The 142,722-nt window shown below is 44.2% G+C and overlaps 5 protein-coding genes and 1 long non-coding RNA gene across 11 annotated transcripts in view; 4 read left to right on the forward strand and 2 right to left on the reverse strand.

Moving 5' to 3' along the window:
• The first annotated feature begins 4,557 nt into the window (after positions 1–4,557).
• Positions 4,558–26,608, forward strand: NPFFR1 (neuropeptide FF receptor 1). The gene is made up of 3 exons (XM_034777767.1): positions 4,558–4,864; positions 19,181–19,280; positions 23,322–26,608. Exons 1-3 carry the CDS (start codon positions 4,675–4,677, stop codon positions 24,211–24,213), a joined length of 1,182 nt encoding a protein of 393 aa, XP_034633658.1. The 5' UTR covers positions 4,558–4,674; the 3' UTR covers positions 24,214–26,608.
• LOC117881013 lies at positions 19,013–23,709 on the reverse strand. Its single transcript, XR_004646663.1, has 3 exons — positions 23,589–23,709; positions 19,575–22,336; positions 19,013–19,484 (listed from the first exon to the last, which is right to left on the reverse strand). It is a non-coding gene; the product is annotated as an uncharacterized LOC117881013 (long non-coding RNA).
• A 1,658-nt stretch (positions 26,609–28,266) lies between the features above and the next one.
• On the forward strand, positions 28,267–50,484 carry PPA1 (inorganic pyrophosphatase 1). The gene is made up of 11 exons (XM_034775044.1): positions 28,267–28,433; positions 31,910–31,974; positions 36,797–36,850; positions 37,984–38,103; positions 39,517–39,603; positions 39,980–40,106; positions 41,157–41,284; positions 42,915–43,000; positions 45,137–45,206; positions 46,520–46,559; positions 49,648–50,484. Exons 1-11 carry the CDS (start codon positions 28,370–28,372, stop codon positions 49,677–49,679), a joined length of 873 nt encoding a protein of 290 aa, XP_034630935.1. The 5' UTR covers positions 28,267–28,369; the 3' UTR covers positions 49,680–50,484.
• A 4,278-nt stretch (positions 50,485–54,762) lies between these two features.
• On the forward strand, positions 54,763–66,865 carry SAR1A (secretion associated Ras related GTPase 1A). 3 transcript variants are annotated; one of them, XM_034775045.1, is made up of 7 exons: positions 54,763–54,894; positions 56,926–57,000; positions 60,972–61,091; positions 62,459–62,524; positions 63,940–64,043; positions 64,673–64,804; positions 65,670–66,865. In XM_034775045.1, the coding sequence occupies exons 2-7, from the start codon at positions 56,943–56,945 to the stop codon at positions 65,784–65,786; spliced, it is 597 nt and encodes a 198-aa protein (XP_034630936.1). In that variant the 5' UTR covers positions 54,763–54,894; positions 56,926–56,942; the 3' UTR covers positions 65,787–66,865. The 3 variants fall into 3 exon arrangements, with proteins under 3 accessions (XP_034630936.1, XP_034630938.1, XP_034630937.1); XM_034775047.1 differs by having other exon boundaries at positions 54,880–54,898; XM_034775046.1 differs by having other exon boundaries at positions 54,885–54,986.
• A 6,174-nt stretch (positions 66,866–73,039) lies between these two features.
• On the forward strand, positions 73,040–106,464 carry TYSND1 (trypsin domain containing 1). Of its 4 annotated transcripts, none has more exons than XM_034777218.1 (5): positions 73,040–74,665; positions 77,553–77,683; positions 78,890–79,075; positions 80,848–81,087; positions 106,103–106,464. In XM_034777218.1, exons 1-4 carry the CDS (start codon positions 73,500–73,502, stop codon positions 81,063–81,065), a joined length of 1,701 nt encoding a protein of 566 aa, XP_034633109.1. In that variant the 5' UTR covers positions 73,040–73,499; the 3' UTR covers positions 81,066–81,087; positions 106,103–106,464. The 4 variants fall into 4 exon arrangements, with proteins under 4 accessions (XP_034633109.1, XP_034633110.1, XP_034633112.1 ...); XM_034777219.1 differs by lacking the exon at positions 106,103–106,464 and adding an exon at positions 101,215–102,140; XM_034777221.1 differs by lacking the exon at positions 106,103–106,464 and adding an exon at positions 95,818–97,245.
• A 152-nt stretch (positions 106,465–106,616) lies between these two features.
• Positions 106,617–142,722, reverse strand: part of SPOCK2 (SPARC (osteonectin), cwcv and kazal like domains proteoglycan 2) — a 49,391-nt gene continuing 13,285 nt past the window's right edge. The window contains exons 2-11 of the mRNA XM_034777222.1: positions 130,841–130,849; positions 127,182–127,227; positions 122,482–122,596; positions 118,183–118,297; positions 116,957–117,071; positions 115,901–116,020; positions 111,054–111,272; positions 109,364–109,426; positions 108,648–108,785; positions 106,617–107,887 (exon numbers count right to left, since the gene is read on the reverse strand). Of these exons, the coding sequence (XP_034633113.1) occupies positions 107,751–107,887; positions 108,648–108,785; positions 109,364–109,426; positions 111,054–111,272; positions 115,901–116,020; positions 116,957–117,071; positions 118,183–118,297; positions 122,482–122,596; positions 127,182–127,227; positions 130,841–130,849 (1,077 nt within the window). The 3' untranslated portion in view covers positions 106,617–107,750. The remainder of the gene's footprint in view (positions 107,888–108,647; positions 108,786–109,363; positions 109,427–111,053; positions 111,273–115,900; positions 116,021–116,956; positions 117,072–118,182; positions 118,298–122,481; positions 122,597–127,181; positions 127,228–130,840; positions 130,850–142,722) is intronic.

Raw genomic sequence — 142,722 nt, forward strand, 5'->3', positions numbered from 1 at the left:
TTGGGATGCTGAAAGACACTTCCTTGACATCAAGGTGACTCCCCTGCCACATTTCAAGTCCCTGTTGCAAAGCATAGATTGGCTAGAGCTTCTCAACAAAATGTTTTATAGCAATTATTTTTAACAGGGGCAGAATAATATATTTTTACCATAATCTTGTTCTCCAAAATGGCTCCATCATTTTAGCTGAAATTTTCCAAAAAACATCTGCCTTAGGCAGACCACTGGCATGGGGAATTTTACTCAAACAGTTAAAGTTTGGCCAAGGTCTAGCAACTGAGCACTGTGTCTTGCAATGGAAAGTTTCAGGCAATGTTAACTACATCGCGACGACTGCCCTGCGCACCGTTGTGGAGAAACGAATCGGCAGACCTCCCTCTGACCGAGACGTGGCCACCTTCCTGAGCGGCTCCTTGGATGGCGAGTTTGCCCGCGACGGAGGCGATATCGCCTCGCTGTGGTCCCGCGCCCGCAATGCCACACGCCGACTGGGTAAATGCCTGGGCTGTCGCTGGGTGTGGAATGAGGAACGACGGGAACTGGGAATATTGATACCGCGGATCGAGTCAGAGGACAACACCGTCATCACCCCCGGAGCCAGAGGCATGCTCGAGAGATCCCTGAAGGCCGCCGTCCACGCGCTCTACATAGACACCCTGAAGAAAAAAACAGACCAGGGTAAGGCCTTCGAGGTGACCAGCAAGTGGGACTCTAGCAACCACTTCCTCCCCATGGGCAGCTTCACCCGGTTCGCCGACTGGCGATTCATACACCGAGCCCGGCTGAACTGCGTCCCCCTCAACGGAGCCGTCCGCCACGGGAACCGGGACAAGCGCTGCAGAAAGTGCGGGTACGTCGCCGAAACCCTACCCCACGTCCTATGCAGCTGCAAGCCCCGTGCCAGAGCCTGGCAGCTGCGACACAACGCCGTCCAGGATCGCCTGGTGAAGGCCATCGACCCACGCCTGCGGGAAGTCGCCGTTAATCGCACCGTCCCTGGTACCGACAGCCTGCTGCGCCCAGACATCGTCATCACGGACGAGGTCAACTATAGACATTACCTATTCTGATTAATGGAAGCTGCCTAAGCAAAGAGAGCTCAGACACAAACCAGTACCTTATTCTGATTGGACATGTAGTCTTTAAGCCAAGTTACACTCCACTGTTCACACAGGAACACCAGAACAGCATCCTGTATTGCTGCATCCTGCTGATACCAAAAGCACATCCTCAGCATGCACAAACACGACAAGCAAATGTGCTGTAGCTACTACAGCTCCTGAAAGTGCTGCTTGACTATGAAAAGAGACTATGTAGAAATGGTGCTTTCTTACTCAACCAGTCTCTTCTTTGTGTGTGAATTCTGAATTGGGGGGTGTATACTCTGCTGATGAATCTCAATGTGGGCCTCTATCAGCCCTGCAGAGCCAAAGGCTGAGTGGTACAATGTCAGCATAGTGTAGCTGTGACTAGGACCTGGCCTGGGACTCAAGAAAACTGGGTTCTATTCTGAGCTCTGTCACTGACTTGCTGTACAATCTTGGGCAAGTCCCTTCATCTCCCTGTGCCTCTGTTTTTCCGCTCGCACTTTGTCTGCCTTGTCTACTTAGATTGTAAACTCCGAGACCAGACTATGTCTTACTATTTGTTTGTACAGTGCCTAACTCTATGGGGTTGGGGGTCTCAGCTGGGGTCTTTAGGTGCTGCTATAATACAAACAGTGAGTTTATTCTGGTTTGAACATCTTCAACAGAATTAACAACTAGATTCTGATCAGAATTGTAATCTTTAAAGTTAGTGATACATGAGCCAGAAAGAGAATAGCTGAACTTTAAGATTGCAGGTTGAGTTTGAGGAGCAGCATTTTTGGTGGGGGATGGGGATGGGCTTAATACTTGTGAATTAAGCAGCTTTGATGTGGAAATGATTGAACAACAATAAACATGGTACCCTATAGTGCCGTTCTTACACTTTCCAGAGCAGAACTGAACTGGAAGCTTTTTGTTTGAGATCTAGACCTTCTCTTCAAGTGCAACTGCACCTTTGCTTCTATATTCACTTAAAACAAGTCGCATCAAAAGAAATCAAATGCTTTAACACACCAAGTACACCCCGATATAACACTGTCCTCGGGAGCCAAAACATCTTACCGTGTTATAGGTGAAACCGTGTTATATCGAACTTGCTTTGATCCGCCGGAGTGCGCAGCCCCGCCCCCGGGAGCACTGCTTTACCGCGTTATATCCGAATTCGTGTTATATCGGGTCACATTATATTGGGGTAGAGGTGTACCATATGTACTTATTTACTATTAATCATAATGGAGGAATGCAAAGGTGACATGTTCCCTGTGGGAAGTTTATAGTGCACATGCCACTTCACATATCTGGTTTATATTTTCCTTATCACATTTCAGCTATAGACCAGATAACATCTCTCTCTCATCACTGGTGATTAAGTTACATTTTCAAACAAACAAAACAAAGTCCTGGATCTTGAATTGCGTCTGCATGAGTGCAGGGCTCTGTCTTTATGGATGCAGGAGCAGACCAAGAAACTGAGTTTGCAAAGGCATCTTCAGTATGACCATGTGGCGTTCACCTTTTTGCCCTAGTGTCATTAGCTGTAACTCGGACATCATTCGTTATCATTGAGGAGATCTCAGGAGAAATAGTGTTGTATAGGAGAGGAAGACAAGCAAAGGGTAGAAGAGAGCAATGGAAGAGAAAGTGTTTGGAATAACAATAAAAGAAACACTAATAAGGACAAGTCCCATTCAGAAAAGCTATAAAGAAGCCCATTAATAGTCATTTGGAGGCTCAGAGGACACCAGCAACAGGAGAGGAATAAAATCACAATTAGAATAACCGAGTAGTTAAGAACTATAGCGGCTCAAGCAGGAAAACTCCAGGACTGGATTTGAACCAAAAATATCTCCAAAGTTCAGGCCATTTGGATCTGGGGCTTGTGTTGGCCCCATCCTAAAATTAATAATAATAAAATACAAAAGGTTTGCAGCCTCTATGAGCCTTCCTCTTTCCCCTAAATGACCCAAGAGACACAGGACCCATCAGGTCATGACTGCAAAGGGTGTATTAAAGTTAATCAAGGCCTATAGCCATCAAAGTTTTGGAGCCTTCTGCACAGCTTCTCCTCCTGCCTCCCCAAACAAGCTCTTTTTCCTCAACCCTCCTCTACAGACGACTCCTCCCCTTAGCCTGTAGGATCTGAATTTGTCTTTCTCCCAGTCTTAAATGGAGATGAGTTAAAATCCAAATATACATTTGAAACCCCTAAGTTGGGGTTTTTGTGAAATTGAACTTGGTTCCAATCCACCCCTTATTTTGGGTTTACAAAACAAAACCACTGCCAATGAGGTTTACCAGCTCCCACTGCTTTTGCTAGTCAGTCTTTGATCATCCTCCCAAGAATGAGGCAGCCCAGACAATCCAAGTCCACTGCATCAGGAAGTCAGTCTACAGCACTCAGCTGTGTGCTGTACCACTCCCTGCTGCTATTCTGCTTCTGATTAACTGCTGAGTCCAGGGCCTCTGCAAACTGCGGGTCCTGATCCCCAGTATCTTGCTCAAATCTGCACTTTACAGCTACTTCATCTTTGATTCTCTCAGTGAGAGGCAGAAATCTAGGTAGTAACTTAAGAAGCCTTTTTTTGTAAGAACCCGCAGGGCTAGAACCTGGGTGAATTTGCAAAGTGCAAAGAATGTAACTGTCTGGCCTCACATTTTTTTACATTTTCCACTAGGCTGAAAGTCAGTTGGGGGCGGGGGGTGTAGTAGCGGGATCTTGCTTCTATTTCTCAGCATAACCAAGACTGGTGGTGTTAGTCAAAACAGGTGAGAGAAAAATGGAAGTAAGGTGCCACTCATTTGTAGCTATTTGTAGTTGGTAATAGCAGCACTTTACAAGTGTTAATTAATTCATTGTGACATCTCTAGTAATGAGTGTGAATTTTGCAGGGGTAATATCAGTTATGAATGATTTCTTACCTAACTCTGTGAATCATTCATGACATCTCTGACAAATGTGTGTGTGGGCAGCAAATAATGAGCCAAGTGAAAATTGGTCGGTGATAGGGCAAGGGCACTGCAGTGCCTGGCCCTGATGGTCAAGAGAGTAACTCCTGCTGAGCTTCCCGCTCCCCTCACACAGATCCTTAGGTGGAAGAGCTATAATAGTGACTACGTGGGGAGAAAGTCTTTGGGAAGGATGGGCTCTACATCCGGGACCACAGGACTGATTCTGACCCAAGCTTTCTATTAACTTTCAATTTCTTATTCAATATTGATCCTTGAAGGAAAGACCTGCTAGCTGCTTATTTTTTCTGCTGAGTCATTTGACCAGTTTATGCTGCTATTCTGTCCAGCTTTGCCTAGTCATAAATCATGCACCATTATTTATTTCTTATGTATAACATGAAAATGTAAATAAAAATAAACCACAAAATGCCTTGGAAAAGGTTTGATGTGAATCAAATAATCCCTTTATCAGATGGGGCCTTCATGAGTTTATTTTTCTACCTTGTTTTCTGTAGGTGACACTTTTCTCCCCTCCAACAGCAGCTCACCATACTCCAAGAATGACAGCAGAAATCGTGTCTTCAGGGAGAAGTATACTTTTTCGTCTTACTATCAGCATTCCTCCCCCATAGCTGCCATGTTCATCCTGGCCTACATCTTCATCTTCCTGATGTGCATGATTGGCAATATGCTGGTAGGCGTCATCGTGCTGAAGAATCGGCAGATGCGGACCGTCACCAACATGTTCATTCTCAACCTGGCCATCAGTGATCTGCTAGTGGGCATCTTCTGTATGCCAACCACCCTAGTGGACAACCTGATCACAGGTGAGCAAGGGAATGAACAGTGACCCAGATCACAAAAGAAAAGTCTGAAGGAGCAGAAGGAAAAAAGTGGCTTAGGAACTGAGTCCCAAGGGTTGGGGGAACTGGAGGAGGAATCTGTTTGAGACTGTTGGACTTTCTTAGTCTGGTGCTTAAGTGAGGAGTCCCAGTGGGAAGGGAAATAATATAGAACATTGGTACAACTACTTCCTAGATCATAAGTCTCAGGTCTTCAGGCAAATTTTTCAACATCCCGCCCTTCCAGCAGAATTTGTTGATCTTTGACCTGGATGTCCCTTTTCTAGGAACTGGGAGAAAGGCAGGGCCTCTGTGAATAGTACTGCATGAGATCTGGTGGAAATATTGTAAACAAAGTTGAACTTCAATGCAGGCAGAGAGGAACATCTCTGATTATAATTTCCACATTGAATATCGTGATTTTGTTTCTGAGGGTTAATGGACCAGCAACTCTGTAAACTGATGTTCTCCCTTTAGTCCCATTTCACAGACTGTATGAACAGCAGCAGAGTAAGAATCCCCAAGCTCTTCCTGCTCATTCCTTGCCAAGTCTACATCATTCTAATGAAGACATACAGGCCCCAACATTTGTGCACTGTAGCAGATACATTCATAACTCCAGGCCATTGAAAGGTGGCATGTCAAAAACAGCCTGAAGATCTTTTTTTCACAGAGCTGGCTCACAATATCTGCCTGTGCAACCATTTCCCCTGCTCCAGCTCACCTACGTCTCTTCTCTTCCCCCACCAAACATCCAGCACACTGTTCCTCTACTGTGCCTGGCCTCTCGGTTTTGTTCACTATATGATAGCTGCTTCTTTCCTGTAATCTAAAGATTTAAATGGAAAGGTAGGATACCAAATTCAGTACCGCCAACCCCAAGCATTCAAAAGTAATAAGACAGGCCCCGAAAAAATCACAAAATGGGCTTAAAAATCATGAGATTTTTTTTTAAATGGGGGTTCTTTTTATTTGCATTTTGGCTTTTGAGCCTTTGGGTTACACTGTAGTCATGTGTTCAAGCTCTTCTCTGTAACCATGAGGACTAGACACTTGTTTTAAAAAAACCCTGAGATGCTCACATATTATATAACTCTAGAAGCTGGGGCTTTAATGAAAGCATCAAGTAGCACAAGACTTGGCAACATTGATTTACCTATATCTCTTCTGAGCAATTTGAAGTCAGAAATCCCTTCCCACTTTCTACAGTTTGTGACATTACAGGGAATCAAGCCAGTAATGTAGAAACTCTGCACAAATATCTATTTCCTACACAAGAAGGCTGAGTTATACCAACTCTTAAAGAGACAAAACAGCAGGACCTTCTAGGGCAGATGTCAGTGGCAAATGTGGGCCTTCTCTCCCACATATTTGGGGGGTGGGGGAGAGAAGGGGAACGTATCTGTATTTTCGCTTCTTTATCTTTTATTTTGTAGCTGACCATTTCTGGATGAATTATATATTGCTAACTTTCAGGAGATCATGGATACAAACAAATTATAACCCAGTGGGCAACTCTGATGCCGTAAAGGTTTGCTGAACCCAGAATATCATTGGCAAAAGGCAGAAGCAGCAGGATGCAGTGGAATTTTAAATGCTGTGAAGATCCAATGAGAGATCCAGTTTTTCTCTTTTGGATTTCCCCTTCTTCCCATCCTTACTCCAACACCTGTCAGCCACATCAAGAACATACCAGTTTATTTCCTAATTCCAGTATCATTTGCAGATCACCTAACATAAGCTGCCTCAGAAACAATACCAGGAGCATGATGGTGGAGAGAACTTCCTCTCCCCCCTCTCCCATGGGGGCCAGTAAAACACCACGGTGGATTTCCTGAAATTGGGGCTTAAGATATTAGTAATTCAGATCCACTGCATGGCAGTCTCCCTGCCTTTGGCAGTATCTTCTTTCTCATCCCTCAAAGATTGGAAAGATTTCCTTGGCAATGTAAATGTGTGAAACTATATCAGAACTAGAGTACTTGTGGCACTTTAGAGACTAACAAATTTATTAGAGCATAAGCTTTCGTGGACTACAGCCCACTTCTTCGGGTGCATATATATCAGAACTGAAATATATCAGAACTGAAAGAGTACAGCAGAGCAGGTCCAGAAGTTGATGGTTTCCGTCCAGTTTGTGTGAGCAAGTAGCCAAATGATAAAACAATAGCCATACTTGGCACCCATTGGCACTCTTGTGGTAATCTCAACAGAGAGACCAAAGACTGATTAGGCTTGAAGAATAAATTCCCTTCTTTCCTAAAGAAAGTTCCTCAAGATCAGAGAAGAGGCACATGGAGGGAAGCTAGTTGTCACTGTCACTCGACCTGTTCCGTGAGTAAATAGCAGACTGCAATCTCCACCTTTCACAGCTACTAAATTCACAAAAACCAAAGGGGGGAAAATAACTGCATTTATTCAACAGGGAAGCCATCTTCCAGTGAATGGCATGGGATGGCACACTGTAATCATGAGCACTGAGTGCCGTTAACATACAAATACCAGACAGCCTGATTGACAGAAAACATTTATTAGCACAGCAATTCAATTAATTCCTAAACGCTGATTTGCCTCCCTCTCCCTTTGATACTTTTTTCTTTTGTGGGCTGTAGTCTTGAGTGTAGATTTGGCTGGCTGTGTTTCTCTGCAGCAAGTAGCTTTCAGAAGACAGAAGAAAGCATCAATTTGCTTTTCTTTTCTTCCCCATCATCACAAACATTTCTGAAGGGCAAAATATATGATAGGATGTCTGAAATAAGCATGACAGGAAGCTGTGGTGCTCTTAATCTCTCTTGTTACAACAACCCTCTTCCACTGGAGCTCTTGTCATGTACCATGGTGACTTGAAAAAAAGCTCGTGAATTAATTAGAAGAATTTGTCAGTGTTGTTGTTTTTTACTTTTATGTGTTTCAAACTCAGTGCAACCAGCTGTTTTTTCCTCCATCTACTTAAATGTCTTATATGATCCATGAAACTTTCATCTAGAGTCACTGATTACAGCAAAAATAAAACCAGCCTCATGTAATTGCAGTCTTCTAACCAGACATTCGGTAGCAAGAAGATCTGATCAAACTCACAAGTTAAATGCACTGGATTTATTAGAGATGATTTCGTACAGGCTTAGGACACTCAACTGTAGGAGTGCAACATTGTTAGGGAAAGATAAATCAAACCAGGCTTGTTTGCCCTGGGATCCCAATTAGAAGAGATGTTGGGAACCCAGCACATAGCAGCAATTTAAATGAATAAGGAAGCTGACCAAGCATGGGATTAGACCATTATCTTGGACGCAAGAAAGAGACAAAATAACATTAATATTCTCTACTTCCCCCATTCCTCTTGCTGTTGCTTTTTGACCCACTTACAGCTTCTTTGACTTTATATGCAAACTTTCCTAGTGTTTCCCCTACTTCTCTGACACATCTTTAGGTCACCCTGTTACTGAGGATCTCCCAGCTTTTGGAGGGCCCCTCTCCCCAACCCTCCTAGCAGCTCTCTGAATCCTCTGTGGAACTTATGACTGCTTCCTTACTCCTTTCTTCTTCATGTCGTACCCTTTTGATACTCTTGTTCTATTTGCTGGTCCCCAGTACAAAAGGAAACTAGCATTACAGTGGTGTTTAAAATAGGAATGGAGAGGGTATAAACTAACTAACTTTATTTTAAAGGGCCAGTTTGGTTAGGAAAATGACTAGCATATGTAAAAACATCACTTTTTTTTACTCCATCTGTTCTCTGTGAGTTTTCCAAGCACACAATATATTCTCACTTATTGTCAAGCAACATCTTTTACTCCTGTTAGCACGGCAGAACCAATTCAGCTGCAGTATATTCTGCTTCATGTTTAGTATCATCAACACAATACTCAACTCAGCTTTCATTACAGAGGGTTAAAATGTGCCAGTGGGGTGATCAGGGCCGGCTCCAGGCACCAGCCTAGCAAGCAGGTGCCTGGGGCGGCCAATGAAGAGGGGGGCGGCACATCCGGCCCTTTCGGCGGCAATTCAGCGGCGGGGCCTTTTCAGAGTATACCTGTACCTAAATATTCCAATATTTGTGTCTGGGGAAAGGTATCAAATAGTTTTTTCCTCATGTCCTGTACACTATATAATTTCCTCTATATCATATGGTATATTGTGTTTCTCAGCTTGTTCTACCATCTTCTCCACTGACTGACTGGCTGAATGTTAATAGGACAGAAAACTTGCAGTGAAATAGTTTAACTACCAGGTATGCTAGACACTACAATTTAATAATTAACATAAGCACATTTAATACCCTGCTGCAATTCCAGTTTGAAACCACAGTAAAATAAAAAGTTCAATAGAAAATCTAATACTAAATATAAACACCTATCTCCCTTGTGGTTTAGTAATTAGTTCTGTGAACTGTCAGGTGGGAAACGTGGGCCCAATTCCCAGTTTCTAGCCCTATAAGCAAATAGAGACTCTCAGTCTTTAAAGTCATGGCTAGTGTATACATGTACCACTGCTCCCTCTTGTACGGAATGCCAAACTTTGTCAAATGTGTTAGATAACATCACCCTCTAATGGGTACATACTATAAAGATATAAACCCTGTAATACTTATATAGTGGTTATTCATTTACTGAAGAGGTAGTTTGCACTATATAACAGACAACACCGTAGTGCAGTAAGCCATAGTGGATAGTTTATGGAAAGGAAGGAAGCTACAGAATTGCTCAACAGCCTCTGATCCTTCTGACCAGACTCCGAAGAGAACGCTGTCTAGTTTTAGGAGGTCAGACACAAAGATGTTGGCTGCAGTTCAGTGCGTGAGAGCCGGATTTAAAACAGAGAAAAAGCTGATGCACTCATCTGAGCTTTTTAATAATGCTGGGCAGCTCTCTTGGTGGGGAAAGGACATTAAAATTTCCTCTATCTCTTCTGGGTCACACTGTACTGGATATTGAGTTTTTTTCTTTATTCTTTATATTACCATAATACCTAGAAGCCCCAGTCATGGACCCCCATTGCGCTACGCACTCTACAAACATCGAAAAAATACAGTTCCTGCCCCAAAGAGCTTACAATCTAAATGTAAGACAAGAGAGAACAGATGGACAAGGGAGTATAAGGAAACCATGAGACAGTATTGGTCAGCATAATAGGGAATGGTATCTGTGGTCTACATCTGTCAAGTTTTTTGTAGGCAGCACACCAAAGGAGATTTAAGGAGAGATAATGACGTAGCTTTGTGGATGTTTAAGTGGAGCTCCTCTCAAGCGTGAAGTGCAGCATGAGGGAAAGCACAAAGTGCTTGTTTGAAAATGTAACTAGTGGGCAATGAAGGCTGGCATCGTTGGCCAGTCAGAGGCAGGAGTTTACCTCTCAAAAGCGTTCTGCTAATACACCCAGAAAATGTGAGTGCCATACAAGGCTCAAACCACCTTATTTATACAGATAAAAGGGCGCGAAATTAAGAAGATTACAAAGGGAGCAGAACTGATAAGTTTACCTGGGGCTAGACACATATCTCAAGTCCTTATTAACTCTCACCAATCTCCTGTTAATGTCCCACCATCAGCTTAAGTGGACCCATTGTTCAATACCTTAATGTTCCTCTTCCTGACAACTTTATCTCAACATTCCTCATTCCTGCTAAAAGGAACATACAGCATTTCTTTAATTCATTCTACTTCTTCTACAATATAATTCATTCTACTTTCACAATACTAAAGAAACTGGTTATAAGTGGTAATTTCTCACCCTAAATCTTGTTCTAGGCAGATTTCAGAGGTTCTTGAAGGCAAGCTGCTCTTGCTTGCAGCGGAGTGGATTTGATTTAGATCAAAATCCACATAAATCAAATTGATTTAAATCACTAGTCAGGAAGACTTGATTTAATCATAGATTTCTAAATAAAAGTGTATTCTTGTTGGTTGCTATAACCTTAATACATATTCTTCACAACTCAGAGATCAATGTAGGTTTCATTGTACACACTATACATTTTTTAAGTGATTTATTTTGAAAACTTTTCAGATTAGTTTTACAGCTATATCAGAAAATGAATGATTGTTTGGTTATTTCATTTACCAAAGGTAATTGAAGCAGATATTTATGAAGTCATTGGGAGGTGAACTATCTCCAATTCAATAGGTTAATCATTAATATTTGGAGGATTTTCTTGCCATGCTGTATTAGGAGGAGAACATCACCAGACAGACATTTAAATTGTTTTATTTAACTAAAACAACAACGTTATGTATTCTGGATTTTTTTTCTTCAACAGCAAACATACAATATTTTAACAAAACAAGCATATGAATTTTTGAATTTTGTTACACATTCAATTTTTTAAAATCAAGTTTGTTTTTGTTAAAATTGTTTTTAACTAAAATAGATAATTGAAATATTTTTACAAAAAAATTTAATGGATTATGTTTGCCAGGTCAACATGAGAAACTTAAAATATTGGCTTCTGCAGCTAACTCAGTCGTCTTCACCTTCATTTTCCTGTTTGTTCATAGTCTGAAAAAGAAAAACAAGATTTCCTGCTTTTTCAGGTCCCAAATGATTTCTCAATTTGGAATGAATTAGTCCAAAGGAAGAAAATATTCTTTCTACACCAGCAGAAGAAGCTACTGCTGTTAAAAGTGAGATTATCACTTCAATAGTCTCTGAATCCAAGTGCTTAAGTGACTTCCACCAGTTCACTGGTGTAACTTTCTTTAAAACATCAGCAGCAAACATATATTTCTTGAATGGTTCTTATTCCCAAACTGGGTCTCTTTTATGGCCTGCTGCCATTATAGGTTTTCCCTTCTAGTGAGAGAATGGCATGGTAGATCTCAAATCAATGAAGGCTACACTCAGAAAGACCTCAAGACTTCTGGAATAAGCAGCTCAAACAGTTCCACTTTTGTTTCTACTGCCTGTCCCCGCCTTCTCACATTTATTTCCAGACGTCGTCTTCTTGTCCAGATCTATTCCTCCCCCAACAATCTTCTATTCATTGAACTTTTTGAAACTTTGCACTTTTAGAGAGAGGTAAGGGATTGACTCTGTATACACAAATTTGCAGAGAGACAACAGGGTTGAGGTCTGTTATTTCTCACCTCTATATATTATTTATTTATTTAAAAACATTTTTGCTATTAACAAGCATGTTACCTCTGGAGACACAAATCCACAGTTTGAGAACTGCAAAAATAAGCATCTCTGATGGTATCTTCTAGACTGGGCACTGAATCCCATTGGGTAGATAAAAAGATTAACCTAAATAGTCTATACAGAAGCCCCTGGAACCCCATAAGATTGGGTCCCTACTCTATGGACTATTGGAACTCATTTACAAAACTTTTCTTAAACATTACATGAATATATTGTCTCATACTATAGAATTAGAATTTATAATCCCTATTCCATGATGAGATATCTTTGAGCTATAATGTATCTTAATTAAAACTATCTTTAAATAGGTTTTTTCCTCAAAAAGCATTTTATCAAAAAAATCCGATTTAAATTAAAAATAAATTAAATTTTTTTTAAGCCATTGATTTTTTTCCCACCCTGGCTTGCAGCCTAAAACTCCAGGTAGTTCTTTCACAGGCCAGACTCCTTCCCAGCCTGGGCTCAATCCTTCTCCCCAACTTTGTCTTTGTTTCTTAGGCTTTGTCTACACTACACAGCTTTTAGCGACATGGCCGTGTCGCTAAAAGTTGGACAGTGTAAACGCTGTTTGTTGGCACTTTTGCCAACAAAATTCTTCCACCCCCTACGAGCGGAGCGGGGTTCACGTTGTCAACAGGAGAGCACTCCTGCTGACAACGAGCCGTTTACTCTGCCACTTGCCACGGCAAAACTTTTGTCTTTTGGGGGAGGAAGGGGCTTTCTTAAACATCTGTGAATGACAAAAGTTTTGTCGTTCAATTGGCAGTGTAGACAAGCCCTTAGATGTTCACAGCAGTCATCCTGGGTGGGGATTCAGTGAAGAGCAAACCCTGATTAACTCACTCCCCTGCTGTATATAGGATTTACATATGGAGGGAATCCTTTGCCTTTCAGTGTGATTCCCTCCCATCCCTCAGTGGAAAAATACTGGTGGTCTATCATGGAGTCCAGTACCAGGTGACTTGAACACATGACCCTGCAGTGTCAAAGCAGCCATGAATCAGAGGCGGTTTATAGCATCCCAGGAAAGCTTCTCAGGAAGGTGGGAGATTTAGCATCTTCAAAAACCGATTGTTCTCCCTCATGGTCCATTGACTTGTCCCCAGCTAGCCAGCCATACTGATTGCATTCTGTCTGGTGGCCATTCCCCAAGTGCAAACACTTTTATAGTACAGATGTATTCAATATTCCTAACTTTAGATCCAAAAATGATACTTCCATACAAATAGAATAATCATATTCAGTAAATCATAACTTTCCAATGATACCTCATATGACTTATCTGGCATCAAATACATTATGACTATGACACAATCATATCATAATAGTACTATGAAAAATATGGGAAGCAGTGTCACACAGGGTGACTCAACAAAGAATGAGATTTTTTTAAAGATCGGGACATTTTTTCTTGTTTTCTTATAAATTGTGGACTATAAAGAGCATGGCCCAATTTCATCCCTGGTGTAACTTCACTGAATTTGGTCTCGTGTCTACATAAACCTCCTTTTTTCACTGTATTGTAGAAATATTATCTTTGTATGGCTTCATTTGCAGTGTGTGACATTTTAGATAAATAATAGACTAAAACTTCTCTCCCCTCTCTCAGCCTAAATTATCACAGGGGTTGGCTTATTTTTCACAGTGTGAATGGAACAGAGCAATCACATTATTCATGGTAATTAGTAGGATTTGTTATAGCCTACACATGGTGCAACACACATAAATGGAGTACAATATAACAGGTTATTGTTTCTTGTTGCTTCTCTGCATCCCACATCTCACCGCACATAGTTCAATAATAATGCTCCTCTATTTCCAAATACACTGCAGAAGGGTCACTACCCCCTATGAAATTAAAATAGATTATAGCTGCTTAACAAGTAATTTGTTTGGTTCCATCTAACCCAAAAATTAAGAGGATATGTGCTATAGAAAAGCTAGAATGTACAGTCTACCTATGACAGACTGCTGACTGTAAATGGAAATGCACTAAATGTTTTTCCACAAATGTCAGGTGAATTAATCAATATAACTCCCAGCAGAGCATATAATTATGGCAACAAGTTGTTTAGTAGCATGTCAGAAATGCTTAGGTAAGCAATGACCTCACATAGGACCATTGGGATAGGTTTGCATTGTAATACAGAATAGCTTCCTGGTCCTGAAATGCAGCAAACAGTGAAACAAGACTGTAAAATTTATGCTAAGGCAATCTTGTTCCTCCTCAACTCTTTCCACAAGCTATCCCACAGAAGCACCAATGCAGATGGGTGCTATGTTGAAGATGGAAATTAACACTTTTTCTTCTGTTCATGAAAGTTTTGAGGGTAGCTTCTCATTTCATTCTTTCCAGCCTGATTTCCGGAACAATTTCTAGTAAATTATTAAACACCAAACAATATATGCTTAGAAATTGACTGTGAAGTTTTAGAGATTTGGAATGCACAGTGCAGTCAAAGCTGAGTTGGTTGCCGATTCTTTTACCTTTCTACAGACCGGAAATAATGCATGCCCAGGACTTGTCTTCTGTGCTGTAGCCATGCAAACTGGGGTGCCATTAGGTGTCAAAGTTGTTGGTAATCTATAGAGAGGAAACTGAAGTATCCAACATTGATAATAGGCCACATTCATCACAAGAATAACAAGCAGTCTTCTCGAGTTTCTCCCCTGGGAATCCTTCACTCCCTTGGGGAGGGCCCCTAAAGGTCTCTCTATTTCTCCCACTCTATACCATCCCACCTTGAAAATTGGGTTTGCCACTCTTGGGCAACTGGACAGCATTCCTTATAGATCCCAATAGTGAAACCTTTTCTAAAATTAGGCAGTGGGGTTCCTGCAGAGAAGATGCAAGATACTACCTTTCCCCTGGGCCTGAGGGGACTACCTCAGTACTACAGCAATCCCAGATCTTGTTTACGCAGGGAGTGAGAATCAGATTGGAAATTGAACCAACTCTTTGTCACAGAAAGTGAAATGAAAACAAATGTGCTAGTGCAAGGTGAAGGTAACAGGGAATGCCAAAGCTCAGGTTCTTATAGGAATAGTACCTTATTTATATATTCAATGTATAAAAGACTTTGATTACAGTTTAGACTGTTAAATATATATATATATATATATAAGGCCAAATTCCATGCTGGTGTAAACAAATCCAATTCCATTAAGTCAAGATCATAGTATGATCCTGTTTCTTCAATGTGGATCAGTTAATGTTAGTATGAGAACCTTAAAGTATGGTTCTTCTTCAAGTGCTTGCTCATGTCAATTCCATTTTAGATGTGCGCGCACTCATGTGCACAGCTGTCGGAGATTTCTGCCTTAACGGTATCCGTCCCTTGTATGGTGTCAGGATCCCGCGTCGGTGTTGGAAGGTGCTCCCTTCATGTCCCCATCCTCGTCGATGACCTTTGTCTCCGACGCCTCAGACCTGGGCTGGGGAGCCCACCTCGGCGATCTCAACATTCAAGGGCATTGGTCCAGTCAAGATCATTCCCTTCATATCAATATCAGGGAACTCAGGGTGGTTCGACTGGCCTGCCAGGCCTTTCTACCTCATATACAAGACAGAGTGGTCCAGGTCCTGACGGACAACATGACCACGGTTTTCTATATCAACAGGCAAGGCAGAGCCAGGTCGTCAACCCTTTGCCAGGAAGCCCTCTAGCTCTGGGACTTCTGTCTACAGTACAATATCCATCTCGTAGCCACTCATCTTCTGAGGCCCAAGAATGGGTTGGCAGATCATCTCAGCAGGATGTTCTCATCTTGCCACGAGTGGTCCCTTCATCCAGAGGTGGTCACTTCCCTCTTCCACAGGTGGGGAACTCCCCAGGTGGACCTGTTCACGTCCAGGAAGAACAAGAAATGCCATGTCTTCTGTTTGATAGGGGGGAATGGAGAGAGGAGCCCTGTCCGATGCTTTTCTGCTCCCGTGGTCAGGGGTTCTGATGTACGCCTTCCTTCTGCTGCCGTTGCTGCCCAAGGTCCTCGCGAAGATCAAACAGGACAAGGCAAGGATCATCCGCGTAGCGCCAGCATGGCCACGCCAACACTGGTTCAGCACCCTGCTGGACCTCTTGGTAGCAACCCCGTTCCAGCTACCTGTCAGGTTGGACCTGTTGTCCCAGAACCTGCACCCCAACCTGGCGGCACTACATCTGACGGCCTAGCTGCTGTGTGGCTAAATGCGCAGGAGCAGCGGTGCTCGACTGAGGTTCAGCGCGTCCTGTTGGGAAGTAGGAAGCCCTCCATCAGAGTGACTTACTTGGCAAAGTGCAAACAGTTCACCTGCTGAATCGTGGACAAAGGTGTCCGTCCCAAATGGGCGTCTCTGCAGCTTATTCTGGACTAACTCCTGAATCTCAAGCTCCAGAGCTTGTCCCTTTCATCCATCAAAGTCCATCTAGTGGCCATCTTGTCCTTCCACCTGCCGTTCGAGGGCAGGTCGGTTTTTGCTCAGGATCACGGCCTACATTCACTTCTGCTATGGCCAAGCGGAAGTGCCACCTCTGGTGATCATCACCACCCACTCTACCAGGGCGCAGCTTTTCTGGCCCAGGTGCCTATTCAGGACATCTGCAGAGCAGCCACCTGGTCATCTGTCCATAACTTTATGTCCCACTATGCGCTGACCCAGCAGACCTGAGACAATGCTGGCTTTGGTAGGGCAGTACTGCAGGCTGCTAAGCTGTGAACTCTGAGCCCACCTAGAATGGAATTCCATTTCCTGTCCTCGTACCCCTCTGTCGGAATTACCAGCAAGAAGGAACTGAGATGGCGCACGGCCGGTGGTGCCTGATATACAGCCACATGGGAGCGCCACTACAGGGGGCGCCACAGCCGGCCCTATGGATACCACTAAGGCAGAAATCTCTAACAACTGTGCATGTGGGAACGCGCACATCTAAAATGGAATGGACATGAGCAGGGCCGGTTCTGGCTTTTTTGTCGCCCCAGGCAAAAAAGCCTCCGGCCGCCGCCTCCCCCCCCCCCCGGCCCCCGCATGGCAGGGGAGGGTGCCGGGGGGGGAGGGCAGCCAGAGTGCTGGTGGGAGGGCGGAGTGCCCGGCCTGGGCTCCACTCTCCCCGGTAGCCAGAGCACCGGGGTAGGGCGGCAAGCCCCGGCCGTGGGCCCGCTCTCCCCGGCGGCCAGAGCCGGAGCACCACACTGCGCTGCCCCCCTCCAGGTGCCGCCCCAAGCACAAGCTTGGTGGGCTGGTGCCTGGAGCCGGCCCTGGAAATGAGCAATACATCTCAAAGGACAACGGTTACGAAACATAGGCAACCATTTTTTCTACTTTGAAAAGCGATTCCGTAAAAATACCGTTGTGGGGTTCCATCCTTGTCGTCTCAGTGATTACCAAATGTGCTCAACTAACAAGTAAAAAGATGTTTTTCTATCTGCTAGTCCTAAAAACTCAGTCTGGATCTGATATTTAGACTGGGTTCTTTCAATCTCAAGTGTAATAACCTTAAGGTTCTTGCTGGCCAACTTAGGCCCTATGCAATTCTAATGTCTTCAGATTATACTCTTACTTACCTCTGTACAACCCTATCACCTTGCAAACAAATCTGTTGAGGTTACACAAGATGGAATAGAATCAGGTTCACGCCACCTTAGCTGTGTTATATCTGCAATGCTAACAGAAGGAAAAAGCAACACATTTATTTTTGTCATTAAGGTCTGACTCTGAACACCCAAAGGACCCAAAGTGCTTTATAAGAAGATGTCATTTTTATACAACCACTTCTCAGAGTAAACAAAAAAAACTTTTAATTTTTGCATTTCTTTACTTTTTTGTGTCAAAATATGTAACCTTAACATTGCATTTATATAGTTATTTTGTACTTAAAGTGCTAACTTACTCTGGCAATGGACTACGCAAAAAAGTCACCCTTCTTACTCAGCCAATCTGCTCCCTGCATTTATTCAGTCATAGTTGCTGACTTTGGCAACTAACATTTTATTTTTCTCCTTTTTACTCCTGAGCACCCTGCAGATTCACCAAAGGTTCAGGGAACTCGATAATCATGTGAATCATCACCAGAACTGTTAACTAAGTTCTGATTGCAGAACTTTTATTGCTTATCAAGTACAACACAAAAAAGTCCAGCTTGGCTTTTATATCCCATGTTCCATTTACAGGGCTGGCAGTTAGAAAAATATATTTTTTTATTTGTACACTGAGCACATTTGACTTGGAAATAAGTGAGGGAGACAAAGAAAGCCCTACAATAAGTCAAGTTTCAGAGAAGAACCACATTGTAATAAATATTGAGTTAGACTATTAGCTGAGTGCCTGTGCAGATGTTGTACAAAAATGGAAATCTGGTTATTAGTGTTAGAAATATTCAATACAATTCTAAAAGAGATGACCAGGGATGATATTTATGTCTGGCTATTCATTAGGTCTTGAAAGAATGTGGTGCGCTTTAAAGAATTATGTAATTATTCAGACTGTCATGGACTGGAGTATGGGTTAGTATCATCCTCACCCCATGCTGGCCCACAGTGATCCACACCTTTTTTAAAAAGTCACTACATTGCTAAAGGACATGTTAGTGTGATAACAAACCAGATGTACCGCCAGCCTAGTACCACTTCAGAAATTGATTTGTAATCACACAACCAACGGGTACAGCTAGAGGAAATTGCTGAATGCATGCAAAAATCAAGCTAAAACTGGTACATTTATAGGCTTTGGAATATATCCGCTGAACATCTGTAAAATTTCTCATAGCTATGAAAACTGCACAGTTCTCTGGCTGCATTTAGTGGCAGCATTGATTGTTTATGGGGTTTTGTCCAGACCTCAGTCAGAAAGACTGTGACCAAAATGCATGGTAGAAACTGAGGGTTAAATGGGGTATCCTCCGGCTTGAGAATTAGGCGTCACCCACACTGTGTGGAAGCAAATTTGATTTACTCTTATTTCTTTCTTTTAGAAAAGAAAATTACTCAACTGCCAAGTGCCAGCTTAGTGCAATTTAGATCAGACAGATCACAAATCCTTGAAAGTCATGTTTTATGACAGGCAATTTATCAGCCTTTTCACAAGACTTAGGTTGGCAGCTCTGCACAACCCTAGGTGAATGCAGATTATTCTGCATAGTGGGTTTATGGTATGAATGTGTCCCCACAATGCTATCTATGTAATTCCAGGTTGGCCATTTGACAACATCATGTGTAAAATGAGTGGATTGGTGCAGGGGATGTCTGTCTCATCTTCAGTTTTCACTCTGGTGGCCATTGCAGTGGAAAGGTACGTGTCCGCAGTACTCTCGCTCTAGCCATTTGCCTGCAGAAAACGGAGTAAGGTTTATGGTCATTTCAGTTCTGTTTCTCTGGGGAGTCCCATCTGGTGGCAGGATACTGCATCTTCACGGTAACTGTTTTCCTCCTCCAGAGCATACAGGCTGAGTGCTGTTTGTGTTCCATCAGTCCCTCACCCCATTCCCTTGGGATCCTGCAGATACAATACAAAATGTATGTGATGGTGGAGAGAGAGAGAAAATTGAAGAGGAAGACAAAAAGGAAAGAAGAGATTCAGGCCTACCATATATTGGCATGTGAGTCCAAGATGTGTGCAATGGGCAGCCAGGAAGCTAGAAAGGTAACTGTCATAGATCCACAGGATTGGTGCTATTGCTCCAGCTTTGGAAGAAACAGTCTCTGGAAGGACTCCTTCAGTGTGCCAGCCCCCCTAGGTGCCTCACTTGTCCTCCAAGGTGAGCCACACAGCTTCACCACCTCCTGGACCTCTGGTCTTTCAGCACCCCTGCTTCACACTGTGAGCTCCATGCAGCAAGTCCAACTGGGAAAGACCCCTGAGGGAGACTTGTACAATCCTTAGGGAGCACCTCCTCCATCAGTATTTGCAGTGACACTCAGCCAACATTATAAAATTGAACAGTTTATTAGTCAACCAGAACACAGCAAAGGAAGTCCTTGATTAGCATAGAGAAAAGAAAGTTACAACAGAGTCCCTCCTGGGCAGCACAGAATCCAAAGTCCTATCCTTCTGACCTCCCTTCATCCCAGTACACGTGTCCTTGATTCCTCCAGCAGTCAACCCTTAACTGCCCTCCTGGCACCTCCCCAGTCCTTTGTTCTCCAGCAGGTCAAACACTGCTTGGCTTCCTGCAGAGAGATGTGCCATCCATGTTTGTTGGTTGCTAGATATCAAAGATATCAATATCCCAGTGATTGGATTTGCCATTGTCTTCTCAAAAGGGCCCCATTGATATGGGGCCTAAACCTCAGACAGCTGGGAACTATTCATACCCGAGTCTTTGCAGAGAGCAAACCACCCTTTCCACCCCCTAGATAACACTACAGCACGTAGGAGAAAATGGGGCACACATAGGATTCCTTTAAAAAATTGCAAAAATTCATATTTAATCACGGTAGCCATGTAAAGTGTGGTAACATGTTAGGACCGAAGAGGTCCACGCCTACTTAATGGTTGTAGTTTATCATAGAAAGTGAACTGCCTTCCTTCCACTATATGTATGGAATTCAGTTCTCAATGGTATTGGTAGAAAGCATATGGATTGTCCTCCTAGTTTCTCTGAAACTGTATAAATAACTCCCAGTGAGTAACTCAGAGCTCTGTGTGAGAGAGTTTGAGAAACAGTTCTGACATAGCTCATTACTCAGACTAACATTTCCCAGTGAGTGGCTAACAAAAGGCACAATAATACTCTCGGCTAAAATAAAATGGATTCTCTTTTTAAATGCAGCAAAATCTGTGACTCAGCAACAGAAAACTGATGTTGTGACTCAAAAAACATTCTTCTGTCTGTGGCAGATGTTTTATTCTCTGAGAGCTCAGATGGAGGGCAAATAGCATCCCAACAGAATGTTACCCATTAAAGCAAACCAGCTGTTTAAACATGTTCAAAATTAAGTAAGACAAAATATGTTACATTGCTTTGATCTTTAGGTGGGTGGATGAAAGAGATTGTGGGCAATGCATAAAAGACTTGATCTATCAATAGTGTTAGTTTAGCTGAAGAGACAAAGAACACTTGCTTGGTAAACAGAGCCAGCAAGGAGTTTCAGTTAGATATGTTCAGCTCTCTTCCTTTAGAAAATACAAGGGTGGAGGTCATCTAGGTTCTTCCCTATAATTACAATTTTTGGCCCCAGCTACACTGCAGTTACAGTTATTTTAGGATACCCATTATAGCACAGCTGTGTCCTGAACTTCTAGCTAACTATGTTCTAAAGACCATTTATGTTCCCTTAATGTGACTATAAGACTGTTAGGTCTGATCCACACTAACAAAAGCATGCCACATTGCAAAAGGTTTGTGACACAGCTGTGTGGGTAAATGATTTCCCCAACACAGCTATGATTGTATTTCAGTCCAGGCCTTGGTGTCTGAGATACAATCTGAAAAATGTTGTAACATCATTTTTCTGGATAGACATTACATTGTGTTAGTAAGCCAAGTCCTTTCCTCCTAGTGTCAATACTCATTGGAAAGGCAATATCTAAAATGCCCTGATACCAGTTGTAGGAAATACTGAGGATGGGTTCCTTGTGCCACACCTGAATGCTCTCTGCAAATGAATCCATTAGTGGGCATGTCCTGCATTCAGTGCCGGGGACTGGACTAGATGACCTCTTGAGATCCCTTCCAGTCCAACACTTCTATGATTTTATGTAACCTTGCTGTGAAAGGGTATAGTATCCTCTGCTGGTCAATGTGTGCAGTCAGTGTGTGCTCGTCTACACTAGAAAAAGAATTTGTGCAAACAGTTGTCTGCCATGGATAAGGGAGTCTGTTATGACACTTTATTTCACATATGGGCAAAAAAACCCATTTTATAACCATTTTTAGGAACCATGTTATCACATTGGCCATTCAGTTGAGGAAAGAATGTGTTATAACATAGATACCTCCGAGCATAGCAGACAAATGAATGCTCACAAGATTATGTTGTGTTGGTAGGATGAAAAATATCACAGTTTCTATTTTTCTTGCCCTTCCCTTCTTCATTATTCTGGGTGAGAAGAGACAATCCATCTGCTAACATTCTTATTTAGATAGGAATGACCTAGATCATCTTTCCTTTTTCTAGCCAATTTCCTGATTGAGAGATCTATCTTTGCAGAACATGGGAAAATCCAAATGCTCATCACTGAGTTTTTTGCTTTTTTCCTCCAAATTGCCATCATCACATTATGTCACATGGTAATGTTGGAATACACATTGATGTCACCTTGTAGTGTCACCACACTTTGTCAGCTAGGATTCCGAGAATCAAAAATTAGAAGAATCTTCCAGTTCTCTTTTTTCAAATTGGCACCTATATGAAAAAGCAGACATAGGAACACCATGAGATCGTCCCGTATTACATCCTTACAGTAACCGTTTGCTACATCATCTTTCTGCCCAGACCAGAGTGAGTGGAAAATTCTGACTTAGCAATGTTCATTATTCACTTTACATGGTCATAAATGACTGTGCAATGGGCAAGGTAAGGGAGAATCAGATCTAGGCTGCTTAAAATATTTTAAAAAATCATGCATGTAATAGAAAATGTACTGCTGATTCTAGGCGAGGGCACAGGGAACTTCAGCACTTTGTTTAATATTCAGTGTGCTGATTCCTAAAACATCAATGCCCATTTAAAACATTTCATTGCATGATGTTTTAGACCATGTAAAGGAATAAAACATCAAACTTTTTGTTTAAAAAATCACTTCATTTTTCTACAGCATCTTTGTTTTTGTTACATTCCATAAGCAGTTTGCACTTGTAAAAAATGTTGAAGGGAGAGATTGAACCATGAATTGCTGGGTTTGTTTTTTTCCACTAAAGCAACTTGACTGCAATTTCTTTGTTTTTTCTTGGGTTTATATTTCTTCACAGTGACGTGGATATGGCCCTGCTCTTTAATACTCAGTAGGAGTTTATTTGTGGGCCAGGTCAGTACATTCACATACACTATGACATCAGCCTGTGTTGTGGGACCTAATCACTATAGATCCTTCTGCTAAACTTCTCACTCTTCTGTATTGTGCAGTGATTTAGCTCCACAATGCAGGCTGTCTGATGATGAGAAAAAATGACTCATCAAGTAAACTGCATTTTGTACAATTACTGGTTTGAAATCAATTTTGCTACAGTATGAATGTACCTCTTTATAGGGACAGAGGTCAGGATGGGAGGACTCAAACCTCAATCTTCTGCATGAAAAGTCAGAAAAGGCCTCTATAAATGTCCCTTGGTACATAGCGTAAGCACCTCAGCAGAACTTAAAAGCAACCCTCTTTTTCTTCCTCTCATAGGTTTCGTTGCATTGTTTACCCCTTCAGACAGAAACTAACTCTGAGGAAAGCCCTAATCACTATAGTTATCATTTGGGTCTTGGCCTTGATAATCATGTGCCCCTCTGCAGTCACCTTGACAGTCACCAGGGATGAATATCATTTCATGGTGGATGCGTACAACAATTCCTACCCACTCTACTCGTGCTGGGAGGCATGGCCTGACAAGGGAATGCGAAAGATCTACACAACCGTACTCTTTTCTCACATTTACGTGGCCCCTCTTACCTTAATTGTGATCATGTACGCACGTATCGCTTTCAAACTTTTCAAGTCCTCTGCACCCATAGGAGGCTCCCAGTCAGAGGAGAATGAGGGGAGGAGGGTCTCCAAGAGGAAAGTCAAGGTTATCAACATGTTGATCATAGTGGCATTGTTCTTCACTCTCTCCTGGTTGCCCCTATGGACTTTAATGCTGCTGACAGATTATGGAAACCTAACTGAGTACCAGCTCAACGTGATCACAGTTTATATTTTTCCATTTGCCCATTGGCTGGCATTCTTCAACAGCAGCATCAACCCAATCATCTATGGGTATTTCAATGAGAACTTCCGAAGAGGGTTTCAGGAGGCTTTCAAGGTCCAACTCTGCTATGTGGAGAACAAGCACAAGGATACTTATTCAGAGAGGAACAATAGTGGGTTCCTTTTTGGTGCACGAAACCGCATTTTTGTTGAAGCACGCCCTAGTGATTCAGTGCAACCCTCCCAGTCTGGACAAAGTAACCTCCCGAGAATTGGGTTATTTCCACTGAGGAATGGGCGTATTGCTCACCATGGGCTGATGGTGGAGGACTTGGACAATACAGCTTGTTCTCACAACAGTGTCAGCGTCCCAGCTTGGGATATCTAAGAATACTGCATATCCGGCTCCCATAATTGATGGACTTTTTAGTGGACAACGCTAGAGATCTGTGAACCATAACATTTGAAACTCCCTGAGGAGCAAATTATTTACAATGATGGACATCTAGACTAAAAGTTATTCAATTTTAAGGACTAAATCGCTGAAGGTTTAGATACTCATACATGGTACTACAGTTACAAAGCAAAAGAGAAGGCTTTATGTTCAAGTTTCCAGATGTATTATTGTCTCCTAGACTTTCATGTGAATTAAGGAATGGTTTACGGAGGGATTTTTAGGATCCAGGCCCATGATGAGAGTGGACCCAGGCATAGCAGTTATTCAATGGCATAGCAGATGGTGGTGGTAATGCAGTCCACAGCTGACTGTTACTTGTTGGCTACCTTATGGAGTGGACTCAAGCTGGCTGGGCTACTTGAAAGAAAGATCAAAGACTTGGTATTGGGAGAAAGATAAAAGTTCAGCCAGGAGTGGGGAAATGACGATGAATAGGCAGTATATAACAATGAATCTCTGAACTGGAAATAACAGATAATTATTGGGAAAAATCACATACACCACATGGGAGCCAGGTCTAGACCCTTGATCTTTCAGCTCAAAAAACAAACAAACAAAGCTGTCTTTTACCACCGGAGCTAAGAGACTCTTCCTTTGTTGTTAGCTAGTGCATTATATACTACTCTCCTTCCCAGCCAGCTAGACAGATCTTGTCTCACACACAACTGAGATTCAAGGAGTTAAACTCCAACAATTAGGCACCAAATCTGTTGTAAATCCATGTGCTGCAGAAGACACTAGACTGACTGCTTTGGAAGTCACCACACCAGCTTCTCCTGCTGCATCTCACCTCATCAGCTAAAGAGAAGCTGGTGCCTCATTCAGTAACCCAGGAAGAAAGAGAGATGCTCTTCTGCTTTTAGCACCAGCTGGGGAATTGTGTTCCCTTTTACTTTAACTCCTGATTGCAAGCATGTGGAATGGAGTATGGTTTTCAAGGATCTGGGCCGTTTGTCCATAATACACTGCTGTGTGTAACTTTTTTTTTTTTTTTTCTGAAAACACAGTAAATTTGTCACTTTATTATTTGCAGTTCTATTTTTAAGTTGTAAATTACTTTAGTTCTCAAAAACGATTGGCTTACACCACCAGCTAGAGCCAGGCCTACTTCAAGCATGTATGTACTAGCTTTTCCCTCCTATCTCTGTTCTCCTTGTAACAGACATTTTGATTCCTTTCCTGACCTCTCAAGCAGAGACAGCCAACCATGAATTGTATCTGACCATGTTGTGATTCTGTGATGTGCATGAATGAAATCTAGGAGATCTGCCGAATATTTTCACTTGTGACTAAAATTTGAATCTAGGTCTCCAATGTGAAAGGCCAGTGCAGTTAACCTACTTTGCTACCTATATTTCTTCTCTGAGGAAAATCCTTATTTTCTTCATGTAATATTAACTCCAAGAATATATACTCACTGCAACATAAATTTTAAGCATCATTGTGCGTAGCCTTGAGCTATGACATCAAACTGTATATTGTCAATCTCATAGAGCTCTTGCCTCATGCTGCTACTGTGCACCTCTGCATTCTTACAAAAAACAGAACAATCCAGCATTTGAAGTTTTTAACAAATGTAATCTGAAGTTTGTGGTGCAGTTGCAATTGGGTTACACCAACAATGAATTAGGCTGTTTGTGTACATTAGAACATACACTAGTAAAGGAAATGTGCTGAGGTTAGAAAACATGGAGTATTCATAATATTTAGCCCTTATATAATACTTCTGAGTTGCAAGGTACTCTACAACCACTAAATTAATCCTAATACATACCCTTTGAAATTGGAGTATAATCTCCATTTTAATGACAGGGAAACAAAGAGTACTTTAACCAACCTACTCAAGTTCACAGAGCCATCAGTGTAGGAACTGGAATTGGAACTCAGCAGTTCCTGGCTCAGAGGCCTATCCTCAGCCCCCAACTCTCTGTCAAAGTTGTCAAGCTATTCAATGTAATATCATTAATCAAAAGACCTGAACCTTTTCTGTTCATACAATAAAGTCAAATCTGTTGCTGGATAAGGCCTTTGCAGCCACATTTTTTTAAATGAGCCTCCAAATTTGGATGCTCAATTTGAGAAAACTTGGGCCTGATTTTCCAGAGGTGCCGAACACGAGAACCTCCTATTGACTTACACTGGATTTCTAGGCAGTCAAGCCTAGATTCTCAAAGCTATTTAGGTACCTAGCTCCCACTGAAATCAATGGAAATTTGAAGCACTACACCTCACCTTTTCTGAAAAATGAGGCCTTGGTCACAAGTTTAACACCCCAAAATGGAGGCATCTAAAATTAGAGGCTACTTTGGAAAATGCTAGTCTAAGGCCTTGGCTACACTGGCGCTGTACAGCGTTGCAACTTGCTGCGCTCAGGGGTGTGAAAACGCCCCCTCTCCCCCCCGAGCACAGCGCTGTAAAGTGCCAGTGTGATCAGAGCCCGCAGCGCTGCACGCTCACTCACAGCACTGCAATCTACTCCCCTCGGAGAGGTGGAGTACATACAGTGCTGCGAGAGCTCTCTCGCAGCACTGGCGGCGCGACTACACTCGTGCTTCACAGCGCTGCCGTGGTAGCGCTGTGAATTCCCAAGGGTGGCCAAGGCCTAAGACTTTCACTTTTCTCATTACAAATCTTTTTCTAATGGTTCCCAACCTGTTTGGTTACCTGTAACAGTTTATCAGATTAAGGGTGGGATTTTCAGAAGCATTTAGTATTGGCCTGTGGTTGCTCCCACTGCAATCAATGGTGAAACTAAATGACTTCATTAGGAGCAGAGTTAGGCCAATGCTAGCAATTGCCACCTAAGACCTGAGCTGTATTTAACAGACCTGGCTGCCTCCCATTCAGTTGAGCTTTCTGTAACCCAGGATGGAGCTTCCAAGACAATGGTGTATTTGGAAAAGTCCCATGACTGGAGTTTAGTGCAGCAGAAGCTCTTGTATGACTTAGATCATGCTCATAGTTTAGAAGCAGGCAGCACACACACCAGGGCCTAGTAGTGCAAATGAAGCATCAAAATAAAAAGTTGCACCTGAGAAAACTGTTCCCTGGAACGTGCAACTGTATCAATCAATTCCACATATTTTTGCTATCTTTAATCCATCAGTATACTACCTCTTGCCTCTAGTAACACTGTGAATAAAGCCCTCCTGTATCAGAATTATTTGGTGTTTAGTAACTGCTCTCTCCATGCTGTACAAAATGGTATTACTGTATCACTGGCCACGAGTACCAGAAATAAAACATCACTCTCTGGGTTTTGTTAACGTTTATTGTGAGAATGTCTGTGCTGTAATGACTGCAGAGTCCTGCGCCGATCCGTTTGGCCCTGATGTGGAGCGTGCAGAGTTAGAAGAGGGTTAAGCCGGATCCCCTAGAACCCAATTGCACTGATTTCTGGGGGCAGGGTCGGGCCCCACATCCACATTAACTACAGACCAAAAGGCAGCCCCAAACTAGTCAATGTGCAGCGGGCTTTGGGACGCAGCAGCACGTGCCACCTGGACCCCGGAGGGGGGATCACCTTATCGGGGTGCCACATCCTGCCCCTCCTCCAGAGCGGGGCCTGCCCACAGCGATGAAAGGCGACAGACGCGGAGCTCTCACCGCACCAGCTGGGGGTGGAGGGATGCGGGAAGGTCCCAGTGCAGGAACGGAGGGGATGTAGGGGTTGTACTCTGTAGGGGTTTACCAGCTGTACTCAGCCTGCACCGGTGACCGCACCACCGGCCGGGGAAAGAAAACGGCCTGGACACTGCGGGGAAAGCCACGTGTGTTCTTGACAGCCCGTTCGAGCGAGGCCGAGAAGAGCGCGCATGCGCACAACTCGCCCGATGGTAGGCCAGGAGCCGAAGTAGGCGAGGCGTGGGAATGCGTTTGCGCAGCATTGTTCTCCGCGCTAAAACCGTCGGAGGGCTACATCGCCCTGCGCCTGCGCAGTGCTGTTCCTGAGGGCTCGCTGGGCAGGGCACAAGAGGGGGCGAGGCCTGGCGCCTGCGCAGTGCTGTGGCCGGCAGCGCGAGCGTCCCTGGTGAAGGGCTAGTGTGGTGTGGTGTGTGTCAGCGTCTCGTTCGCTGCCTGCGGCACCATGGCCAGCTACAGCGTGGAGGAGCGCGCCAACCCCAACAGCCTGGAGTACCGGCTCTTCTTCAGTGAGTGCGCGGGGCAGGGCGGCGGGCGGGGATCCCGCCCGGGGGTCGCGAGGCGGCATAGCGTCCCGCTTGGGGGCAGCCTCCCGCCCGTGGCCGCCCCCTCTCCTCCGGGGGGCTGGGCTGGGCCCCGCTGACCATATCCTGGCGGAGCTGCCTTGGCACCCCCGCCCCTAGCCGGCCCGGCTGCCGGGCGGGTTAAAGTCTGAGCGCGGCGCAGGTGGGGCTGGCCAAGGTGCCTGCTGCTGTCGCTGCAAACTAATCCCGTAATTGGCTTTTCTCTGCTTCCTGCTCCACCCAGACCTGTCCCCGGGGGAGCGACCTTTAGCCTGGCCGGGCTGCTTAGGGTGGTAACCTGGGGCGCTGGCTTAGGCGGCACCCCGCTCCCAGGGCTCAGCCTGGCACTGGCCGGGTGCAGGGGCTGGTGGGAATGGGGTCACCCATCGTGCAGGGCAGCAACGAAAGCGCTGCTACGTGTCTCGAGCAGCAGTCCTGCCAAAGTCAGCTCGCCTGGGGCAAATATTCTCCTCGTGTACTTTTTTTTAAACATAGAAGGGGTAAAAGTGAAAATCTGGGGGGAGGGAGGTATCGTCCACATTTAAATGGATGGGAGAACAGAAAGATCATGGGGGAAACTGTAGTTGCTTGTAGGACCACGTCCTTGAGATTAGTCTTAAAGGTGCCACAGGACCCTCTGTTGCTTTTTACAGATTCAGACTAACACAGCTACCCCTCTGATACTTGGTCCCTGAGATTGTTCATCATGCACCGATCAGCTCTTCAAAATCCTTCTTTGAAGCCCTAGTTGTTCCCTCAGTGAAGTGGCTACTTCCTCTTATTCTTGACATGACATGTCAAACTGACACCTCTGCTAATGCAATGCAATATTCTCTGCCTACATCTCCTAAATCTTCTGCCTGACTACAGAGAGAGAAGTAGTTCCCAATTGTACCCACTCCTAACTTGTGATAGCTCTCAAGTAAGAACTTGTGCTGGGGGTGAAGGTGAGAACAAAATTGACGCTCTGAGTATTGCATCATCTATTTGGCTTCCTAAGTAGGTGGCTTTCCATGGCTAGGAGTAAAACTGGCCACAAATAACAGACCTGCTCTGTTCCACTTTACCAGAAGAAAATGCTTGACTTAGTACAATGTTCCCAACTCAATTTTCTGAAGGGAGATAGTAGCTAAGAATCCTAGCCGGCTTCTCTAATTTAGCCATTTAAGTGACTAATCTCTTAATGGCTGTCTTAACTGAGATTATGAAACATTTTGTATCCAACACAATCTTTCTAGGAAAGTGATAATCTAGTACTGTATTGTTTAGTAGGAAGACTTAATATCTAATATTGACCTGCTAGGATTTGAAATTTATTCCATAGAGAAAAAGCAAATACTCTGTCCATTACACTACAAAATCTCTGGGTGATACTAATTTGAAATACACCGGTATGAATAAAAGAACCCTTCCATACTTTCCGACTCATGCAATAGGAGCATGAGAGAAAATGGGGTGGGGAGTTAAAATGAGTATTGCTCAGTCAACAGTAGAAATAGCTGTCTGTTTCACATTGTCTGCATGGGAATGATCAGATTTCAAAAGTCTTACTCTATTGAGAGGGAACCAAACAACAACCTGGTGACTCTCTTAATCTTGAGGGCAACTAGCAAAATAACTCATTTATGCTGGAATAAGTAGGTCTGTAGAAAATACCAGACAACCTACAAACTGAAATTGTTAATTCTCAGATCCCTCAAAGTTCTGTTCTACGCAGCTGTAATAGCAGCACTCTTGCTGTCGTGGCTTTAAATACCAGCTGCAATTTTAAATATGAACTGTACCAGAGTGTGTGAGAGAGCAGAATGTCTACACAGCGTAGAGTGAACTTTCCAGTCCTGGTCTACACTACTACTTTATTTTTGTAGTTTTGCGAACCATTTTGTTTCAGTTTATCGTACATCAAAGATAATAGCCACTTTCTCTGAGCACTCTGATTGAGCTTTAAATTGGTTACTAGCAGGCCTGGGCAGGATAGTCTTGCAAAGATCCTGAAAGAGTGCTGGGCTTGCTGAGCATAGGATTCTGGCTTCATTCCCACTCATACTCTGTCCCGTTATCTGCTAGCTGGGGCAGAAAACAGCTCAGACTTATGCCCCTGCCCCCCGGAAAATTGGTGCAGCAGTGCTAGAAGGGGGTGGAAATGTATGATAATTGTAACCTCATGAATGAGGTTAGCCAATCTTAACTAGCTAGTAGCCTTCAACAATTAATCCTAAAACATGCTGTGGAAAGGCCCTTTGCATGTGCCATATATATTGAAACCACTTTGACTTGCTGGGTGACCTATAGCACTTGGGGGGAGGAGGGAGAGTACAGGTCTTGCTTATTAAAAAGGCTTCTGTATGTAGTTATTAGGGGAGCTTTTAGGATACAGCTCCAAGACAAATTACATCTGCAGGCTAAATAAACCTTGTGGTGGTCTTAAAGTGAATCTAGACCACTTCCTATAAGATCTGGATGTTATTTGCTGCCCTTCTTCCAGCCAGTGTTTGACAATTATCGATATTTATATAATCTTGTGACAGATACAGTCACCTCCATAGGTGTCATTTGACCATTTCCCGTGCCATTTCCCCCACAGATTCTCTAATGTGCCATGTACTTCCATTAGTCCAGGTATCTTTGTCTAACTACTTGAGGGTATTGTACACCTGTGAGATCAACTCCTCCTTAGAGTTTGAAATAGAATGTTTCTATCTGTTGGTTCTTTTAAACTGCGCTGAGATTAGGGAGATAAACACAGCAGCATAATCATGCCTTACTTGGAGAAGGTATGTCTTGTTACTTCCTTCATGTAGTCACAACCCTCTATTTAAAAATAAAAATCCTTTAAAATATTATTTGTGCAAATATTAAGGTGAGCTCTGCAAACTAGTGATGGCTGTTTTTTAATAAATCTTCTCTTGTGCTGTATTTCTGGAGGAAACATGGGGAGTTTTATAAGACCTCTGTTGCAGTAATGGAACTGTAACTAAGGCTGTGTCTACACTACTGCGATAAGTCGACCTACGCTACGCAACTCCAGCTACGTGAGTTGCGACGTACCTTAGGTCGAGTTACCGCGGGGCCTATACCACAGGGGCCGACGGGAGAGACTCTCCTGTTGACGTACCTTACTCTTCTCATTGGGGGTAGAGTACAGGGGGTCAACTGGAGAGCGATCTGCTGTTGATTTGGTGGGTCTTCACTAGACCTGCTAAATCGACTGCCAGTGGATCAATCTCAGAGTGTAGACCTGCCCAAAGTAACACTACATCTCTGACACTAGCTTCACCGTTACTATTTCAGGACACAGTCAACATCTTCTAAGCTAGGCATTTGAATAAAGCCAACTTTATAGCCGTAGTAGTTTTTTATTAAATTGTTTTCATTGGTGCTAATTCATCTTTATTTACTAGCTTAATATGTTGTTCTTTCAGAAAATGATAAAGGAGAATACATTTCACCATTCCATGATATTCCAATATATCCGGTTGCTGGCAAGGTAATGTATATAGCTATATTAAGCAGGTTCTTAGCTACCCACTATGAGAACTTACTTATTAGAAATCTATTCCCTCCAGATAGTATTGGTTTCTCCTTTCAGTGCATCTGTGTGGTAAATAACTATGCAACATAAACTATGACGGTAGTTGGCCTCTGGCCAAACAGTGCAACTGCAATCTCTCTGATTGAGCAAACTGGATTAGGTGGAATCTTACATCATGCTCTTCTTTTCTCTGGTGATAAGGGAAATTCAGTACAAACTTAGTTGTAAAATGTACCTTGGAACTAGTAAATAACTTCTGGTGCCAAGCCACTGAGGCAACTTTATTAACTTAGACATGTGAAATAATATTGTTACTAGTCTTATTAACTGGAAATGGTTGGCTTCATGGATGGGAGCTACAAAAAAATGTATACTCTTCTAAGAATGCTAATGCAGAAGAATTTGAAAAGTGATGGCTTAGGCCCTAATACTGTGATCAGCTCCCTGTGAGCAGAATCCTTATGTAAAGCTCCACTGAAATTGTATGTCTTCATTGTATCGTTCTGAAGCGCTGCTTAGTTTTGGGGCTAAATTCATAGCAGTATTAGGGCTGCTTTGTGTCACTTTCCCAATGAAGATCTGTCATAATTCCAGTTTAACCAGCTACTAAAGTAACCTCCCAGTGTATGGTCAAATCCTCAGGTTGCACAGAACCACTGCAGTAGCTCCTATAAAACTATCCTGCTCTGAGAGGAGTGTGGCTGAGGAATCCCTGCATTCTCTATGATCCATGGGTGCCGTAACAAGACTTTAGGGTTGTTGGCAGCTCCTGCAACTTAAAATGGTGGCTCCAACTTGCTCTCAAGGTCTGGCCCAACTGCACTTTTTCTGCACACCCCACCCTTAACTTTTTTGAATGGCAGCTCAGGAGCTTGGGAATGATTTGTTGTGTGGAAGGAATTTTTCATTGTATTTCCCCTCCCCTCCCCTCCCCCTCGAAATAAGGGTTTTTTAGTACCTCTTCTGGTAATTTTGTCCAAACATTGTTCTAGTTCAGAATTGGCAAAGCTTGTGCTGTGGTGATGGGAGTAGTGTAAGACTCTCGTCAATTACATCTGGAGAACTGACCTTTTTTAAAGTCTCTCAAGCCCCTTGAGCTGCTGTGGTACTTCCACTGACATCCATGAGAGTGCTGAATATGGGTCAAACTCTGTAGCAGAGTTGAAGGTATTTCTGGACTCCGCATTTCAAAATGATTTTTGACAAATTGTGAAATGGCATCAAGTTATGCAATGTCAATACTTGATCAAGATGTTGGCTTCAAATACAAATCTGTGTCACAGGGATGTCTCTTTCCCCTTCCCTCTTTTTTTAAACTCATTCCTCCTCCTCCCCCCTCATGTACTATTTCTAATCTCCTATTATGCAAAGTAATTTGTGGAGGTCAGTCTTACAAAGAGGACCTATAGATGGGAGTAGGGTTGTCTGTGCTGCCTTAACTACTTTTTGTAAAGAGCTGGCTGGGTCATATGCTATTTTCATTTCCACTTGCTATTAGTATTAAAATGTATAGTTTTAAAAAATAGATGAATTATCTGTTAAGATGTTGCACATGCTAAAATAAAAAGCTCAGGCTATGCACCAGTCTTTGGCACCCTCAGCATTCCTTCTTCCTCAGTCTAGGAAAGGCAGTTCTCTGCTATTTCAGTGGACCACCGCATATACACATCAAAACCTCAAGTTTAATAAAGGGAAGCTGGAAAACTGTGTCTGAATACAGCCAGTGAAAGCTGCCCAACCTCTCCTTAGATTGTTGTGTTCTGCCTATGGACTTCTTCTCCATGAAAATTTCCTCTGACATATGGTTTGAGGAAGTAGTGCGCATTTGCGGGGAGTGGGTTAGTATAACCGCATTCTGAGGGTGGTAAGAGAAGAGGCAAGAGCCCAGATGATCAGGCAGGTGCATGGTTTGCTAGCTAGTGCTTGCTTTTTACAGTAAACCTTCCTGTTAAAAATATCTTTTCTGACTTATCAGAATTATACCAGTAAAGTAGATACAGACAAACATTTTGGAAGTATTCAATCTATTGACCGGGGAGTTATTGATATAAAGGGAAGATGGGTTGAAACAAAAACTTTTAAGTTTCCAGTAGAGTGTGCAAGACCTCATATGAGCAGAACCAAGATACTTTCAAGACCAACTCCTATGTGGTGTGTAAGTTTATGTATAACTTGGGGAGGGTGTTAAGGGGCAGCATTTAGCTGGGTTATAGGGAGAAGACACTTTAAGTTAAGGCCACTCACAAAGAACCATATGCCAAATGTGATGGAGAGCAGAGTCGGCTCGCCCATCAACTTGTGAAAAAGCAATTTCCAAAAACACATTTCTGGAATGTAACTTAAACTAATAAAATACAACGAAAGTTATACTCTCATTCTCTCCAATCTTTCTTGAACTACTTAAAAACAAAAATTGGAGCAGGGGGGTGGGTGTCTATGGAGCAGTGCCTATCAGCTTCAGGATTTGGAGTATTACCCGCTAACTGCCAATCTCAGATTGATAAGCAAGCAGCACACTACATCAGTGTCTGGGAGTGTGCGTACAAAAAGTCACTGGAGAGAAACCAGTGTGATTAATGTTGTACACAACTACACAATGCAGTGTTGACTGTGTTACTTTTCTTTGTATTGCAGGGCTATCTCAGGGAACTTTCCTGGTTACTCTGCTGGTTCGGTAGCTGCTTTGTTAGGGAGTCCAGCTTAGGGCAAAAGGTTACATTACACTGTCTCTAGCTCTTAATCCTGGTATTTTTAAGCTCTTGAGAGGATTGTAAAGTGTTTTTCAGTCTAAGATTTGAGATGTGCTAAACCTATCTGTACATGGGCCTAATATTCAAATGTGAATTCACACTATCTTAATGTAGGTATCAGAGTAGCAGCCGTGTTAGTCTGTATCCGCAAAAAGAACAGGAGTACTTGTGGCACCTTAGAGACTAACAAATTTATTAGAGCATCTAATAAATAAATAAATTTGTTAGTCTCTAAGGTGCCACAAGTACTCCTGTTCTTTTATCTTAATGTATTAATCATGCCTTCTAAACCATGTCAAACTCATCCACTTAATTTCCCAAATATGAACTAGCTTCTACATATACACAAGTTTCCAGAAGTTGCCTTTTCTTGAATTTAGCTAATACCCTTCAACCTCCTCTCCCTCCCTTCAAAAGTTATGTTTATTTCCATACACTTAAGCACTGATTTAACAATCACACCTTCCCTACTCTGTTCTGATCCACTGCATTTTCCACACTAATGGATCTTTCTCTCTCCCTCCTTTAATAGAGCAATGCACAAACACTACTGGAGCTCTGAACCCAGAGAAAAGAGCCCCTAATATTGAAAGAGTAGGTGTAGTAAACTGAAACTGGAGAACATGTAACATTGACTGCAAACCATCAGTCATCCAACTATGGTGAAATGCAGGTGCAAGGGATTTAGCATCTCTGATATAACTGTTCTGAAACACTAATGCTGCTTAACCTGAGGATTAGATAAACCAATGGTTGATATGGAGCCAGGAGCTGCAGGTGCTCAGCACTTTGAGGGGGAAAAAAACAAGCCAATCTTATTTGTGGAGGAGGCCTTCTTTTGTATCTTAAAAAAAAAAAACAACTCTGACCTCTGGAGGAAGAAATGACTACTATGGGACTTTCAGAAAAAGTACTCTGTGTTCGTCTAATTCTCTTCTTGGTGGAAGTTTCTTGCCAAGTCCCACCCATAGTCTCAGTACTACAAGAGACCATTCTATACAGTAGAACCTCAGAGTTACAAACTGACTGGTCAACCACACACCTCATTTGGAACCAGAAGTATGTAATCAGGCAGCAAGAGACCCCCTCCTCCCCTCCCCCCAAAAAGCAAATACAGTATAGTACTGTGTTGAACTATTTTTTAAGGAAAAGTTTAAAAAAATTTTTTTGACAAGGTAAGGAAACTGTTTCTGTGCTTGTTTCATTTAAATTGAGGTGGTTAAAGCAGAATTTTTTTCTGCATAATAAAAAGTTTCAAAGCTATATTAAGCCAACTTTTGAAAGAACAAGCATAACGTTTTGTTCAGTGTTACGAACAACATCCATTCCTGAGGTGCTCATAACTCTGAGGTTATACTGTATTCCTGACACTCCTTGCACGTACTCCATTAAATGTGCCTGAGCTATAGATAGGCATTCTACATCGCAGTAATACAAACTCCACCCTGACTAAAAAAAACAACTAGCGATCTCTGAGATGTTCTGACCATTGTCCCTTCCACTATAAAGATGGCCCATCAGAAGCATTTTTTCTTAGAACTGCCTCAATTATATTCATCCTGCAAATGAAAAATGAAACCTTTTAGTGTCATGGATGTGCTTATGCTTTCTTTGGTCTCCATTTTGTTTCTCACTAGAAACTCACGTGAGATACTTCTTGCTATATGTTTAATAAAAAACAATTTTAAACTGGTATACTAGTGTCATGGGTTATGTTGCTGAAAAGATGCCTGTTATACCAATAGTGTAAAAATACCCACTGTCAAAATATAACGTACCCTTAATGCTGGGCTTGCACGGAGGAGGAACTTTAGTATGAATGTTGAACACTTTACTGTTGACACTTAAAATCCTGCTGCTCAGTCAGTTATCAAGATATAACAAAATTCTCACTTGTTGGACACAGCAAAATGTGTTAGAACTTCAAAAAACTTGCTGCTTTTGATTAGTTTGTGCTTCCTTTAGAATATGGGGGTGTACTTCTCATTTCAGAGAGATTTTGCTGATCATCTTCTTGCTCGTTTCAGAATGTGTTCAACATGATTGTGGAAGTACCTCGATGGACAAATGCAAAGATGGAGGTAAGTGGAAGATAAAATCCATAACTGAAGGTCTGGCTGCTTCTAGTTCTTAAATCTCTGGCACTGCTGAATTCTGTGTGGCTTTTTTGAAAGAAAAAAAGTAGTTTAATGTAGTACAACACATTGTTCTAGAACAAGCAGAAGAAAGCCACGTTAACAGATCTAAATGTAAAACTTTGGTAACTAGCTTTATTATGTATTAATACTGAAGTAAGCAAAATATAAAACTTAATGCTCTGACCAGTGTTGATGTCTCAGTTTAGGTATAACAGTTGCAAAGCACACTTGACTGTATAAAAAGAAATTGCAGAGTATGACCAGTTTTCATAAAACTTAAATCAAAGTTCTACTGTCATTAACTGCTAAATGAACTAGTAACATTGTAATAGTTGGCCAGGATCACTCCTGTGTGAGGTGCAGCCTTCAGTCCAAGTCCCAGGTGTTGGTGGAACTTTAAGACTCTTGCTTGAAGCCCCAGATGCCTAGCGGAAGAGACTTTCTCCAGGAAAGGGATTAGTTTGGTCCATACTTCTTGGGTACTGGAATGGCTGCAGGCTATATAACCATAATTTGAGAAGTATGGGTTTGGGTATTAGGAGGAATCGTATATTTTGGAGGGCTTCCACATTCCAGCTTATCTGAATACCTCCCTCAGGAGTAGCCTTCCCTTTATCTCTGGCCCCTGACTAGTTGGATCACTGAGGGAGAGCCTGTATCCTAATAGCTACAATCTGTAATGTATCTTAATCTCCAAGTAAGGGTCTCATTCCAAATAGGACTGGTTTGGATATCATTTTAAGCAACTCTTCCAGAGGCAAAATTTACCCATGATGTCTATAGTATTTATTTTTACTGGCGAACCCAGGCCAAGACTTTCTATGAAAAAGAGGGGAAAAAGCCTCTAGGCATATTTTGGCATTTGCCTGTGTGACCAAACTTTCAAAGGTACTGAATCCAACAGCTTTTGTTGGCTTTGAAGGGAATTGATGGGTTCTCAGCACCCTTACATAAGCAGTCAGGTTTTCAGATTAGATTCAGATTTCTAATTTTGAACATTTGGGACCAGGGAAATTAAATGGTCATTGTTTTAGTTAGGTAAAATACATGCAGGTAACTACATTTGTCTGTTTCAGATTGCAACAAAGGATCCTCTAAACCCAATTAAACAAGATGTGAAGAAAGGAAAGCTGCGTTATGTTGCTAATGTATTTCCTCACAAGGGCTATATCTGGAATTACGGTGCTATCCCACAGGTATTGTATTGTACATATCTTTTTCTTGCGGTGGAAACTAGATACTAGCCACACAAACATATTTATGTATTTTAAAAAAATGTGAATGCTACTATGCTAAGAAAACAAGATTTGCTTAATCTATTCAGACTGAAACTGAAATAGCAAATGCTAATGAGGGGAAATATTAGTCAGTAGTGACACTGACAGAATCTCAAGAGGAAGGTAAGTATGCAAATCATGTTGTAAACAAGCTAACAAAAATATAAACTTGCAGCAAAATACCAACGTAGAATAAAACTGGCTTTATACCAGTAATAAAATGTCAGTTGTTAAGCTACAAGGACCCCTACCACCTACCAATTCAGTTGAACAGCACTCTTCAGAAATTAGTAGTAGGTCGATACTCTTAACTGAAGAATGTTGCTACATAAGAATGAATGTTTTAGATATTTGGTAAGTACTCTCTGATGGGAGTGATTCTGTGCCCATGTGTAAGTGTCAGACCCCTGTTGCTTCATCTAATGGTCTGACTTGGATTTCAGTTCCCAGACAAATTCTTCTTAAAAGCAGCCTGTCAGGAGATCCTACACTCAGTTGTGTACAGACAATGAAAAATCATGAAGAGAGTCATTAATGTGTACATTACTTGAAAATGCTTTAGGATCCTATGGCTAATTATACTAAAATCACCTTAGACAAGATGCATTATTAATACTTGCATTCTACTGGGCTTCACATTTGTAATTTGAACAGTCCCGGCCTTTTCTAGAAATAGGCTTTCTATTTCGTGTAAATAAACTAGGTTTTTAGTTAATGTTGTAGCTAACAAAACACATTGTATGGCAACCTGTACAGAATGGATCTCTTCCATACCCTTCTCTGAACTTTGTCCACACACTGCCCTTAAATTCAAACAAATTTTCCATCTTCAAAGAAATGGGTGGACAAATTTGGCTGCCTGCCTGCAAGCATAAAGATGTAAATAATGCCGTTACAAATTCCTTATTTTAAAAGGACTATCTTAACACTGATCTTACTTGTCTCTTAATTATCCTGCTAACCTTCTGTATCCTCCCCTTTGACCTAGGAGGAAGTCAGGTCAGTTCTGATAACGAGAAGTAGTTGAAAAAAAATAGTCAGAGGAAATGAGCTTGCAGCTTATCCTGATCTAGAAATCCCAGATCCATGGACAAAGTAAACAGGCTATCTTAAAATTGATAAAGTGTAAACAAATGTAAAAAGTGAAAACTTCCTAACCAGCAATCAGAACTGACTTTCTTCCCACTGAAACCCAATGGAGAAACATTCCATCTTAATTAAGCTTCTTCACTAGAAAACTGCTGCCTGCATGAAAAACTCAGTCATCCATTCATGTAAACTTTGAATCTCCGGGATTCTCCTCTAGTTTAAAAATCTCTTTCTCATACGTAGACATGGGAACATCCAGGACATAAAGATGAAAATACTGGCTACTATGGAGATAATGATCCAATTGATGTGTGTGAAATTGGAAGCAAGGTAATGTGCTATCTTACAAAGGATGTTTATTTCTTAGAACTGTAATCTGTTAAATTAACTGACTCCAGAGACTACTTAACTTCTACTTCTGGGTCTTTTATTAAGAACTTGGCTTCTCTTAATGCTGCCACAGAGACTTCTGGTGCTGAAATGTAATGAATCTTAATTCCCCAAATTCATGTTATTCAGGCAAAAGTTCAAGGTAATGGCTACCCAGAGGTGTGATTTACATTAGTTTCCAGCCATTCAGTCTTTTGTATTGATCCTCTTACTGAACTTGTTTTGAATGTTAACTTTTTACTGAATTGTAATTTGTCTTATGTTGCACATCTCATAGCACATTGGTAGAGATAATTAATACATTTTATGTAATTAGGTGTGCTCAAGAGGAGAAGTAATTAAAGTGAAAGTTCTGGGCACACTGGCACTGATTGATGAGGGGGAGACAGACTGGAAAGTAATAGCAATCAATATTGAAGACCCTGAAGCAGCCAACTATAACAGTAAGTAGCAAGGAGGAAGGCATTGTTTTGGCTTTTTACTTACCCAACTGGCGGTTTTGAACAGAATGTTCCTTCATACTAGAAAAATCTGCATTTAAAATCCATAGAGCTAGATTTTAGCCAGCGTCTGCATAGGGCCTTGGCAAAGCAAGGTGAACACAACCCCCTTTTTCACTCCTATCCTGCTTCCTGTGCCAAGGGATCTACATATTCCTAGAAGTAGTGCTGGCCTAGGCAGCAGAAGGGTGCACTGGATCAGCACAGTACTTTATCACCTCTGCTGGTAGAGGTCGCTTGGAAGCTTCCAGTGGGAGCTGGTTACCCTTGTGCAGGCAAAACCCTGAGGGAAGGTGAGAGTGGAAACTCCGCTGAGGGTGAATTGCATACACAGCACTTATAAGATTTTGCTGGCACAATTTGCACCTCTGAGTAACAGCTGACTTGATCAGGTCCATACAGCTAAGTGAGCATGAGGTATCTGACAAAACACATCTAAGTTCTCCACTCAAGTTTCTCCTGACTAAACGTCAGAATTCCTTCTGCCCCTTCTCCCCTGAAAATCAGAAAAGATTCCAGTAAAATAACTTGGGCTAATCTGACCTATTAAAGGTTATCAATAAACTATCTTTGGAAAAATAACTCTTCTATGCTTTTGACAGGTGGATATACTGTGAGGATCAACCATCCTCAAATCTGACTTCTTGCTCTCTCAAATGAACTTGTTTCTTGGCTTTTTAGCATAAACTTGGGCAGGGAGGTAAATCTTGTTCTTCTCAGATATCTAAAATCCACTCTATCTTAAATTGACTTATAGCAGCATAGCCAAACTTGTCCCTAACAAATGACTTCTCATGAGAGCTAGGCATACACTGTCTAGGAGATGTTTCAGGTCTTGTACTGTAGCCAACAATCATAATGCTTATTTTCCTCAGTAGTGCCAGACTCAAAGGTGGTCTGGACAAAAGAATATTATACGTATTGCATAGACTAGTTTAAGACTGCACCTATTTGCATGATAAAGAAGAGTTTTTTTTCCCCCCCTCCTGTTAGATATTGATGATGTCAGAAAGATGAAACCTGGATACCTAGAAGCTACAGTGGATTGGTTTAGAAGGTACAAGGTACCTGATGGGAAGCCAGAAAACCAGTTTGCATTTAATGGAGAATTTAAAGACCGGGTAATGTAACCGCTTCTTCATTATCTGTAGAACCAATCTGATTGTCCAAAAAGCACATTACAGTTGAGGAACAATAGTCTGTACATTAAGAGTGAGGCACATATTGCATACTTAAATGCTAGTGTGACTGCAAAACTGAAGTTTCACTTGAAAACCTAAGCCACTTGACTAAGCTTTATTTTATCTACAGTAATAGAAATCACTGATTTATATCCCTTCTAGCTCTCTCCAACCCCATCTTCATTTTGCTTGCTCGCAGAAACCTTACATCCTAAGGTGCAATGCACCTGTTGAACACCTCCAGCTGTTGGAAACCACACATAAAATAGGTGTATCCCTCTACAGGAGGATCACTCCAGAACACTGGATCTTCTGGCATACAACCAGCACAGTAACTCCCATGCCTTTCTATTGGCATGTAGAGCTTAGCCAGAACAAAAGGGGCATGACTGGGGCTTCCCTCTATCTCACTGATCTTTTCCTTTTCCTCCCTCCCCCACCTTCGTCTTGGCCTGTTAGAGCCCCCTAGCGGGTGATAAAAGCACACAGGTAGCCCATGAAGACTGGGTGGTGAGCTTGTGTACGTACCTTTCTCCTTCAGACGTGTTGTCCTAATTTGCTATAGCCAAGGAGCTGACTTACTTCTTCTAAGTTACTGTATGGTCGTACATATATTCCAAAATTCTTACCGATTTCCTCAGGGTGTAAGGGTTTTGTTTTGATAGCATCCCTCTTTCCAATTATTTCTAACTAGCGAAACAAGAATTTTAAAAAATAATCTTTTAACCATATTCACTAAGCATTTCACTTGTCTTTGTCTATAACCATTGCATTACTAGTTTCACTTTCTGGATCATATGCTAGAAAAGGATTCCTGTGTGTCAGGCTACACATGAGTCTAAAAAATACAGTATTTTGAATTTAAATGTTTGTGTAAAAGAAAAATTTTTGCCTAAAAATTATTTGGAAATGTCCCCTTCCTTTAAATATTCAGTAAATGTTTCCAAAAACTGACCACTGTCTCGGCTCCTCTACATAGCTATAGTTATCTTTTCCTGTCCCACCCATCCTCTTAGATACAAAGTACGGCAACATCTAAGAGTTTGCTTAAACTAGGGTTGGAGGATAGAGGTTAGGTCAGGTTAAGCCAACAATGTTAGCAAACATCAACCTATTTCACTAACATAGACGCTCTGTTAGTGAGAGGGGAAAATGGCCTTATGGTAAAGGTACTGGACTGAGATCAGAGTTCAGTTCCTCTGTGTGCCATACACCTACTATGTGGCCTTCAGCATCTTGATTCCATCTTAAAATAGAAATTTTATAATCCCCCATTTTGTCTGTGAAGGTGTTTGGGGCAAGCACTGTGTCTTACTAGGAATCCGTACAGTACCCAGCACAAAGGGGCCCTAATCTTACTTAGCAGCTCAAGCTGTTACTATAATACTAATAGTGACAGAGGGCAAAATAATAGTAGAGATACTTAGTCGTTTATAGCAAGAAAATTTGCTCTTCTAAAATATCTACTGTAAACATTAGGCTCTGCCGGTTCCTATCTAAATGACAGAATGGGGGATCATTAGAGTATTTGCCAGTAATATGGAATTTTTTTTTTTTTTTTTAATTTTAGGACTTTGCAATTAACATCATCAAAAGCACTCATGAACACTGGACAGCTCTAGTATTTAAAAAAACAGATGGAGGAGAAATCAATTGGTAGGTTACAACTCCTCTGTTACACTGCTTTTTTATTAAAAATTCTCAGCAAATGGGAGTAAACAGAAGAAGTCTTTATTAGGGGTTTAAAAAGGGCTCCAGAGGTGATCCCGGGAATTACAGGCCTGTAAGCCTGACTTCAGTACCGGGCAGACTGGTTGAAACTATAATCAAGAACAGTATTGTCAGACATAGATCAGTGGTCTTTTTTGATCGCGGACCCCATCAGTAAAAAATTTTTGAGCACACACCCCCTGCTGCGCCGAAGCCAAAAAGAACCCCTCAGACTCCCACCCAAACTGCCGAAGCAAAAAAAAAAACAAAAAAAACCCCTGCTCTTCCCGCCGCGCACCCCCAAGGATCCTCTTGCGTGCACCCCACTTTGGAGACAACTGATATAGATGAACATAATTTGTGGAGGAAGAGGCAACATGGTTTTAGTAAAGGGAAATCATGCCTCACCAATCTATTAGAATTCTTTGAGGGGGGTCAACAAGCATGTGGACCAAGGGGATCCAGTGGATATAGTGTACTTAGATTTTCAGAGAACCTTTGACAAGCATGGGGCGGGGGTCGCTAGCTGGAGGATTCTCTGCGACTTGAAGTCCTTAAATCACAGGATTTGGGGACTTCAACAGCTGAGTTAAGGGAAAGGGGGTGGGTCAGCTTTTGTGGCCTGCATCATGCGGGAGGTCAGACTAGACGATCATAAAGGTCCCTTCTGACCTTAAAGTCTGAGTCCCTCACCAAAGGCTCTTATGCAAAGTAAGCTGCCACAGAATAAGAGGGAAGTGTTCTCATGGACTGGTAACTGGTTAAAAGATAGGAAACAAAGGGTAGGTATAAATGGCCAGTTTTCAGAATGAAGAGAGGTAAATAGTGGTGTCCCCCAGGGGTCTGTTCTGGGACCAGTCCTATTCAACATATTCATAAATGATCTGGAAAAAGGGGTAAACAGTGAGGTGGCAAAATTTGCAGATGATACAAAATTACTAAAGATAGTTAAGATCCAGGCAGACTGCAAAGAGCTACAAAAGGATCTCTCAAAACTGGGTGACCGGGCAACAAAATGGCAGATGAAATTGCATTTATCAACATTAAAAGTAATGCACATTGGAAAACATAATCCAATAAACTATACATATAAAATGCTGGGGTCTAAATTAGCTGTGACCACTCAAGAAAAAGATCTTGGAGCCATAGTGGATAGTTCTCTGAAAACATCCACTCAATGTGCAGTGGCAGTCAAACAAGCGAACAGAATGCTGGGAATAATTAAGAAAGAGATAGATAATAGGACAGAAAATATCATATTGCCTCTATATAAATCCATCGTATGCCCACATCTTGAATACTGTGTGCAGATGTGATCGCCCATCTCAAAAAAGATTCATTGGAATTGGAAAAGGTTCAGAAAAGAGCAACAAAAATGATTAGGGGTATGGAACGGCTTCTGCATGAGGAGAGATTAATAAGACTGAGACTTTTCAGCTTGGAAAAGAGACGGCTAAGAGGAGAGATGATTAAGGTTTATAAAATCATGACTGGTATAGAGAAGGTAGATAAGGAAGTGTTGTATACTACTACTCCTAACACAAGAACTAGAGGTCGCCAAATGAAATTAATAGGCAGTAGGTTTAAAACAAATAAAAGGAAATATTTCTTCACACAGCGCAGTCAGCCTGTGGAACTCCTTGCCAGAGGATGTTGTGAAGGCCAAGACCATAACAGGGTTCAAAAAAGAACTAGATAAATTAATGGAGGATAAGTCCATCAATGGCTATTAGCCAAGATGGGCAGGAATGGTGTCCTTAGCTTCTATTTGCCAGAAACTGGGAATGAGCGACAGGGGATGGATCACTTGATGATTACCTGTTTTGTTCATTCCCTCTGGGGCACCTGGCACTGGCCACTGTCAGAAGACAGGATACTGGGCTAGATGGACCTTCAGTCTGACCCAGTAAGGCCGTTCTTATGTTACCCTAGTGTTAGCAACTTACTCTGTAGCTTGTTCAAAAACTGAGCCTTCAGCCTGTTTTTTTTTTTTTTAAATGGGCAACCTTAACACCTTTAATGCTGTTGTCTAATACTTTTGGGGAAAGAACTTCGCTCTCACGATTCACCTTTCTCTTCTAGTGCAAATACAACTGTGTCAAACAGCTCCTTTTGTATTAGTCAAGAATCTGCTAAAGCTACTGTGGAAGCAGTAAGTACAAATAGATTTGGGTATCTTTATTTTTTAATAACACCTGGTGTCTGTGATTATAAAGAAAAGACCAAAGGAGTTTAGGCGGTACACTAAAAAAACACTTTTTCCCTGTAGGAGCAGCTTGTTGTACTGGCTAAAATCACTCTGGATGGCCAAACTAAGCATGAACTTTTTAGTAAGCAGAGGTGCATGGGTGTACAGAAACTCAAACACCTTTTTCAGGGTTTCTACTTGCCCGACTCATCTGGGGATGGAATCTCTCTTGAAACATTGTTCTACCTGGAGCAAAGTACTTTTTTTTTGTATCAACTCATGTAAATGACTTGAAGTTAAAATGTATAAAGAACTTTTTGAAAATTAATACCCAAGACATAACATGAGCTTCAGTTTTTAAAGTATAGGCTATGCTTTGCCATCAGAATGCATGATATTTGCAACGGAATGACTCCCAAAGGACTCCTTTCTGATTCCTTGAATATTTCCTGTCAAATGCATTGTCTGACATCTAATGTGTACTGCATTAATCAAAACTTCTTAATAGGTGAGGAATTCAGGTACTTCAGAATATTTGGCTATACCTGTAAGTCTGGAGTTCCACAATATTTGGCAATTTCTAATAGAAGTGATGCAAAAAATTGTGAATGGATAGGTAATGAAAAAAATCCTTTCGATGTTAAAATAATTCTGATCAGAAGCAGAGGCCAGTTATAAATAGATGAAGAAATAAACCTGTTTAACTTACTCTGGTTTCTAAAAGTGTCATGTTATAGCTGTGTCAGAACTACCTGGTAAAATTCTGAGGCTAGAACACTTCATTAGGTTGTGGACTGGAATTGTCACCAGCCACAATACTTTTCCGTCTTATCACTAGGAAAGCAAATACTCCTTGGGAAATATTAAACCTTGAATCCAAAACTAATTCTAAATGTCCTTTGCTCTTGTTTTTTTGGAATCCAGTATTGGGACATAAAATAGCTATGGCTGCAGAAAGACAATAGCCTATTATCTCCTTGCCTTTGTAGAAGTAGATACGCCTAGTGCAGAATGCCACCAAAAAATAGCTGGCTTGATTACTTCCATATTATCTAGAAGCTGTGCTGATTTACAGAATACTGACAATATATAGCTGTGTTCTTCATCACCCATAGTTCTCCAATATTGGTGGTATGAATCTCTCCATATTCATATAGTCTGGATTTTAAATCTAGTTTAGTAAAGAGAGGGCTTTGTGAACACCCAGAAGCACAGCAGTCTCCAGATCTTAATAGATTCCATAATCATAAGCCATTAATGCACTTCTTACTTATCAGGTACCACCTTGTGGAACTGCCAATACAATACCACCTGAAGGTAAGCCTTAAAACCTACATCTCATTCCAAAGTGACTTTAAGAAGTGTTAAGAGATATTCTATAGGAAAATATTTGCAGTCAATTTTTAAGTATGGTAACATTTTTTTAAAAGCATTGGAAATAAACTAAAAGCTTTATTTAGAACTCTAGATTTTGTAAGTAACACTGTTTAAAAATGTCTGAACAACTTTTCCACTGTGTTAACTCCTAATTTTGTACATGTGAAGATGCTGCAGCAACTGCTGTTTGAATAGCTTTAACAAGAAGAGAGGAAGGAATACTGAGATTAGTAGGTTTCTTGAGCTTTAGGAAAGGCACTCCAGAGGACTGAAAGCATAGTGAATGCAGCAGAACGCACACCTCTCTACTTTATGCAAAAAAAAAAAAAAAGTGAAAGGGGAAGATTTTACAGTAGTAGTGTAACATATATTCATTAATAGTGCGATGTATAAGTGAACTGAAAAAAGAGGCTTGATTTCACACCCCCAGGAGCCAGAAGTAACAAAAACCAGACAAGTTGCCAGAACAGCAATACTCTCTCTTGTCAGTTTCTAAAGCATTTGTTACTGTGTGACTGGTTCATTAAAGATACAAGCATATTCAATGAGGCAAAAGCATTTTTAAACTTGTAATTGGATATTCCTAGTAACATTAAATGGGTTCACTGATTGATGCCAGTACTGAAGCAGCTGTCACAACTATAAGCATTCTTTGGTCATCCATCTTTTTTTTTTTTCTATATATGACGCTATAACATGTCTGTAATCTTAGAATCTTGAGGCTGCTAGCACCAATGCAGTCCTATAGTAAGTCTGTTACTAAAACCTTTTCACAGATTGCCTTACTTCAGGAGTTGTGGGATCATAACTATGTAATAAAGAGAGATGCCTGAAATGAGCTGCCATCTTGAAGCCCCATCACCCCATAAAGGGATCAGTCTCCACAAAAAACTTTTTTGGGGGTAATGCTCCCAACTCCATGGCTCAGGATTCATTGAAATCTAAGAGCCCTTTTTGCACCTTTGTCTAATCAGTGGGTAATCAAAATGGCTGCCTTGTTGCCAAGGAAGGTCTAGTGTAGTAATTAAGTTCTAAAGTAACAAGTATGAAGTTTGCTTAAGAAGGGGGAAACACAGATTAAACTTTCTTGTTAACAAACGGCTTGGCTACACTTGCAGATGTAGAGCGCTGGGAGTTAAAATCAGCCTTCAGAGACAGCAGCAGGGAAAACACTGCCGTGTGTTTACACTGTCAGCTGCAAGCGCAGTGGCATGGCCCCATTAGCAGCTCTTGCAACGCCACAGTGCATTGTGGTTGCTATCCCAGCGTGCAACTGACTGCAGTGTGCTTTTTCAAATGGGGGGTGTGTGTGGAGTGTGACGGAGTGTATTGTGTGTATGTGGGGGGCGGAGAGTGTCAGCATGCTGTCTTGTAAGTTCAGATGGCAGCAGACCCTCACCCCGATGCACAAAAGCCTCAGCAGCAGCAGCATTCCACAGTAATGGTTTGCTTTGTGTCCTGGAGCAGATACGCATGCCGGCTGTCAGAAACGGAGCTTTGAAAGGGGATACTTGCATGTCTGCAGCCGAGTTCTAAACAATGACCAAAGTGGCCACCTGACTTCAGGGGATTATGGGATGTTTCTGGAGGCCAATCACAGCGCAGTAATGCAACATGTCCTCCACACTGACACCCGGGGCATCTCACCCAGGGTGCAGCAAGCTTTATGCTTCTTGTGGAGGTGGATTACCAGGAGGGCTCCAGCTGCAGAGTCCAGGAGCTCTAAGTGCTTTGCCTGTGGACACCTCAGGAGTTAGGGTGCCTGGGGCTGATTTAAAGCACTCTAACTTGCAAGTGTAGCCAGGCCCTTAGTTTGGAGAGAGTACTAGTGTGATAAATGAAGTGGGGGTAGCTCCCTTTGATGGACAGCCAGCCAGCTAGCTGTGAAATTCATCTTGGTGGCTGTTCTTTACTTGCTTTACCTGTAAAGGGTTAAAAAGTCCCCCAGTAAAGAAAAAAAGTGGGCACCTGACCAAAAGAGCCAATGGGAAGGCTAGAACTTTTTAAAATTGGGAAAGAAACTTTCCCTTTGTCTGTTGGTCTCTCTGGGCTGAAGAGATAGGGCAGCAGGAATACTGTGTAAAGTTTGAACCAGATATAAAAATCATCAAATCATATCTAGAACTACTTTTAACAACCCAAATATGTAAGTAAATTAGAAATGTTTAGGAAGACGCAATTAGGTTTTTTTTTTCTGTTTTTTTTTTTTTTTTTTTTTTTAAGGCTTGTGAACTTCTCTGTGCTAACCCAGATGCTTTTGTTTGCTTATAACCTTTAAGGTAACCCCCAAGAAAGCTGTTTTGGGTGTTTAATTTAAGTTTCTTTCCCAATTTAAAAAAGTTCTAGCCTTTCTATTGGCTCTTTTGTTCAAGTGCCCACTTTTTTTCTTTACCTGGGGGACTTTTTAACCCTTTACAGGTAAAGCAAGTAGAGAACAGCTACCAAGAGGGATTTTACAGCTAACTGGCTGGCTGGGTGTCCATCAAAGGGAGCTGCTACCTCCTCTCTCACCCCCTCTCGCCTTTTCATTTATCACAGCTAGTCAGGAACTCTTCTGGAATTTTTAAGTATTTAGTACTGCCCTAGAGCTTGTGCAGAATGCTTGATCTGCACTATTGTGTAAAAACATTAAAGTACAGTGACTGCAAACATCAGGGTGGCTTAGCTAATTTTAAGGCTGTATTGTTACTGTTCTAATTGCTTCTCTACTTAGCAATACTGATAAAATGCCAAAAAGAGTCTTGCTCCCATTCTAGTTAATAGCAAAGCTTCCACTGACTGCAGTGGGAGCAGAAGCAGTTTCAAAATCACATTTGACAGTCCAGGGTTGAGGAAATTTAGTAAAGTTTGAAAGAATTGGTTGGTAAGTAACTCCTAATAGCCTCAGGCAGATAACACTGGGTCCACAAACTCTTCTGTAGAAATATTAATGGTCTGTGGGGTCCTGGAGAATTTGAACTAAATGTACAATGATAACTGAATTTAAACCTTTTTTTCTCTTCTCCCCCCACCCCTTTTCTGACTACAGTGGACAAGTGGTTCTATGACCAGAAAAATTAAGACCTAAAGGTTGAAATGCCTACATTTCTCCTACCAGGAAGCCCTAAGTTGGGGGTGGGGAGGAACGAGAAATACTAGCTTACAGTTCCAGAGGAAAAAATGGTCTTATCCTAGGTAACTTATTATAACAGAATTGCATATCTACCAATGATGTCATGTTCAAGATGTACCAAAGACATGTGGAGACTAAAAGCAATCATTTTGTAAAAGAGCAGCTTCACGTGTCTTAATATGTATCTTTATACATCACGACAATAGTTGTTCAACTCAATTGTGTACAGAATACTTGATGGGTGTTCACTGTATGTTAGTACGAAATAAAAATTATTTTGCTGAAATTCATTCTGTGGATTCCTGTCTCCTCCTCCTCTCCCCTCCCAGTATTCTGTCTAAACACAAAGCTAGTCTGCTGAATCAAATAAGCCTTTAAAAACAAATTTCTTCTATCAAGAGACAAAGACTGTATATGTTCATCTTGTGCTTCACATCACAAAGATTCTGTGGAGGAGGGACCTGACTCTTAATTTCAGTGATTGTACAAATGTGGTGTCTCTGCTTGAAAAATGCAAATACCTAGACACTCAGGTTAGCAGGACTCAACTGCCATGGCAGTTTTTAATTACAAACCACTTACTCCTGTGCATCAGCTAGACCTTAAAGCACAGAAACCTTTGCTTGAGTATATTAACTTACACAAATTTAAACAATTCTAAGTGCTGTTGTTGCAAGTAATTTAATATTACTAAAACTGAACAGTTAGCAGAAAATTCTATTTACTTCATACCGGGGTGGATACAAACTGATTAAAAAAAAAAAAATCTAACCTGATTTAAACACATTTTGATACTCTTTTATTTAAATAGAGGTTTGTTTGTTTTTAAATAAACCTATTTAAAATTCTGAAACTGACAACCTATGTTAAGATTTAAACCAGGGGTCTCAAAATCAATTTACCTTAGGGCCAGTGCCAGTCCTCAAATCCTACCAGTGAGCCAATGTCATTCATGCTGCCCAGAACCCACCCCCCAAAAACTCTGCCCCCCCCACCTGCCTAAGGCTCTGGGACAGAGTTTGGGTGGGGGAGTATCAGAGGGGTAGCCTTGTTAGTCTGGATCTGTAACAAGCAACAGAGTCCTGTGGCACCTTATAGATTAACAGACGTATTGGAGCATAAGCTTTCGTGGGTGAATACCCACTTCATCAGACGTATGGGTGGGGTAGGAGGTCTGCATAGGGGATTGGGGTGCAGACTCTGGGAGGGAGTTTGGGTGCAGAAGGGGTGAGAGGTTGGGCTCTGGGAGGGAGCTTGGGTGGGGGAGGGGATCTGGGATGCAGGCTTTGGGATGGAGTCTGGGGGCTGGGGATGGGGTGCAGACTGGGAGGGGGTATGTAGAGAGGGGGTGGAGGGTGCCACTTACGTGGGGCTCCAAGGCAGGGTGGGCCAGGGGGCCTCCACAAGCTTCAGCTCCCAGCCACCGCCCCCACAGCATCCCATTGGCCTGCCCCTGGGCTGCAGGGAGGGGCCAGCAGTCACTGGAGTGAGCAGGCAGATGTACTGCCTGGGCTCCTGAGGGGGGAGTGCCCTGGGGTGGCAGGTGGGACCACAGAAGAGACCCGGCCCCAAAACTGCTGGAGCCCTACAGGCCATATTGGGGAGGCTTGTGAGCCGCAGATGGCCTGCGGGCCGGGAGTTTGAGACCACTGGTTTAAACTATTAAAATATTTATAGATACTTAGCAATACATTTTTGTGGCTAAACTTTTTTTAAAAAGTCAAACCTCTGAACTGGTGGCTAAGTACTTGGAACCAGAGTTTGAAGTACTAAATCAATGTTTGATGGCAGGAGCTTCTGCAACTGCAGAGAGATTGTCTCTTTGGTTTATTCAACTAGCTCAGCTCAATGACTAGTTTATTGCCTCCTTAACTTTGAATGGGGGAGTTGAAAGTGCAGAAAACCTTGTTTTCCTATTCCCATCTCTGAATAAAAACTAGTGTGAGGAGGAGATTTACTAGTTCTAAAATCTTGAAGGACATTGTTTCCAGTCACCATCAGTTCAATACACTAACTATAAATAATATTTCCTTTGTTTTTAATAAATCACTTAGTTTTATATGCAAAGCCTATTTTGATTACTTTCTTCTTATGTATCAGCACATTTAAGAATTGTAACTAATAAACAGTTTTAAAATGCTGTTTTATGCATTTAATTGAATTTGAGTTTTCATCCAAACAAAGTTTGACACAAATCTTGTAGTAAAAATGAATCAATCCTTTTCTAAAATAATAAAAATGTAAATTAAGAATCTGAATACATTTTAAGCTATGTAATTGCTTAATATATGTATATAGAGTGTATTCTCCAGGTTAGCAAAAAGAAGCAGAAAATAGTGTTAAGACTAGATTTAGTTGTAAATCCAATACATTGTAATTGTTACCATTAATTTTTGCATTTTACTTTTTAAAAAAATCTTTAAATCACACACATAATCTGATTTAAATAAAAATATTTAAATCAGTCCACCCTGCTTTATAAACTTGCTGCATAGATGGTTTTGCTGTTTTTGTTGCTGACCAATTGCTTTTGCTCCAGCACTGCTATAAGCACCGGTCTGAGGGAGTTTGAGCACAAAAGTCCTCCAACTCCACAAGAGGGTGTTTCAGATTTTCAACCCAAGGAGAGAGTCTCCTTTTCTGGGGACTTTTGTTGAAAACAGCACCAGCTCTCATGGTCCATGGGTGGCATGTAAAGGGTGACAAACAAAGTATTGCAGTTTAGGCACTGGACTGCAACTCAGAAATCTGGGTTCAGTTCCTTGCTCTACTAGATTCCCTGTTTGACCTTGGCCAAGTAATGCCCAGCCGGGGGCGCAGGGTCTGGAGGCTGCCCAGCAAACCGTGAAGCCGGTAGCGCTCGGGCTTCGGGCAGCCCCCATTCCTCCAGATCCTGCGCCCCCGGCCAGGCACTTCCCCTCCCAGGCTCCGGCGACGCAGGATCTGGAGGTATGGGGGCTGCCCAAAGCCCGTAGCGCTCGGCTCTTAAACAGAGCCGAAGAGTCGGGGAGGAGCAGAGCCGCCATGGCCGGAGGCTCTGCTCCTCCCCTGACTCTTTGGCTCTGTTTAAGAGCCGAGCTGCCTGAGCGCTACCGGCTTCGGGCAGCCCCCATGCCTCCGGATCCTGTGCCGCCGGAGCCCGGGAGGGGAAGTGCCCGGCCGGCGGCTGGGGTCCGGAGGCAAGGGGGCTGCCTGAAGCCCACAGCGCTCGGGCAGCTCGGCTCTTAAAAAGACCGAAGAGTCAGGGGAGGAGCAGAGCCGCCGCGGGAAGGGAAGTGCCCGGCCGGCATTTTCTCGGACATGTTTGGCTTTTTGGCAATTCCCCCCGGACGGGGGTTTGATTGCCGAAAAGCCGGACGTGTCCGGGAAAAACTGGACGTATGGTAACCCTAATGGATACAGTCTGTGTCCAAAGAGATTTAAACAGTCAAATCAGAGTGCCATCTGTGAAGGATTTCCCTAACCTGCAGCTTTGAATTTTCAAAATGTCCAGGGTCCACGTTCCCAAAATAATAGCACTTCTGCTCTTTGACTACTGTTCTTTAAAGCTCTTATTTATTGCTGTTTCTCAGGAAGGTGCCTTAAAAAAAGCTAATTTAAATAATATGTACCATTTCCAAATTGTCTTTCTTCTAATAGCCTTGCAGAGCAAATGCTATAATGAGCAACCTGCAGATTTTATTCCATCTTACATTATCACCCTCTGCTATGGTTACTTGGGCCCGGTATGTTTGTTACCTGACTGAATGAACATGACTCCTTAGAATCTGGCTTTCAGGGTGAATATATGCTTGTGAATTAAAAATCCAATTTCAACTAAGTAGTTAGTAATATGTGCTGTGACACATTCCTGCCAAAACACTTGGTTCACAAGAATGTGCACAGAAAGCACATTCTAGTGAAGTTATATAATACAACAGTTACAGCTAACTCACTTAAAAAACTGAACTGTTAGCTTGAGTATACTCCTCAAGAACTCAACTTCCATTTATATATGTGCATTGCTTAGAGAACAGGTAGCCTGGGGAGGGATGCTCAGAAGAGGGCAGAAAGGGGAGTATTACCACTTACCTCCCTGCTCTATCATCCTAACCGCCTGTAGTTCATCAGAGGGAGGTGTGTTCACAGGAGAAAGCAGGGATGTGCTAGGGCTTCTCCTGCATCCAGGAGCATCTCTACCTAAAGTGAAGCAGGTGCCACCAGACTCCTTGTTGTTTTTGCAGGAGGGGATGAGTCTCTAAACAAGGGTCAAAGAATGGACAGTGGGCTATATGGAGGAGCACTGTCTGGGCTGGAGGCATGGCCAGATGCCACTAACGGGGGGAGGGCGGAGTTAATAGGGTGACCAGATGTCCCGCTTTTACAGGGACAGTCCTGATTTTTGGGCCTTTTTCTTATATAGGCTCCTATTACTCCCCCACACCCTGTCCTGATTTTTCACACTTGCTGCCTGGTCACCCCAGGTGGTGAGCACCTTAGGGCCGCTTCACGGTTCCCCCACAGGCTGCCCATACAAGCTACGTAATGGCTGGGGGGAGGGACTCGTGGGGATTGCAGGGTTCCTCGCGTGGAGCTCCGCTCCGTGAGGTTCCCAGGGGCGCGTTAGCAAAGCGCCTCTCCTGCAGACAGCGAAGCGGCAGGGGTCACACGCCCATCATTCCCTGCCAGACACAGCAGGGAAAGCCCAGCCCGGCCCAGCGGGCACCTGACCCATCTCCCAGGCACCCAGCTAGCGCCACAGACAAGCTCTGCCCGCCCGGGGCCAAAAGGAGCGGGGGGGCCTGGAACTGCCCCTGAGCGCGGCTCCGATCCCGACCCCTACAGCCGAAGCACAGCGCGGCCGCCTGACCGGCCCCGGCTACACGCTCTGTGACTCGGCTGCCAGGACAGCGCCCGTGCCTCTCTGCTGCGCGCATGCGCCCGCCGCGTGACCGGATGCAGCCAGAGCCTCCCGGCGCCGGGGCACTGATAGCCTACAATGGAAACCCGGAGGAACCGCTCCAGGCGGCTGGGGCGAGATTCGAACCCGGGCCCCGAACCGTGACACGTCACCACGCCGCGGCCGCACGCAGCGCGCGCTAGCCAGCGCGGCGGACCCATCCCCCGGAAGCAGCCGGGGGAAGAGGTGCTACGTATTTCCGGCGTGTAGCTGGCGGCTGCCGAGTAAGTGAGTGGGGGCTGACGCTTGTCGAGGGACGGCTGCCCGGGTCAGCCGCAGGGAGAAGAGCCGCGAGCGGCTGCTGCGGCGGGGGGAGGTGAGGGGCGGCTGGGCAGCGCGGCGGCGGGGCCCGGGGAGGGGGCACTGGGCCGCGGTCGGGCCCGGCGGGGCGGGGGGAGGGGAGCCGAGTGACACGCAGTCGGTTTGGGTGGGAGCCGCTACGCGCGGAGGGGGCTCCAGCGCCGGTGAGGGAGCAGCTCTGCCGTGGCGGGTGGGAGAGTCCAACCCTTCCGCGGGGCCGGTGTCTGGGTCCCTTCTCCGAGCGCTGCGGGCCCTCCCCACCCCAGCCTGGGCCTATGGGTCTAGGGCAGCGGGGTTTCCGCTCCCGCCAGCCCCCTGGCGCTGTCACACGCCGGGCGGACCGGGAGTCAGTCTAGAGCACGAGTCCTGGCTTCAGCCGCGGGCACTTAGGCAGGGCAACCCGATTGTCAGGAAACTGGACGTGGTTGAGTACATGGCCAGGTGCCCTGTAGGAGCTTGGCCCCTTGGCAGGCACCTCACCCCGGCTCTAATTACCGTATCCTCACGCACGATTTCAACATTCTCCTCGGGAGCCTGTGTTGGAGAATTATGCTTCTTATGTTAAATTTATTTACAGGAGGATCTGTTCTTCCTCCTATTATTTTTGTTTGTTTTGTTTTTAAGTAGCTGTAAATGAGCTGAATTAACCTTTAGCCACAATCGTACTTATGGCAACAGTTGGTTTCTTTAAAACATTCCTCGTTTGACTGGTACTTAAAAATCACTGCTGACTTACAAGCACCAAAAGCATAATGAGGTAGGACTAAACAAGACAAGTTGAAAGCATTAATTGTGGCTTGATGCAGCCAATAAACCTGCAGCTCCCCTTGTAATATTTGCTCTTTTGCTAAGCATTGTTTTTATTCAGTTACATTTTAGCTTTTGAGAAAGAAAACCCTGACGGGATTTGATTTGCGTTTCATTTTCATTCTGACTACTACTGAAAGGAGAGAGTAAACTCTTTATGTACTCCAAAGTCCGCCGCCACATAGTTTTACAAAAATTGGTCTCATGGCTTTTGAAACTATTTACCTTGTGTATGACCAAACAGAGACATGCAGTTTATATAACTGCACCAAAGAAAGTGTGGTAATGAGCATGATAGTTAAGAGAGGCAGATACATAAGTATAATTCAGGAAGCAGCTAGAAGTGGGCAGTTATTGTTAACATAGAAGTTAGTGGGATGTTCCATGCAGTGGTGCATCCTGAAATGCCCACAGACTGATGACTTCAGTACTGTTAGTACACCAACTTCTCTGTTACATATAGCTGCTGAAATGCAAGCAGTTGGTAATGCATGCAGTGTTAGAACCTGTTTGTGGAAAAGGACATACTGACCTAAAATGAGGTTTTTTGAAATGCTGTTTGAAAATTTCCAGAGATCTTTAACATCCACTCAAAATAGGGACCAGGGGTCAGACACCCTCTTTCAACTCCAGTAATAGTTGGGTAACAAATTTGAGTTCAGCCTTCTAGTGCAGAGGCAAGTATGCTATCAACTAGGCTTAGCACGCCAGTCAAATAATGTCAATAAACCAGTCAGTCAACTGACCAGTCAAGTCATAGCAAGAATACCCTGACGTAGGAGGCAGTCTAGCTTTCTGATTGCATAATGGTGTCATTCTTCTTCTTTTTTTTTTTTTAAGAACTTGATTTTCACATTTATCTGAGATAAAATAACTCAGTTAAGTAACTTGTTTGTTGTAATTAGTCATGAGTCTCTATCTAAGGCTAAACCTTTTGGAGTCTATAAAGTCTTATTTTTTTGCTGCTGTTATGGTTCTAATAAATTCATGCTTTAAAATATTTGTTCATTATTAACGTTATTTGACCAGTCAATTGACCACTTATTTTTGGACCTGTCAAATGACTATCCCTACTACCAACTGAATCTTGCTGGCATAGGGGGATTAAGGTTTTTACCCATAAATGTCTCATGTTTGTTTTCTTGCAGGCAACTAATCTTCAACAATGTCTTTCATTTTTGAATGGATTTACAATGGCTTCAGCAGTGTGCTGCAATTTTTAGGTAATATTTCAAATTTGTATTTACTATCAAACATAAGTTCGTTTAACTAAATAGATTTTAAATCATTCTGATTAAATCAGTGCAAATGCTAAACAGACACACAAACAAGTATAATTTTTGCTTCAATTAGTTTAATTTAATTTGGTAATTTACCAACACAAGATACATTCAAACCAGTTTAATCCTTGTTAAAAATGGTTTATCTACATTAAGCCTTTTCACTGGATCAATTTAAAATCTAGTTGAAAAAACAGTTTAAACAAAAACAACGAGGAGTCTGGTGGCACCTTAAAGACTAACAGATTTATTTGGGCATAAGCTTTTGTGGGTAAAAAAAACCCCACTTCTTCAGTTTAAACAGATGCATCTTTTCTAGTATAGTTGACACCCTTATTGATTTTATTAGTTCATTAGGATTTTCTCTCCTGGTATAATAGAAAACAGTACTGATGAGATGGTGGTAGGATTAGTTCATTTGTACCTTCATTTACAAAGTACCTAAGTAATAAGAGTAGCTTGATCCACAGTTGAATTTTTGAAAATGTAAGACCTATAAAACATTCCTTCCCCTTTATTTGGTGAGCCCTGCCTCATACTGTACTGCTGTGCAATAATCTGATGCAGTTTATAATGAAGATACTCTCCCCTTCCATGGTATTTTTGAGACAATTCTCTAATCCTCCTCATTGTCTGAGTAGCTCTTTATCTGAGTTTTATGGACAAAATTGGAGGCACAGAGGTTAGGTAATCTTCCCATAGTGTTTCAGGGAAATCCGTGGCCTACTTAGACATGAGTTCTCTTCCTAACTCCAGTCCTTCTGGTTTACAAGTTAAACATAGAATCATAGAAATGTAGGGCTTGAAGGGAACTCGAGAGTTCATCTGATCCAGCCTCCTGTGCTGGGGCAGGACCAACAATACCTAGGCCAGGGGTGGCCAACTTGAGCCTGAGAAGGAGCTAGAATTTACCAATGTACATTGCTAAAGAGCCACAGTAATACATCATCAGCCCTTCATCAGCTCAGCTCCCCTCCCCTCCCAGCGCCTCCCACCCACTGGCAGCCCTGCCAATCAGCGCCTCCCCCTCCCTCCCTGCACCTCCCGATCAGCTTTTTCGTGGCATGCAGGAGGCTCTTGAGGGTTGGAGGAGAGGAGCGAGGGCATGGCAGGCTCAGGGGGTTCTTGAGGGTTGGGGCAGAGGAGCGAGGGCATGGCAGGCTCAGGGGAGGGGACAGGAAGGGGTGGAGTGGGGGCAGGGCTTATGGCAGAGCCAGGGGTAGAGCAGTGAGCGCTCCCCGGCACATTGGAAAGTTGGCACCTGTAGCTCCAGCCCCAGAGTCAGTGCCTATACAAGGAGCCGCATGTGGCCACAGGTTGGCCACCCCTGACCTAGACCATCCCTGAGAGGCATTTGTTTCACCTGGTCTTAAAAACTTCCAGTGATGGAAATTCCGCAAACTCCCACAGCAGCCTATTCCATTGCCTAACTATTAGAAATTTTTTCCTAATATCTAACCTAAATTTTCCTTGTTGCAGACTAAGCTGATTACTGCTTGTCTTACCTTCAGTGGACATGGAAAATAATTTATCACTTTCCTCTGTATAACAGCCCTTAATGTAGTGGAAGACTGTTATCAGGTGCACCCCCCTCAGTCTTCTTTTCTCAAGAATAAACATACCCAGGTTTTTTTATCCTCATAGGTTGGTATTTCAAAATATTTTATCATTTTGGCTGCTCTTCTCTGTCCTATCCGCTCATTTTTGTGGACTCTCTCCCATTTGTTCACATATATCTTGAAATGTGGTGCCCAAAACTGGACATAATAATCCAGTAAAGTCCTCACCACTGTGGTGGAGTGGGACAGTTACCTTGTTGTATGTACAACACTCCTGTTAATACACATCTCAGAATATTAGCCTTTTTTGCAATTTCATCACATTGTTGGCTCACATTGAATTTGTGAGCCACTCAAACTGCTAGATCTTCTTGTGCAGTACTACCACCGAGCCTGTTATTCCCATTTTGTATTTGTGTATTTGATTTGTCCTTCCTAAGTGTGGTACTTTGCACTTCTTTATTGAATTTCATTTTGTGGATTTCAGATCAATTTTCCAATTTATCAAGGTCATTTTGAATCCTGTGCTCCAAAGTGCTTGCAACCCCTCCCAGGTTGCTGTTATCCACAAAATGTTATAAATATATTCTTCACCCCATTATGTAAGTCATTAATAAAAATATTGACTAGTACCAGACAGACCCCTGCGAGACTTACAAGGTATATCCTCCTAGTTTGATATTGAACCATTGATAACTACTCTGAGTACATCTCCACAATTGTTTTCAAATTTATTTCCAGTCTTTTCCATTGACTTTCATGCTTTCCCTTGAACTATATCTCTTCAGTTTCCTACTATCTAGCTACTTAACTCTTATTAACAAGGCTTGGAAAATGTATCCAGTACCTGCTGGCCCAAGGACTAAGTCTTCGAATTGCCAGGCCAGCATACTCCAGCAACCCAAGCCATGTCTTCTCTTGTCCAGTGTACTGTTAGTTGGATTCTCCCACCAAATACTGGGGCCCACAATGTAAGACTGTTGATAGTTGAACTGAGCTCAACTCTATATCTACACGCTAGACCCAGCACACCCCAAATTGATGCTGATTGGGTCCAAATAGAACAATGTTATTGCTACCTTCGCCAATAAATTAATAATGCACAACCATCTGAATAAATCAGTTTATGGTGGCCCTGTGCCTGGTGCTTTGCCGAAGTGGGAGGAGAGCTCACCACAGACAGTGCTACCCTCTGACCCTGACTCCAGCTGGCTCCAAACCAGGGAGCAGTGTAGTGGTGGGCCCTTTGTCTACCATTCTAGAAGATGGCTGTTTCATTGGGGGTGCGGAGAATTCTGTGGGGAGACCTCTCCTGCCATTCCAGCAGAGGGCTCTGTAGGAGTGGCCTTTCTTATGTCTCCACTCCAGCAATTTGCTGGAATGGCAAGTGTGCCCATGCACAGAGACTTTCATTGAGGTGACATGGTAGTATCAGTGAGGTCCCACCTCTATGTAGAGATGTGTGCTAGATGGCTGTGGGGAAGCTCCCTTCGGTGGGGGTGGATGAATATTCCTGAGGGCTGCTTCATCCTAATGATGGCAACCAGGGTTTTCTGACCACCCCTATCATTGACAGTCGCATCCCCCTTTTCTTCTTTAACACTGGTGGCAATTCTGGATCAGTGCAGATTTGAAAAGGTTTTATTGCATCGGTTCACATTTGGAAGGATACCTTCACAAACAATTTCCAGAAAACTTTTAAAAATGAAAGCTTAGATCCTGCAGAAAACGACACTCGCCCAGGAAAGGTGCACATTTAGAAGTGGATTTTTAAAGCTCTGTTTATATTTACACAATCTAAATAGTATTCTCATTACTTCGTTCTGTTTCATATTGTCGTCGTCATCCCCTAGATGAGCCCATTTACGATTTTACCCACAAGGAGATAAAACTGTAATTCCACTTTTAAATGTCTTGAATGGCAAATTAATTTTTAACCTATTACATGTAAGGATTGGTTTCTTCTGCTCTGTTTTATAACAGGACCTAGTTACACATAGACTTGATGTAGCCTCATTCTTTTCAGTTTGTCATGTATTCCATAGATGTGAAAATGGCTTTCAGGAAAAGCTTGAAAGTCCGTACGGAAATGAGTTTTTGTTGGGGGGAAGCCAAAACTAGTTTAGAAAACACTGTCCAGCCTCATAATTAACACTTTGCTCTACCTTCCCAAAACCATAGGTTCATTTCCCAGTGTTGTGTTCCCTGTGCTGAGGGTTTGTGGGTAATGTTTTACACAGTTGTTTTTGGAAGGTGTGGATTATGTGATACCACTGTAGTATTTAATATTTATATTAGATCATATTTCTGCATGAGAGCAAATGTAAACCTGTTGAATTTTCTTTTCACTTCCAGGATTGTACAAGAAATCTGGAAAACTAGTATTTTTGGGCTTGGACAATGCTGGTAAAACCACTCTTCTGCACATGCTCAAAGATGACAGATTGGGTCAACATGTCCCTACGCTACATCCAAGTAAGTTATCCAGTGATCTGGATAGTTGAACTGAGCTCAACTCTTATTGAGTCCATTGTTCATTGGATTTTCCTCATCAAAATCACTCATGCAACTGGATATTGATCTGTAATAGTGAAAAATGCCTTAATAGTTTTCATCTTTAGAAATTGACTTAGATTTTTAAAACTAACCTTGAGGACTTTTGTGTGGTGTCTGTCTCTTGAGGTGAAATTAAATTTGAGGCGAAATTAAATTTGAGTAAGTCTTGTAATGAAACATCAGTTAAACTATATAAAGTGAATGCAGAAGACTGACTCAGTTGAGTTAACACAAGCTTATTTTAAGCATAATTGCTTTTCTAGATTAAATATAAAATTCATGTCTAGAGACTAATCAGGATGTACCCTTGGAAAAGAGCAACTCCTTTCCCATTTTAATGATCCTATGAAATGGCTTCATCCTTTATGTAATAGGTCCCTCATACCATTCTGTGTATGGTTGTTGGAATTATTATTTGAAATTATTAATACTAATAATAATAATATAGGAAACCATCAAACATCAGTTTAACCATAAATTCTTTATTAAGTCCAAAGGCCAAATGGTATTTAATACAGTTGCTCTAAACATGTCTAACAGCCTAAAAATAAGCAATCACTACACCCAAACAGTTTAAAAAAAAAAAAAGTATACTGAGCAATATACTTACAAATAGGCAAAACTTAGGGAAAATCGTCTCATCCTGGTGTGCTCCAGCATGATCTGGTGGAGTCTGACAAAGAACCTCAAATCATAACTTTTTATACTCTTCAGCAAACAAATGATGTCATAGCCAGTTACCACTTTAGCTAACAACTAGTTTGAGACAGTTCACCCTCATTTTTCATTTTAATTCAAATAAGATTTACAGTGTCCTTCTTCCCGAGGTCTTTCCTCCTTATCTTTTCCCCTCCATCCTGCTGACCAACAACTTTTTCATTTCACCTAGGTTCACAAAGAGATAACACTGGTACGTGGGGTGGGAAGGTCCATGGTGACTCTTTTTAAGACAGGTTCTTTTTGTTGTATTGAAAACCACCTGCAGTCACACCAGAGGCCTTCTTTTTAGGAACTTCTTGTTTCATTAGTCATTCTTTGAACCAGAAATCTTCCCTACTTCATTCCTTTTGGCCTTATAACTCATTATTTTCAAGGCCTTCCTTCTACTTGCTAGTCAGGGCCTTTCTTTACAACACATATATATTTCCTTAAACAAACTTAAACTAACTCTAATTCTTTGATTTTTATATTTATCCTACAGTGGTGTTGATAACTACAATAAAATATGGTGGATGTGATAATGGCTGCAATTCAGCTAACTCAAGACTTTATTCCTCCTTTTTTAGCATCAGAAGAGCTGACTATTGCCGGAATGACTTTCACAACTTTTGATCTCGGTGGACATGAGCAAGGTAAGAACGGGCTTCTTTCAGAATTAGGGGACAGACAAGAATATTAAGTGTTGCAGTTCATGCTGACACTAATAATTATACTAAACTTTAGCCATCTTAAGGGAAATATATGGGAGAGCACTAACTATGGTCTCTTTTATTTTAACATGTAGAATTGGGTAATATTTATTTATATGTAAAGTTAATCATTCTGATTAACTTAGATTTCATTTACTGTAGCAGATGAATCTTGGTTCATCTACTTCTGACAGTGTGTACAAAATCTTGCTTTCAGTATGCTTCTGCCCTAAATCTCTTACCATAGATGGCTTACATGTGCATAGAACCACAATGAAGCTTCCTAAAGGTGGTTTACAAGGGACTCTACATAAAGTTGACCTTTTTTTTGTTTTTTAGAACGTTAGAGGTTATACTGAAAGCTTTTTCTGATTCTTTTGCCTTAGAAATATCAGGAATGTCAAATCTGGATTTCTTTCTTTTGTGAAGGATCTTCTGTGAAACTTATCTATATCATGAGCACTTGCATCTTAATTGAACTGGATGGGAAGTTGAATTCTTAAGACTTCTCTTCTCCAAAATGATCATTAGTCATTGAAATCAAATAGGCTTCTAGTATTGTTTATTTTTAAATAACCTCTCAAAAATCCCTTCCCCCTTGGTTTCTCAGTTTTGTGTCTCAACTCACCATTTTACTAATTCTCCAGGTCAAGCAAGCCCTGGCCTTCTAATGTTTAGAAAAACCTTCCAGACATCCTAGACCTCAAAGAAACAAAGGTCACAAGCCCAGTTTTCTTCTTGCATGTCACCTTTAACCCATGACAGTGGGTTCTCAAACTTTTGTACTGGTGACCCCTTTCACATAGCAAGCCTCTGAGTGCAACTCTTCCCCCCCCCCCTTATAAATTAAAAACACTTTTAAATGTATTTAATACCATTATAAGTGCTGGAGACAAAGCAGGGTTTGGGGTGGAGCCTAACAGTTTGTGACCCCCTCCATGTAATAACCTCGTGACCCTCTGAGGGGTCCCAAACCCCAGTTTGAGAACCCCTGGTCTAAGCAGTCCTCTATGGCTGATATGATATCATGGCAATGGGCTTGGTATAAGAACCTGAGCAGAACAGATTTGTAGCTTTTGAATAATACAAAAATGAGTTAAATTACTGTTGCACTCAAGTGGCTCATCAACAAAAAAAGTTCAAAAATAGTATGAGAAGCCTGCAAAAAGATCTGATTACTTTTGCTGGTGAAGGAGAGAGAACTGACAATTAATACAAGTCACTGGCTTCAATTCAACTGCTCATCTGAAGTATTTAAACTTTTAAACAAATCATTCTTGCTTCTTTTCCTGTATGTGGGCATGCTGTCCCCCTCAAAGCAGGGTTTTTACAGGGATGTTTGTTCTTTTCTATTCTAGCACGCCGGGTTTGGAAGAATTACCTGCCAGCAATTAATGGGATTGTCTTTCTGGTGGATTGTGCTGATCATTCACGTCTCATGGAGTCTAAAGTTGAGCTTAATGTATGTTTCCAATTTGTAGTTTTTTCCATGCAGGAGCTATGTCCTGGCTTTACAAATGCAAATTTCCTCTGACTTCAAGTGGGCTGGAACTTAACATACAATAATATCTTGGCCCCTGAGAGAGATCTTCCAAGCATTATAATCTTCTTCTCTTCCCTTCCCTTCAAAAAAAAAGTTGACTTGGTTAAAGCTCTTTGCATTTAAAAAAAAAAAAAGCAGCATCCTAAATTCTAATAACTGGTTGTTTGAGATGGAGAATTAAACTAATAAGGCCATTCTTAACTTAACTATTGTAGAGCCACAGGAACAATTTATAATTTTACTACATATACTAACACAGATTTAAAAATTGGCTGAAAATTTGCATGCTTTCATAGGCTTAATGTGTATTTAAAAAGTCTTCCGATCACTTTAAATAGCCAGTGTAATTTACACAATAAGCTGTCTTCAATAAACTGTTACGAGATTTGTACTCACCTCTGAGGAATTTTTTCCTCTTCAAAGTGCCACAACATCAAAAGATCATTTTAAATTGTTGCCAGTTCTGATTTGAAGCAAAGAAATAAAAGGTCACTACAGATAACGAATTTTTATAGTGCATCATGTTAACACTTGTGTTTTCCCTGTAGGCACTAATGACAGATGAAACAATATCCAATGTGCCAATCCTTATCTTGGGTAACAAAATTGACAGACCAGAGGCCATAAGTGAGGAGAAACTGCGGGAGATTTTTGGGCTTTATGGACAGACCACAGGAAAGGTAAGACGAAAAGAGTTTGAACCTTTGGCTATTAATAAGCTTATGGGGAACTAAATGAAGAATGGAATATTTTTTTTTATAAATGATTTTACGTGTTACCAAGAATGCACATCAAGATTTGTTAACCAGGTCATTCTGTCCAAAAATTATTTGAAAGATGTTAAAAATACTGGAGTGTTAATGGGGACTGTCTGGATATTTAAGACTTGGTACAGACATGATATTTCTGAAAGAAATTGTAGTAGTTCGTCTATTTGGAAGCTTTTTGTACTGTTCACCTAACTCTTCTACCCCTGTCTTAGGCATCCTTGCTTTTTTGCTTTGCTAGAAATGACTGAGCTTTCTTTCACAGCCATGTTAAAAAGATGATTCCACACAAATACTATAGTGGAAAATGCAAGAATACACTTTGGGTGCACTATAGAGCTTCAGGATGCTATGCATCTTGTATTTCAATTTTAAAATTCATTAATTTGTACAACTGCTATATCAAAATAGTTGCCTAGATGTTCTCACTTAAAAGCAGGATTTGAGTTCTCTGCTTCCAATGTCCTATTGTTCAACTGCCTATCTAAGTCTCTTGGTTCACTGTAGTCTGGCTGTTAGGTCTGTAGGAGCAGCTGTTGAGATGCAATTATGGACAACTAACTTTAAAAAGCTGTGTGAAGAAGACTATAAAATAAAACTAGAGAGATCTCTGTAAGACTGGTAAGTGAAACTTCAGTAGGAAAATCTTGCTAGTCCAGCATTTGACTCCTAGGTTACCATTTTGTAAGGATAAAGAAACTGCACCTCCTTGCACCTACATACATCGATCAGTGCTTGTTGCAATTCTGACTTCTTCCTATTTTCTTGATTTCCCCAGGGAAATGTGCCACTGAAGGACCTGAACACACGCCCCATGGAAGTGTTCATGTGCAGCGTGTTGAAGAGACAAGGCTATGGCGAAGGCTTTCGTTGGCTATCACAGTACATTGACTGATGTTTGGACAGACATAGAGTTTTACTCCTCTGGACTGATCCTGTTCACAGTTTCCTTATGGACTTTTCTATTAGAATGTGGAAGGCTCTCCTGCCACATATTGGCATTGACCAAGAGACTCCTGGTTTTCAACTATCCTGTTGCACAGTGGTGACACAACTCTTTTCCACATGACTGGGAGATAACACAATTCTGCACACTGGTGCAAGCTGTCCCTTTCAGTTGCCATTGTTTCCCACAGAACCCATGGCTTTCAGTTACAATGGGGCTGGTGTGATCTGGAATCCAAAACTCTGCACGCTGTACTGCAACACCTGAAAAAGAGAATACGTCTCACCACTGTGGCTAATTGACTTAAAGAAAGCAATTATATTTTTTAAAAAAAGTGTTAATGTAAGTAGTGTCCCTTCTAACTTTTTGGTTTAACATTTATCTTGTTTGGTCCAGAGTCTATTAGGGTTTTTTAAAATCTATTTAATGGTATTTAGATATTTCCCAAATTAATGAACCACGTATCATGATATTAAAGTCCTAAATAAACATAGATTTGGGCTTAACTGGTCTATAGGATGGTTGTGCTGTGTCACATTTGGGTGATCATGAAGAGGATGCTGTTGGGACTGACTTGTGCAATGAAGCTTCTTTAACTTACAGGGATTTTAGTTGAAAAAGGACACCCACAAGCACGTCTGTTCTGTTGCTGCCTCATGCTTAGGTGTTTGAATGCAGTTTCCAGTTTCAGCCTCCTAAAGTGGTGATGCTATGAAAGGGACAGTGTAGCTATCTTGTTCAGTTTCCCATTAGCAGTCTTTCTGCTGTGATGGATTAGGTTTATTGGGTTCTCACTCTAGAATGTAGGATGTTCTTTGTTGCAGGGTTCCACTGTATTATAACTAAAAATCATGACGTTATTTTGTTGTTGTAGCATGAGTGTTCAGCATTTGCATCTGATAAGGTTGTTCATGTAGACTGCACCAGCTTCTTTTTATACTTAACAGACTTTGTCTGAAGTTTCATTATTGTCTAGAGCTCCTCCTTTTCAGTTAAATAAAATAAAGACATATCTTCCTCTACAAGGGGTGGTGATACTTAGTTGAAACTTATTCAAGCTTTCATAACTGGAAAGTACCCTTCATCATTAGGGGAAAGTGAAGAATCTTATTGTGACACTATGCAATGTAAGGCCTGAGAACAGCTTGTGTGTACTTGCCTGCCACAACCTCTCACACACACCCAATAGTTCACAGAAAAATTATATATGAATGGGAAGTAAACCAAATGTTAGATCTTAAACCCTGTTGATTCTTGTCCCACTGACATTATTCTGATTAATCCCCACAAGAGATATCATTATACTCCTGTAAAATGGAGAATAGATTCAGCTCGAAGATACCCTGACACTTAATTCCCTATACCAACATCTCTCCCTCCTAATGAGGGAAAGAGGAACTTTGAGTACTAGTTCAATAATTTATCCCCAATCTTTCTTTTTGGCAGCTGATTGCCTTTCCCACAGGTGGTGGTAGTGAACATTAGGATACAGTTTATACTTACGTTGAGTTTGTCATTTTGACTTAGCTTCATCAACCATTCACTGGAGTGTCAGAAGACATATTTTTCTACGGTAAGTGTTGGAATCTCCTGCGTAAATGTCACTGTGGAGTACTCAACAGTAGCATGTGATACTGCCATGTGTCAGGTATGCCTTTAGTTTTACAACCAGAAAAAGGTTAACTGTGCTGCAAAAATGGTACATATGTTCTTCTGATGCTGGCATAGAAACATATAACCCTTATATTTCAATAAGTGAGTGGTTCTAAGTTGAGCTGAGCCTTCTATGGGCAAAGATTCAAGGAATGTCAGACTTGCTGAAGAGGAGGGGAACTGATAGAAGGTTGACTCTTCCTAGGGTGTAGAGCAGTGCTTCTCAAAGCCGGTCCGCCACTTGTTCAGGGAAAGCCCCTGATGGTCCGGGCCAGTTTGTTTACCTGCCGCATCCGCAGGTTCAGCCGATCGCGGCTCCCACTGGCCGCGGTTCGCCATCTCAGGCCAATGGGGGCTGTGGGAAGTGGCGCGGGCCAAGGGATGTGCTGGCTGCCCTTCCTGCAGCCCCCATTGACCTGGAGCGGCGAACCGCGACCAGTGGGAGCTGCGATCGGCCAAACCTGCAGATGCGGCAGGTAAACAAACTGGCCCGGACCATCGAGGGCTTTCCCTGAACAAGCTGTGGCCCGACTTTGAGAAGCACTGGTGTAGAGGATCTATTTGCCTGCCTTTTAGACTATCGGATGATTAACATTCTAATTTGCTTTGATGTGTCCCCTTTAGGCTGTACACCAATCAGGGTCACAGAAATGAGGCTTCTATGGGGTGTGCTTATCACTTCACACCTGTTAAAAGGGTTTGAATGAAGGGTCTTTCAGTCTTGTTCAGAAACTAACATCAAGTTTGGAGTGTTCATTAATTTGGTGTGAAGACACTGTCACGAACCTGGCCTTCACTACAGTGATTCCACTAAGAAGACTGCTGATTTTTTTGCTCAGTCAAAAACACTGCAGTGTTACCATTATAATCTAGGGTCAACCTATACTTGGCTCATGAATAAGAGTGGTTGATTTTAGGCTAGTTCCTACTGATCAACAGAAGATCTGGCAACTTTGATTATCTGTAACTGTGTGCTGCCATTCTATTCTTAGTGTTTAGAAACTATTTAGAAAGTTAGTACCCTAACATAGCAAAGCCTTCTGTGAAAGTGGTGTGCCCACCACTGGAGAAAGGGAACAATAGTGAATAACACTCATCTGTTCTGTGCATCTGTAGATAAATATTGTTCCCTGAAATGTATTGCTGTAAAGTTTAATGTATATTTCAGAAATTTGGGTACAGATAGTGTTAGTGTATCTAGATAATTCTTCAGTCTTTTAGCAAAGCACTTACTCTTATTCCTGGAAAAGTGAAATCATGCATATTTTTGCAAAGGAAGTTCATTTGTATCCAGAGCATTTTATTAAAGTTTTTTTAATTTAAAAAAAGTCCAAACTGGATGATTGGGTTCTGGCATTCTCTATATAAATGGTGAGGAAGACTGCATGTGGGATTATAAAACTGTTTGTGGGAATGTGGAGAATGGAAAAACTGAAGACTTTGATAAACAGATGTGAAAGTCACATTAGGGAATGGGAATCCTAGTGCACAAGGCTCTTGCCAGTCCAAAGGTGAGAAAATCAGATGCGAATATCTAGGCTCAAATCACTAAAGGATGTCAGATGTAAATAACACTTTACAGAATCAACAAGGAGTCCGGTGGCACCTTAAAGACTAACAGATTTATTTGGGCATAAGCTTTTGTGGGTAAAAAACCCACTTCTTCAGATGCATCAGAATGCAAATGAGGATGTTGGAGCTTACATTTTAGCTCAAGACAAATTAGGTAATCGTTCAAATCCGGCTGGGAACAGTGCTATTGGGAGGTCAGTTATGATGGCTTTGTAAAGATCTTATAGGAGAAAATGCATTCTCCACTGGAAGGATGCTTGAAGTGTGGCCATGGTTCGAACAGGCACAAAGATGAGTGTGAGACAAAAGGACCTCTTAAGGATGAAGCTTAGAAAGTGAAATGAAAACAAAGAATGGGGAAGAGGATGGGTTGGAGAAAGCATAGGCTAGTGAAGTGATTCAAAGGTACATAAATGGTCACGATTGGACTAACAAACACTTTGTGTGATTGAATTGTGGTGCAATACCAGATCTGTGTTGGTAGCTTATATAGTACCTGTCTGTATTGTACATGACTCTGTGGTATTAGTCTGTCACTTTCATGAGCAGTAAAATTCACCAGCTTCCTGGTTTTAAATCTATTAAAAGAATTCCCCGACTTAGTGAGACTTCACCGATGTAAAATGAAAGCAATGTAAATAAGAGAATCAGGTATGGAAAATATCAACTACTGCTCCTACTCCATCTTCTTGATAGTACAGGTTGTTCAGTATTTGGTCATCTACTTTTAAATGGGCTTCCACTTCCTTTGAGATTAATTGCAAGAGAGATTTTCTTGACTTTATTTCTCCTGCTTCTATTCCTCTTATTATGCAAATTCTTTTCATGTGGGGGTTTACATCCCTCAAATGTATGTAGACCTCTATAAATAGATTTGAATGTCTTTTTTGTAAACAACAAAATCTTTATCTATCTAGTTTAGCCTTCCATAAGCAGAATGTATGGTCTGGCAAATTATTGGTGAAGAGGAAGAAAATGAACGGATTCTCATTATTTTACTGCTCTCCCTTCACTTAGTGCTCTACCCAGAAGATAGACAATGTGCATTCCTTCTAACTTACTGTCCTTCCCTTAAGACTTTGTCTTGGTGTCTTCTAGATTTTTTCTCTATCACTGAAACATTAAAATATTCCAGGTTTTTAATCCTGATCAAGTAAGTTCCAACTAACGTTCTCAAGGCATTTTAAAATGAAATAAACAGAAAATGCAGTTATCTAGTGACATGTCCAAGAGATTTGGGTCTGATTTGTTCCCATCCTGGTTTCATCTATAAGCTCAGGTTGCAAGCCGACTCCTGGCTAAGCAAGAGCTCTGTTACACTGTGGCTTCTCAAGGGAGGCTTGGCAAGATGGTGATTACAAAAGGAAGCTTGTGGATTGTGTTGTACTGGGAAAAACTGGCAGAGTAGTAAGAACTCTGCCTCTGTGTTCTCTACTGGATTGAAAATGTCTGGCGGTCTTGCTCTGGAGATAGCAATAACCGTATGCTTTAGTCTATGCTGAGCCTTTTAAAGGTTTCTCAGCTCAAGATCTTACAAAAGGCTTCCCTATTACAAGTGTCATGTACTAACATTTCCCTAACATTTATTCTAACTTTTAGAAGAGGCAACAGTGGGCGAGAATCCTACAGTAATGTAATATAAAAAGCAAGCTCTTCTGGAGTAGTGGGAATTAATGCTTGGGGCCTGTCTATGCTATTTTCATCCACCTCACTAGTGAAAACCCCTAGCCTACACCCACTTCACTGGTATAAAATTACTTACACTGGTGCAGATTACCTGGTTTGAAGGCTAGTCAAGTCAGACTGGTTCTGTGTTTACACAGAGACTTACAGTGGTGTAGCTGCATGCACACACACAAAAATTCAGTGCAGGGAAGCCTTTGTAATGGCAAACAATGTGACTGCCTCAAATAGACTCTCAATAGCAAGCATCTTAAAGCCTTTTAAAATGCTGTAGTCTGGTATATTTTTAGACTAGAACTCTAATTTCAGCCCTTGAAATACTATGACGTATGCTAAGAATAGCTAGAGAAACATGTTCACTGGGTTTCATGCGCCAAGGTAGGAGCAGAGCTCTTTATTGGGATAGAAAAGAGGGAAATAATATCACTTCCTGAAAGAATGTGACCAGTAAGTATTTATTCGATGCTCCTCCACGATTCTAGCAATATCAACACTCTTCAGTAACTGACTGCATTAATTTCCCCCTTCCCCCCCCATCAATAATCATTGTTCAGCTACTGCTTGCAGTAGTTTTTTTGTGGGTCAGGGGCTTGATTATTCCACTTGAGTGTTACCTCTGGAGGAGGGACCCATCATCAGTTTAATCCTCTGGTTACTAGGGTGTTTAGTAAATGTTTCAAGTTGTTTGTGAGGAGGCAGCTGAAGTTAGGTGTACCTATTGGGTTGGGGGGGGGCCTCTCCCTCAGCCTAAGGGGAGGAGCTACTGAACCCAGGGCTCAAGCAAGGTTGGGAGCAACTAATGACAAAGTGGATCAGGAGTGATGGTCAAAGGTTCAAAATAGAGGATCCAGACGGGGACACCTAGCAGAGAACCCTGGACAGCACCCACTGCTCCTCAAAGGTGCCTACAGAACCAGTGGAGGTAGCCCAAAGCAACTCTGCCCAGATATGCGAATGAAGAGAGGAGCAGAAATAGGCCCCACGGTCACTGAGCACCTTGCCATCCAGCATCCTCCTCCTGGTGGAATAGATGGCCACCTTGGTCAGCGCTAGCAGGAGGCTGACAAGGAGGTCTCATGACTTCATGGGGCTACAACTGGGGTGTGCATAAATAAAAGTATGAGGAAAAGTGCAGCCAGAACCGAACGAGAGAAAAGGGGCTGCAATCTGGTTCACTTGAGGTAGATATATGCCACCAGGGTCTCCCTCATGCTGGAGATGGGACAGGTGTTGGGGAGAGGGATGGACTGTGCTAAGCAAGTACACACCTATGCTCATGGCTCCATCAAGGAGCTGCCACCTAATATCCCTGGCCCTAGGACCAGTGTGGAATACTGACTTGCCCACTCAGTATAACATGCAAAACATTGATTATTTAAAGGTCACAAAATATCAGTCTGCTGACCTACTCTCAACTTCTTTCCCTTAAGTTTTGTAGGATCAGGGTCTTTATCCTTACTCCATATGTTAGGAGTCAATCCATCTCGTATACCTTCAAGAAGGAAATATTTTCAGCAGCTTTTAAAAAAAAAGGTAATTTTACCCTCAGGAAAGCCTCTCATTATGCAAAAACAAGGCATGACCCAATAAAAACAAAAGGTGGGGAAAATAAAGCTGGCAAAAGGAACTCAAGGGCACAGGAGATTATTGAGGTCAGAATCTTGCTAAGATTTTGGCATGGGTGGGATGTGTATGTGGATCACAAGAACACCCACAGACCCAAGGAGTGCGAGGTAGTATTTTATTGGACCAAGTTCTGCTGGTGGAAGACACAAGCTTTCCACCTTCACAGAGTTCTTCGGAGTGTTGTGAAACTCAAAAGCTTGGCCCTGGCCCCCTGCAGGCTGGTACACGGCAGGGGAGCCAGCCTCTCCTTGCATCACGCGTATCTCGCCCTTCCCCGGCAATTCGCGCCCCCCAGCTACCCGTGGCCTGAGGTCCGCACAGCTCAGCGCCGCCGCCCGCGCCACGCTGGAGCCGGGATGGCGCCCCGCGGAGGCGGAGCGAGGTGCCACGTTGCAATGCGGGGAGCAGCCGGCGAATGGCTGTGCCGGCTCCCAGCAGGCAGCGCGCCGCCAGGCATGGCCTGCCGCGGACACTCGCCCCGCCCCACGCAGGGCCCGCAACTGCGACCGGGCCCAGTGCAGAGTTAGGCCTGGGGCAGCCACCCGCAGCGTAGGAGCCTGAGTCACGCCGACCAATCCCCGCTCGCTCGCGGACAGGGCGGCCAATAAAATGAAACCCTTGGGGCTCACGTGAGTAGAGGGCGGAGCTAATAAGGCTGGAACGCTTGCTCTGCGCCTGCGGGTCTGGAGGGTGGGAGCTTCAGTGCTGGAGCCGCGTGGGGGGCGGCCGGCTGGGGGCTAATTCCGCTCTTCGCGGGAGGTGACTGGCTGGGGCTGCAGCCAGCCTGCCCTGCGGGAGCCCCCGGGGCGTGCGGCTCGGACAGTCCGTGTGCCTGGGGCTCTGATGCCTGCTCCCGCAGTGCCCCCGCTGTGGCGCGTCTAGTTCCTCTGCCCAAGTAGGCGGGGCTGTCGCTTCTGTGTAGCCCCCACGCCGCCCCTCCGGCGGGCCCATCTCTACTCGTAGCGGGCGCTATTGCTGGCTGGTGACCTCCCCAGCGCCCTGTCCCACGCACACGCGCCTCTGCAGGGGAGGCTGCTGCTGCTCCTGCCATCTCTACCTTACACCTGTCCGGTGGGGGGAGTGGTCTAGTCCTTGCAAGCAGCTTCCGTGTCCAATCCCGAGACTGAGATGATGCTGCTGTCTGGGGAGAGGGCTTGCTGTGTCATTAGTGCTTCCAGTGCATGTGGGAATTCCGTGGGGACCCCAGCCCAGGGATCCTGGAGCTGTAGTGGGGTCATTTTGAGCCAGAGTCCAGGGATTGTGGTCTGCCATGGAGCCATCTTCTCTCCTTTCCTCTTGGAGGAGGTGATAGCAGCAGAGCAGGGCATATGGTCCCAGTGCAGTGTCCTGCTGGCAAACAGCTTCTCCCCAGATATTCAGATCCAGGTTCTCTGCGCTGCAGAAAGTAGAAGCAAAGGGAATGGTAAGGGTGTGTTGGGCAAAGATTTGGGGGCCTGCAGCCTGGCTCTGGGGTTCAATCCCCTTTCAAACCAACAGGGATCTCCTGGCACCATTAGGCAGCATGAGGCCAAGCTCCTTATGATGGTGCCTTGCCCAGAGTTCCAGAACACCTTCTCCAAAGTCTTCACCCGTGCTGAGCAGTGGCATTTCTGTAGGAGTGAAGATGAGCAGGAGCATGGGGCACTCTTGGATGATTTGCGCTATCTGCATTGGTTTGCCTTGCTGGAAATCCCAGACCTCAACTCACCTGGTATAGCTCAAGTAAGCTGTGTGCTGGCTGAGTCATTGAGGAAAGGTGACATGCTGTTTGCCTGTGGTTCCCCTTTTGGTTCATTTTGCCCAGACATTTTCATTAACACTCTTAGTAAAGGGATAGTGAGTAACCTAGCTGGAGAAGGAAATGTCCTTATTCTGACTGATGCTCGTTGCTTGCCTGGCACCGAAGGAGGAGGGGTCTTTGTGTTCTCTGAAGATGGTTTTAACCTAGTTGGAATAATTGTGGCTCCGCTTTGTTGGAAGGCCAATGAGTGGGTTGGATTGACGTTGGTTTGTTCAATTGGTCATATCCTGGAGAATGTCAGGAGTGCCTTGGTTGGGTCTGGAAGTTCTATGAAAACCTGGTGGCCTCATGTGCAATTGGTTGCTAAGCCTGTTGGGAAGATGGCAGTCAGCCCTGGGCCTGCACAGCATCTCCTGTCTGCAGTGGTGTTGGTGGAATGTGGTCAAGTCTGGGGATCTGGAGTGGTGGTCAGTTCAAGGCTAGTGTTGACCTGTCGACATGTGGTGAATGAAGCCTCGGGTGTCTGTGTAAGGGTACAGCACAGCCCTGAAAAGTAAGTCTTGATTCTTGTTTTTGTTTATCTTTGTTTAATAGTCAGTAAGTAGAACAATGCAATTGACGTGGTAATGCAATAATCTGCAACGTGCCATACACTGCAGCCTATAGCCTCTTCCTTAAATGACCACTTTGAAGTTTCTAATAAAACTCTTCTGCATCTCCTAACATTCACTGCCATCCAAATATTTGAGCAACCTGGCAGTTCTGGATAATAGGCGTGAAATGGCCAGCGTGTTCCATATCAAACACTAACTGACCCAACCACGTGTATACCCAGCACTGAGTTGCCATGCTATTCATGGCCCTTTCTGAACCTATACAGTATGGGCCAGGGTCATTGTGCAGCCCGCCTTCAAACCTGGGGCTAATGAGAGGATCCCACATTTTGGATGTGCCAAAGACGGAGAATATCACGCATCACTCACGACTGCTCTTTGACCAGATGTGATGGTCGTCTGAAGCCTCTGCACTTTGCTGATGAGGCTGTTGCAACTTAGCTTGGCAACCTCTGCATTTGATAAGGTATCAAACACTTGTATCACTATTCTCTGCATCTCTTTTATACATTCTTCCAGAGGTCAAATATGTTCTATGAATTAAAATTACTGTCCGTCTGTCCCTGGTGTTTATCAATATGGTTTTCACCTGATCACATATTTTAGCCTAATGTGTGAAGGGATACTATATTCAAAAATCTACTTGGCTTTACACTTAAAACAATTACACTGTATAGCAAGCAGTGCAAATCACAAATTTCAGAGAAGCATGCAAGACAACTTGCACAGTATGCTATCAACTAACCAAACAAGCCATGTATTAACCTGGAGAAATTTCAGTATTCTGTAAACAACTTGTTGCCAAAGCTCTTTAACTAAAAGCACTTTGGATTAAGAGGAAGTTATCACTTATGTTATGAAGTTCACTTTGGTACTGCAGCAGTGAGAAGGTTCAAATTTGAAGACTCCCAGCTAATACCTTATTCATGGGCCCCAGGCAGATTGCTACTGAAAGAGTGAGCATCTCTAGAACCCTGCGCAGATACAAAACTTGTATCTGCATCTCATCTGTGGACCATGTTTGTGGATAGCCACAGATTTGCAGGGCTCTAAGCATCTCCTGTCCCTCTCTAGTACCTCCAGCACCCAACTTGGGAGTAGCATAGATAGCCTGTAGGGAAAACGCCTAGAGGTGCAACTGGAGGGTGGGAGGGGAATCAAACTCAGATGTAGGGAAGAATGAGGCTGCAATCCTCAAAACTACAAGAGAGCTTCTGCGAACCCCCTGTGGTAGAGAAGGTGAGTTATTTAGAATGTCTGTACAAAAGTGACTCTCCTGATAGACTTGCATGCAACTTTTTAGGCTTTTTTCTGAATCAAGCTCCTGTTGTAGTTAGTATGTCAGTAATAGTGATCACTGCTTGGACTATTAACACGTGTCTGACTGGGAGTCAATCCAAGATCAGAGGCTCACTCTGAAGAGTTTCCGTTCTCTGACCAGGTCCCTATCTCATGGTCATACCTGTTGCAGATGGCATTCTTAATATCCCTTTTTTGTGTCTTATTTTTCTAATCCAAGAAGACAGACTCTCTGCTAGTGTGACTCTAAGTTGAATTTTATGTCTTATCCTGTTGAGTGATGCATTCCTTCCCCTGCTTTCTGTTCTAAATGTTTCTTCATGCATCTGGGGTGCAGTCTCGGGTAAGTGACATTCTAGGTTGCTGGATCTAAGGATGCTTTGTCAGGTGGTTTAAAATGATCCCTTCCCTGTTGCCTTCAAAAGAGCTTTACTATTTTCAGTGCAACCTAATGCCATTGTGTCCCACCTGATAACCGGTGCAAGGGATACAGGGGACTGCCTCAGCACTTCTAAAGAGGAGCTGAGGCAGCAGCAGTAAAAGAATCTGAAGCTCAGCTCAGAACTGAGGGCACTGGGCAGGAGACAGTCGGGCCTTGCAGGATGTGGTATTGGGATAAGTAGGGGACCACATGGATTGCTGAGGTCAGGGCCGGCCTTAGCAAGAGCAGGGCCCGATTCCTGGGGGCGGGGCTTGCCGGCAAGCCCCGCTCCCAGGAATCTGGCCCCGCTCGGACTGGGGTCACGGGGTTTGGGTCCGGGCCGGAGCCGCTGGGGCTGGGGCCAGGCCGAGGGTGCTCGGCCAGGGCTGGAGCCGTGGGGCCGGGGCCAGGCCGAGGGTGCTCGGCCGGCACCGATCGGCTGGGGCCGGGGCCGGCGCCCCGGGGCCTGAGCCAGAGGTGTTCTGGCCGGGGCCCGAGCCTGGGCTGGGGGTGCTCGGCCGGGGCCGCTGTCCTGGGGCCCGGGGCCGCTTGGCCAGGGCTGGACTGGGCCGCGCCGCGCCTCCCAGGAGCCCTCCTTGCGCCACCCCCCCCTTACCTGGTGCTGCCGCCGCCTGCCCCTTTTCAGACTTCCCGCGAACATCTGATTCACTGGAAGCAGGGGAGGGGGAGGAACGGGGCGGAGCATTAAGGGGAGGGGAGGAGGGGGAAGTGAGCTGGGGGCGGAGTGGACAGCTGCGGGGCCCTCTTAGGCGCGGGGCCCAATTCAGCTGAATCGGCTTAAAGCCGGCCCTGGCTGAGGTGATGGGATGTGTCACATGGGGCATTTAATCTGCTTGGACCAGCTTTGTTTTACCTGCACCATATTGGTATATGAGGATTTCTTGGGATTGTGTGACACTGATAAGTGTTGGAGAGTTAAATCCTGCTTCCTTGCGAGTGAACTTTGCCACAAAATGGCTGAAGTCAGTTAATTTGGAGGCCTGAATCTGATGTACAACATCTTACTATATTTGGAGTCTGTATTCCTTTCCAAAACTTTCTCAATGTAAATCTGAAAATGATACTCTGTTTGTACTTGCTCTTAGGGGCTGTGTCCTTAAAGGGAAAGTGGTGTTTACTACAAATGATGATTCTCCCTATGACATAGCAGTGGTAGAACTAGAAGAAAGCTTACTCTGTTTTGCAAAACCTGTTTCAGCTACCAAGTTTGGTGCAGGTAACTATTCTTCTATTTACTGTCCTGCTTGTAGCTTCACTGGTCATGGGTTGGATGTCTGACTGGTAACTCAAACTCCAAGGGCCTGAATCCTCATCTGGAGAAGTGAAAGCTCAAAGAGCTGTGTGATTATGATTGTCTGTCTGGTTATGCTTACCTTTAGAACAGGGGTTTGCATGACCAAGACTTGCAGTTGCACCCAAGGCCAAGACTTGTACTACAGTACTAAGAGAAGTGCTGCACTTGACACCTTCATTCAATGGTAGGAAGAGGTGGTACCCTGCAAGGTGGCAAGCAAGACATTTAACAAATGTCCCCTCTTCTTTGGCTGGTCAAGTGACAGATCAAAAGACTGGGGTTATGTTTTAAAGTTAGTGGCCTGGGCAGCATTCCCTCCAAGTAAAACACTTTCCGATGTCCAAAACTGTGAGTGCTATCACTAAGCATAGTGTGCTGCATCCTCACATGCAGTCGTCATGTTACTGGGTTCAAGCCCTGTAAAGTGCAAAGCAGAGGAAGAGAACACAGATGTGACATACTTGATCTTCACTAAAGATTTGGTAAGATACCATATCAAATGTTTGCATCCACTTTTAGCTTGGATATGTATGCTGTCACGTGACCTGAAAACTGGCTGAAGGGCAGTAAACGATAGAAGTTGTGGAGAGCACATGTCTTATAGTTTACAGTAGGGATCAGTTTTACATCTGCAGGGCAGTGAAAACTTTCATGTCTTGCCCACAGCATGGTGATGCGCTGTATACTACTGGAAGCAATCGATAGTATAATGTTAGAGCAGCAATCTGGAATAAACTGAAAACAAACATGAACAGAAGAATAATAAAACGGGATCTAGGACAGTTACAAATCTGGACAGAAAATAAGAACTACAGATGTCCTTGCTGTGGCTGGTGGGGGAGATTTTCAAAGGTACAGATAGCAGTTAAGCACCTAATTGCCATTTGTGCTCTCGAAAATTTTCACCAGTGACTCTTCAAGTGTGGCTGACACCTCATTAGACAACAAACATTCTACTTCCAGATCATATTCTGCATTGTCTTTTTCCTGACTTCTTCCATTACATGTAACAATTGTATAAGAGCTCATCCACTCCTGCTGTTTATTTACTACATGAATTCACTTTTTTATTTACCTCCCCTCCCCTGAACCACCTGATTCTTGCTGCTGTTTGTCTCCTTCATGCAGGAGAAGAAGTGAGTGTTGTTGGCTTTGGTGTGTTTGGTCAGAGCTGCGGCCCATCAGTCACATCAGGAATCTTGTCAGCTGTGATCACGGTGGATGACAAGCCAGTGATGCTTCAGTCAACCTGTGCGATTCATGGTGGCTCGAGTGGGGGGGCCCTCTTCTCTACAAACAGCGGAAAGCTCCTTGGTAAATAATATGCTTCATCTCAGTTTATCTCCCTTCCCCTCACCCCACCCCATCCCAAATGAGGGGAATGGCCAGTCATGTAATGAATCATCACGGTTAGGTGCTTTCTCTGTTCCCCTGACCTCCCCGTTCAGGAGAGAGCTTTTTTCTTTTACAAAGATTATACACGTTATGGCCACCATACAGAAAAGGTAGGACAAGGGGATGATACTCGAAGCTTCTGTAAAGCTTTCCATTTTAGGATTTCAGAATGTGTCACAAAAATTAACCCTCACAATGCACATTTAGTGTGAGATTATTTACTTCTTACCAATGGGAAGACTGAGATACAGATTGTCATGTAGGTCACACATACACTCAACAGAGGTAGGAATAGAATCTGGGGCTCCTGATTCCCAGTCTTGTTTTACCCACTAGATGATACTTTGTCACTTGAACTTGATACTCCCCTTTCATTGTGACTAGCTGAAACCTTTCTTATCAAGGGTCTAAGCAAGTTAATACACTCTGTTGAAAACATAGTTGAAATCCTGGGTCTGGTAACCAGGAAAAAGATTTTTGGGGGTCTCTTGTTGTTATCTCTCTGTGCATATCTCAAATTATACAGTTCAATACATTTGGTAGCCTTTAATTAAAGAGCTTGCATAGGACACTTTCACTGCATTTTCAGAGTAGGTGGGGGCAGGGGACTGCCCAAGGCTGGAATAGCTACTGAAGTTCCAAGCCAGGACTGGGGAATGCTAGTAGAGTTGTGCTGGAAGAATTGCATGGATCCTGCCTGCACTGAGCTTGACTACATAACTATTCCTCTCATCCTCCACATCCCGAGGTTGCAATCTAGCAAAGCATGTGCTTAACTATAAGCATTTGAATACTTCTGTTGCGTAGGACTACTTACATCAAGTACTGAAGTGCTTTGCTGGAACGGGACCTAAAATTGCCAGTCAGTCTCCCCACAAGAGGGGGGGAAATCATATATATATATATATATATATAATCTCACGTTTAATCAGTGTAGAGCCCATCAGAAAGGGTCTTGCAGGGCTGTCTGAAGTGCTGATGGCATGTGCTGGCCAATGAGATGGAGCTAGGAGATCCTTCCCTGTATACTGTTATAATCACAAAACTCAATAGCAAATTGTTGCTGCTGTGGGATACGTGATTCTTTAGTATGACTATTTTATCAGTAGAAAGTGTGTATTCTGTCAAAGGCATGGTTCAGTACTTGTATCCTTTTTGTATTAGCAATTCCCTTTTGGAAGCTAGAAAACAGAACACTATTTTCCCTCAGTTATGTCCTCTTCAGAATGGCAAGCTTCTCTTATGAGGACCCTACACTAGGACTTATACGAACTGGGCTCTATCCCCAGTTCTGCTATTGATTAAAATGTGTAGCATTTATGCTAAGGAACTTAAATATCTGTCTGTTTTCCCCATCTGAAAAAACACAAAGTTAAAATACCTATCCACCTTTGCAATATTCTTTCAGATGGTGTACGTGTAAATAGCTATTTAAATGCTAAGCATTATTATTTATCCTTCTTTGTATTTTGGAATTTGAAATCTTACTCTGGCCTTTCTCTGCACTGATGGCCCAGATTTGGGGAATAAGGTTGTCTGTGCTTGATACAAAGGAGCAAAGGACACGTTCTGCTTCTGTCTAGGTCCTGCAATCTATCCATTGTATGGAGACATGTTTTTAATGCTTAACTTCTTAAGCTACCAGAAAGTTCACAAACTTTGTCTCCTTTTTATTCTTCCCCCACATACAGGGATTGTTGCTAGCAACACAAAGGACAACAGTGTAGGAGCTACATACCCTCACCTGAACTACAGTGTTCCCATCACAGTTCTACAACCAGCAGTCTTGGAATACAGCCGTACTGGAGACCTGCATGGTTTCCAGGAGCTGAACAGGGCCAACGACAGAATCAGACTAGTGTGGCGGCTCCAAAGAAAGACCACAGAAGTACCACACAGCAAGCTATGAGGCTGCCGATCTCGGAAGAAAGGTAGAGCTCTCCTGTGAGCAGGATGTTCTAGGGGGAGGGTGACTTCACACAATTCAATGTTATATAATCTGTAGCTATGTCGAATTTGCCATAAATTGTCCACGGTCTACCTGAAGGTATGCTGTCTCTAGGGCTGACCAGCTTTCCTGAAATCAGTGATGTTAACATTGGTTCTGGCTGAACTGAGTGAAAGCAAAAGATGATGAGCAGCTGTTGTACTGGGCAGAGCCAATCAGAGTGGAACTGTAGAAATGAACTGTAATGATTCCATGGGTCCCTGACCAGGCTGCAGACTCTGCATTAGGTTAGTTCCCTGGATGATGGCATGCTCCTCTCCATCATTCCTGGAAATGCTGTCCCCAAGAGTGCAATTCCCTTCAGCCGAAGACACTGACTGGCTATTCATTATTTGGATGTGCTGATGAGGCAAGAATAACTAATATGTATGGCCAGGCAATTACTAAAGGGTGATGTGACTTTCTGGAAGTACTTAGTGTCAGCAGGAGGGAGGTGAATGGCTCAGGATGCTGATGGTGCAAGGAACATAACTAGGTGTCAAGGGTTTTTCTGTTTGTTTTTTTTTGTTTTGTTTTTTGTTTTATGTTTTTGTCCCCCTTCCCTCCAATAACAAAATTGAAGCTATGGGATTGTATTGTGTGAGACATCTAAAGTCCTATCTGGATGTAGCACTAACACAGATGGGAATAATCCTACAGTGGCAGAGGATCATCTGATGACTCTTCCATCTTTAATGTCTTCAGCTGTTGGTGAGAGAATTTGTAGTTCAGAGCACCTGTGTGTATTAGAGGCCCATAGGTATCCTAAGGATTAGCTAATCCTACCCATCTCTTATTGTTCAGCTCCTTCAATGTTTTGGCAGTGAGTTATTTGGGGGTAGAGATGTTTTCTCTGTCTATTTGAGTCTGGTTTTAACTGCAGACTATGGAGTATTGGAAGGGAAATCAAAAAACTATTGCCCTGAAGAAAAGGCAAACATCAGGTCTGAATGTGAATGCATTTACCTTACACATTTCTACCATCTTCCTTTTCTCTTTTGCTACTTAAAATAAACTGTTGGTAAAGATTATGTTCAGCCAAGAATTTTCAGTCTCTGGAAGTGTTCTCCTGTTCATGCCATTACTTCCTATTACTGAAACTGATGCTCCAAGTGTTGTTGTACCCCAAGGTGGACCAAAGCTACAAATTTTGGGAATGTCTGCATCTGGGGCTTTGAATCTGGTGGGGCCAGTTACTGGCAAAAGACTCCTCCAGATACAGCACTGATTCTTCCCTGTGGAAGTATGCAGAAGGAGAGTGCAGGTTGTAGAACACAGCTTTACTAATAGGGAGGGACTTGATGATATTTGATCGTTTGCCCTATTATGTAATATACAAAAAAGCCTGAACTAAACATGTCTCCAAACACATTGGAAACTTGTAGTGCCAAACTCCAATTTCATTTCTGCTCTCCAAGCTTTTATTTCTAAGAGCTAAATAATCTTGCCCAGAGATTAAATGCCTCCTATGTCCACTGGGTGCCACTCATACTCCAGCACCTGCAGTGGGGACAAGATTTAGCAGCTTATCCTGATGCCAGTACTATTCATGTATCTATTTTTTGTTTGTTTGTCAGGGAAGGGTACCCCTACTCGCATTAGAAATCCTGCTTGCGGTTGCACTGATACAACTGTCTGATTTGTGCATGACAGCAGGACCCTATTTCCTGATTAAACACAAAAGAATGTGAACTTGGCCACTAGTGATCTATTAGAAACTGAGCAAATTCATCAAATATGATGCCTTAGAGGAGAGAGCCTCCAGCTGGCCTGATGAAGTGAAGCAGCGAAGCGTGCTCTTATGACCAACCCTCTATTCAAAGGCACTGGAGTAAAACTATTGAAGACTTTGACACTGGAGATGGGCCTGAGGTTTTTAGTTTGGATCTGGTTACAAAGTTCATGACTTCAGATCCAGGGTTTATGCTTCTAATTAAGGCAGTGAGTACGCTCATGGGAGGGAGGGAATGCGCTGAAGTGTCTGATATAAAGGCTGGAAAGTCTGCACTGCAGAACCATTGTCTCTTGTCATTGCTGTGTCTGAAGTGTATTAGCAGAGTTCAGTTATTTGGCTTATGATTGCGGCAAAACCTTTTCCAGTTGCGGGTTGTTGCTGTCATTGGATAGTATCTCTGACCTCATCTGATTCTCCCCACTAGGCAGGTAGCAGGGGTTGTGCATACAACAAAGTTGTTTGGAAGCAGACAGCTGCTTGTTAACTTATGATGAAATAAAGCTGGGTCATGCCAGCTGTTCCTACTGACTTCACGTACTACACAGTGGTGCGCACTCTGCAGTCGATTGTCTATGCAACTCTTAACTTTGGTTGCACAGGTTGGCCTAAGGTGGTAACGAGGCAGCAGGAAGCTGTATATTCTTGTTGTAGAATCCTTCCTCTCCTCTTCCAGATTGTGTACTGTAGATCATCTGCCTGAAAGAAAAGGGGCAGCTTCCTATGATCTCACTCACTGCTGACACTCCACTCCACTCTGAATTATCTGCTTGTGGGGAAGTAGACAGAGGGGTGTAAAAGCAATACTGAATCTATTGCTGTGATGCAGCTGGAGTAAATTGGCTGCTTTTGTGGCTGGGTTCTGTAGCAAGTTCGTATGCAGCCCGTTTATCTCTCAGCCTCCTGGAGTCACCTTGAGAAATATCCACTTGGGGCTTGATAGCCCTTAAGAAATGAAGACCTTAGTGTACAGCTGCTTTTTTTTTTTTTTTTTTGACAGTTCATAAATGATCTGGTTTTTCTGTCACTTGAGCAATAAATATCTGACTTCAGCTCATTCTTCCTCTGTCATGCAGGAGAGGAATGAGTTTGTTTAAACAACAAACGTTCCTGGAGAAAAAGGGAATGTTCCTGAGCAGCATAGATGGCCTAGCCCTAGGCAGTCCTTTAAATCTTTCACAAGCAGAGAAGGGTAGATGCTCTCCAACCACAATACTGGAGAGATTTGCATGCCTGAAAATAAAATCTGGACATTGCTTGCAATGTTCTTTTGATTTAATGAGCATTAATTTGCATTCATTCAGCAATCTCTGGTTGTAAAGTGGTTCTTGGCTGGGACAGTTATCATACGGTTACCGTACGGTTTGTGTAACCGTATGCCTGACTTAATTGCTTGGACAAATCAGGTAGCTAATAGAATCATAGGACTGGAAAGGACATCAAGAGGTCTTCTAGTTCAGTCCCCTACACCCAAGGCAGGACTAAGACAATCCCTGACACGTGTTTGTCTAATCTGCTCTTAAAAATCTCCAATGATGGAGATTTCGCAACCTCCCTGGGTAATTTAGTCCAGCGCTTACCTATCCTGACAGCTAGGAAGTTTTTCCTAATGTCCAACATAAACTGCCCTTGCTGCAATTTAAGCCCACTGCTTCTTGTGCTATCCTCAGAGGTTAGAGAACAATTTTTGTCCCTCCTCTTGTAACAACCCTTTATTTACTTTGAAAACTGTTATGTCCCCCCTCCGTTTTCTCTTCTCCAGACTAAACAAACCTAATTTTTTTTCAGTATTCCCTCATAAGTTTTCTAGACCTTTTATCCTTTTTGTAGCTCTCCTCTGGACTTTCTCCCATTTGTCCACCTCTTTCCTGAAATGTGGTGCCCAGAATTGGATGCAATACTCCAGTTGAGGCCTAATCAGCACAGAGTAGAGTGGCAGAATTACTTCTCGTGTCTTGCTTACAACACTCCTGATAATACATCCCAGAATGATGTTTGCTTTTTTTTGTGTGCACGCAACATTGTTACACTGTTCACACACATTTAGCTTGTGCTCCACTATGACCCCCAGATCTTTCTGCAGTACTCCTTCCTAGACAGTCATTTCCCATTTTGTATATGTGCAACTGACTGTTCCTTCTTAAGTGGAGTATTTTGCATTTGTCCTTCTTGAATTTCATCTGTTCTTCAGACCATTTCTCCAGTTTGTCCAGATCATTTTGAATTTTAATCCTATCCTCCAAAGCACTTGCAACTCCTCCCAGTTTGGTATCGTCCACAGACTTTATAAGTGTACTCTCTATGCCATTATCTAAATCATTGATGAAGATATTGAATAGAGCTGGACCTAGAACTTATCCCTGCGGGACCCCACTCAATATGCCCTTTCAGCTTGACTGTGAACCACCGATAACTACTTTCAACCTTTTAGGCACCCACCTTATAGTAGCTCTATCTAGTTTGTTTATGAGAAGGACATGCGAGACAGTTATCAAAAGCCTTACTAAAATCAAGGTAATAGTACAGTCAGATGTATCTAGTCATTTGTGATAATTGCAGGCCACTGCATGCCTCAAGCGAGTGCGAACTGGGTTCCTATTGCTTCTCTGTACTGTATTTAATTTGTATTCCTTGAGCCTATGGGAGCAGAGGCCTGGAATGGCAGATGCTTGGTCTTGGATTGATCAACTCTGGCATTTCTGGGTTCCAGAAGAGTTCTACCCAGTCCCCTGCAGGCAGAAAGATTAGTGGGGAGAGGGGGCTCAGGGAGGCTATTTGAGTGTGGGGTTGGTGTTTTTTTGTTTTTGTTTTGTTTTTTTGAGAGGGTAGGAGGGAGGGAGAATGTTGGGCCTTGGCTATTACTGAGAAAAACGGAACTAGACAGTGGAAGACTCATATCCTTGAAATCCAAAAAAGATTTGTAACGTGTGGTTTTTTTTTGTTTTTTTTGTTTTTTTTGTTTTTTTCCCCCCCTCCCCTCAGAAGCGGTAAAATAAAATTCCTTTCTAATCAATTTGTCTTATCTTTACTAAGCAATCTTTAAACCTTCTTTTCTTCATCCTGGTTCCCTCTGCTACCCAAATCTTGAACTAAATACAGCTTCTCTTGCACTATTGAAATAAGCAAAGCTTTTCCGTAGTACTGCACAATTCCTAACATTTATAGTTAGGCACTGAGTTGTTTCCAATCACAATGTAGTTTTAAGGTCTTGTAGTTCAAGTTGCTTGTGTTCCTCTCTACAAGAGATCCTTTTTAAAGAGAGTAAGTCTTCTCTAGCTCCATCTCACCCTTCCCAAAGAAGAAAGGGTAATTGGTTTTTGCATGCTTGTAGGTATACATACATAGTCACCGGTACCATTTGCTGCCTTTAATTCAGAGAAGGGAAATCTAAATAGAAGCCAAAATTATTATTTTTTTTAATTAGGTTTCCTTGCAACCTCCACTTATTGAAATGGGAGGTGCATCCCTTTCAGCATGATTGATGTTACTTTGTCTCTTATAATCCTAGAAACTAACACCATCACTGTCCTGGTCCTGTAGACTAGACTCTTTTTTTCCTCATATCTTTTGAATTTGTACTTTCCAGTGTCCATCGCCTAGAAGGTGCACATCTTTATGCAGGTACAGGAGCTCCTGATTTTGTGAATCATTCCGGATCCCCTGCTACTCAATTCCAACAACACTCCCTCTCCAGGCTGAAAAGAGATCCACGTATCCTATCACTTCTATCCAATAACATTTCCAGTGTGACCTTTCTGAAGCCAACAGACACATCAGAATACCTCAGATCCACACACTGAGGTGCAGGGAGGAACAGCTGGGTTGTGGCACTGTAGTGTTTCAAGCTTCCTGGTTCATGTAGCTCTGTTCCTGCTGTTTCTTCTGGCTCTAACGCACAAGCTGTGTCCCTAGCATCCACATTCACTTGCTGGCTGGAGCCAAAGATGGTACCTAAATGGCTGGACAAACGCAGCCCTGACCGAGAGCTCTGGAAAACCTCTCTTCCAGTGTTCACCTGGCTCTGCCCCCTTCGTACAATCTTTGATTGCCAGTGGGATGCTATGGGGGTGGCAGTGGCTATAGCGTTCATAAATGTGCCTCTGTTCCAGGTGCAGTAGAACTTTTTGTTTAGCTGAACTATGCTGAAGGCTTATCCTCTGTAGGGCAAATGGGACAGCCCTGACCTTCTCCCATGTTAGCTTTGCACCACTCTCTATGCTGACTGCACAGCAGCTATGTGTGATGTACACAAGTGTAACTAAGAATAAGGTCCATATGCTACGGAGCAGTCCTGACATTAGTCACTAGAGGGCAGCACATTACCCACCTGCAGGGACATCATGATTGGATTGCATCAACTTTACTGCAGCTCTGCTGGCACCAAGTGGTTGCACAGCAGCTGTGGTGTAAAGAATCTCCCTGGCAGGTGCAGAGCTAGAATCACTGGTGAATGATGGCCCTTGGACTGCTCTAACCTTCTGTAGGTGCCAAAAAAAACACACCCTTGCTAGGCTGGGGTTTGGTATGGGATGAAATGCACACCTCTCTGATGCATACACATGTCACACCTCACACTGTCCATATGCAGAGTTTTGAATGACCTGGTCTAAGCACTGCTGACTTTAAAAGTACCTCTTGAAAGTGAAGTGGCATGCTGGTGGGCAAGCATGTGATCATCAAGTCCTGGCTGGGAGCACAGGACTTGCATGGGTACAGGGACAGGGAGAATGACAATTTCCTGCAAAATCCTGGATGAACTTAATTAAATAAAGTTATACCCTGTTGAATTAGGTTTAATACCTTTGGAGGGCCATTGTATTCAGCATGAACTTGTGTATATGTTATTGTGGAATTGTATGTCTTCTCCAGAAGGAGGGGGATGCTACTGTACTTTCTCTGTTACCAGCCCTTTGAAGTCACCCTTTGGAGAGGCTCACATAGACTATATATATATAGTGTTACAATATATATTCTTCTTACTGTATTTTTCATTCCATGCATCCAATGATGTGGGTTTTAGCTCATGAAAGCTTATGCTCAAATAAATTTGTTAGTCTCGAAGGTGCCACACAGTCTTGTTAATTTTGCTGATACAGACTAACACGGCTACCACTCTGAAACCTGTCACATAGACTAGTTCACACTGGATTTCCCAGGGACCAACAGACGAAAGGATTTTTTAAAACTGCCTCAGAGCCTTCTTCCTGATCCAGCAAAGGGACAGGATCAGTGAGCCACAGAGGGCTCCAATCCTTTGGGAAGGGTTGGCAGGAATGGGCCTATTGAAGCCCCATAAGGCTGGGTGCTTGTTCTGAGCTGAAGCTGTGATGAACTTGTAACTATACTTCTAGCCCGATATAAGGCGGTCCTCAGGAGCCAAAAAAATCTCACCGTGTTATAGGTGAGACTGCATTATAGGTAAGACTGTAGGGAGAGGAACCGCTGCTCGCCTCCACCTCCTCCCCTGAGCGCACCGCCGCCGCTCTGCTTCTTTCTCTCTTTCCCCCTCCCCCCCCCATTTCAGGTTCTCTCCCCCCCCACCCCAGCCATTTGGCCTGGCAAGCCTGGAGGGGTGGGGGGAGAAGCGGAGCAGTGGCATGCTCAGGGGATGAGGCGGAGTGGAGGTGAGCTGGGGCGGGGGGTGGCCCCGGGGAGGGCCGCAGCAAGTAATGGGCGGGCGCAGAGGAACCACTTGCGGTAACACGAATTCAGATATAACGAGGTAAAGCAGCCCCGTCCCCCGGAGTGCTGCTTTACCGTGTTATAGCCGAATTCGCGTTCTATCGGACCGCATTATATCGGGGTAGAGGTGTAAAAGGAATCCCCTTGGGTGATGATTTAAGGAGTGTTTCTGCCAGAATCCAGGTTGGGTTTGGGGTGAACTCTCATAAGCTTATTAGCATGAATGTAGATTCTTCTATTGTATTTAGTGTGTTTTTTCTCTGTAGTGCTTTTACTTTAAGAATACAGGAGGCTTGCATGGAAAGTGCCGCATGGTATCTTGTAACTGTACCTGTTTAATCGTCTCTGAAGAGAAAGCAAGCCAGGTGTGCTTGGGCAGGCTGTCTCAGCTGGGAATAACACAGTGAAGGCAGGGAACTGTGCAGCCTGGAAATATCCCAGTGAGAAGGCAGTGGCTGTGAAGGTGGAAGCCTGCGTGCCGCTCTTGCTGGCCCACTGAGGGGAACAAAGGTGCAGCTGCCCTCCACTGTAATAGCCATATTTTTCCCAAGGAGCTTAGTGCAGGAGTTCCTCTATTGGATCAGTCTCGGTGCAGTCCTTCAGAGCAGCGAGGGCAAGGCCTGCAAGAAAGGATCAACAGCTGTCAGCCTACAGGAGAAGCTGCGTGATGGCTTTGCCAGCATGCAGGTGGCTGGACACTGCACTGGTAAGAGAATTGTAACTAAAGCCACTCCAATAAGTGAGAGAGATGAGTTAAACAATGGTGTTGCCTTTTTCTATTCCTTGTCTTCTCTCCTGGCAGTGCTCTGATCAAGGTACTATAGTATCACGTACCCTCCCCCTTGAGACATTGTAATTTTGCTCTGCCAGCCTCCTGCGACCAGACACCTCCCTACTCTTGTGCAGTGTGAGGGGCTAGCTCTGAGCAGGCAACTACACCCATTCTTGTACTGGTAGGCTCTAGTTTGGAGGAGTGGGGCCAGAATGCAGCCCTCCCTCCAAAGAGACATCTTTCAGATAGGGATCAAATGCCACACCCATGTATTAGATGTACTTTCAGCCCAGACTTGTAGGTGCTGTAATTGACACACCAGAGCTGCTCTCCTGCCAGCCCAGTACTTTTATTGTAGCACAGAGAACAGGCTCATGGATACTCCTGTATGTCCTTCTCTGCAATGTTTTCCAGATCTATTTTAAGCTGCGTATATCATATTGGTAACTAAATGACACTAATGGTACCGTATACTGTGTACACCAAAGCTATCCTCTCTCCAAGTCAGGCCAATAGTGCTTTGCTTATGCAAGATTCTTCTGCTCTCTCAAGTGCCCCTATGTTAATAATAGCACTTCCCAGCCCTTTATAAAAGGCTTTTCAGCTGTAGATGCCAGTGTTGTGCAAAGCCCTGTTCTAACAGACTCACATATAAAGGGGTGAGGGGGCTTGCCAGAGTTCTCACAGCAAGGCCAGGGCAGAGCCAGAACTCAGGTCTCCTGTGCTCTGTCCACCATACTGCTTCCCTGTAGATAAAAAGGGGGTGGGATTGGCCTTGAGGGCACAACTGGAGAGGCAGAGGGCATCTGACCAGGCCCAAATGAGCTGGTACACTACTGATAGAGAGAAAAGGCTATTTTTTACAAACCCACATCAGCTTCCTCCTCGCATTTTCAGCAACAAAAGAGATGCAAACAATTCATTAGTTCCTCTGAGTAGGGCTGACTCTGGCAGGCGTGACATGAACTCTGCTGAGGGAGAAACACTTAATTAAATATTTCTAATTCAACACAACACAAGTTTGGGAAATTGCCGTAATTACAGAAGAAACTGTCTCTGCAGCCAGGTAGCATTTCCTCTGTTAATTAATTATTTTGTATGTCCTTGTTCTCCAAAGAAGATGAATAGCTTCTCTCCTGGCAAAGAACCATCGGCACTTCATGCAGAACTTTGAACACCGTTTTGTTTGGAGACAATGACATCATTTTCTTTTTGTCTCTTTCCTTAGTTTTTAATTGCTAAGAATATTTGCATGAAAATGGGCTCTTTGTTTCTTGAATCCATCTGCTCCTGCTGTTTATTCCCCACCTGAAAACAGAATCCATTCTTTATTGCATCACAAGTGATTTCCCCTACAGTCATTAGTGAAGCCAGGAGGAGGACTAGAATAACTTCAGGAACAGATTAAGTATCAGAGCCACTGAATTTATTAATAAGCATGTGCCACTTATACAAACATAAATCTGCACAAACAGATTTGCTTGTTCACTTTTGGTCACATTAGTACATACGCAAGTGCACAAACACACACCCTTGTATCATATACATACTCCCATAAACACACTTTGGTGCACACAAAACTGGTCATTTATTACTCATAGAGTGTTCTAGTTGGACATGGCTCTTTACAGACACTCGGGTAGCTTGTGATCCTTGTTCTGAAATACAATTGTGGGGGCAGATGTGAACAAAGGAAGAGGCACATAAAATGGAGCAGGTACAATCCTAATCGACCATGAGCCAAATGGGTTTTAAGGAGCTACTGGAAGAATGAGAAGATGGAGCTGTGGGTCAGAGGAAGAGTGGAAGTAAAGGCATAATGCTGGAGTGGAAGGAAGCATTCAGGAGAGGAGAGTGTATGCAGTAGGTGAAGACAAGGACTGGTGAGAAGGCGGGGGGAGCTTTAAACCTGATGCAATAAAGCCTTTCTCTCCATTGCCTTGCATTGTGTGTGATTGTTTTCACCTGTGCAAAGTGGGCATAAAATATGCAGTTAGCCTGGTAGTGTTCCCGCTCGGGTGAAGGGTGGGACTGCATATAGGGTGAGGTAGTGGAGAATCAATATGAGGCTGAAAATGAGATGACATTAGTGAAGGAGGCAAAGAGAAGCAGCTGATTTTAGCTGTGGCATTTTGGGTAGACTGGAGATCAGAGAGGCAATGAGGCCATGCACCAACCATCTCCACCCATGTTTCTGTTCAGAGAGCAGCATAAGAGCACACAGTGCTTCACAAATTCCTGGATGAACAAGGTTCCTATGCTTATTTACTCTAGGCCCAGATACATTTAAAGGTACGTAGGTGTCTAAACCCCATACTTAGGCACCTCAATCGGAGTTGTGGCTCCTCTTCAATCTGCAAAACTCCTGCTGAACCCTGTAGGTATTTGAACTCAGCACTTAAATTTTCAGGTAAAAGTTCTCCGGGTACCTATGTTCCTGCCCTGGGCATGCACACTGCTGCCTGCTGCTTGATAGCTGGATGCTTCTCTCCTGCATAAGCCGCAGAACATTTCACAAGCTGGAGGAAGATAGACATTCTGCCATGTGCATGCAGGGTCTGATGTGGTAGGAGTACTCAGAGGCCACCTACAAGATCAGTCCTATTCAAACTCCACCCTGTGGAGGTGCTGGTACGCAGCACTTTGATCTAGCCATTACAGTAAGAGTCATACTCATCTGGGATGTGGGAGACCCAGGTTAAATTCCCACCTCTCAGAAGAGTGCTCTAACAGCCGAGCAAATGAGATATTTTGATGTGAGGTTCTCTCCTGTTGAAGCTGTTCCACTGTGAATCAATAGTGAAAGCGTGTGATTGGAGCAAGGGGACTGGAGTCTCCTGCATGGGTGCTCTAACCACTGGACTACAGAGTCATTCTCCCTTTGTCTCTGGCTCAGTGACTCTTCCACTGTGGTGAAATATTTAAATAGTCATTGAGCCAGAGAGAGACTGTGAGAATGACTCTATACCCAGCAGTTAGGGCACCCTCTGAGGAGGTGGGAGACCCTGGGTCCGGTCCCCCCATTCCAAACGTTTTCACTGCTCCGAGTTGCAATACCTAAGTCCCATTGTGGATCCCACTCTTAATGCCTCATTTTCCAGAGGTACTGAACACCTGCAGCATCCATTGAGCTCAGCTGGAGCTACAGGCACTCAGCACTCCTGAAAATCGCCCTAGTCTAAATTGTATGTTTGTGCCAAACAAGATAGTGGTGCAGGTGAAGGAACAACTAGTAGATGCACTGGAAAGGCTTACAAAAGCAATGGTTTCTAGAGAGGGGTTGTGCTGCACTCTGCTTGAACATGCTAGGAGTTTGGGAATAACGAAGTTTATCCTCATCTCACAGTCCCTGCATGGCAGCACAATGTATCTTGGCATCACATTTGGGAATCTTGTTTTCTCTCTTTAAAGAAACAGTCAAGATGTTCAAGGCCTAAGTTTGGCTTTCACTTAGCCATGAGCCACCAGTCCATTGGTGAGTCTTCTAAAAAGTTAGATGTCGTAGGGCATGTCTATATGGGGAAATAATCCAGAATAGCTATTGTGAAATAGCTATTCCTTACTAGGTCCCCAGGTAGCCACTCTTATTCTGCACTGAGTGCCTTTGAAGGGGTTTGCTTAATTCACTTCAGAGTTTGAAGATAAATCATATAATCTCTCTACAGTGCCCCTTTAAATAAATGGGTAGTAATAATAATGCAAGTTTATAGTGTTTAGCATGTCTGCACCACTTTTCATTTCCAGCATTTTACATGAAACCCCCTCAAACAGTATTATCCCCCTTTTTGAACTGATTGGGCCCTGGAGATGGCATAAGGTTAGGCAACTAGGCCATGATCACCCAGTAACTTGGTTATGAGTTTGGTAGCGTGAATCTGACATTCTTTATACTGTTTTGTGAGGCTGGGAGCATGAGAGTAAATATCCAATGTTTTAATATATAACGGTCCAGCACAGACTAAGCGCTAAGTGAGACCTAGCCATGTAAGCAAAGTATATAGAGCATCAATTACTGTTGCTGCTGCCTAGGGGCAGAGCTAGAAGGACTGATTAGTTCACTTCAGGAATGGGAAGCTCAGCTTAGTATTTGACCACTGCATTGAAATAAGAATGAGTTGCCAGGGAAACAAGAGCTGAACCTACCACTCTGAGCAATCTGCAGTGACTGCATGAAATCACGCCATGCCACTCAGAAAAATGAACAGTAGCATGTTCTATGGGTGTGTGTGCAGTGTTAAGTTTGCACTGCATTTCCACAGAGCTGTCTTCTGCTGTTCCAGCCTGTCAGAGCCAGTTTCCTGCTCCTCTCACCCTAAGGATCTGACACAGCCTTTCCCTCGTTACCATAAAATCCTGTATCCTTCCTCCTTGCACCTTCCCTGATTTATTTACTTGATGGGATTCACTGTGCTGCCAACTTTGCTTTGTGTTTCTCTTTCTTATATTCATGAGTCGTATTGCAGATGTCATATCCTCATGCAGCAGGAGGCAGGAGATGGAATTAGATTCAGAGCAGAGAGAGACTGTCAATAGTCTGTGGTTGTCAGGGAACTGTTTTAATTTTGCATTAGTTTTCTGCTCATTAGTGTGGCTATTATTTTATTTGATATTTGTATGGCCTCCTGTGATAGGCTTCTAACCATCCTACAGCAAAACCTCTCATGAAATCAAAGGCTGATAGTATCAGCTCAGGTAGGTGTTGTGCAAGCTTATACTGTATAGGAATTGCTAGACTGGCTCAGACCTAAGGTCCACATAGTTCAGTATCCTGTTTCTAATGGCAGCTAGTACCAGATATTGCAGAGGGAGGTGTAAGACACCCCACAATAGGCAGATTTATCTGCCCCACAGGAAAGTCTCAGCCTAACATCTAATATTGTCTTCAGCCCTGAAGCGTGAGGTTTTATATTGCTTCCAGAACTCTTTTGTTAGCATCATTATAACTGGACGTTCTTGTTATCCATCTAAGCATCCACTTCCTTTTTGAATTTTGCTAAATTCTTAGTCTCAATGTCACAGTCTAATTACATGCAGGTGGAAAAAAATATTTCCTTTTATAAGTTTTGAATTTTCAGCCTTTTCAATGTCACTGATTGTCCCCGTGTTCTTGTGTTGAGACTTTTCCCCACCTGTGCCAATGCATTTCTGTCTTGACCGGCAATGCCCTGCTTCTGCTATTCCTGCTTGGACCTCTCCTGAGCAGAAGCTGCCAATTGTGTTGTGGTTTTATGAAGGGTAGAAATGAAGAGTGGGATGCAAATCAAAACTGGATTTTTTTTTTTCACTGGTGCCCAAAAGTAGGATTTTCTCCTGGGTCTCCAGTGCTAAAATGCTAATGCACAAAGTACCTAATTCTCCACCATATAGGTCAATGGGACTTGTGCCATTGATTTAAATGGGAGTGGGAGCAGGCCCTAAATCAGTGAATTTGAATTTTACTACCCAGTGGCAACAGCTCTGATGGCAAATGCACAAGTCTGATCCCAAATCACCATCCATCTGCTCAAGACAAATGCCTCAGTGCCAGGGACTGCCAGCCCAGATGACAATATTTGTTTTTTTTGTGTTGTGTTTTCAGTAGCTTTAGGAAACTAGCCAGAAAAGTTCCAGTAAATCAGCTGCGAAGTCAGTAACAGGGACTGGGAAATAGGACCTGAGTCTCAGCTGTTACTGAGATGAGCTATGTCTAGCTTCTCTGGCTTTCTCTTGGCTGGTTTGGTGTGAGGCTGTCTAGCAGCACCAGAGGGCTTGGGTTCATGTCAGCTGGGTAGGCACAGTAGAATCTGACAGGCTGTCAGTGCTCCAGGGACAGAGAAGCTGTTACTAGCTGACTTTCCTATCGTGCTGCTGGTTTTCTATTTTCTAGGGAGCATATTTACTAGTCTGTATGCAGCTGCAAGCTGGCAGGACATGGCCACACTCTCACTAGCACATCATGCACCGATTACCACAAACCTGGCTGCTTTCATGTGGCATCATGCAGGTGCTGGCAGTACGACACCACACTATATTAGTGTGGCTAATTATACTGTAGTTTTTAGGAGAGTTCTCCCTATGGTTGCAAAACCACAGTATATTTTGGTAGCTAAAGATCCTTTTGGCATTAGAATAGCCTGAGAAAGCAGAACTGTTCCTCCCGGGTGGGCGCAGCCATGCTTTTTGAGTGTGAGATTTCTGAAAAAAAGGAAGTGTGGAGAGGTGGGATTTCTTGTCTTTATTTCATGCTGGCTGATGACTGCTGCCATAGGTAGGGTTGCATCTTGCTAAGGTGCATTTGTTTAGCTGCACTTTAAAGGGAATTTCCCCAAATAAGCTTCAATGTGTCTGTGTAAAAACACCCTAACTTGCCCTTCTGACACTTGCTGGGAGCAAGGCTGGGAGAGGAACAAGCTCTTCCACTCAGAGGTGGCAACGCCTTGACTACACATGGCTGCAGACAGGGAAAAGAAGAGGTGCTCACTTATTTAAAGACATTTATTAACTTACAGGAATATGCCCCATACTCAACATGGAGTGAGGCCTGATTGCTCAAAATAGGAGGCATTTGCATTACTTGGGCACAGAAGAATTGCTCTACCAGATCAGACCAGTAGTCCATCTCGCCAAATGTCCAATTTTTGACAATGGCCAGCACCCCATGCTTCAGAGGAAGGTGGAATTCCCCATAGCGGACTAATCCGCTGTCACATTCTGGAGTGCAATCCAAACCAGTGAAGAGTTGTGTCACCTCTTCCCCGGAACTCTGAAATGCCTTAAAAGCTTTGCTACAGTAGCTCTCTACCTGGGACGCTCACAGTTAGCACCACGCATGCACTCTGTCTATATATTGAGCAGCCCTGGACCAATGCTTTGAATGTTGAAGCCTGCCTGCAATACCACTCATCTCCACCAGCCTTGGCTAACAACTGGTAAGGTGACTCCAAACTCTCCACAGCCCTGAATTTCCCCCAAAATGTGAGTTCTGAAATGTCTAGCCCTATCCTGGAACAATCAGAAGAACGTTAAGGTTCGTTGCTCCTTTAAAGAGACAAAAGTGCATTGCAGCTTATTAAGTGAGGTAAATACACCCTTCCCTTCAAACACAACTCTGTTTGTTTATAGTAAAAATAAAACAAATTTATAACAATAGGACATACCTTAAGTGATGCCAAGTAAAAGGAATGTAAGCAGAAATGGTTACATGCAAATAGAAATGAAAACACACATCTAAAAGTCTAAAACTTAACTTAGCAAGGTACAGGCTTTGTTCAAGATGGTTTCTATCACCAATCATTCTTCCCATCCATGGCTGATTTTTCCTTCAGTCAGAACCTTCCACAGAAGTACAAGGGCTTCCCTTGTCTTCCAAAAGATCTTTCCTTGCCTAAGCAGGTTTCTGTCTTATATTCAGTTCCCAGAGACTTCAATCCACCCGCTCCCCTGTTTAAGAAACCATCTTTCTCAGCTTGCAAGAGCTCTGGCCCCTGTGTCTCTCTAGTGATGAATGCCCAACGTAATTCCAGCATATATCCATAACTCTTTAATAAACATCATATACATATCATGCAAGAATATTAATGATCAGTGAGTTATTAGTTTCCAGTGATATATTACACGCCACCTATTAGATACAGATTGTGATATCAGTGAATTGGGGTACACTGAACTGGTCAGGCCAGCTGAAACGCATTACCTGATTACCCGTGAGCCCCTTGCTCTGTGGCATTGGGATGATCTTAGGGTCACACCTATCCAAAGGAGAAATAACAAAGTACAAGTAAACCTTGTAGGTTAGTGAATGCTTTTGATTGGCTGAGCCTCTCTCGGCTTCTATTTGACACTCTTAAAACCATTGCAAAGGGTTCTCCATTGCTCTTGGAACTGCATTACAGTAACTCCTCACTTAACGTCGTCCCGGTTAACGTTGGTTCGTTGTTACGTTGCTGATCTAGTAGAGAACATACTCATTTAAAATTGCGCACTGTTTGCTTATAACATTGTTTGGCTGTAGGGGCTGGGAACCAGGGTGGGCCGGCAGCCCCCCATCAGCTCCCCTCCATCCCCCCCAGCACCTCCTGCCCACCGGCAGCCTCGCAGATCAGCAACTCCCCCCTCCCTCCCCACACCAATCAGCTGTTGCACGGCGTTCAAGAGGCTGGGGGGGGAAGAGGGGAGGAGCAAGGATGTGATATGCTCGTGGGGAGGGGTTAGAACAGGGGTGGGAAGAGATAGGGTGTGGGTGGGGGCAGAGCCAGGGGTGGAGCACCCCCTAGCACCTTGGAAAGAGGACCAGCCGGATGATCCACCCTCTGACCACCACCTCAACCAAGTTTTACAATCATCATTGCTGAGTACAGTATTAAATTGTTTAAAATTGTTTAAAACTTATATTGTATATGTATATAATGTCTTTCGTCTGGTGAAAAAAAATTCCCTGGAACCTAACTCCCCCTCCCCATTTACATTAATTCTTATGGGGAAAGTGGATTCGCTTAACATCATTTTGCTTCAAGTAGCATTTTTTAAGAATTAAAATTAAGCGAGGAGTTACTGTACCAACATTTTAGAAATTCTGTTCTTAAAGAATTGTGACAATTCTGTCCAGTGTAGATTCTTACATACCATCACCATTGTATCTGAGCACTTTCTAGGGGTGCGTTAAGCAATGCTGCCCTGCACTAAACTTAGTATCCCCCCTCTTTCCCCTGTAACCTTATGTGAATCAAAGAGAGGGTAAGCTCGCTGCAAAAGGACTGAAGAAGTAGCATTCCAGTGGTACAACCGAGTAGGGTTAAGGGAGCGAGAGTTCCTTTTGGTCCAGAATGCAGAACTAAACCTAGCCAAAAACTGGTAGACCTCCCCTTCTCAGGTAAGACTAGGTGTTAACTAGCATCAGCCTATGGATGAAGGCCAGACTGAGTCCAGCTGAATTAAAACTATTGTGCCCTAAAATTGCTTTCTTTTGGGCTGGTCCTTTCAGAACAGGGGACTCAGTTCAGGTGCTCTAGTTGGCTTGATTATGTCTTAATCTACAGCTATCTACCAGTGCTCTTGGAATACCTGTGATAGTAAATCCCGGGGTGGCTGGGTTTTCTGGTGTGGGTTATAATTACTGCTTTGCTAGCGTCTCCCTCCTCATGCTTGCCTTTACTCTGTCAGGGCCAATCCATGACGCGTCGCCTTTCTCGTCGCTCTTACTCATGCTGGAGTAAGTTGTATTCTCACTTACCCCCATGCAGAAAGCACGGGGCAGCAGGGGTTTAACTGAGCTCAGAATTTGACACACTGTGTTGTTCCCAGGTACACAGCATTTGAGCTCTTTGCACTGTTTTGATAAGGCTAGCACATAGCTTTCTACAGGGTAGGTCATGACCAGACCAAAAATTAGCCAACCAGGACCCTTTCCAGGGAATCAGTACTGTTCAGTATTGTACAAAAGTAGGATTACCATACGTCCTCTTTTTCCCAGACATGTCCGGCTTTTTGGCAGTCAAACCCCCGTCCGGGGGGAATTGCCAAAAAGCCGAACATGTCCGGGAAAATGGCGGCTCTGCTCCTCCCCGACCCTTCGGCTCTGTTTAAGAGCCGGGCTGCCCGAGCGCTACCGGCTTCGGGCAGCCCCCATGCCTCCGGACCCTGCACCGCTGGAGCCCGGGAGGGGAAGTGCCCGGCTGGGGGCGCAGGGTCCGGAGGCATAGGGGCTGCCCAAAGCCCGAGCGCTACCGACTTCATGGTTTGCTGGGCAGCCACCAGACCCTGCGCCCCCGGCTGGGCGCTTCCCCTCCCGGGCGCTTCCCCTCCCGGGCTCCAGCTGCGCTGGGGAAGCGCCGGCTGGGGGCGCAGGGTCTGGGGGCTGCCCAGCAAACCCTGAAGCCGGTAGCACTGGGGCAGCCCTTTCCCCCTGGCTGGGAGTGAAAGGGAGGAGGGGGCGGAGTTAGGGTGGGGAAGGGGCGGAGTTGGGGCGGGGCTAGGGATGGGGAAATGGGCGGGGCCAGGGCCCGTGGAGGGTCCCTTTTTTTATTTATGAGATATGGTAACCCTATACAAAAGTCTTTGAGCTGTGACCGGAGCACAGCAGCAGCTCCAGGATACCAAAGCAGGTGACTGGACAACAGTTCCCACCTGCTGGGCTTGGATAGTGTTAAGCTTTTTTATGTCTATTGATACTCCATTAGCAAGAATTGTTAGAGACACCCTAGTCCACAACGTCAGCTGAATCATTTGCATGTGCCGCAGAGCTGACAGCTGTGCATGGTACTCAGACCAGGCCACAATGTACGGGAACCATCAGCAGCCTCTTTGGAGAAACTGAAGCAACTGTAACGAGAAAGGGTGTCACAGAAGTAGGAGTGGGCATTAGCTCCCTACTTTAGTCATTCAGCCTGACTGATGGTGATGCAGAGCAGAAGGATGGGCTGCTCAGCCTAATAATGCCTTACGCTTGCAGAAGGACAGGCTCATGGGTAAAGCATAGGCTTCGGAACCATGACATCTGGGTTCTAGTCCCAGCTCTGCGCCAGTTAAACTGCTGTGGCCTATGCCAAGTCACTTAACCTTTCTGTGCTTCTATTCCTTCCCCCCAACCTCCCATGAAATAGGAACACTGACACTTTTCCCACTCAACAGTGCTGTGAAAGTGCATTCACTATAGTTTGTAAAACATTTTGCACTGCCATGCCTGGAAAGTTAGCTGAGACTCTGGCCAGTGCAATGGTGATTTCTGTACACAGATGTCATTGATTACTCTTCACTTCACAGCACAATACCCTGGAAACCTCAGCTCAGGTCCAGTAAGGGACGATTTGGTTTCTACAGTGCCTTTAATATTGCAGGTATCCCACAGGGCAGGGATAATAACTATACCTAAACCGACAAGCCTTAATGTGCTCAGCAGAAGCTCACCCATAGCTGTGGATTGTCTCCACACATACAGTGCCCAGACCTGCTTATTTAAAATGGAAGCGTGAGTGTTGTGGGGGAGCCTGCAATGGGATCTATATCAGCTCCCTGGGCAGCCATCAGGGCCTGAAGAACGGCACTGCATCGGTGCTGGGCTCGCTACACTCAGCCGGGACTTGCTGTAAGCAGGCTGTGCTGGGTACAGGGTGAGGCAATAGAAGAAGGTGACGGTCTGTATGCCAAATAGGGTAGGGGTTGCTTTTTTTGTCTTACTGTCCTCTCTTTTGACCCCAGCCTCTACCATGGTGTATGTTAAACCAACATTCAGGATGTAACTTACTAACACGTAATGAGCGGGAGTGTAAGTGAATGTAAATCTTAGTAAGTGACGGGCATGCTCCAGTTTACATTTTCTTATATTCACCTTTGAATGTGGGTCACAATGTGCAGTCTTGGCGGCAAGTGTGCTGCCTGCTGAGCCATGCTCCCATCATATGCGAGTGTTCCCTACTGTGCCAAACAACATGGGAATGCAACTTTGTGTGTCAGGGCCAGATCCTCCACTGCTATACATGGGCACAGATTCATTGACTTCAACAGCGCTAGCCCCGGTTAAGGATCTGACCCCCATATGCCCTATAGCATTTTTACAGTGAAAGTGTTTTATAGGTCAGCTTTACTGACCTACTAATTACTCATCATTTACATACAGGCTAGATACTAACTAATAGGCTAAATTCTGAGAGTCCAGTGACTTCAGCAGAATTACACCAGCGATAAATTCAGCCCAGTAACAACAGAGAAATTATTTTTTCTTTAAACTAAATGGCAGTTTATATGGCAATTAAGTTTTGTTGCACAAAGTCCAATTACTAGGTTATTTGTCTGCAAAGCCAGTTTAAGACCATGTAATTCCAAGGTATCACCAAGTAAATAAAGCACTTACATGATAATGCTCCATCTCACAACTTTCAACAAATGGTCTTTTCCTGTCGTCTTTTCCAAAGATAATGTGCCAATGTATGGCTGCTGTGACCCTGCCTAGTAACATCTGTCCTGCCAGACAATGGAGCCTGATGTGTATTGATGTCTCCAGGGATGAGGCTGCAGAGAGCTTGAGCAAGGGGTCCCAGAAGCCCCTGCACATCACAGAGTTGTGCTCTGGGGAGGACTCCATCCACTGTAGCATGTCTGAGCCTTGTGTGGTCATTGGATCCAGAACTATGAATGTCCACTGCCTGTTGGGGTAGGTTGCTGCCCAGCAGGAGGCCAAGTCTTTTCTCTGCTGCACCCCGGAGCTGGGCCGTTTGAAAAGTTTATTTGACTTGGCTTTGTACAGGGAAAGATTTGGGCTGTAAGCATAAGGGGACTTTGTACAATAGTTTGCATTGCCTCTTGTAAAGTTTATGTAGGGGTGTCTGTACCTAGTTTAGCACGGCCACCTGGCCGTGTTAATGTTTTAACGTACACAGATGTCCCCTGTGTGGCACAGGTTAAGGAGTGTAAATGAAGCCAGTATTAATTCCAGAACAGACTGTCTCAGCAGTCAAGGTGCTGCTCACTAAAGCAGATGCCTTTCTGTCTCCCTTTTAGAAGTATATGGTATATGGACACAGACCCTTTAGGGGCACGCAGCTTTCGGAAGACGTTTACCCCGTCTCCTGCCTGTGTGAGCCACATGGTTCACAGCTAACGTGGGAAAGAGTGAACAATCCCCATGATTGCAAAACAGTTTCAAGAGGACAAGAGCCAAGTCTTTGACAATGTATTACACTGACAAGGTGTTGCGCTAGATTTCTGTTGAGCACTGAAGGCTGAACTTGCAACTGAACTGGATAAATGGCTGTTAAGCCTTAATGCAATCAGTGGGTGAACAGGGACAAGACATTTCCTTCACTTTAGACCTGCTCATGGAAACTGGCTATGAGGAATGGTATGTCACTCAGTTGCCAGATAGTGTGATTTGGGTCGGGGGGTTGGAGAGAGGGACGCATCAACCTGTAGCAGAGCTACTCTTTGAAAAATGGGCCAGTTTTTCCACCTGTTGACAGCACAGCCATGAAACTGGAATGTAGAATATCAGAGGCAAGTTTCTCAGACATGCCAGCGCAGGTGCTTTATAGTAGCTCAGTAAACTAGCCTGTCCTTGTCAGTGTCTGGAAACAAGCCTAGAATGCATAGGACATTCAGAACATACAGGAAAGGAGAAAAAATCATCTCTATGGCTCCTTGGATCAACACCACCCAGTGAGTGGGACATGAAGCTTCACGGCAAGAAGCTAGACCCTGTGGGGTTCTCTAACTCTCCGTCTATGGCATGTTCTTCAGGGTCTCCTTGGAGGTGGTAGGAAAGCATCACAGAGGGCAGGGTAGGTGAAGGGTTGGGATAGCTTCTGCAAATTGGGGTAAGATGCTGATGAGAAAGAGCCCTAATGTAGCCATTTTTTAACCTGAAGGGTCCTTCCCCTTCTTTTTTGCAGCTTTACAGGATTGTCCCTAATTTTGTAGCATCTGCTTTCAGGACTTTGCACTCTGGCCAACACCTTTCTAGCTGAGAGGCATTGTCCCAACTCTTGCAAGAGCTGTTTGGCACCAGCCTGGCCAGGTGTAACTTAAGACACTTCCCTCCCCTCCCCTGGAGCTCAGCATGCTACCTCTGCAGCAGATGGATAACTTGAGTCTCCCCTGCTGGGTGTCAACTGCCATTTGGAATTCACACTCCAGCCTGAGTCTTTTACAACAGAGAAGATGACAGCACTGAGGAGGGGGAAAGAGTGTTTATAAATTTTTATTTATTTTTTTAAAAATAACGTATTTCATTTCTTGGTGTGTGTACTTGTTTCCTTAGGTTAAGTATTAGGCAGAGACAGACAATGTGAAACAGCTTTCCCTGGCGGCCTTGTGAAGCAGGACAGGAGTGTAACAGCTGGGAAAAGGGGGCCCTAAGAATTGAAATGCTTGGCGCGCTAGTGCCCATCAAATGCACACATACATTCTAACACTTGGTTTGGATTAACATCTAAAATTACTGAGACATACAATTTCAGCACTTAAATATACAAACTGAAATCCAAACACTTGCACACGATTCTTAACTCTAAGTTCAAAGTTATTGCACATAAGACATTTTAATATATTTCAGGCTACACGCTGTTGCTCCTCTCTGAACTTTGTTAGTCAGTTTCTTTCATTAAGCATATAATTAAAAAACAAAATAAACATGTTTTGAACACCTTCAAAATACTTATCTATTAGTGGTTTTAATATACATAGCTCTCACTCGCCAGTGAGCTAATCGCCAGTTTGGAGGAGACGAGAGAAAGAGATGGCTAAAAGGTTTAAAGCCATGGCACTACATTTTGTAGAGAGAGGGCAGTTCCATAGTGAAGGAGAAGTGTATGGGAAAGATCCACAGGAAGCTTGAATGCAAAAACACCGAGAATGATCAGCCACACTTGAAAAGCCGACAGCTGAGCCAGTGCCCTCTACGTGCCTTAGGGTTCCACCTGCCCACTTTGCATCGGCCCAGATCCCACCTCTCACTCTATTCACCTTGACCAGAAGGCTAAGACTCCTTTCCATGTCCAGCTACCCCATTCCTACTTTTCCGGGGGGAGAGGGTGTGTGCTGCTGTGCAATGCAAGGCCCTTCCTCTTCTGCTCGGAGTCTGAGCCTGGTTTTTCCAATGCCCTCCTAGCGCCTGCCATCTCTGGGGCTGAGAACCAGGACCAGGAATGGAAGCTAGGTCTTCTGCATAGCAGTGGAGAGCACTAGCCACGGGGTCAGACAGCCAGTCATGGACATTGCAATGGCTTAGTTCAGTCTTAAGGAAAAAAAACATTAACAAAACAAGTGTAGCTAGACATTTCCTCTCCTAACTCCCCTCCTGCCAGTGACACATTGTGCTAGCACAACTGCTTACTATGTGGGCAGGCGTGATGGTCAAGCTGCTTGCTAAATGATATAGCAGCTGATTCCTATGGGAATGGTGGTGGTGTCAATTAAACAAGAATCCCAACACACAGGTTGTTGTATTTACAACCAGGAAAAATTACAGTAGGGAGGGTATTCCTGTTGTTAAAATACCTTGTGTACACGTTAGCAGGTAGGTAGAGCTCTGGAAAGCAAAGGGCTGCAAATGATTTGTGTGTTTGTTCCTTTGTTTATATTTTGGCCTCTGCAGCTAAAGGAGGAACTGACCTCTGCAGCAATATAGGCCTTGTTAGCAGAGGCAAACACCTCCAGTGGAGCTTTTCACTGCTGAACTGAATCCTAGCACAACCACTGCAGCCTTGAGCCTGGTTGAGATTGAAGGATGCTAATGCCTTAATAACTAGTCCAAAACTCAGAGGCAAGCCCCACCGTCTCGGGGGAAGGAGGGGCTCTACATGGCTAGAGCGCTTCAGGATTAGAAAATTGCTTCTTTGATTCAAAAACATATTTACAGGTTATTAAACATGTACAACTGGAAGCAAATCCAGTACCAGAGACAAGCAGGCATGAAGCAAACAAGAGACTGGAACAGCCCCAAAAGGCAATGACAACAGGAGGGATGTAAAAGTGAGCTTTTAGAAATGAAAGGTCAAGTGTGTGTTATGGCTTATGAGGGGATATTGATGGGGAAAAAAATCCAATACAAAACACAAACTCTAAGAAAAACAGAACATTTCAAGTAGCGCACTGGCTGAGAAGGTCATCCCCTTCGGGAGTGGCACATTCAACTACAGTGTCCCCTTATCGGTCATGGTCAATTATTCTTTCCTCAGAAGATCAGGAGAAATAGCTGAATAAAGGGGGATAAGCTGTCTCTGTGTATTTATTAGAGAGAGATTGGGCGGAAAGGAATGTAAAGCGTTCCACACAGCAAGGTGCATTTATTATCACAGCTAACTACATAACAGTGTTCTCTAATATGGTATCATTGCAAGCATGTTACTTGGGTTTACTGGGATTTTAGATTTTTTAATATTTTTTTTAGGAATATGCAGTAGCATACTGAGCTGCTGGTTCAGCCTTTTAGACTTAATGTCACATAAGATCTGGAATGCCCAACGTAAGCCAAGCTGGCTACTGCTGTTTTACCACACACACTCTCTCTCTCTCTGCACTGGGGCACGTTGACACTGCACACACATGCACAGGCTTTCAAGGCACACACCCATATGCCCACAGGGCCACACACACAATATCAGCATCTGATTGCTGGGGGCCATTCCATCAAACTGAAATTAACATAGCTTGGGTTGAATCCAGCTTCCAGTTAAGTCACTGGCAACACTTACATTGACGTCATGGGAATAAGATTAAGCCCCTTATTTGTGTGTGTGCTCACTGTAAGTCTCTCTATCAAAAAAAGCGAACCAACCTTCTAAAGCCAACAGCAGACACCCAGTTTGCGATCATGGAGGCTGCACTGAAAATAGGGGTGGGTGGCTTGTCCGTGAGTGGGGAGATGGCTTTTCTTTCACTGAAGGAATGTCATTTTCAGGTCTGTCTTCATCTTCAGTTGCACTGTGTCCCCATGCTTCTCACCAAGTTGCTTCCTATGCCCCACTAACCTACTCTTCCTGCCTTTAAATACGTGTTCTTGGGGAACTGGTTCTTCTATATTAAAACCTAAAGCATTGGCTTTTCCAGCTCATCAGAGCTTCTCAGTCGTCCAATGACTAAGAGAACATTCAAAAGTGACCAAAAATACCTCAGCCCAACCCCCTGATGGGCACACAAACTGAATAGAAAGAAACTAGGTGCTTTCCAGAGAGAGCAATGACAAAAAACTCTGGTACGTGCATTGTTCACATTCACTAAGTGCCTTGTCTCCTGGAGGGGAAGGAAAGTGCTCTACTTCTTACAAAGAAACTGACCTTTCAGACTTTGTTTCCCCTTTTCTGGCAGGGTGAAGGTGGCAGAATACTCCCACGAACAGGGAAAGATGCAAACTGGAGCTATGTTGCCACTAGTCCTTCATCTCATCTTCTGCTACATGGAGGCTTTCTGGGACTGATAATGGAAATTGTGGCTGGAATTACACAATGGTTTCAAGAAGCTGAATGGGCAGCCTTATAGCCAGTTCTACTGGTCTGAGCAGCTCCCAGCTTTGCAAAGAGTAGAACACTGGAAGGAGTTTTCTGAAGCCCACAACACATCTCGCTTACACACACAAAATTCTAATCAATGCTTTGGACAAGACAAAGCTGCAGTTTATGTGATCACCCATTGTCACTGAACCCTCCTCTTCCCCTCCCCCCCCAATAACTAATAAATGGACCTGACACCACCAATACATTTCACCTGGCCCCATTAATGGGTATCATATAGCAACGGCTTTTGGGCACTACCAATCTGAGTCAGGTTCCAGCCAAGCTTTCAGGTTTTCATAGGACAGCATGTGCTTATCTGATCCTGTTAGTTCATGGTTTGTCCCGCCTGTACCAGCTGCAAGGTACGCTTTCTCCAAGACCATTGACTGCTAGAAGCTGCCACTGGACATCAGGGGATGGATGGGAAGGAAGCAGGTACAGAACAGGTTTTCTGCTCTTATTGTAATGAGTCTGTCAATGCAGTTTGTTTTTTCCTCATGCAAGGTCAAAAAGGTTATTAAAATCATTGATCAAAACTTTGCTCCATAATTAAAATGGTCTGCAAGTCTAAGTGTCTGATCCCCTTTTCGGTGCCACTAGAAGATGCAGAATTAATTCATGACCAATCTGTTTGGCAAAAAGCTTCCATACCCCTTTTGGTTTTAAGGTAGCTGAGCAAGCCACAGGTGCCTAAACACTCATTGAACTACCACTAGAGCATTGCTTTCAACAGCAAGATGCAATATCCTTATAGGTTAATTTCCCCCAAGAAACAGGAACCTCAAACAGGCCCAAGGACAATTCCGTCTCACCCACACTGGGTACAGCCCTGCATTTGGATTGTGGCAGTACAATTCTTCACCTAAACTTGAGGCGAGTGAAGGACTGCACGCCAGTACAGCCCGTCATTCAAACCATGGCAGTGCACGTGCTACAATGCTGACTGGGAAATGCTCCTGTGATTTTCCGAGGTGTTTGCAGTGTGCAACTGCTAGTCAGTGGTGAGCTAGCTCAGCAGCCAGATTTCTATAACAAGCTATTACTTACTGGTGGGTATTTTTACTCAGTGGTTAACATGGCTGTGAATATGCATGTGGGTATGGATATATGTGAACATGTGCACACTAGGGGGTGTGTGCCCAGGGGCTGAAATATTTATCAGTACAGACCTAAAAGTGGAACAAAAAACCCCAACTGAACCAACACTGCAGACTGCTTTTTACTTTTGCTTTGCTACAGTGGTGCTTTCAGCTATATTGGGAGAATGCAGGGTGTCCCTGGGGCATTGTAAATAGCACTCCAAGCATCCACACATACATACATGCGCACACACTTTTTCTACATAGTAAGTTACATTCAACTGTGTTTCCTGATCATCTCATTAAGCTGCTCATCTCCTTCGAGTTTGACTGCTGTCACGCCTTGCTGCCAGCATCCCGACCAAACTGTGCTCTTCTCCGCTTCTACCATATGTAGCCTCCATCGTCTGCCTCTCCCTCTTCTTCTTCAGCCTCTTCTCCAGCTTCCTCAGTCTCTTTCTCTTCCTCATCCTCCCATCCAACGCCACTCCCAAAATCCCCCGAGAACCCAACTATGTCATCTACAACAACAAGACAGCACGAGTTAGGGAAATCACTCAGTTGGGAGCCCAGCGTACCTCACAACATTCTGCTGTAGGCTGAGAGAGGGAGCCAGCTAGATTAAAGTTAGCTTGGGGGTGTCTACTTGAGTTGCCTGCAATTACAGTGTAGACATACCCACAAATGAGTGTTTGCAAACTCAGCCCTGCCCAGTTCTAACAATGTGACCCATTCTTCCCCAGTGGTGGCCCTTCTATCCCAGCACCAGGCCTTGACACAGCCCTCCCAGTGTATCTTTGTCCTCATCAACATCCCTGCTATCCCAATCTGAGGTACTCCTCAAGCACCATCCTCTGGTCAGGACAAACTGTGCCAAAGTGGGTAAAGGTTTTACAATGTAAATGAACATCCATTAGGGACAAGGATGAGGTTTGTTTTCATTTGCTATGACCTAACCTCACATCTCTTGGGCTCAATGCAGGAATCATTGGAGGAGGCCCTATGGCCTGTGCCAGGTAATCACAATGGGTCCCTGTGGCCTTAAAGATCTATGAATCTGAATCCAAATTTCTTGAGTTCTTAACATTCAGGCATAGGCTTTGGTGACCCTTTGGGTGCAGGCTTTGCAGGCGTGCTTGCTCTACATGGCTCCTGTGATAGTCACTTGCCTCTTCTTGAAGCAACAGCGCAGTCAAAGCTGCTCTTCTGTGATGCAATGCTCATTCATTGCCAAGTCAGATGGACATGAATACTTCCCCCTCTTCCCTCCAGTGTCCTTACCACAGTCCGGGTTTCCACGTATCCGTGTTCCCGTCAGCTCCATGCCAAGCTGGTCAACACACCAGCACTCCCCACTGCTCTGGTCACACTGCATCTTCCTGTAGTATCCATCTTCGTCGCAGCTTGGAATGAAAACACCTGGGGAAAAATGACAGGAGTCTCCAAAATTGGGCCCAGTGTGAGAACAGGAAATCTACAATATAACAGCTACTGCTGCATTTGAAACATGGAGATGGACGCAGCTGTTCTAAAAAGAGTTACTGAAATCCAGCAACCTGCAGTGGACGCTGCCTCACAAGGTGAAATACCAGGAGCATGCACAAAGGGGCAGGTCGCAGGGTGCATTTATCAGAAGTTCAGGGGAAGAGCTCACGAAGCAAGAATGTCACAGCTGCATACATCTTATAACAAGGTCTCAGATGAGTCCAACAGTAACTCAGAGTAACATCTAATGCATCACAGTGAGAAATATCATACTGGTATTCCGAGGTGGGTAATATCTCAACTACAGGGAGGTAAAGGGGCCGGGGCCGATATCAATTTTGCTCAGAAGGAATGTGACAGGCGAGAGAACTTCACAACCATGATTAACCCAAGATTGTTAGCAATGCCAATCCCAGGGGCCAGAAGCTGTGCCAGGACTAGATCCTGCTACAAGGGGAGAGAAGTCCATCCCATCCACCGTTACTGGGAAGTTCACATGGCTCGTGACTCACCAGGTTTCTTTTTTGCTGCTTCTTGGATCTGGATCCTTTCCAGCTCCACGAGACAGGGGGGCTCTGTAATACCCAAAGCAAACACTTCTTAGAGCTAAGTGGGCATCTCAGCACGCATACCTGGTTTTATTTAGGGAGGACTCCTCCTTCAGAGATGGCCAGGGGATTGGTGGTGAACGGAGGATGAGGATCGCCTTAAATTGGTCAGAAGAACCAGGTTTGCTCAATCTCTCTCCTCATCCAACTCCACTCCTCCCAGCTTCCTTTATGTGCTAATCAGGGAGCCCCTCCCCCCCACCCCGGCCAGTGGAATCTAGAGCCTTGGACACAGTCAGGTTCTTAGTTAACTTCCTCACGGTCTCATTCCGTTAGAATGACACAGTCTGAAGAAGTGGCTCTCCTGTCAAGATCTTCCCATTCATCATCAGTGCCTCACCCAGTTCATTGTATAATGCGGGGCTGTCCTCATAATTGGACTTCAATGGAAATGTTAGGTGGGATGACTGTTTTCTAAGTACATTCAGCTCTTTATTGCCCTTTATATTTATTTATAGCACTATATATATTACTGTAGCCCCTTGTCTGGCATCTGGCTGCCTCACTGCTTTTTGACCAGAAAGTGACTCTCAAACTTTTTTTACTGGTGACCCCTTTCACATAGCAAGTCTCTGAGTGAGTCCCCATTATAAATTAAAAACACTTTTATATATATTTAACACCATTATAAATGCTGGTGGCAAAGTGGTTGGGGTGGAGGTTGACAGCTCGCGACCCCCCCCATGTAATAACCTAGCGACCCCCTGAAGGGTCCCGACCCCCAGTTTGAGAACCCCGGGGCTAGAGCAATATCTACCGTCATTGCCTGGGAATCACTCCACGCTGCCATCCTGAAATTCAGTTAATAGCCAGTCTGAACAGATGTGCCTTACAGTAGGCCCTGAACGTGACCAAAGCCTGGCTCTGGTGAACTGTCAGAGGAAGTCAGTACAAAAGGTAGGAGCCTTTTCTGAAAATACCCTAGGTCAGGGGTGGCCAACCTGTGGCTCTGGAGCCACATGCAGCTCTTCAGAAGTTAATATGCGGCTCCTTGTATAGGCACCGACTCTGGGGCTGGAGCTACAGGCGCCAATTTTCCAATGTGCCGGGGTGTGCTCACTGCTCTACCCCTGGCTCTGCCACAGGCCCTGCCCCCACTCCACCCCTTCCCGTCCCCTCCCCTGAACCTGCCGTGCCCTCATTCCTCCCCTTTCACACCCAGAGCCTCCTGCACATCAAGGAACAGCAGATCGGGAGGTGCAGGGAGGGAGGAAGAGGTACTGATTGGCAGGGCTGCCAGTAGGTGGGACGTGCGGGGGGGTGATGGGGGACTGCTGGCGTATTACTATGGCTCTTTGGCAACGTACATGGGTAAATTCTGGCTCCTTCTCAGGCTCAGGTTTCTGACCTAGAGATTTCTGTCCTGGGGCCTGACAGCAGAGGCACCCCAGGTGACCTTACCTGCTGGAATGGGACACAGTAGGAGGGAGTTTCTGTAATCTGATTTCTTAAGAAAGCCAAACCAGCTGGGGCTTTACAGAAGCGGGCAGACATTTTGTGAGGTTACTGACTCTTGGATAGCCATATAGAATTGCTGACTGAAAAGCCCATACAAAACAACACTCTCTCTAAAGGAAACCTGGTGACGACGCACTTTCTCTCCAGAAGCAGAAGCACCATTCGGCAGTGGAGACGTGGCCGTCCTTATAGGTGTCACAGGAGTTGAAGAAGGGCCGGATGCAAATCTCATACTTGTCTAGGTTGATAGCTGCGAGCTCTGTCTGGTCCAGGAAAAGGTCATTGTTTGTGTCCAGCTTGGAAAACATCCAGCCAATGGAATCCTTGCAACTGGCCACCAGGCTCTTGTCCAGCACTGTGAGCAAACCGAGGGAATGCAGGAGAAAGAGGGAACAGCAGAGAGAGAGGAGCGAGAGTCAGATCAAAAGTGCCTTTATCCCCTCACCCACACCACCACCATGCACACAAGTACTGTCAGATGGCAGTGTCTCCTGGAAGGGTGGATTGTTAGCAATGGTCAAATTCACCGGCTGAATTGTGTGCGTAACCACGGGATTCAGGACAGAAAATAAAAGGGAGAAAAATGAAGACTGGGGACTGTCCTGGGATAGAGGGTTTCCTTGTCAGAGAGTCTGCAAAATCATTTAGGCTTTATCAGGAGAAGTGCTTCTCCTGCTTCTCACCCAAAAACAGCACCCCCTTGCCGTGTCCTTTCTGTGTCAGAGTGAATGGCGTGCTGGCATGAGGTGCCAGCCTAGGGCAAACAGGCTGCTATGCACCCTTTATTTTCAGAAGCCAGGCCAATTTTGTCATGAATGCTTCCTTTTGAGGGCTGGTGAAATGCCCTGGCCTTGTGACAGTGCCCTGACATGAGGCCATGACGCTGATGTGGCCTAAGGAACCAGGACATTGGGTTGGAATGGATCTCTGCTGCAGGACAAATTTATACAGGGTGAAGGAGATCAGGAAGAACTACAGGGAGGATCACAGGGCATAAAAGCTGAGCTCTGCAGAGTCTGAGCACTTCACCCAATGAGTCCTGCACTGTTGTGAACTGTAATCCCTGCCAGCTACACACAGATCGCACAGCATAGAGGATTGTTAAACTGTGTCTCTGGGCAACACTCTTCAAACCCTGCTTCCCTTTCCCTATTCACAGAGGGTACAAAGCAGCTGCCAGTTTGGCTCTGGATGGACTTCCTAGCAGCTGGAGAAAACAAACATGGCCCATGGTTCTGATTATTAGAGCTGAGGGAGGAAAGCTCACGGGAAGGGGTGGCAGAGAAGTGTCTGCCTCAAACACAGCTCCTACTGCTGATTTCATCAAACAAATTCCCCCCAAGGAGCAATCAGCTCAGAGATTTTTGTTCACTGACATTTAAACTAACCAGATTCCTCCTGACTGAGCTCACTTCACACTCCACATGTGCTTCGGGACCAGGGAGGTACTTCGGTTTAATAGGCACACTGAAGTGTTTGCCTTGCTTGTGCTCACAGCAATTGGCAGAGCTGATGGGCCATGCAGAGACCTCTCTCATTATTCTGCTTGACCAGTGTGTATCTAACACAATAATGGCTACAACCCCAACCAGCCAGGTTTCTGCACGGCCAACCTTTATTCAATCTTAAAAGTTACACAGTGGACACTTTCAGCCACTCAGAAAAGCTCTGTATGCATTACAAATTATCATCTTTTTACCTGCATAGTAGGCCCTCAGATTGGCCATAACATACCACTGGGATAGTCTCAAAGCCAACCAGAATGCAGCAGGTTAATAATGGCACATGCAGTAAGATTTACTCCACTGCACCAAAATCCATCAGATAAAATGGTCTGATTGCCACCCATCACTGGAATCATAAAGACATTTCAATAGAACATTGTCACAGGAGATTTATATTATCATTTCATTCACTGCCGAGATGTGGCTGTCTCTAGAGTGGAATATGGGAGCTGTTTAGCAAAGCACAGCAGTACTACACAACAGTTCAGCCTAGGATTTCAGTATCCCACTGAAACTAGAGGGAGTTCAGGTAGGCAGAATGAAATTATCCAGGCTGAAATCTGACTGGAACGCCTGGGATGACATGCCTATTCTTACAAAAAGGATCTTTAATAACTACATGTGGTCAGGAGCCTGCTTTGAGATCTTAAAAACAGCAACACAAGGAACCCAATTTCCAACTAGCCCCATGCTAGAACATTGGTCCTGCGCTGACTCAAAAGGAAGGATATGAGCCCCACTTCCTGTAGCACCTAGATGTTCTATGGAGTTTTCCCTGCCAAATTCAGTCCTGATCCAACCCTGCTTACAGCAGGAGGTCTCGTAAGGTCACAGCACAAGGTTGTCCAACAACAAGATATGGGTCCTATCTGAAAATGCACCAGCTTCATCTTGGTATTTATATAACACATTGACCTTATCCTGGGACAACATTCTCTCCCCGAGATTATGAGCCAGATTCTCTGGCCACCAAGTTCACTATGTGGTGCACAGTGAATGTAAAAGAAGCTGGAGATTCCCCCAGGCTGTGTGTAGGTGGACTCTCCACCAGAATAAAGCTAGAGCAGTCAGCTCCACCGTGTCTCTTGCACTGGAAACCTCTGCCCCAGTGGAAGGAGAAGGAGAAGTGTGTCAGGTGGGGAAGGGGAGTAGAGGAGTTACGATCCTTTTTGCCCAGTTCTCCATAGGTGGAAGGCACCTGAGGGATCCTACCCCCTGCAGCTTTAACTGATGCTGGTGCCAAGCAACTGAAAATTAGGGAGCTGCAATTGGCTCCCTGATAGACTCCCTCTCCACTGTACCTGAGCAGAGCATGAGCACAGTGGAGAATCAAGACACCCACACACACCCCTCCATGCATCTTGCACTGGAACCCATTCACCCAACCCTCCCTGCTGGATACTTCTCAGCCCTGTGGGTTTCATCAGCAGCTTGCAATCTCCCATCTTAGTGTGGCACATCTGTTGTCTCTGGGCTATCAGCTATGAGGCTGATGTCAGGGAAAGCAGCACTGTGACTGCACCTTACTGTGTCTTGTTTCCCCATCTGCCCCCAGGACACTGACATCTACCACAAGCCCTGCCTGCCTCTGTCACGTAGGCCCCTCACCAAAATGCACATGACATCAGTAGGTCTCATTTGAACTTGGCTGATCTAGATTAAGGACATAGGTTTTGAAAAAGGTACCCAGCATGTCAAACATGTCTCATGCTAATGGACAGACGTGGCATGTCAGACAGCTGTCCTGAATGGAACGATCCACTGGAAATTCAGAACACTGTCGTCAGTGAATGCGTCTTGCAGCATAGGACTCCCACAGCCCACCTGAAAGCCTTTTAGACATGTCAGCAAGCACACATGGGCCAAGCCTGCTCCAGAATTCATGTGCTAGGCCACTGGTAATTTTGCTCTCCCAGTCCAATAATCTATGCTCCCTTTGGGGAGGAAACATCGCATCATTTGCATTAGGCCTGATTTAGGAATAAAGAAATGGAGATCCAATACCCAAGTCTTGGCCCAGCTCCTCAGCTGATGTAAATTGGAATAGCTCTGTTGAAGCCAAGGGTACTACACTGATTTACACCAGCTAGGAATCTGGCCCCATGTCACCACTAACAGCATCAGGGAATTCACCCACTGTGGCTGTAGCCCTGATGCAGCTCCACTGTTGGCAGCACTGCATAGACAAGTTGCTGGCAGACACAGACGTTGAAGCATTGGGCCACGTAGATGTATTAGAAGCAAAGTTAGACCATGGGATGCTTCAAACACTGGGGGCTGCCTGGAGTCCCATTGTCACTAGCACTCCTGCCTCCACTATAACCAGGAGAGCTGGACTGGTGGAAGCAACAGTGGGAGATTCAGGGCAAAAAAGCCTAGTGCATCCATGCCCTGGAGTGACTGGTTTATGCCCCGAAGCAGGATGATTAATGTCCCTTATATATTTTTATCCTGGCTAATGAGACCATGGAGGAAATTCTGATTACATAGCTCAATATCTATTCCTTGTTTGAGCCCTACTAAGTTCTGCTCTTCAAAATACATTGTGGCAGTGAGTTCCACAGATTAACTAGGTGTTGTGTAAAAAAGGATGTATTTTTATCAGTTTTAGATTTGTTGCCTTTTCATTTAATTGAAGGCTCCCTTGTTCTTGAATTATGAGAAAAGTCAAAAAGTAAGGATGGGCCAGTGGAGGGAAAGGGTGTGCCGGGGTTATGGGTCTAGTCTGAGAGTGGGGTTCTACTTCCAGTTGTGCCACAGACTTCCTGTGTGACCATGGGTAGGTCATTTAGCCTTTCTATGTCTCAATCCCCATCTGTAAAACAGGGTTAATAGCACTCACTTACTTCATAGAGGTGTTGTGAGGAGAAATATATCATAGACTGAAGTGCTCAGATAGTGCATCACCTTCTTTATACCATATTTACAGTTTGTTATTGTATACCTCTAACAACAGCCTCTTTATTTGCCTTTTCTAAAGGAAATCATCCCAATCTATGTGCTTCCCCCTTATGGCGAGGGAAGTCTAATTATTTATACGGCCTTTCTCTGGACCCTCCTTTTTCTGCTGTGTTCTTTTTGAGATAGGGTGATACTGTATAAAAGATATGCCTGTGTGACCATTAAACTAGTGGCAACAATAAGAGGCAAGAGAAGCAGGTGTCTGGACACTTAGCAGTTATATGGTGGGATAGTAGCTATGCAGTGAGCTATAAGGGGCAAAGGTTCAATCGCAGTGCCGCAATATGAGAAATCCTAGACCATATTAATCGTGGTCTGCATTTCAGCCACTCTGCCACAGAGTCAGGAAGAATGGAACTAATGGACACTGAACTTAGCAAACTGAAATGCATGCACCAGACCTGACTGCACTGAGCAGTCTCCATCACTCTGCAGACCTTTGTTCCCGTCTCATCACAACCAGTATGAGGGAGGGGGGTTTGCGTGTCCACAAATGACAGATCTGCAGTTTCCGTACCATTCACTGGATTGGCCCCTGGGTTTCCAGAACTGTTCTGCTTGGAGTTCTCACGTAGGAGCTGGAACCAGTCCCGCAGACGGTCTCCCAGGTCTGCTAAGTCCTGCCCGGTACAAGTCTCTGGAAATTAAATGGAGAACTATTAGACAAGCATCCCAGCCACCGGCAAGGGCTGGGAGGATGGAAATGGATGCCAGGATTGGATAGCTAGGGTAGTTACCTAGCATGGGGCACAAACGTGGCTTTGGGAGCATGGAAACAGATGTACCCACAATTTCTGGGGATGGTGATAGAAGAGGCCTGTTGTCATAGTCTCAAGGGTGGAGAGAAGTAAAAGGAGAAAGATGGGTAGGCAGTCCCAAAAGATCTCCCCTAATACATTCCTCCAGCTAGTGACCCCCCAGCAACCAGCACTCTTCCAATCTTCACTGGCACCACCATCCTCATGCCTTCCCCAGGTTTCTGGGCTGGGGACTCAGCCTGCCCTTGGATGACTTCTCTCTCTTGGCTCCTTTTCTCCACAGCTGTTCTATGCTTTGTTGTGCCTAGATCTTCTGCCATATAAGAGCTCACTCTGCTGCAGAGTTAAGAAACAAACTCCAGCTCTATTGGGGCTGCTTACAACTAAGCTTCTTTGATCTCCTGGCTTCTCAGACAGGTCCCCAGGAGGTGTCTCTTCCAAACAGTTCCCTCCAGAAAACAGTATGCTGCCTGAACGTGTCTGCTGGCACTTCCGTATTGCTATAACATCGTCCATCTCATCGGGCTCCTGTCTGTACTGTCCCTGGTGCGCTCATCTTTTCTCCTCTCTCATTTCTCTTGCCACCCCTTTGATTTCCATTCTTTTCTCCTTCTTCCTGCTTTGTGCCTTCACTTCTTGCTCTCCCTTCTGTCTCTGTTATACTCCCTCTCCCTACTACAGGCTCTGCCTTTAGAGTCAAGACTGCTCCACCTGCATCTGTGTGTCCTCTCCTCCCCATCACAGGACATGCACTTTGCTTATTTATTTTATATCCAAGGGGAATAAAACAAACTAGGTAGCAGCCTCTCTCTTACCTTGTTTGACATCTGTGGTTGAGGTGGGGCCATGCTCGGTCGGGCAGGGGCACTGGCCCTCACACTTCACCGCCAGCTGCTTGCTGGTCAGGCAGGCTTGCTGCTCCAGTTTGCACTGAGAGAAGGAGCAGGAAGAGTCAGTGCAATAAGCACGATCCCGCTCTGAGTACTGCGCAACTCACACCACCCAAACCACGTTTGATTCTTGGATGGCAAAAGAAACTCCAATCAATCCCCTGGGTAACAAGCATGTTCCCAGCTGAGTGCAAAGCCCCACCAGGTTACAGGTGAGAGAGCAGGGAGTCAACCCACCCCTCCAGAATATGCATAACCAAGAAGGGGCCCCAACAGAAATGTGCTCTTCTGAGTTTCATGTTTCCACACTCCCCAGAGCTCATTCCAAAAAGTAAGGCCCCATGCATAGGGTCAGTCCATTCCACTGATCTTGCGACTACTTTTGTGTAACCTTTTCAAGCAAGCCCAAGTCCAGGAGCAGAAGAGGTCTCTGAAGGGACCACCTTTTACCCAATCAGCAATATCGTCTATACAGAACCATATAGGCCAGATCTTTCCAACCAACTTTGCTTTCTGTTATTTCATCCCCACTCTAACTAGCAGGCTTTTGGTACTGAGCTCCCTAAATACGGTGGGTTTCTTGCAGCCCTGCTAAATCAGGGTGCAGAGGAGGGGATAGACTATACCCACTTAGAAATCTGTGAGGAAGCGCATGCACTTTTCTGGCAGCTCTGAAAGCTGAGCATAACGGCTTAACTGATACAGATTCCCATCTTCTAATTACCAGATCTACAGGCAACAAAACGAGGTCGGCACAGCTTTCCCAAATGAGCTGTGATTCACTACTGAGCCATGCTGCCTTGTAAAGCTTTGGTGCACTGTACACAATGCACAGTATATCCGCTGCTAATGTTACCACCACAGCACCGCGTGATACCATGTCCCCAGCATGAGCTCATGTCACCCCTCCCAGTACTCCCCTCATGGACAACTGAGCCTAACTCCTCAGTCACTCCTGTGCCTCGGCACCAAGCCCAGGGAGTGTGGCTAGGGGACTGTCGCAGATACAGCTGTGAATACCAATGCAGACCTGAGCTGCACTACTATGGCTGGCTCTTCACTGGAAGCCATGAAGCACAACAGCTCCCCAGAGCCAACTCTTTGACACCCACCCTCCTTATCAGTATATGAGCCTTTTCTGCCCCACTCACCACAGAGCTGTAAGTGTGTCCATCAGAGCCGCAGACAGATGTGAGCTGGGTCATGTGACATGGTTTGCAAAAGCTTTCTTTGTTTCCATGGTGTTTCAGGGCAGGCTGCTTGATTCTATTCATGGGGGGCGGGGAGAGAGAGAGACAGAGAGATGGATAGGTGCTAGGTAGGTTCACCCACACCTCCTCGCTTCCCAACAGAACTTGCTCAAGGCTTCTGCTCTTTGGTTCCCCAAAGAAATCCGTTATTCTCATTATTCTGTGGTAAATTTTTCTCACTTTGCAAGCCTGCAGGCAGCTGTTCACCCATCTGTCAAACTGGGGGAAGGGGGGGAAGGAAGACCACTGTGAGGGGAAGGATGAAAGTGATCTTTGGAGCAACAGATTTAGAACAGAAACCCAAGTGATACTGGAGTTGATTGTCTTACTTGGGTCTCAAGACTGCAAGGGAAGGCAGGTGGGAGGTGGCTCTCCAGTCCCAAGGGAACAATTGGTACAAGAGCAGAGAGAACACGGCGATTCTTAAAGGCCACGGAAAAACAAATGGGGGAGACACCAACATTATAGGGTGCGATGGCAATGGGCTCAGACAGGGCCAGTCTGCCTGAGGGGCCTGGTGGTAATCAGTGTCCCGTTAATGCAGTTCTGACTGCTGGGACTGGAACAAACCACCATCCCAAAGTACGATGTGAGGCAGGCTTTCTCCATTGCGGGCTGTTGGGATAACTAGGCCTACAACTTTACCTAATTGGAAACTCAACTGTAAAAAGTGAGTGAAAGTTCATAAATTGTCACAGTGACCAGTTATATAAAATTGTTTAAGAAAAGATGTAAGAAGGAGTTGGAAAGAGTGCATTAATTTAAACAGGAAAGGATTTACTGATATCACTCAAGGGCTGTGTTAAGATTATCACTAGTAAATGAGGAGTAGAAGACCAGAAATCAGTGAACTAAAATTGGGGTCAGGAAATTAGGCCTATTTAGGGTGACCAGATGTCTCGATTTTATAGGGACAGTTCCGATTTTGGGATCTTTTTCTTATATAGGCTCCTATTACCCCCCCCCCCCGTCCCAATTTTTCACACTTGCTGTCTGGTCACCCTAGGCCTATTTATGGACAAAATGATGAGGATGGACTATCCTGCCCACCACTCCCTGCTTGGGGTCCTCAGAAAGAGACTTTGGGAGAGGGGGTGTCAAACTGGCTACTGTGATGCTGGATAGCTGAAAGAAGAGAGGGGAAGGAATGAGTTTCACCATCATGGCTGCCAGCCCCATCGTCTCCTGGGACCCCAGACCTTCTTCATCCTAATCCTGAAAATTGTCCTGACCAGAGGGACCCAGATGACATTGCCACTTCCACTGGCTTCAGCTGAACTCCAAATACCACCTGGGATGTTAGACTTTGTCACCCTCTACCCGTGTATGTTCTTTTCCTTCCCCACCATATTTCTTGTCTTCCCTATTCCTCTCCTTTTTCCTTCGGTTTATAAGAGTCTGGCTTAGATGGCCAACAGGGTACATTTTGCAACACTGCTGTCAGCCTGTGATCAGAAAGAGGCAGCTAACTGTAATGCCCTGAACAGCCCGATGCTGGTACAAATTTGCCAAGTCTAAGACTGGCTGATAAGACCATGTATTGGGCCTGTGTTTCTGCAGCAGAGAGGTTGCAAGCAAGAGTCAACACCAGTGACGGAAACTGCATTTTCTATCCTTGCTATTCTTTTCTCTCCCTTTTTGTGTGTGTTTGGTTTGTTTTGTCTTCTAGGAAATGGGATCAGACTGTAACAACAACAGAAACAACAGCTCCAGACCATCTTAACTAACTTCTCTTTTCCCAAAAAGGACAGTTATTACCATCTTTCATACAAACCCAAATATTGTCAAACAAGAGGTTTTTCCTTCTAAAAATCTCTTCAGCTACAGAGAAAGGGAACAAGGAATGTTGCTAAAATGAAAGCCTTAATGTTTACATTCCAAAGGTTTTAACTGTTTCTCCTTCTTTTTTGTGTCTTTAATAAAAGGCTAACAGAATTTTTAATGGTTTGTTTGCCATGGAACCAATCAGGCTGAGGTCTTTGTGTACCAAACCCCGAACCTTGTTTAAAACTATTTAATGTTGGGCAGTGACTGGGTTATGTTAACACCTTTGGGCCCATATATTCCATTTCAATTAATATAATAGGGCATGTGACTCTGGGAACTCTCTTGCTCCCTGCTGGCCAGCCTATGCCTGAAGCATTATTCTAGGCAAGGCCCAACACCTTTTTGTTTCCTATTTAGTTTGGAGGAGTAGGGTTTCTATTCCACTTCATGTGCTTGCTGGCTATGGGGATCTTCCAGACATAGCACAAACACGCCAGTATTTTACTAGACTATGTCTACACTTACTGCAGAGTACAGATGCTGCATACCCCCTAGCGCACACATAAATAGTAGTGTAAACGGTAAGGTACTGCTTAGTGAGGAGAGTAAAAACACACCAAAACCCTAGGGTATATATCCTACATGGCTCATTACACGCACAAACGGTGCTTCCCTGTCTACACTGCTATGTTTAATAGCGTAGTGTCTCAATGACAGAGCCTTTCCCCACCACTAGGAAAAGCTCCAGCAGTGGGGAAAGCCTCTGGTGGGTGGAGGCATCAGGGAAAGATTCCAGCAGATCCCTGCTGCCAGAGCCTTTCTTTTCTACCTCCCTCCTGCCAGAGCCTTTCAATGAGGCATGTAGCTACATATCACAGTGTGGTCACAGCCCTTTTCGCTGTGGCATTTAGCTACATGCTGCCCCCAGTGTAGACAAGGCCTTTGAGTGCTGTTGGTAACTATTTCCGTTATGGCGCCCAGGGCCCTTCAGGCATGCATTCATTGTTCTTAAGATCAAATCTTGGGGGAAGGGGAGATCACCGCTGAAGACAATAAGTGCCAAGATCACCTTTAATTATAACAACCAGTCTGTGGAGCTGCCCGAAGCCCATTCATGGCATTGAGGAAAACAGGAGGGGTTCAGAGCAAATTACCTCCAAGTTCCCATCCTCCTAGAAAGGGGGAGGGCTGGTTCGCCTATGTTCCCACACCCTAATAGCCTGCCAAGGTCCCTCCAACTGGCATTGGTTTTTTTGTCCCTGCTACTCCATGTTCCCATCCCTAGAGAGGGTTCTGTATTTACCACTCAGGGCCCAAAACTGCAACAAGAACAGCCATACCCCGAATATACTGCCAGTTGTAAAAGACTCAGCCAGGAACTTTAGAGTGTGGGATACAGGGAGGTTCAGAACAAAAATGATCCTGTCTTTCCTGTCGAATAAAGCCCAGTGCTCTTTAAGCATTCCTGCTCTGTCCCTATAGCTGCTTGAGGTAAGAATCTACTTGGCCTCAAGTGGATAGAAAAATCCAGGCCAAGTTTCACCTCTGTTGATTAAGGAAGTCTTTCCTAATGCCAGATTCTGTAGGCTCCCCGGGTCTGCCTGTCACACAGGAATAAAGATGAGAAGAATGTGACTTGGAGGTCTGTGTCCACTGGGAGCTGACCATGTGGATAGCAACAGCATCCAACCACCTGTTCATTACTCCCATTTAACACCTGGCTTAGCAATAATGTGGCCTATTGGCCTTTAGCACTGTTAAAAACACTGTCATGGTAAACTGGGCCATACCACTTTCTCTTTTCCTCTCAGTCTGTTTGCAAAGTATCTTTGTTATAGAACTAGGGTTATTTATTTTTTAAAAGCTTTGATCCAGTTTTCTTATAAAACAAACAAAACAGATCAAAAAACATTCCGAGCCACTCTGCATTTACAGTCAACCCCAGAATAATAAAACAGCGTGTGTTGGTGCAGCAGAATAAAAAAAAAAAAAAAAAAACACACTGGTAAGAATTAGGAAACAAGAAAAAGTTCTCCCATAGGAGTCAAGAAGATTATTACAAAGAGCAGTGAATTCAAGAACTGATTTTAAATTAATGGACTAATACCATCTGCAGCATCTGTCCAAGTCTGATCCTGCCAAAAATGATCACTAGAGTACATCTCTCTGCATGACCTCCTAACTATGACCTTACCCCTTTATAGCATTGTTTGCCAAGTGAGATTGTTCACATGTGACTATTTTTCCAGAGCATAGGAATTGGCACAATATGCAAGCATATCACCGGTCCTAATGGACATTTCTGGAATCCGTGTATTAAAAAGTGAGATTGGGGGGGAAGGAGTGAATGCCTCTGTAATCTCCAGTGCAATAAATTGTAATAGGAACAATCCCATTTCAGAAATCTTGCACAGACCCAAGACCCTCTCTTACCTGTGCTCTAACTTTTTGCGGCTAATACACATAGCCCTCTGGTAGCCCTGGGCAATGCAAACTTTGTGCCGGCTACACTTCACTTTCTGGCAGGGGTCCTTGGTTGTGTCCAAAGCTGAAGACAGAAAAAGAAAGTGAATAGCTAGTATACCAAACAGCCCTTATCTCACTTACCAGTTCCGCTATGGTTGCTATCCACCCTGAATGAGGCAGGAGAGTCTCAATGAGGACTGCCTCAACATAGGTCTTGTGTCTTAATATTCATTTTAGGAAGGCACACAACACAGACTCTCCTAATGATCTTTATTAAGTCATTTCACATTTACTTTTGTGTGCTCCTTCAAATCCATCTTTAAAACTCTCCTTTGCTATGATGACAAAAGCCTTGACAATAGTTAGGCAGCTGTTCTCAGACCTCTGCCTATCATGCTGATCAATATTGTCTCATTGTTTTCTTGTATTCCCCCAATGTCTGTCTGTTTGTATCTATCTGTTCTTTCTTGTCTTGTACTTGGATTGTAAATTCTTTGTCGCAGGGACCCTCTTATTGTTCTGTGTTTGTACAGTGCCTAGGGTGAGTTAACATTTAGAAGGTGCTAAGTATAACTAACAACATAGAGAGATAGTGTCAACAAAACGACATGTATTTATTTGCTCACATTCTGAATTGCGAAAAATATCAGCTCACTGGGGTCCTATCTGTAGAATAGCAAGAAGTCAGCTTGTCAAGAACAGTATTAGTCACTGATGAGCTGCTTTATTGCTGGGGCAGCACTCAGGGGGATTCAGCTTGAGTCACTGCGGCCCCATGCTCAGGCAGATTAAAGACCAGGAGCCCGACCTTTCCAAATCAGGACGTGATGGATAACACAATAAAAGCTAACTAAGCACAAAATCACAAACTCGTTGATGTCTGTTACAGACCAAACAAATCTAGTAGGGAACAGAATGACCAGCTCCTTATGCATCTAACTATAATGTGTAGGAAAAAGATCTGCATGATTTCAACTGAATGACATATGCTAGAGATGTCATGCTGACAGTACTAAAACATTCTTGGTATTTTTAAATATTACAGATGACAACTTCCTAACTCAAAAAGTGTTGCATCCAACACAGGGGAATTCTATATTAAATCTCGTCTTCACAGATAAAGAGGACCTCATCACAGAACTAAAAATTAATGGTAGCTTAGATACAAGTGATCATGATTTGATCACATTTATAACATGCAAACAGAATAATGTCCAGACCAGTATTATTTTTGTGCTTTAAAGGGGCCAGTTTTACAAAGTTGGAAATGATTATGCACCAAATCAGCCAGGGGAAAAGAATTTAATTAGACAATGTGAATGATCATTGGGAATTGTTTAAGGATACTTTACTAGATGCCCAAAAATCCACTATCAAGCAAGAAGGCCATATTGGTTCAAAAACCAACTTAGTTTAGAGGGAAAGAGAAGGCAGCTATAAAAAATTAAAAAATAATATATAACAAATGGAAGAAAGGGGAATTTGGTAGCAATAAACATAAATCAAAAGCTAGGAGAAAACTGATAAGGAAAGCAAAAGGACACAAGGCGAAGTTAAGGAGAATAAGAAGTTTTATATATATTAGGAACAAAAAGAATTTTAACAGTGGTCAATTACTAGATGGAAATGGTAGAATTATCAATAATAATGCAGATAGGCAGAAGTGTTCAATAACTATTACTGTTCTGTATTTGGGAAAAAACAGATGACACAGTCATATCAAATGATGATAACTCTCTTTCTATTCCACTAGCATCTTAGGAGAATGTTAAATAGCAGCTACTAAATTTAGACATTTTTAAATCAGCAGGTCCAGATAACTTGCATTCAAGAGTTTTACAAGAGCTGGCTCAGGAGCTCACTGGACCATTAATATTGATTGTCAATAAGGTTTGTAACACTGGGGAATTCCAAAAGACTGGAATAAAGCTAAAGTTGTGCCAATATTTAAAAAGGGTAAATGGGATGACCTGGGTAATTATAGGCCAGTCAGTCTGACATCATTCCTGGGCAAGATAATGGAGTGGCTGATATGGGACACAATTAGTAAAGAATTAAAGAAGGGTAATATAATTGATGCCCTTAACCTGGGTTTATGGAAAATAGATCCTATCAAAAACTAACTAGATTTTTTTATTAGATTACAAATTTGTCTGATAAAGGTAATAGTGTTGATGTAATACACTTGGACTTCTGTAAGGCATTTGACTTGATACTGCACAACCTTTTGATTTTAGTTTTTTAATCATATAAAATCAATATGGCACACATTAAATGGATTAAAAGCTGGCTAACTGACAGGTATCAAAATATAACTGTAAACAGGGAATCATCATGGGGGGGGGGGGTTAGTGCAGTCCCCCCAAGGATCTGTTCTTGGACCTATGCTATTTTACATTTTTATCAGTGATCTGGGACATAAAATCATCACTGATAAAGTTTGCAGATGACACAAAAATTGGGGGAGTGGTAAATAATGAAGAAAGCAGTTAACTGACAGAGCAATTGGAATTTCTTGGTAAGCTGGGTGCAAACAATGTGTGTTTTAATACAGCTAAATGTAAATGTATACAACTAGGAACAAAGAATGTAGGCCATACTTACAGGATGGTGGACTCTAACTAGGGAAGCAGTGACTCTGAAAAAGATCGGGGGTTGTGGTGGATAATCAGCTCGACATGGGCTCTCAGTGTGACCCTGTGGCAAAAAGCACTAATGCAATCCTTGGATGCATAAATATCCAAACTGAATAGGAGTAGAGAGGTTATTTTACCTCTGTATTTGGCACTTGTGCTAGTGCTGCTGCAATATATAATCTAGTTCTGGTGCCCGCAATTCCAGAAGGCTGTTGATAAATTGAAGAGGGTTCAGAGAAGAGCCATGAGAATGGTTAAAGGATTAGAATACATGTCTTACAGTGACAGACTCAAGGAGCTCTATTTATTTTAACAAAGAGAAGGGTAAGGGGTGACTTGATGACAGTCTATAAGTACCTAAATAGAGAACAAATATTTGATCATGGGCTCTTCAATCTAGCAGAGAAACGTGTAACACAATCCAATGGCTGGAAGTTGAAGCGCGACAAATTCAGACTGGAAATAAGGTGTACATTTTTAACAGTGATGGTAATTAACCACTGGAACAATTTACCAAGGGTCATGGTGGATTCTCCATCACTGGCGATTTTTAAATCAACAATGTATGTTTTTCTAAAAGATCTGCTCTAGGAGTTCTTTTGGGGAAGTTCTGTGGCCTGTGTTATACAGGAAGTGAGACTAGAGGATCACAGCAGTGGCCTTGGAATCTATAAATGAGGTAAAACTAATTTCTGCCATGCTTCTTCTGTCCCTCCAGTTTGGTAAAACTGCACTTTGGGGGCAAATTCAAGCACTGCAAAGAAACAAGCATAAGATTTTTTAATGCTTCACATGCTGGGTCTCAGATGTCGTCCAACCCTCTGCGAACACGATCTCCCACTGCCTAGAGAACCTCCTCATGGACAGATGACCAGCTGCAGCAGGCAGCACTGGCTGTGATCTAGAGCTGCTATCAACCTGCTCCTGACACCAACAGATGCCTTGTGTTTCACAGCCCTTCACAAGTGAGTGTAGACGGTGTTGCATAATAGCACACAGCAGACCCAGCCCTGGCTGAAGGGAAATCCAGCATTAGGCACAGCAACGGGGCAACAGTACACCTCTAGCAGGATGGGCCATTATCCCACAGCCAATGCAGGGATCATGTCCAAATGGGAACACATTCAGGTACCTATTAGGAGTACAGTAAAACTGTGCAGAGGGGTGAGGGACAGAAGGATCAACACTCAAAGAGTATCGTTTATTTAAAGGGCAGTGGATGCTTCATAGCAAATCCTGAAATACAACCTATTCTGATTCAGTTTAGCCTACTTGTCATATTTCCTGAGTGGGTTTCTTCATTCATTTGTATGATTAGCGATAGCTTCATAAAGATAGTATCATTGCTTCTTCAAGTACATTCCCCTTGAACCTGAAACAAGAATCATCCATGACTTCACAACCCTAGCCTGTTTCCAGAGCAATTCATTGTGGAGTCAAAATAAGGAGCCTGACTTCAACTGGAGAATCAGCAACAGGAGCAGATGAAAACAAAACAACAGCGCCTAGCATTTATATAGTGTCTTTACAAAAGTTGCCAAGGGAGATCATTTAACTCTACACTGAAGTATAGTAAACACAGGGCTGGATCACAACTGCAGCAGCACGCAGCATCCCTACCCAAACCTTCAGCATCTAAGTGAAGAATACTGTATCATGCTGAATCTGCAGGGAAAATGCAGGTAGAATTTACTCAAGCTGGAATTTAGGCAGGACATGGACTCTTAATAAAGTGGAATGAGATCTTTAATGACCACAGTGGTCAAGACCTCAGTTTAAATCTCATCCAATAGAGGGCACCTCCATTGTCCTTTCACTGGCTGGTGGGGCTCAATTCAGGAATTGGCAGCCCCACTTCCTGGGTTTCCTCGGGGGTACAAAGGTTCTGTTTCCACACAAGACCCAAGTAATTGGTGCAGAACACGTCTCAGAAAGGGCTTCAGTTCAGAGCCACAGGACTTTCTATAAGGACCTTCCAAGGAAAAGTCATCAGCTCCTTAGTAAGTGAGCACAACCAAGAAATAAAGTTACCTTCATCAACTGGCTGATTATCTTCCCAGCTCTTGATATAGTCATCCTAGTGAAGGAAGAGAAAACAGCTTAGTCAACAGAACATGCCAAATATCAAAATCCAAATGCTCAGAACGATGAGCCTGATCAATGTTTAGAGGTAACACTGGCCCGGGGATGTAACAATGATGCCTTCCTCATGGCTAGGACTCTAGCAGGGGGCCACACATATGGTTACAAAGACAATGCAAAGATTCATATTGTGTTTATTTATTCTGTGTTCTGCATTGCTGGTGAGGGGAATTTGGTCCTCTTGGAAACAGAAAGGTCTAGTTCTCTCTCTCTCTCTCTCTCTCTCTCTCTCACACACACACACACCTACCTCTGCTCACATTCCTGACCTGTAACATACAAAACCTTGTTTGCTTCACACACAGGGCTCTGCAGATCCACTGCTCAAGAGTGAGATTTTCACACATTCCAGTATCCAGCCTGCTCACACAACTGCGCAGATGGGCAATGCAGAGGGATGGCAGGATGTGCATGCTTGTGCCCTCACACCAAAGTCCAGCTGCTAAATCTAATTTCAGGATTGTACTTGCCTTGGCCGTTGGTGTGTTCATTTAATGGCAAACCCCACAAATAGGAAAACTGAAGAACATAAATCCTTGCCTCACGGCAGAGAGGTGCAAATCTTGCTCCAGCACATGAGGGGCAGAAGCAGTCTGATGCCCTAACCTCAAACTGGGGTTAACAGTCTCAAAGGCATCTGTGAAGACCTGCAGGGTATCTGCATTTTCCCAATTCACCTGGTGCATTTACACAAACATATTCAACAGGGGGAGCCTACAGTTTAGAACGTCAGGGACTTACTGCCCTAACCTCCTTCGTGCAGGGACCTCCATACACTCATAGTAATACATTGCTTGCTGCCCCAGCGTCATTGCACTGTAAAGGGCCACCAGGTCATGGCTTGGAAGTGGCAGGAAAAGTTATCAGATGCTGGCACAGCTGTTAGAATGTAAGGTGCTGAATCAGTTACAATTCTTGGGAAGAAAAAACACAAGTCCTTTGTCTCTGACTCCCTCATCCTGAAAAGTGATTGATCATTTGTGAAGGCTCAGCACTTGAGGTTCCTCACTGCTTCTCCCCGCTCCCCAGCCCATCCATGACAGTGGCCTCTGTCCACATCAAGCAAATAGGCAGTAGAATCTTTCCACAGATTTCCAGGGAAAAGCAACACTACTATTAAGGTGAGGAAATGGAGAATAAAGGATAAAAGTCAGATGTGCAATAAAAATAAGAAAATGAAAGGAATAATACCAGACCCAATGGGTCTAAAGTTCATGTTTTGTGGGGGGTGAAGCTGAGGTGCAGAGAGATCAAGTAACTTGCCTAGTGACACACAGCAAGTCAGAAGATCTGGGAATAGAACCCAAGAGTCCTGACCAGGGGCCCTGCCTGGGGTCTCAAGCGGGAGGGTGGGGATGGGCCTTACCAGATTGATCCTGAGCCTCAAAGTTAAATTGCTGGGAAGGATGGATGCTTTTCTGTGCCAACCCCCTAATCAGCACCAGTGCCTTCTGGTGGCTTGACTTGGCCCTTCACTCTGGCTAGACACCAGGGACTGAGCCAGCCTGGCCCTGCCTCGCACGACCTCAGGCGTTACTAGGAAGTTCCGGCAGAGTTCAGGCTCCTGGTGGGGTCTGCACAGGTTGCACAGTAAAAAAGGCCTGGCAGCGGCAACACTGTTGCCCAGGCCACCACCATCCCTCCCGGGACCAGCACCCTTAGAGACAGCTCTTTGGTATCGCTCTCCCACACAGGCAATGTATGGGGAGCCCCAGAGAGGCAGTGCCATTCCTGACTGCTGGCAGCAGTACCAGCACAAGCTCCTGCGCCGATGCCATTCTCTGTGGGCAGGGGCAAAGACCTGCTGGCTGAGTACCGCACTACCTCGGAGGCCTCAGCAGTACTACCAGCTGGGGGACAACATTTTACCTAATGTGTCAGGACTGGGGAAGCTTTGCCCCTCTCTACCCCCTGCCTTGTGGTGCCCCTTATCCTGACTTGCAGTCCCCTGTCTAACCACACTTCCTCCCCCTGCTGTGCAAAGGTTAAACCTCTGAATCCTTCCCTTGTTTGTTGAGAGTCTCCAGATTTGGAAAGTTACCAACAATTAACAGCCCCACCACAACCACTGGAGCTGTTCTCCTTTAACAGGGTAGTCAATAGGTGGACCATGGGCCAAATCCAGATCCCCAGCTACTTTTGAACAGATTGCAAAAATCTTTTTATTTATTATCAGTATTGTTATTATTTTTGTATTATTTTCCCTGGAGCCTGGATCTTGACTATACCTTGACCAAGAAATGTGGACCTTGACAAAAAATAATTGATTACCCTGGCCTTTAATATGTTATATACACAGAATCAAACGCAGAGAATACAAATAAAAATGCGAGGGCAGGGTTTAACAGTAAATGAATCCAGGCCCTGGAAGAGATTACGGGTGTGCATCTCATTTGTAATGTCAGCACTAGAATGGGTTTCTCCTTGCAGGTCTCTTTTCTTTGCCAACCATGAACGAACATTCTTGTAAGACTCTCTGAAGTGCCCGGATGGCCTGTGTTAAATTACAGCAGATCACACATGCCACACCCTTTGAACAACAGTGTTGTTGACTGTCCCCTCCAGTAAGGAAATTCAGCCTCTGGTACTAGGGACTCACTATCGTGTAGAATGCTCTTCCTTGAGCTCTCTGGGCTTATTTAGATTATTAACTCTTGGAGGCAGGAACAGGGTCTTCCTAGACTTTTATACAGTGCTGAGCACTGTCGATGCTTAACATGTAACAACAATCCTCTCTGATAGACGCTGGTTCAATTCCATCAGTGGGGCCCTCTATCTTGTGGCAGGGCTTGGGGCATAAAAAAAGGCGCCACCCGCTGCGGCGCTTGTACTCACCGGGTGGCGCTCCGAGTCTTTGGCGGCACTTCGGCGGCGGGTCCCTTCACTTGCTCCAGGTCTTCGGCGGCACTGAAGGACCCGCCGCTGAAGTGCCGCCGAAGATCCAGAGCGAGTCAAGGGCCCGCCGCTGAAGACGTGGAGCGCCACCGGGTGAGTAAAGATGAAAAAGGCACCTCTACCCAGGGAAGGTATTCTCGGCCAGGGCTCGCGGGGCCCCTGTGGGGCCCGGGGCAAATTGCCCCACTTGCCCCCCTCTGGGCGGCCCTGTGGTGATGATTATATATACAGTTTCTCAGGATGAAATTCACCCTGCGCAGAGGGCCAGCACCAGGCTCGTGCATCATTTCATTCCCACTTAAGTGGCCCTCTGCCTGGGGGTCAATATGCATATGTGCATATGTATAGGCACACACACACATATACGCACGCAACCACATACATAGAGCCCTGTGCACATACAAAATTTGGATCTGCATCCATCCATGATCCACAAAAATGGTCCACAGATATCCGCAGATTTGCAGGGCTCTACACAGACACACACTCATCCTGGCCATACTTCATGCAACATGCAACTGTTCAAATCAACTCAAAATATTCTCCTGATAAACTAAAACTAGAGGGAGGGAGCTGGGGTGGAGAACACAGGGAACAAGACACAGATGCCCTGTAAAGATTAAATGAAACCAGATTCAAAAATCGATACTAACCTCTACCTCCTGCGAATTCAGCCCACAGCAGAAGAGTAGGTGAAAAAACAAAAGGAGAGAGAAAAGAGAACACACATGAAATATACCGACACTGCCAGAGCTCAGGCTGCGAGAAAGGGCTGGGTTTGTGATCACACAGACAGTATTTCTTTGTTTAGATTCCCTGAAATGTCATAATTCATTTCCTCCAAGTGATGTGTTTTTATAAAGACTCCCCCAATGCATCTTTTCTTGCTTTCTTAATTTGCATTTATTAAGTCGTACTTCTGTCACAATGGCAACAATGGAATTTGATTGCAAGGAACAAAAATTAAGGCAAAGGCTGATAATTCAGGCTTTGTGCAAGCTGCAGCACTGCTCCCAACACTTCTTGGTTAGCCCTGGGACAGAAACAATGATGTTTCAGCAGATGGATGTAATGTTTCATACAGCAGAGTTCACAATAATACAAGTACCTTTCTATTGTTCTGCAGTCTCTCTGCAATAAAATAATGTTAAACAAAAAAAAAGGCATATTTGCAGGCAATGAAATCCTGACTGTTCTCCTGTTATGACAGCTCCCTTCTCATACACCCAGGAAGGGACATTTTAGAGCATAGGGGAGGGGGACGGTATCATTAGGAGGCTTGGCAGTGACCAATATTCTATTGCAAGAGACTTCTTTACTGATTTAAGCCAAATTAGTGCTGTCACAGGATGTTATTTGGCTCCTGGTAAAATGGATGTCCCCGCACCTTTGGTCCCAGCTGTTCTCTTTAGCGCACCATCCACAGCTCCAGTGTTAATCTTCCATTCTGACATGTCCAAGAGCCCTGGGGGCTGATATCAGCCATACCACATGTCCTATCAGCAGCTGCTGCTCAGCTCAGGAGAAGAGCTGGCTCCTATGCAGGCTTCACATTTATCCCAAACGGGAAGAAAGCCAAGAGAAATCCTATATTTCTACAAAATGGACTTGGGGGATGCCACCCTCTGGTAGAGCCTCCAAGCAAGGGGCTGATGCTAGAGAAGCTCTTGCTAATGCACTTGGACAGGTCTGAGGAAAACGAGGCTGTGATAAGACATGGGGTCCTATGCAACTCCAGCCTTTGAAGGTCACAGATTGGTAACAACATATTTTCTAGATGCAACTATCTGCCTGCAATTTGTAAGGGAGGGATTAGGTATAGGTCTTTAGCTCAGCCCGTCTCTGGGACACCTACATCCCAAGTGAACCATGAATCCACCATACAGGGACATCACATAGGGACTTCCTGAGCTGCCCTGGTGTTGTATGATACAGTTGGGTCCTTTAAGAATATTGCAGCTGTCAGGAGCATGCTGTCACCCAGGGTTTCTCATTACTGCTTCAAAGCCCAGATCCAGGGGTTTTGCCAGGCAAACTGGCAAATGTCTATCCCTGCCAACCCACAGTCACCCACAGTGTCTCCAAGTGTTTCACTGCCTCATACATGGTGCTCCCTTAAATGACTAGCTGTCTGGTAGAGTCGGCCCTGCTATTTCCTCCGCCCCTTAGCCGCTTGCAGAGACTAATATATTGTGGTCAGACCTGGCAGAACCCAATATCTAATTCAGGAGCTACACGAGTTAACTCCGTGCAGTGCAAGGCCATCAAATACCTGCACTACATACCTTTAAAACTGGTTTTTTTAAATCCTCATTCCCTCCAGCCGTTCTGCTAGTAAAATATTTGCATCTTAACACTGCCTTCATTTTCTCTCTCAATAGTTTAAATGAGACTACTAGAGTGACCTCTGTGTCTCTAATAAACACACACATGTGCACATGCACACACACACGTTGCTATAATTGAACATGCACATACACAGAGAGATGCAGCACTATCTGTCCCAGTTTCCTTTCCCTTGTCTTGCTAAAAAGACCCAGGCTGTTTGTTCTGATAGCTCAGACAATGCACAGTTTCTCAGTACAGAACCCCAACCTTTCTGGATAACAGAACTTTATTTTCTGAAAGGTTCAAAAAGGAGCAAACAAAAAAGGACCCCTTTAAGGGATATCAGCATGGGCAGAGGGGTCCCAGGCTGGGTCCCAAATCCAGTAAGGTTTTTAAATAGCACTTTATCTGTCTGGTGAGAATAGCAGCAGACATACAATTACAGACCCCTCCTAACAGGAAACCTGTCCCTTTGTTCAGTCTCTAAAAGAACCATCCATCTCTCCACTTTCCTGCTTGGGGGACTCTTCCAAGCCCGCAAGCACCTCTTCAATGACTCTTCTTCTTCCTTTCCCAGTGTTTTTTTTATCTTCCTCGCCAAGCCTCAAACCACTTCTTCCTCCTCCTCCTGATGCTGGCAGGTTTCCGCACAGCTGGAGCCTTGGACTAAGAGAGCTGGATTGATGCAGCCATGCTGCGATAGGCTCAAAGGCATTGTGTGTCCCATCTGCCAACGGCGCTCTTTGTGGGGATGGCAATACAGAGCAGAGGCAGGACAAAACCAATGTTTTTTCTACTGAACACACTCAGGACTTCCAACCCTTTCCACTCCCACTGCGAGCATGTTCAATGACCCCAATCCGCCGAGCAAACAAAGCATAACAAACAGTGCCCCTCTCACCAAAGGAAACAGCACATCATCAGACATGGCACACTGCCACCCTGCAGGAGCTCTGCCAAGCTAGCAAATGGACTTCTTTGAGAAGCTGGTGGCTTGCTGCATTGTGGAGCCAGCTGCCCTCTCAGGGTCACTCGCTGAGGTGGGACTGGAAATGGCTCTTGGAAAGGCTGAATCAGCGGGAGCCTTTTTGGAAAGATAGTGTGTGTCAGAGCCAGTATTGATCAGTGCCCTCACTGGCACAGGATGCAGTCAAGGGCAGGCTGAGTGCCATCTGCAGCACAGCAATGGCTGCAGTGCTGCCAGGGTGACATGCTGCAGAGGCCAGCTTCGTGGGGCTGCTGGGACAGTGCAGCATGTTATCATGGGGGAGACATGGGATAAACCCTCTCAAAGCACCCTCTGTATCACCACCAACCGTGGGAACACACCACAGATGTAAGAGGACCAGGGCACAGGCCCAGAAAGAATCCAACTGTTGCATGCAGCCTGACACGAACACTTTCCTATATTGGGGGAGGGAGCGTCACCGCCCTCTGAAACATCAGGCATTGGCTTCTGCCAGAGAAAGGGGATGGGCCTTGATGGGCCAGTAGTCTGTGCGCATGTGTAATAAACCAATCAATGGTGGTTCATTAACACCTCACGCACACCTTCTGGTAATTGTTCTGTACCAGGCTTATTAGTAAATTGTCAGAAAGAGAAAATGGATAACTTGTGATTTAATAGCAGAGAAGGGAAAAGAGCCCTCACTCAGCTAGATGGGGTGAGCTGGAGAAAGGGAAGGGAGAACTCACTGTCAGCTGGATGGGATGGGAAAGGAATGGTCACTCTAGTGCCTGAAAAGGGAGGAGAGGGAGATCCCACACGTTCCTGAAGTATCCCTGAGGCTGACACTGTCAGGGGGACAAGAACTTTCCCCTGTGAACATTAAACAACAAACACAGACGTGTCCAGTGCATCTCACAGCTCCCTACACTTACACCCATTTTACACAGGTGTAATTTCACACGTGGATTTCAATGGAGTTGGCCCCAATTTATTCCAACACACAAGAGAAGGATCTGGGCTCTTGACCACTTTCCTCTCCTCTCCCTCCCTCTGCATAGCCTCCACCAACTCTCTGTCCCCTCCATACAATCCGGACAGTGTTGGTGCCAGTGTCTTCTCCTCTTCAGCTCCAGCTGTTGGGAGTGGCCTCCTGCAATTCCACCTGTCCTTGACTCTCCTTCTTCATCTGGCTATGAAATCCTGCATTTAATGTCTCTCTCTCCTACCTCAGAATCTCTCTCCCTTTGCTACTGGCAATTACGCCTCTCTGCAGCTTTGTTATTTAACTCTGCAGACAGCTTTAGGAAGCATTCTGTATGGAAGATGCTATACACAATAAAGCAATAACGTACTATGTGCACGTTGGAAAGTCCCCAAAACCAAGTCTCTTTCAAATGCCATCAGTAAGCTCATGGCTGCAGGGGATTTAATCAGTCCCCGCCTAGTTCTTGTGGAGGTTTATTTTCAGATTGTACAAGATTATTTAAATAAAACCTGTGAGCCAGCACTTTTGTTTGTGTCACATTCTATGGTTGGGAATGGGGGGGGGGGAAGGATTGTTGACAGTGTAGGTCACTCGAGACAGCAGCTCCCTCAGGAGCTGAAAGCACAGAAAAGAGACTTTGCCTGATCTTGTGCTACGGAAAGGAAGTTTGGCACCAGAACAAAGGCCATGGAGAGGATGCTGGAAATGCTCGCTGCCTCCTCCAATCCAGAAGCCTCACATTCAGGACCTCAGAAGAGTTAAAAAAAAATATATTTCTCCACAGGGCAAAATTTAAAATAAAGCCCCTTGATTTGTTATTACATAGCAAAACATCAAATGCTTCTAATGCTCCCCACTGTAAACAAAAAGAGTTTGAGAAAACGATGTCCCATTTCAGAGAGTGGGGAGCAAAATACTCTATCACAATAAGAGCTAGAGGAGAAGAGAGGAAATAAAAACAGGAAAGTAGAGAAGATAAATGGTGAATGGGAGAAGACCAGAAGAGAGGAGAGAAATAAGCAGAATAAAATATTCCCTCACTGGGTGTGGGCTCTCTCTTGCCAATGGATCTATCACATCCTGTCATGCCCAGGGCAACATAGATATTGTTCTAGATGTATCAGCAATGACATCATATCCAGCTGTGTGCATTTGGTACACCGCAGCTGCCATTTATGTATGCTAGCTTCCAGAGACAGAAAGACTTTGTAGGGGCACAGGCCAATTATCTACATGTGTTAAACACAGAAATCCACTTATTACCCCTCACTGTCCCGTTATTTATCCTCACTCCACAAGTGGCAGGTGGAGGGATATCCCTTCAGTAGCTGTTTTGCTGGGCATTTTCTTGGTGACACTGGTCAGAGTAGAAATAATAGTTACCCATCCAACCTGGGATAACTGATGAACTAAAAGAGCCTGTTGACCTTTGAGAATGTGGGGCAAGCAGCCATTAGCTTCCTCTACTTGAATTTCCCTTTATGGGGGATGTCAGAGAGTGAGCTCAGACAAGAAACTCTGACCTTGAGTTTCTTTAGAGTGGAAGCTAATGGCCACAGCATAGACACTGTTGGGAGATCCCTTTTCTTAGGAGTGCAGCAGGCTTTTTTTTAGACAATCCCTACAACCCCCTCAGGACAGAATGGCTGACTAATGCCTACACCATCCAGCATCACTGAGGAGCTGTCCAGCTGGGCACCTCCTGAAGAGGCACAGAACTGGGAGGAGATTCTGGAAGGGGAGTTTGGAATCACTTTTCCTAGCTCAGAAGGGTGCAGGATGAGCAGCAAAAAGAGGGAATGTTTTCCAGCAGATACCAATAGATGTGGTTAATTGCAACAGCCCATATGCTCCCCAGGGATGTACTGTAGCATGCAGACCAGGTGACAGAGTGAGCCAGTGCTGCAGTATCACATTGAAGCAGCTATTTGCTTGCATCCATTCCATTTTGTATTATTGATCTGAGATCAGCTCTATCCCTGCTACTTCTCCCGGCAGCTGAGCTATCTAGTGCCAGTGGTAAAGTGCATTCAGAGTAGTTCAGAGCTCTGTGTGCATTTATCAGACCACAAGCCATCTCGTGCGCTGATGGATTCTAAATAGCATGACTGCACTTCCTAAGGAGATTCCTGCATTTCCTTTCAAATGGTCTTAAAAGTTCTGCCACTTCGGTGCCAGAACATGCATTTATTAGAGTAGAGTCCTCTTAACAACCAGACATGGTGCCACCACAAGAGGGAGCCAGGATGGATAATGGCCTTTCACCACCTAGTCACTGGTTCAAATCCAGTCCAAGTCAGTAGTGACCAGCTGCCAGACTACATGTCCTTTGTGAAAGGACCATGTGGTTCCAGTGCAGTTTCTGATTCACAGTCCTCCATGTCTTAAAGTGGTAGCCTCAGCAGAGAGATGGAAACTGAACTATCCTCTCACCCTCAGCAGTGGTGCCTGCCGCTCAGGGTTGAGGCACATTAGCAAGGCAGCATGTGGAAGCTTGCTCTGTTGCTCTCCCTGTTCCATGGCAGAACAGAAGATTTCAGTCTCCTGTGGCTGTCAAGCCAGCACCTTTCACCAGCATGTCTGTTCAACAGAGCTATGCTAGTTACCCCACCCTCCAATTTCATGTTCTTCCCATGATGGAAATAAAGGATGAAAATCAAAACTATTAAATGTTTAAAAGAAGCTTGCTGTGCCACGAGTCCTTTTTCCTGTCAGCTGCTCCTGTCCTTTTCTGGAACAATGCCCAGGCAACACTCACTCACTTGGCTTCATTCAACACACTCCTACCTGCTGGGCCTTGTTGAGGGAAGTGCAGTTTTGGTTTAGTCTTTGGACAAAGTAACAATCCAGCTTGACTTGTGGGGGCCCACCTGAAATAGCTCTCCTCCATCCCACCCTCAGGAGGACCCTTTTCTAACCCTTCCCTTCCTGCCTACAGACAGTGACTCAGGGCTTCCTTCCAGTCCCCAGTCTGCTAGATATTCCTTGACTTAGTGTAATGGAAATCACAGTGGGTTCTGCCACACACGCCTCTCCAGATCAAATCGCAGTTTCCATTATTACCTTTTAAAATTAAGTAAATGCCATCTTCTTGGAATTCTTTGCATTTCATAAGACACTTAATAGCAGCTTCCAAGAACAGCGAAGACTGACAGTAAGAGACACACAGAAAAGAGGCTCCTTAGAACCTCATTTTTAATCCTGAAAAGATTTTTATAGCAATTACTCAGACAGTAATTTAGCAATTACTCAGACAGTGATATCTGTAGATGCAAAGGAGACTGGCTTGCTCGTCATATTGATTGGTCTAGGTGTGAACAAGTATGTTGTTTTCCCAGCCCTCTTCTGCTTTATCTACAGCCTTTTCAATGGCTCCACCTGTCAGGGCACTACTTGGGTCTTCAAGGGGCCAGGGGTAGAGTGGGGTGCATCTAAACTAAATCTAAGTAAACAGCAATTCTGCAGCCAACAAAGAACGGGGGCGATCTGCCATGAAGTTAAATTCAGATCTGCCATGAAGTTAAATTGCTGGGTGGGGTTGGTTCTTTTCTGTGCCACCCACCCACTCAGTGTTCGCGCCCTCTGGTGGCCAGGCTGGGACCTTCACTTCAGCCGGCTGCCTGGGACTGAGCCTGCCTTGCCCATGAGTTACTAGGAAGTGGTGGAGGACTTTGGGCACCTGAGTGGGGCCTGCACAGCCTGTGCAGTTTAAAAGGCCTAAGAGTGGCAATGCTGTTGCCAGGCTACCACCACCTCTCCCCAGAACCAGCACTCTCAGTCAGAGCCACTTCCTTGGTATTCCCCACTCATACAGAGCCAGCTCCTCAGCACCCTCCTCCCTTGCAGGCAGCATGTGGGGAGCCCAGGAGAGGCAGCACCATCCCTACCAGCCAGCAGTAGTTGCAGCCCCAGCTCCTCTGCCACTGCCATTCTCTATGGACACGGAGAGAAGACCCGCTGGCTTGGCACCATGCTGCCTCTGAGGCTGCAGCAGCAGCACTACCAGATGAGGGACAAGTTTTTACCAAATGTATTGGGAGTTGGGGGAGTGGGCAGGGGACTTTGTCCCTCTCTGCTCACACATTGTGGCACTCCTGCTACTGTATTTCTGCTCTTCCTCTCACTAACATTGCAGCCCCTCACCCTTGACGTAGCCTAATATAAACAGACAAGGACACCATGCAATATTATTGGCCTCCCTGGAGCACTAGTAGCCTCTGGTCACATAACATCTTCAGGGGAGTGGGGGAGGCAGGAAATCCCAGGACTGCCAGAATTCACACATAGTACAGGCTTCCTTGCTCAAAATTCCCCAGATTGGTATGTTGCTGGCAGTTCAACCTTTTCCCCCATTGCAGCTTGCAAGCCAAAGTTGTGCCAGTGTAGATCACACAGAAACACACGCGCTGTCGGTACCAAGCTCTCACGTACAACACCTGACATTTCTACAGCACCTTTCATCCCAAAGGACCTTAAAGTGCTTCACAGACTCCATGCAAAGAGATCACTTTACCCACCACTTAAACGCAGCCTCCACTCAGGTGGAAACATGTCAGGCAGACTGCATCAGCAGCAATGCACAAGCGTTTATGGTTTTAGCTGCTTCTCTTCTTATATCACAAGATTGGAGGAGGGGGGTGAAAAGGGAATAACAAAACCCCATCCAGTCTAGGCACCCTGCCCTACAGAGGGAGTCTAAGAACAGGTTAGTAGAACCTACGTTATAAACCACCATTATTCTTTTTAAAAGGAAGGTTGGGCTCTTTTTTTTAAAAAAATCCCTTTTTTATTTGAAGTTCTAAGGAGGTGAAAGGCAACTATGCAGAAGAGCAGGAACCTCAACCCCGTCCTGTCATTCTAGATCGAGAATGCAACATTTATATTGAAGATTAAATCAAAGATTTATTTATTGTGATGCTGACTAGGCTGCAGAGAAATCAGCTGCTGCATTGTGCTAGTAAAGAATAGCTCTGTATTGATAGACTGCTGGTCAGTCACAAGGAGAGACATGCCTTTGATGTACTCATTTCTCAGGTTATCAACTCAAAACAAACATTTCAACATTCTAATCTGCTGTCCCCACTATTGCTGGCGTCCACGAGATTAAGGAAAAGAAAACACCGCAGGGGAGACAAAGAAGGGTAGCTACAGAGCAAAATGACATGGAGTTTGCTCAGCTCCCTTCCCTCTCACCTTTGCCAGGGGGGAACTGCCCGGTTGTTGCTCTCAATTGTCAGTTAATTGGCTGGACACTCAAAGAAACTCAGAAATACAATGAGAAATATTTCACAAATAATTATGAATTTACACAGATGAAGAGCCTATAAAGTCCAACCTGGTCAGTCCACGCTTGGTCTGACTGAATGGGAGTCTTGGGGTACCCAAAAAGTCTTCAGTGGTGCTTAGCATTACAGTAAGTGATGGATTCTGCCACCTGGCTGCAGCAGGATGTGCACACACACCCCATACATCTCCTTTGCAGCTGTGCTTCCAGATGGACAGAGGAAGGCTGGCAGAGGAGGTGACTGAAAGATCTAGGGTGCTGAGTTATACTGAATACTGACTGTCTCTACACTGTAACAGTTAGCTTGGAAATCAGCTCTGTTGCTGGTTAGTCAGAAGGAAAATAGAGTTTGGCAACCAACTGGTATCAGTTATTAATCCACAGGCGTCTCAGAAGCAACCTAAAATTGGGTGCACAGTCGTTTACCATAGTGCTCTTGCTCATGCTGAGATCATAAGACTCCTGCACATGCTTTACTTTCCCCTCCTCCTCACTAAATAGATTTTAAAATAATAGGTACGGAAACTCCCCAGCAAAAAAATAACGGAGCAGTTTGTAGACTGGATGGCTCAAGGATCAGGAATGAGAAACAGATCCTTCCTCCTCTAGCTCAGCTGAGTTTCCAATCCTGGCCAGATCAGTAATGTCTGAGTCATTTAAATAGGCCACTGACAGACCTCTATTGTTAAACTAGCTGGTAGCTCTCTCCAATTTCTGATGGACAACCACAGTCATTAGATAAATGAGATCATAGCTGGTATCCCTTGGGCAGCCTCAACACAGATGCTATGGACTCAGTGGGCCTGAAGGCTGAACTACTGTCTCACTTTACAGGTGTAATCTCTCTAACACAGGTCTGAGGCATGCTAGGAAGAGAGAGGTGTGGGGGAAGCCTGCACTAGAACTGCCCCAGCATTATCCCCTGTAGGGATGAACAGGCCAGGGCTTCCTAACATTTTCAGGCAACAGTCCCAATTTATAGCACAAGTTTTGGACTGGTATCAGGCAATAACTGCTGGTGCCTCTCACCATTTGTGCACACTATAACCCTCCCTGGATGTCTGGCTGCTCCAAACCACAGACTCATGATGACAAGACTGGGGTTTGTACCAGTCCAATATGGTTCATGACTCAATGGGTAGGAGCCAGCAGCAATACACCAGGTCCCAGCAGAGAAGTTCATCACTGAAGTAGGGAGCGTAGAGTAACATTCACATGTCCTGAATGTCCAGCTCTGCTGGTACACACCCGACAGAAGATTCAGGCCACCAAGGATATCAATCCAGGACCTTCAAACTAGCACCAGGGTCACTTTAAGCTCCCCCTCCCCCACACAGGGAACAACCTATTGATTCTGTTGTTTGTCTAATCATCTGCATATGCTTTAAAATGAGAAGCAAGTAAGTGCAGGACAGAGGTGAAAGTAGAGACTTTCATTTATTTCATTACAGTAGCTCAAAAAGCTCGGCACTGCATTAGATAACGATGCTGACATTTCATGCAGTCTCAGCAAAGCATTTATTAGTCTTATTTTTTTTTTTTTTTTTAAGATCAGGTTTGTTAGGTCTCACTCCAAGGTTCCACACTTCTCCAATCAGTACAACAAGGTATCTGCAACCTCTCTTCATGGAAAGGGTTGACACAGCAGCGTCTTGTTGGGGCAAAGCGGATCGTCTTTCTCTGTGCTCAATTACTGCCTGGCTGAGAAGGTGCTTGCTCATTCTGGCCCCCTGAAAGAACTATGGGTTAGGAGCCCTGACAACACAAAGATGGAGCAAGATCTAAACCTCCAAAGAATCATGAAACAACATTAACAGTAACAAAAGAGACAGTAAGAGACATTAACACACAACGTGGCATAGGAGGGGCTCCAAGCATCCAGAGGAGAAACCATTTTAAGTTTGATTCATGCTGGCTTTTCAGGGAAAGACCTTTTAGAGGTTCTGTCAAGCTCTGTGTAAGAGGAAAGCCGACAGCTTATTAATTGACACACACAGTGTCCTGAAACAGCACACTCCACTTGAGTGAAAGGAGTATTTGGAAAGAGTGCGAGAGGGAGGAAGAGAGAAAGAGAGAGAGAGATTAAAGGAAAATAGAGTAAATAAAGAAAAGGAAGAAAGGAAGAGGTATGAAAGAGAAAGAGAGAAAAAGAAATTAAGTGACAGAAAAAAAGAGTGATGAATAATACAAAGGACATGCCGGACAGAGATAAGAGTAAACAATGAAAGGCAATAAAAACCAACACATAACCCCCAAATATCCTGGAAGCCAAGTGCAAAGAAAGAGCAAAACCCAGGGCAGCACTGACTCACTGCATTAGCTTTCATTGGCCAGATGCAGTTCAGTGAAAGCAATTAATTGCTGCCTGGTCTGTGCTCCCAGCCCATGCACTCTGCTTCAGTGAGGTCACTCTGCTCTGCATATCCATTACAGCAGCACTCAAGCACATTAGAGGAAACATGAAGACAGTGACTTTGGAAAGCAAGGTGCACTGCATTGCTCAGTGAGCCCCAGACAGACACTGAAAACTTCCTCATCCCCTGTTCATATGAATGAGGGGAGGGGAAAGGAAGGGAAACAGAAAAGATGAGTAGAAATCTCAACCCTGCCACAGTGGTTGCTAATCGCTGTAACATACAATAAATGTCAGTGCACTGCCTGAGAATAGGAGCTGTCTTCCCAAATGGAGAAGAGACGACAGCGATGGCTTTTAAAATGAGACTCAGCAGTGCAATGGGCTGCGTTGACAAGTCACATGACTCCGTTCCCTCCGGTGAAATACATTCACATTGGCAACAGTGGGCCCAATTTTCAGAGGTGCCGAGCAGCTGCAGCTCTCAGGAAGAAGCTGGTCCCTTGCATTTCTGGTCAGAAATAATTCTGCAATACAAGCTATGGCGATGGAGGGATGGGCTAGAAAGATGGCCAGATCTGTATTTCTCATCCCTTTCATTTTATTAACATAGACATTTGCATGAAAACTGTCTGT

This window comes from Trachemys scripta, chromosome 7, assembly GCF_013100865.1.
Source record: "Trachemys scripta elegans isolate TJP31775 chromosome 7, CAS_Tse_1.0, whole genome shotgun sequence".
In the NCBI taxonomy this organism is placed as follows: domain Eukaryota; kingdom Metazoa; phylum Chordata; order Testudines; family Emydidae; genus Trachemys; species Trachemys scripta.

Bases quoted from the DNA above. Each gene is read 5' to 3' on its own strand.
- SAR1A (XM_034775045.1), top strand. From the start codon at position 56,943: ATGTCTTTCATTTTTGAATGGATTTACAATGGCTTCAGCAGTGTGCTG. The intron at 61,092-62,458 runs GTAAGTTATCCA...CTCCTTTTTTAG, and splicing joins TGTCCCTACGCTACATCCAA to CATCAGAAGAGCTGACTATT. The intron at 64,805-65,669 runs GTAAGACGAAAA...TGATTTCCCCAG, and splicing joins ATGGACAGACCACAGGAAAG to GGAAATGTGCCACTGAAGGA.
- PPA1 (XM_034775044.1), top strand. From the start codon at position 28,370: ATGGCCAGCTACAGCGTGGAGGAGCGCGCCAACCCCAACAGCCTGGAG. The intron at 31,975-36,796 runs GTAATGTATATA...TGCTCGTTTCAG, and splicing joins TATATCCGGTTGCTGGCAAG to AATGTGTTCAACATGATTGT. The intron at 38,104-39,516 runs GTATTGTATTGT...TCTCATACGTAG, and splicing joins ATTACGGTGCTATCCCACAG to ACATGGGAACATCCAGGACA.
- NPFFR1 (XM_034777767.1), top strand. From the start codon at position 4,675: ATGTTCATCCTGGCCTACATCTTCATCTTCCTGATGTGCATGATTGGC. The intron at 4,865-19,180 runs GTGAGCAAGGGA...ATGTAATTCCAG, and splicing joins AGTGGACAACCTGATCACAG to GTTGGCCATTTGACAACATC. The intron at 19,281-23,321 runs GTACGTGTCCGC...TTCCTCTCATAG, and splicing joins GTGGCCATTGCAGTGGAAAG to GTTTCGTTGCATTGTTTACC.
- TYSND1 (XM_034777218.1), top strand. From the start codon at position 73,500: ATGATGCTGCTGTCTGGGGAGAGGGCTTGCTGTGTCATTAGTGCTTCC. The intron at 77,684-78,889 runs GTAACTATTCTT...TCCTTCATGCAG, and splicing joins AGCTACCAAGTTTGGTGCAG to GAGAAGAAGTGAGTGTTGTT. The intron at 79,076-80,847 runs GTAAATAATATG...CCCCACATACAG, and splicing joins AAACAGCGGAAAGCTCCTTG to GGATTGTTGCTAGCAACACA.